Source organism: Drosophila busckii, chromosome X (genome assembly GCF_011750605.1).
Source record: "Drosophila busckii strain San Diego stock center, stock number 13000-0081.31 chromosome X, ASM1175060v1, whole genome shotgun sequence".
Taxonomy (NCBI): domain Eukaryota; kingdom Metazoa; phylum Arthropoda; class Insecta; order Diptera; family Drosophilidae; genus Drosophila; species Drosophila busckii.
This window is the reverse complement of record NC_046608.1, coordinates 17103115-17230267: the sequence shown is the minus strand read 5'-3', so window position 1 is coordinate 17230267 and position 127153 is coordinate 17103115. Positions and strand designations below refer to the sequence as shown.

At 40.6% G+C, this 127153-nt stretch overlaps 3 protein-coding genes and 1 long non-coding RNA gene across 5 annotated transcripts; 1 reads left to right on the top strand and 3 right to left on the bottom strand.

Moving 5' to 3' along the window:
- Window positions 1–1684: 1684 nt before the first annotated feature.
- On the bottom strand, window positions 1685–4735 carry LOC108605539 (uncharacterized protein CG3556). The gene is made up of 5 exons (XM_017995290.1): window positions 3364–4735; window positions 3093–3288; window positions 2952–3029; window positions 2403–2485; window positions 1685–2336 (listed from the first exon to the last, which is right to left on the bottom strand). Exons 1-5 carry the CDS (start codon window positions 4718–4720, stop codon window positions 2275–2277), a joined length of 1776 nt encoding a protein of 591 aa, XP_017850779.1. The 5' UTR covers window positions 4721–4735; the 3' UTR covers window positions 1685–2274.
- Window positions 4736–4751: 16 nt separating this feature from the next.
- LOC108605538 lies at window positions 4752–6196 on the bottom strand. Its single transcript, XR_001915383.1, has 3 exons — window positions 5806–6196; window positions 5555–5718; window positions 4752–4787 (listed from the first exon to the last, which is right to left on the bottom strand). It is a non-coding gene; the product is annotated as an uncharacterized LOC108605538 (long non-coding RNA).
- A 22816-nt stretch (window positions 6197–29012) lies between these two features.
- Window positions 29013–30583, top strand: LOC108605993. Its single transcript, XM_017995816.2, has 3 exons — window positions 29013–29102; window positions 29158–29839; window positions 29893–30583. The coding sequence occupies exons 1-3, from the start codon at window positions 29089–29091 to the stop codon at window positions 30394–30396; spliced, it is 1200 nt and encodes a 399-aa protein (XP_017851305.1). The 5' UTR covers window positions 29013–29088; the 3' UTR covers window positions 30397–30583.
- Window positions 30584–61477: 30894 nt separating this feature from the next.
- On the bottom strand, window positions 61478–117615 carry LOC108606789 (optomotor-blind protein). Of its 2 annotated transcripts, XM_017997231.1 has the most exons (7): window positions 116551–117615; window positions 94391–94504; window positions 94135–94297; window positions 68438–68584; window positions 68299–68375; window positions 63481–63740; window positions 61478–63062 (listed from the first exon to the last, which is right to left on the bottom strand). In XM_017997231.1, the coding sequence occupies exons 1-7, from the start codon at window positions 117546–117548 to the stop codon at window positions 62029–62031; spliced, it is 2793 nt and encodes a 930-aa protein (XP_017852720.1). In that variant the 5' UTR covers window positions 117549–117615; the 3' UTR covers window positions 61478–62028. The 2 variants fall into 2 exon arrangements, with proteins under 2 accessions (XP_017852720.1, XP_033150176.1); XM_033294285.1 differs by lacking the exons at window positions 61478–63062; window positions 63481–63740 and having other exon boundaries at window positions 68295–68375; window positions 94144–94297.
- Between the last annotated feature and the right edge of the window lie 9538 nt (window positions 117616–127153).

Below are 127153 nucleotides of genomic sequence, written 5' to 3'. Positions count from 1 at the left end.
CAATGTCATGCTTAAAGTATACAATTATTAAACTGCAGTTCGCTAGGTTAGGTTAAGTTAGGTTAGGTTTTTGCTGATTGTGTGTGTGTGTGTGTGTGTGTGTTCGAAAGATTGTTAGGTTAGGCTCATAATTTATAGAGATTATGTTCATAATCGAAAAGCGACAAGAGCTAGCGTGAATTGAAATATATTATGTTTATTTATGTATATAGAATGAATTTGGCTTTTATGAGCATGGCATAGAATATACAGTGAGTCAAAAAATGTATTGCCACAGTATTAATCATTATATTTGCAGCTGCTTTTCATTAGCGAAAACTTAATGAAAATTACGCTCTATGTTGCCAACTTATAGAGTTATATAAAGTGAGCCTACTAAGAAAAGTTTTGGGTTGAAAGTATTTTTTAAATTATTAGCTTATGCTTGAGAAAATTTTATTTAAATTTCGCTGCTATTATATTATTTAGAAAACAATTTCTTTAGCATTAGCTAATATTTTAAAAAATATTATTGATTTAACATTTTTCATTAAAATAAGTTCGCTTTATAGAACTATGTAAGAATTCAACAGAGATCGTAAGCCTAGTAAAATAGTTTGAACAATGTTAATAATAATATCGAAATACCGCAGCAAACGTAAAGATTAATGCTGTGCCAATAGTTTTTTAAGCAACTGTATAGTAGTTAGCTAGTTTTGGACTTGAATTTATATGAGTGAGTTTCACTTTTCTATATGTGATGAGTGTTTTTGAATTTCATATAAAACTATTTTATATACTTTTATGTATTTATGTATATGCAGGTATATGTATGTATATATGTATGTATATAGATTAGATTTATGTATATATTTATGTATGTCTAAGGATGATTTTCAATCACTTATTGTTACGTACGGTGTTTGGTATAACATTCATTGCTTGGACTGACTTTTCCCATTTCTCGTTCTCATTTAAATATATATATGTATATATATATATTCATTTTATTATTATTACTTTAAAGCCTTTTACTTATTTATTATATTTTGCAACTGCGTTTCAAAGCTTTTTGTGTATGTGTGTGTGTGTCTGAGTGTGTGTGAGCTCGTTTGGTTTCTTCGTAACGCTTCCAATTTCAAAACCGGACGGAGTTGGTAAATGAACTCACTTCAATTGTTAAGCAGGCTTAGTGCCAACTTTATTTGATTTGCTGCTATTTTTGCTTCTTCTTCTAAATTTTCTTCTTCTTCTTATTCATTGCTCTCAGCCAAGGTTTTTTTCTGTTTAGTCGCATAGTGCATAAAGTAATTAAATTTCTCTTTCCAAATATTCTTTTTCTTTAATATTTAACCTAAACTCAATTGTAAGCTAGCTTTAAGTTTATTTTAAATATTCATTATTACGCGCTTTGTTTATTTGCATTTGTTTTATTTTATGAGGCATGCGTTTAAGATTTTAAATTAATTTTTTGCTATTTAAAAAAAAAAAAGAAGTATTAGACTTGGCTGCATTTCATTTTCATCTATTTCAAATAAGACAATTAATCATTTCATTTTCAACCAGCGAGTACTTTTGGCAGTATTTTCCTTTTATGTATTTTCATTTATCGAAATTATTTCTGAATGAAAAATAAACTCAAAATGCATTAAAGTATTTTAAACTAAAGTAAAAATTTTAAAATTCTTAATAGGAAACTGCTGGAAAATATGTCGCTACTAGAAATGGATTTAGATTAAAAACAAATTGAAATTGAATTTAAATTAAATTGCAAATGGATATGGATACAAAAATCTGTTGCCTGGGTTTTTCTCATTCTGATATTTCACGTTTGTTCTCGTGCTCGATATTTTTGAACTCATAACTCCCATTTGCAATTCCTAGGCTTAAGTTCAAAACGATTTTGATTTTGATTGATTGAATTTTAAAAAGCTCGCTCTCGAATTAGAAATGAAAATGAAATGTTCATTCACAGCTCTGGTCTGAGTTTTGCGCTGTTTAGTTAATGCAATTGCGTTAGTTATAGTTTAGTTAATGTCGAGTTTTGATTATGCTGTTATTATTAATAAGTTACGTAGACTATATATGCGTATATGTGCCTATTGTGTGTGTGTGTGTGTTTGTGTGTGAGTTTGTAGTTGTTGCTGTTTGCAATTTGCAGTTTTTTTGTCGTTTTACGTTTTACTCGTAGTTTTAGTTTTAGTTTTAGCTGCTTTGGCCTTGTCTAGTGGCTCTGCTTAGTGGGTTAACTTTAGTTTAGTGACTAAGGCCGGCAATATGCAAAGTTGCAAGTGCTTAAAGTTTCTTATACCAGTAGAGATAGTGTTCGCCATCCTCCACCATTAGCTCATCGACACCTGGAGCATATAGAAATGGAATATGAATTCAAATATTAAATAAATATATATTAACTTTTAACTGACCAACAGGCGCAATAAGCTGATTCCCAGGTGTGTTGTTGGGATCGGGTAGCTCGGGCAATCGATAGAGCAGCCAGTAGTGGTAGCTGAAATAAAAAAGTTTTAAAATGTCATAGGCTATTCAAACAGAATTTGAAATTGAGAAATTTAAAACCAATTATGGCCTTTAACATAATCTTGGTTCGTATATTTAAAATATTCTTTGGGTTTTGGATTATACTTATAGCTTGCTCTAAGTTTGATCAACTTATCAAATGTAAAATTGTAATTGAATATTTTTGAATTTGTTCAATTTTTCGATGCGCTCTAACTTAATTTTGATGAACTATTCTAAATTTAAAGTGTTAAAGTAAATGTATTCAAAAATTATTTAATTTGCGACTGTTTTGTTGTCAAATTTCTAAGATTATGCAAAGATTTTGTTTTGTGTGTTGATATTTCGAAATCTTAAGTTAAAAATGTGTTTGGTGAGTTTCGTTTCTCTTGTGCTGTGGTGTACAATTCTCATTTTGGAGTGCTCACTGTACTCTTTAGTTTTCGGTATAGACTTACCCTCTGGGCTCCTCCTTTTTGCCATAGAGCGTGTTCACATAGTGTCCATTGGGCCATTCACGTGCCTCAAAAATAAATCTAGACAAGAGAAAAGATTCGGGTTCAGCTTATGGCATTAGCATATAGTTGGGGTATATAGACCTTGGATCCATTTCGGCAGCTTGTGTCATGGCCTTGAAGAAGCTGGTGTTCTTGGGCGAGATGAGGGAGAGGGAGAAGGCTTCGGTGACGTTGGAGCCCACCCACAGGGTGTATGTGTAGGAGATGTTCCTGGCATCTTGCTCTTCGGCCGAGGAGCTCAAGCCGAAGGGCACCGCCAGCTTGGGTTCGCCATTCTCTGCACCCCATGCAAATGGAATATCAAATGTTTCAATTGTGGATTTGGATATGGCAAATGGATTTGTGGACTTACCTGCCGGATCGCTGCTTTCGCGTATCACATGATCGCATTGGAGGGCACGCACAGCGCCCAATCCCTTCCAGCCGAGCGCTAGGATAATGTCTGCAGTGAGGCCCACACCAATGTCGGGTTCCTGGCCATCCTGCAGCGGCTCCTCGCTCCAGCCGCCATCACCGCGCTGTCGACTGAGAATATAACGCGAGGCGGCCGTGCGATTCCAGTGGCCGGCCGGATCATATTCCAGATCCTGTAGCGCCTGCATGGCCAGCGCTGTGCTGCGCAGCGAGCCGAAGCTGCCGCGCTGATCCTGCAGGCTGGCCAGGCCGCGAGCCGGACGCCGCACGAAGTGCTGCAAATGACGATGGCGATGATCGGTGACAATGCAGCGGAGCGCCAGAATGACCATCGCAATGGCGTCCACACTCTGGTCTGTCACACCGCTGGCAATGTCCAGCAGTCGGCGTATCTGACGCTTGCGCACATGCGCCGCCGAGCTGCAGGCGGAGAGCGTGGTCAGGGCAAACTCAATGTCCTGGGCGGGCTCATGGTGCTGCAGTGTGGCCACCAGATCGTGCCCGTGAAAGTGCTTCGGATCCTTGCAGAGCGAGCCAAGCGCTAGGACATAGCGCGCCAACTTGTCCAGATTGAGCGGCTTGGGCAGCGTGTGATGGCGATCCAGCATGGCCAGAATTTCAATCTCCATCTCCTTAACGGACAGCGTATCCTCCAGCTCCTGTATGACCTGCATGTGCGCATCGGCGCTGTCGTTCGGATCACGCCCACCGGACAGCTCCTTGGCCAAGATGACGACATGGGTATCGTTGCCCCAGCCAAAGTCAGCGGCACGCTTCTCCTTCAGCCAATCCAAGGCGCGCAAGATGGCCTCCTGCTCGCCCTTGGTGGGGCTCGCCGAGCCGAAGTTCTCATGGGGCGTGCTAAGCGTTGACGACGACGATGACGACGTTGTTGTTGTTGTTGTTCCATTGCTGACGCTGCTGGCAGGCGGCGCTGCGGCAGAGGTGGTCTCCTGCTGCTGTTGCTGCTGCTCCAATGTGGCTGTGGCCGTTGCCGTGCTCGTTGTTGTTGCTGTGCTGGCTGTTGCAGTTGCAGCTGTGGCGACGTTAACGAGCTGCTCATAGCTAGAATCATTGCTGGCATTCAAATTATCCAAGTCATTGGGCAGCGACGGCGGCGCTGGCGGTGGCTGCTGCGGTGGCGCTGCTGTGCTGCTGCTTAAAACAAAGCCAGGAACAAAATTGGCATCGGCTGCGCCGAGCGTCGCTGTCGCTGCCAGCGTTGCATTCTCTGTTAAACCGCGCGCCGGCAGCAGCAGCAGCGAACTGACGCTAAGCAGCCAAAGCAGCAGCATTGTGCGATTGCTGCTGCTTCTTTGTCTTGTTGCTGCTGTTGTTGTTGTGGTGGCGCTGCTCAGTCAACTGTAATGCAAAGAGTAAGCGAAAAAGAGTGTGAGTGTGGGTGTGAAGAGCGCAAAAGTAAGGAAGGCAAAGAGTTAGCGAGTAAAAGTCAGTGGCGCTGACGTTGGAAGGCGTTGCCTTGAACTGAATTTTCACACACACAGCAAAACACACATACACACACACAAGCGAAGAGTTACATATTCATTTGAATGTGCAAGTGATTTAATTTACAGACACTAAGTCTTTATTAATTTAACTACAAGATCGATACGTGTGTGTGTGTCTGTATATTAATTAGTTGCCAGGACAGCGAACGGACACTACAAAAGCGTCCTCCGTTCTTGCGTGTGCTGGTGAGGTGTGTGACATTTATTGACGCATATTGTGGCACACTATTTTTCTTTACTCTATTTCCTGCTAAACAATATAAGTTAATTAAGACGCAGACAAAGACGCTTACATAATTCAAAAAGACACACACACACACACAACAGAACAGAACAGACGGCAGGCAGAATTTTAATTGAATTTAATAAAGAGCAATAACAGTAGCAGCAGCCTCAGCCTCAGCTCTCTCGCTGCTCCCGTTAAGTTAACAGCAAAGGCTACTGCTGCTGCTGCGACTGCGACTGCACTGCTTGTTGTTGTGGCTCTTAATTAACTGCACTTCTTTTTCCAACTTGCTCTCTCCCACTCTTCAACGCATACGCTCTGCTCTTTTGCTGTTACTGCTAATGATGTTTAAGTTGTTGTTGCTGCTGCTGCTTCTACTTTGATTTACATACCCGCTTTGGTCTGTGTCTTCCTTTTGATAATGTGCTGCCTGGCTCCTGCTTTTATCGCTTGTTATCTTGTTGTTCTGCTGCTGCTCTGGCTATTGATTTTTTTTCCTGTGCTTGCGACGCTTGTCACCAAAACAGGACTGACCGAATAGACGACGCTTATTTAACTGCGTTCAAATAGTATTAGTTTAGTTAATAGCTGACACACACATGCACATGCACACACACACACACACACACACACCCAAACTTACGTTGTGGGCCACACAATCAATAAATTATGAATGACTAATTTCCAGTTGTTGTCCTTTGTTGTTTTATGTAATCGCGCGCTCACACAACTGTCTGCGTCTGTCTGGCTGCCGTCGTCGTCGTAATTGTTATTGTCAGCGTCTTGTCTTGTGGTTAGTTAGTTAGTCTAACATGTTTATGTTTAGGCACTGCACTCAATCGTCTTCGTCGTCGTTGATGATGCTGTGTTGCTGCTTTAATTGCAATTAACGCTTTCTCAGTAATAGAATCACACTCCCACTCAACACACTCACATTAACATTGGCGTACGTACGGACACACACACACACAGCTGTTTGGCTGTTCTAAGTAACGGTACAAAACACAAGCTGCTCTGCCGCTGCGCTGTTTGTAGTTAAGCTCTCATCGAAATTGAAGTTTAAATATCTTTTTTGGAGGTCAGACCGCAAGACCAGTCACATTACCAGGACTATCATCGATACCACGCGCGACTATCGATAAGCAAACCACAATGCAACCGTTTTGTATCACCCAGCTGAGTGTCGTGGTGTGAAACTCTGCCTGCAAGTCCTTGCCAAGGTGAACGAAATCTATTTTCAATCATTGCATTTAATTTGCACAGCCTCAATTATTGTTGAATTTTATTTAATATGCGCTTGATTTAATTTATTTTGCAAAAGTATGCGCTTGATTTTATTTATGTTAGATTTTTTATTCAATTATTATGTGCGTTTAATTTAATATTTCAAACGTTAGCAAATGCACAAACCTGTGTTCGTTAAGTTCCAGCGCTTGCATTTAGTGTGGTCACCAGAGCCTGCCTTGATGGTTCTGCGTCCTTAATAAAACGTTTTGGTTGTTGTCTGTGCTGCAAGTAAATAACGTAAATTAAATACGATTGAATTCATAAAAGTTTTTTGCAAATTAATTGAAAATAATTACAATTAAAAATTCAAATAATGTGCCTGTTTTTTGGAGTAATTGTACTCAAATAGTTAAAGCATTTACTATGCCCACCAAAGCCAGACTTCCTGGTTTTGTGTCTTTGATAAAGTGCATTGGTTGTTGCATATACTGAAAGTAAATTTTGTAATACGCATTCAAATCATTTCAGTTAAAGTTAAGTTTGTATTGTTTGGCCTGGCCATGCAGAGATGCGTTTAAAAGTAGAGCACTTGCTAAATTTATGAAAATTAATAGAAATAACAATTCAAATAATTCGCACATTTTGTGAAAATTTCAGTTTAAAACTATCAAGCAGTGCGCTTTGTTCGTGCTGCGTACCAGCTAAATCTTGTTGGTTGCTGTCTCTGCTGCAAATAATTAGCGTTTGTTTTAAAAAATGCAAAATAATGCTTATTTTATTTTAAATTACTTTAAATAAAAATGCAAATAATTTGCCTGCTAATGTTCAGTCAAATTTCAAACTCAAGTTGTTTGGGCAAGCAAGCAGTGCTGTTGTGTTCTTTGTTGTTTGGCCAGGCGCTGCAGGCTAATCTGCTGTCCCGACGTCTAGAGACTTGGTAACTTGATATAGTTAAGCGTTGTCCGCAAAAGCCGACAATCGACGAAACGCCGCCGCCAAACCGCCAGGAGAAGAGAGAGAGAGAGAGAGAGAGTGAGAGAGAGGACGTCAAATGGACGGCGGCGTCGCTGGCTACCCGCGCCAAACGTTTTTATATTTATTTCATTTTTATTTTTTGGAAATGAATTTCAGATTCAGTTGCTGCTGTAGCTGATTGCCTATCGTTTTCTCGTTGAGCAATTAAAAGGACAAGCAGGCGTATCGCTTACCATGTAGGGGACGCTTACCATGCCCAAAACTGAAATCTATATAGGCGAAAGAGACTGCGCGAGAGAGAGGAACAAAGGCAAACAAGAAGAAAAGGGAAGTTCGGAAGCTTCGGGTACTCATGGCCCATTGTGCAGTTATGACAGGCGTCCCCCTCTCAGCGAGACACAAATATGCGCATGGCGGAGAAGTTCAAAGCGCGTGCAAAAAGCTTTTGTGAGTTGGCAGCTGCTGAGCGCGCTCAGAGGATCACAGAGGATCAATCGATTGATGGCCGAGCACCTTGCCGTGGACAATTAGTTGGAGGCGGGTGCGACAATTAGCCGGCGTAATCCTAGACAACTCTTTTGGCTTCTCAACTTGATGCCGCCGCTATCTAAAGCGCAGGCAGGATCTGTGAACAGGACTCAGGACGCTCAGGAGAACAACAGACAACGGCAATTGTTGATTGTTTGTTTCCGCTCTAAAGAATGCGCATCCTGCACCTTTCAGCGCCACCGGCTTGGGTGCCTGTCGCTCTCTATCTCAATCGCAATCTCAATCTCTCACGACTGTCTACTTAGCGCTGTATCGAGATCCTTTAGGGGTTAGAGAGGCATCTGTATCTGTTGCGTGATATTGGCAAACCCAATTATGCTGTTTTTCTGTAGCCGCGCTGAAATCCTTGTATTTATTTCAACGGTGGTCGAGCCAACAATTGTGCGCTGTGTTTATTTCGGTGTGACAATAAGCGCATACCAGCCTTGACTATTATCGCTGCCAATAGAGAGGAGGAGAGAGAGAGAGAGATAAGAGTAATAGAGAGAGTTAAGTTTGCTGGTGGTCCTTGGTGTGCGGCGGCGCCGGCGCCGCGGCTCCGCCTCGTTCTTTTCGCTTAAGCGAGGGCATCACGTGTGTTTTGCATGCTGTGGTTGGTGTCCTCTTTTCTGTTGTTCCCTGTTGTTATGTTTTCTCTTTTTGCGTAATCGAAACAATTGTGCGTGTGTTCGTGTGTGTGAGATGAGCCTGACTGATAAAAAACACAGACAGACAGACAGACGAGCCACAAACAAAACAAAGCGAAACAATCGAAAAAAATGCAGCGAACTGCACTCGCGATGGGAACAAACTGCAAATGATAATGATAATGATAATGATAATGAGCATTTGAACAATTAGCCATATACACATATATTCTATGTATGTTTTGCTTAGCTTGTTTTTGTTTTGAACAACTGCACAGCGGAAAAACATAACCTCAATTTCAATTGCATTTTAGTTAACATTTAACAGCAAAGCGCCCTGGGTCGAATTTGTCGCTTAATTTCGTTTAATATTTCAACTAACAATGGCCAATTCATTAGAACAATTCATTAGAACAGCATTTATTATTTAAATAGCATTTAATTAACACGCTGTACATTAAATTAAATAATAATCAAAGTGTGTAACTGCGATTCGAACTGTTCGATATAATAGAATTTATCTGGATAATCTAGTAATTCGTATTGCCAATTGGATTACAAACAATTGAAAATAATACAAAGATTTTTGTTTGATAATTTTCAATTATTGCAACTCTTGGTTTGCTATAATAAATAATATTATATTTGTTTTGTAAAAAAATGTGCTTAACTAAACAAAATAAAATCCTTAGTAATTAATAATTGAAAATATACTTATAATTAAAGCGTTTATTTCTCAACAATACTTAGATGCATCGTAATCGTAATTTAAATTTAGCAGCTAGGATCTAGCTTATGTTTAAGAACTTGATATAGTTTTTATTTACCTTATTATTTAAAGAAAATGTTTAAAAATATATTTGAAATTAAATTTAAAAGTATTTAAAAATTAAGTTTTTCTTTTTAAATTTGATAAGCTTATAGATTGGGAGTATTAAACAGATCTAACATTCGTTGCAATTTATAAATGCTTGCATATTTTTGAATAACTAAATAATACCTGCAATGCTGAATTTGCTTGCTTAAGTCTAATATTCAGTTAATAAGTTGGCTGCTGCTGTATTAATAACAATTGGATTATTCTTCTAGCAGGATCAAGCCAACAATTGTTGAAAAATGGAGTAAAAGCCAAAAATTGTCAAATCGGCAACACTTTCAAAATTATTTTCATTGGCCGATTGTGTTCTTTATTGTGAGAAGAGAGAGAATTATTGAATATTGAATCCAAACTTGAATATATAAAAGATATATCAAAATATTTTGCTGACAGCTCTATTGCCTATGCGCTTTATATGAATTTGACATATTAACTGGAAACTCAATTAAATTTCATTTGAATTGGAATTGCAAGTTAAACAAAATCAAGTTGCTTTTAAACAAATGTAAAAGGCTTAAATACATTGCTGCTTATTTTGATAAGCAATATATTATTGCTGCTCTTATTGTTGTTAGTTAGCCTGGCAATCAGTTGAGAATATCAAAACAAACTAAAGATGACAAATGAAAGCGAACAGCAGCGCATCAGGATAGCAGGATATGTGTGTGTGTGTGTGTGTGTGTATAGCTGAAAGCCTTGGCTGAGTCCAAAGGACGCGCCAGTGAGTGGTGCCAAATGCTCGGTCTTTGGTCTATGCAGCGCCGCCAAAGTGAATCTGAACTGAAGCCAAATGAAGCCAGCCCCAAAAACAAAAAAAACAAAAAACAAGAAACACACACAGGCCCACCCACACACACACAGCCGAAAGAACTTCAAAAGCAACGCAGCCTCACGCTCTACCCTCCAAGCAGACATGTTTAATATATATACACCGAGGATAGGAGGAGGAGGGTTGCTCGCCGGGTTGGCTGGCCCATAAGGGAGGGTTGACTGCCTGCCTGGCTCTGTTGGGTTGGGCTGGGCTGGCTGAGCTGGGCTGGGCTGGCGTTGAAAGGCAAGTAAAGCGCTATAAGAGCAAATATGGCTGCCAACACCCGAAACCGACACGTAAAGTGACGCGTTAGCTGCCGTAGCCGTAGCCGTTGCTATGACAACCCCGTGCTTTGGCTTTTCGGTCACAGTTTCGCAGCTACGGCTTCAGCTTCAGTCTTTTTCATCATCATCTGCTTCTCATCCTCTCAGGCTCAGGCAAAATCAAAAGAAAATAGAAAATAAAAAATTCGAGCAGCAGCAGAACTTTTGGCGCCGTATTACTTTTTGTCCTTTGCTTTATTTTTTTTGTTGGCCTTACCTTTTTTCATTTTCATTTTGCGCTCTCTATTTTATTTTTCTTTTTTTTTTTTTTTGGCTATCGGGACTTTTTTGTCGTCCGGCCGTAAATAAAGTTGAAGCTTTATCTATCGGTCATCATCATTGGCATTGGCTCGCATTTAATGAATTTTCCTTTTTAGATTTTCAAAGCTTTTCACTAAAGCTGCCAGAGATGAGAACTGTTACTACATAATATAGAAACTCTGTAACTTAAATAAATAGAAAATTGAGCAACAATTCTGTAACTTCCTGGAAAATCAATTGATTTCATTAAAAAAAAAAAAACTATAAATTAATTGTTAGCGCCTCCAGAATAGCTCGTAATATAAAAACAGATTATATTAATAGAAATGCTGGTCGATATATAAAATTTATATCCAGTTAAAATACCAAATATACAGATATATATACGACGGGCAAGAAGCTATTGACAAATATTTAAAACTAATTAACCATAAGAATTTAAAAAGGAAAATTTAAGGCAGCTGGAAATGCAAAATTGATTCCGAATACGAATTTAATTATGCTTTGTATATTAAACGAATGCGCAATGATTTATTAAATTTTCACTGCATATATTTTAGCAATCATTCTATTTAAACCGGGGACCGTAATCATTATAAGTTATTTTTAAAAAAAAAATGGGCATTTTCCATTGTATGTGATATTTTGATTAAAAAAATAGAATAATTATTGTTTACGGTACCTGATTTAAACGTTTATTATTGTTTTAGTTGGTAAGCAATAAAATTAGTGGGCGAATTTTATTCAATTGTAATCAGAGCTTCAATATTTTTATTCAAATAGTCGTTACTTGGTTGACAAAAATGTATATGGAAAATAACACTCGAAATATTTACATTTTTATAAGCAAAAGTCTATTCAAATTAAAATGCAGCAATGCAACAAATTGGTAAATTATCAAAAGATACAATTTTTTATTTTCATCTGCGTATTATTTGCAATTAGCATTTTTAATTCTAAACCAGTAAAGCTTGGTAAGCACTCTATTATGATATTTGTTATTATTTTGTTTATTTTGAAACTCAATTAATGCCAAATTATGCATTTAAATTTGAATATTATTAAGTTGCATAATTCTTATAAATAAACGCACAATTTGTTGCAATTAGCGAGCGCATAGCTGTTAAATAGCGATTAGAATTGCTAATCAATTAAATTATTTTTGGAAAATAATCGTGCTGACTAATTAGTTCGCTTGTGAAAAATGTATGATTATTTAACAATTACAAAAAAATTAGAAATAATCTAAAATTATCACAAATTTTTCAAAATAATCAGAAATAATCAAAAATAATCTTTAAGATTATTTTAGATTAACTTTTAGCTGGATTCGCAGCTTTGCTTGTTGGCATGGTACACCCATAAACTAAAATTAAAAATAATCTATTTTTGATTATTATTGATAATTATTTTTGGATTATTTCTGTTTTTTTGTAATCAAAATCATTAGTAGTAGTAGTTTAATCATCGGTTCAGCTTTTAAACAAAACTAAACGACTAATGACTACGATTAATAATCATTACTTAACTGATCTATGCTATGTAGCTTAGTTAGCCTGTAGCTAACTAATTTGCAATGTGCATTGTGCTGGGCAGTCGATGAACCCGTCGAACAAATGCAGCTTACAAGCGTGCCACATGTACTTGCAACATGTAGCAGCAACATATGCATATATGTATGGCATATAGAATGTGCAATGTGCATTGCTGCATTGCATTGTGTTGTGCTTGTAATTATTTGGCTAATTAGCCTCAGTTGCCGCTCCACACCGCCCACCGCCCACCGCCCGCTCGCTTGTTCGCTCGTTTGTTCGTTTGGGTGTTTTTCAGTTTGCAATTTGGCATTTTGCCTGGCAGAGAGTTTCAGTTGGAGCTTAGGCAGCCATCAAGCGCCAATTTTAACAGCTTGTCAACCGCAACAACAGCAACCCCTCAAAGGCAGCAACAGCAGCAGCAGCAGCAGCAGCAGTCCTTGACTGAGTCCTTTAGCCCCCCATGCTGCTGTGACTGTAAAAACGCAAACTCAACTGAACTGGCAAAGGAATGAGGCAGGCAGCTCCCAGCTCTGATGGCTTAGCCACATTCCCAAGGCTAATCAGCATTGCATTTGACTTTTCTGCTTCGTTGATTTGGTTTTAATAAAGTGCAAAATGCATTGGGCATACCCCACGCCCCCTCACTGAAGGGCGGGGGGCAGAAATCTTTTGTTTTGCGGCACTCGAGGAAATGAGCACGACAAGGACATGGACTAGAGCAAACTCGAATGGGTATGAGAATAAGTAAGAGCAGCTTGTCACAAAAATTCAACATCAATGGGAGAAACACACACACACACACACACACACACAGCAGCAGCCAGTGGCGTAGTGAGTGAGTGAGTGAGTGAGGGGGGGACTGACTGTGACTGTGACAGTTGGCAACCGCAGCTCGCCATATTGGCATATGTCCCTTTGTGTCACACACATCCCCCCGACCACCGCCCGCCCACTTTGCTGACTGTTGTTGCCATTGCAGTTGTTGTAATTATGCGGCTTGGCAAGAGACACAAGCACAAATATAAAAGCAACAGCAACAACAACAACAACAAAAATTGCTAAAAGAAACGGCGCTTGACAGTGCCTAAAAGCAATTCGCATGTGCAAAAGCCACGCCCCCTACCCCCCCATACACACAAACACACACACACACAAACACTCATATTGCTGACAGTTATTAAGCTAACGATGTTGAAAAGCTTTTTGTCATAAGCAGCGTGACAACAACAAGCTTGCTATCTCGCTCACTCACTCTATCGCTCTCGCTCTCGCTCTTTTTCTAACTGTAACTGCAACAGACAATAGCTCTGCCTTGTGGTCTGCTGTCCGTCCCCTCGTTTTATCTCTGGCCCACACGATGTTGCCTTTGCTATAACTATCTTTGACTTTGGCTTTGTGGCTATCTAATTAGCACAAAAGACAGCGAAAGAGCGAGAGAGAGAGAGAGAGAGAGAGCGAGAGAGAGTGAGTGAGCGATCAATTGCAGTTCTCGTTTGTTCGACTTTTAATTACAAAACTGTTTGTTTGTGTGTTGCCAACTTTGTTTACTTCCAAACCAAATGCAGCATATTTCATATTTGCAGTCATAAGCGTAGTCAGCATTTTATTTAAGTCGCCAGCGATTGGCATGTGCTTTGCTTTAAATATAATAAGAATAGCTAAAATATATAAAATTACTTTTATGCGCTTACTTTAAAAAAAAAGTATTTATTTAGACTAAATAAGCATAAAACTCTTGAGTCGCATATAGTTCAAGATAGCGAACTTTGATTTTTAGTCATAATTTAGTCAAAAAGTATTCGATACTTTAGTTTGTTTGCTGCTGTTTACATTTACATTTCGAATTATACAACTTTTAGTTTTTGTTAGGCGATTTTTGTTAATCGAAGATGTTGATTCAATGCTTCAAATTTTCACATTTAAATGCAGTTTAGATTCAGATGCAGCTGAGTTGTCTACGAAGTTATAAAACATAATTTCATTTAATAGCTTTTGATATTTTGAAACAAATTGTCGTGTTTTTTGTTCATAACTTGGCTTAATATCAAATTATTCAAAACACAAGTCTGCAACTGCTTTAACTGATTTTATCTCATAGCAGGCATAGCAAATGCTTAACCAGAATTTTCTAAGCTAAAGTAGCTAGATTTAATTTTTAAAAAGTGCTAGAAATAGTTAAACACAAAATGAAATAAATTAACAAAATAAATATTAGTAAATAAAACAAATTTTAAAAAATTATTGTATTGTTTACATTATTGAACTTAAAATACATTCTATCGCTAGGGGAGCTACAAAAATAACCAAATCACTTTTTAAATTGTCTGATTTCTAGCTAAAAGCATTCTATAAAATGTACTAGTTCTAGTTATTATAATAATAATAACATTAAAATACCTAAAATAGGAACACTTATCAGAGTTATAGTGTCTAAAATTCGGCAGTATAGACGGCAGTTCATCTGCTGCATATTTTGAAATGTATCAAAAAGTTGTAAACTACGTTTAGTTAGGTTTTTATTTGAACAAACACAAAGCTAAAAATATGCTGACAAAACTAACTAAACAATGCAACTAATTTGCTTAAAGTTTACGGCAGTCAATTAGTTTTAATAGAATTAAATAATATGTTGTTATTTAATTGCAAATATTTGCTGTACTTTTTGACTTTTGAGTTTTATGTGTAAAACTAATTATCAAATAAAAAAATGCTTCAATATATATTGATATATTTTGCAGAATTTAGCAAAGTCTAAAATTTATTTGTCGTGCAGTCTCGTAATGTCGACTGTGCCCAACTTTGCGCATACATTTTGTAAGCTAAGGCAGAGGCTACGGATATTTTGTTGCTGCAACTCGAAACTAGTTGAGTTAGTTAGTTAGTTGAACTAACTAGCAAATAGTTTGACAATTGAATTAATAAGCTTTTGATTTGAGCTGCAGTTTAAACCAAAAACTAACTTTAGTTAGCACTTGGCCTGGAATACTTGTGCAGTAGTTATCTTAACCCATGTCACTTGGCTTAACCCTAACCAGTTGCAAGTGCTTTGGTATTTTTTTTTTTTTTAATAAAGCAAATGCCGCGCTGTTGGGCGTGTTGGGTTGGATGTTGGTGGCGCCTCTCTATGCGCTTCTCAGCGCTCACTCGAGTCGGAAATATGCGCAAATTAAGCCGTTTGTTATTTACGGAAATTATAAAACGCGTCAAGTGCCGCCGCCAATTCAACCCCAGCCAAGTTGCCAATACCATAAGCCAAAACCCAAAGCCCAAAGCCAAGCTAAAGCGCATCCGGATGCCGACGAGTGAATCAACCCTTGGCTTTAGCTTTGGCTAAAAGGGCAAACGAGGCTGAGCAGCCTCAATGAGCAGCGTTGACGACGACGACGACGACGAGGACGAGGACAAACAAATAAATAAAAGCAGCCGCCTACACAGCTAACCCCAAAATGAATACACCAACCAACCAACCCACCCATCCAGCCCCCTTGAGCACTGCTCCACTGCACAATTGCTGCCAATCCGCTAATCCCTCTCACTCACTTGCAAAATGCAAGAAGAAAATGTCATGAATGCGATTTGCTTAGCAGCGCAGCGCACAGTGGCGGCTGCTTGGGAATCTGTTGGGGGGGAGTGGGGGCGGACTACACTTGAATGTTATGTGAATGACTGTGACGTTTTTGTAGTGACTAGCAGGCCAAGATGGCGGCTGCCAGGCCAGGCCAAAGCACTCGGCGCTTGGGCTTGGGCTTGGGCTGACTACTTGAGCGATAATGCAGCGCCAGGCAATTTTTACAAGCTTCAATACCTAGCCAGAGAGACGACCCCCGTACCCCCCTTTTGGCTTGGCTTGGCTTGTGTTTGACTTGCATTTAGCGCAGGCAACGAGCCTCGACTTGTGGCTCTGCCATTGTTGTTGCTTATTGTGAGCCATGGAACATTTCCATCATATTTGCAGATTGGCTGGGCATACAACACAACAAACCCCCGCCCAACCCACCCACTCTCCACAGAGCCATACCCATGGGCGTAGGTTGTATCTTTGCCGCCGCTGCCGTCGCATGCAAATGCCATGTTGATTTGATTTTGCCAATAAAGCAAGCTGTCATAGTCAGCACTTTTATGTGGCCAACAACCACACACACACACACAAGCCCATTGTTGCTTCTCTCTCTCTCTCGTCTGCTGATTATGCCCGCAATTTATCAAGTGCTAGTTACAGGCAAATCCTTCATTGCCCACAGCCAATTGCAATTGAATTGAGATTTTTGAAAGTCCTCTGCGCTTGCCAAGTTGCCACAGCTGCTCTGGCTCTGGCTCTGGCTCTGCTATTTGTGGCACTAATTGGCCGTTCCAAGCGCAAAACTTGCCAAAACACTTTTGTTGACTTTCAGCAGCCCCCCACCCCCTCTCTCTCTCTCAATAGGCTCATTAGGCGCACTAACTTAGTGCCACCCGCTCAGCCAGTCAGGAATTTTGACAGCAATTAGCTTCACAGCACTTGCAGTCTAAGTCAGCAAGCCAGCCAGCCAGCCATATGGCCAAGTTAACTCATATATGCATGAATTCAAGTCCAAGCTCCATATTGTTCACGTGTTAGTTCTTTTGTATTCAAAAATGCAAAAATTTAGAAAATTACACTAGAGAAGACAAAAATTCTTAAAATAAATTTAAGTAAACTCTTTAAGCTTTTTATATTCCAACTGCATAAAATTAATTAACAGAATGTTTATATGTACATATTTTTAAAATAAATAAAATATTTATATATTTATTGGAAAATAAATTAATGTTCGTCTTCATTTTGTCTTTAGTGCTTTAGTGATTATTCGATAATCAAAGTTTATTTATTCTTTTGTATTGAAATAAATTGCAGCTAAAAAATTTAATGAAAATATTCTCAATTAATATATGCAAGAAATTGCTAATATATAAAAATTCTTTAACTCATTGTTTTTAATTGTAAATTTGACAAAATCATTCGATAAAATAAAAGTAGTTTATTTTCTTTTTTACTTTTTACATTGCAAATGTGTAAAAACATAAATAAAAATGTAAACGATTCAATTTTTATTTTAAAAATTTTAATCAAGCTATGTTTAGAACAAATGCAGCTTATGCGAATTTGATTATAACTACTTTATCTGAATAAGACATATATATATAGAAAAAATTAGCTTGGCTTACTGCACTAAATGCGCTTGGAATAAAATTAATGTTTAATCAAACTTATGGCCATTGAGTAAATAAATGCGTAAAATTAAAAGAAAAATACAAAATGCGCATATGCAAAAATTGTTAATTTGCATTGTTGCTAATTTTGAAGTAACCTTAGTGTTTGTAAATATTTAAATTTAATATAAATATGCTTAGGCATGAAAATTAGAGTAGGCAAACTATTTAATTTGAACAAGAGTTCAACTGTCAAGGCGTAAATTGCAGCTAAAGCCAATCGAATGGGCTAAGCTGTGAGTTGCTTGGCCAATTAACCGATGCATGGCCAGCAGCAGAATTTGGAGGCGCCAAGTGAACAACAACAACAACAACGAGAGCAAAATGCAGTTAAATTATCAAACCAGAGCTTACGCTTGAATTAATCCACACGCGCACACAGACAGACAGACAGACAGACAGACGGACGGACGGACAGAGAGACAAACACACATGCGTTTGCATATATTAAATGGCGTTGAGTGGGTGTGTGGGTGGGTGGGTGTTTGGTTTGGGTGGCTGGCAAAGTGCGGCAGGAAGTGCGCTCGAATATTTATGAGGCTCTTTTAAAATTTGTCTTAAGCACCGGAAATACAAATACGCCAACTTATGTGTCTATATATATATAAATTGGACTCGGACTACAGAGCTATAGAATATGCATGAAGTCAGTCGCTCTCTCTCTCACTCTCTGGCGCTCTCGCTGCGATTGACTGTAACTAAGTACAGTCGGCGCTGGCTTTATTAGTCGCTGACGTGCTGTGGGTCCAGCTTGGCTTAGACCGGGACAAGGAGCAAGGAGCCTTCAATATGCTTTCAAGTGTCACTTGCATGCGTGTGGTGCTCGCAGTTTGAGTTTGAGAGTTGAATCCCGGCGGACTTAACGTTTTGCCTTGTGTAAATGTAAATTAAACGTCTCATTTCCGTTATGGCGTAACGCCCAGTCCATCACCCACCACCAGGAGCAGCAGCAGCAGCATCACCACCCATGGAATTGGAAGCGTTGTCACGGCCGCAAACAACCACCAAAAATTTTGCTTTTGCCAGAATGTGCTTGGCAAATTGCCCGCCCGTGTCAACCATTCGTCAAGCGAGCGACCCTCACCAATTTTCATATCCTGTCCCTGTCCTCCGCCTCCTCCTCCTCCTCTGCCTAGTCGTTGTCGTCGTCTTATTGTAGCCATCGCCACCACCCAAAAAATAAACGAAACGCTGTTGCAGCCGTCATCGTCAGAATTGCCATTGCCTGGGCTTCGTTATTAAATTGAAGAATTTTCGCCCCTTTATGCGCGCTCACTCGCTACTTCCCCCACTCCCACTCGCTCCCTTCTACTCGCTGCTTTTGCTTTTGCTTCTGCTGTCTGTGTGGTGCTTTGCTCTGAGTGCTCCTGCGTCAATTTCAGCTCTCTAATTAGAACGCCTTTCACACACACACATACGTATATATAAATGTCTACTATAAAAGCATCGAGTACTTAATATTACTTGGAAATTGTTTCATCAAATGTTGTTCAGTTGCCTCAAAGTTTTTTTTTTTTTGGCTCAGCTGCCATAAGCGTTTACATTGTCAAAGCTTTGAATGAAGTTCACTCGTTGTTGTTAGTAACGAGAGCAGCGCAACGAGTCACGAGTGCTTGTCATTGTATAAGCAGCAACAACATCAAATAGTTATCCACTCTGCACATTTAATTTGTTCAGCAATTTGTTTTATTATTAAAAACAACACTTTTAATTTTGATTACTGCATTAACATAATTTTTATAAACTGCTTTACTGAACAATATTTAAATTAAATATTATGCTATTACAACCATCAAGAGTTTCGCGCATTTTTATTGATTGTGTGACTTAGAGTATTTTTGTTTTATTAACAATAATTATTACTCGCTGTTTACAAGTTGCTAATATCCTGTTGTCAACATACTTTTGCCTTCTAGTGTAGCGTATATATTTTTCTTTATAATTTATTGAAATGCTTAGGTCAACATAAAAAATATTCCCAGAAATAGAAGTAATCACAACTTGTGCACAATTTAATGAACGGCAAAGTTAGCAGAGCATACAATTTATACAACAATAAATGTATGTATATTAATTATATATTCAAGAACAGGCATGAAACGGAAACAAATCAAATATTTGTAGTCAATGATTAAATCAATTGATCAATCAAAAAAAAAAACATTAAATGCAAAACAATTTCAGCAAATATAAAATTAGCTATTAGTTGTTATAGAAAATTTAACTACTATGCCTTATAATTTGGTCTAATGCTAAACAACAGGCACTACTTAAGCTAATTGCGCGATTAGTGAGAGTGAGATAGAGGGAGAGAGAGAGAGAGAGCACTGCGCTTTTGGCTTAATCGTTGTTAAATTGAAAGCTCATTAACGCATTTGGAGTGCAGCCAAGCTCATTGAAATTTTCAAAAACAATGAAAAAAAAAAGAAATTCATGAGTGAAATTGTAAACAGACGAAAGCGAAGCAAAAATAAAACAAAACGGCAAAACGTTGACTAATTAACAGCGTAAATTATGCTCAAGTGTACAGCAGTCAACACCAATGTGTGCGAGTGTGTGTGTGTGTGTGTGTGTGTATCAATAGGTGCATTTGGAAATATTTATGCATGGATGAATTCCGAATTAAGAGAGTCGACACTTGAAACGGCAGAACAACAACAACAACAACGGTAAATGCTAAGTGCCTGACAAAAAGTGAGAGCGAGAGCGCGACAGAGAGTGAGCGAGCGAAAGTGCGTGTGTGTGTGTGTGTGTGTGTGTGTGTGTGTGTGTGTGGGTGAGCACTCGTTGGAATATCCATTTCATAAAAAGTCAAAAGGCAGCCGCAGCAGCTGCCATGCGGGCAGCACAATCAAAAGAGAGAGAGAGAGAGAGAGAGCGCAAGAGCATGCAAACGAAAGAGAGTGAGAAATGGTAGTTGGAGTAGGTTACACGTGTCATGCTGACGCTTTTTTGCTGCTTTGCTTGCTGCTGCTGCTGCTGCGACCTACTCGACTCAGTGAGGCGGCAGTATCATCAACAACAACAACAACAACAACAGCAGCAGCAGCAGCGCTGCCAGCATTTGGCATAATGGCGGCTTGGCTGGCACTTCACTTTAGCGCTGCTGCTGTTGCTTTTGTTTTGCTGCTGCTGCTGCTGTTCATTATTATAGCAGCGTATGTCTGTCCGTATTATAACAACCCCGGCGTACATATATGTATAAAGCTTACAGCAACCCCATGTACAGTTGCCGCCGACTGTTGGGTGCTGCTGCTGTTGCTCAACAGCAATCAGCATGAGCCTCTGCTGATGGCGACAGTACTGAGCGTGTTATTTACCAAACACTCGACAACGGCACATAACACATAGAGGAGTCGAGTCAGCCAGCCAGCCAGCCAGACAGACAGACAGACCATTCTACCCTCAACAGCAACAGCAACAACAGCACCAACAACAACAGCAACTTTGCTTACCCAGCAGCCACTCCACATTTGCTGCTGTGTACCCTTGTGCTTGGGCAATTCAACAGCGAGACAAACGAAGTTCGTCCTGTCAGTTTATCTCACATGGGTTCGCTGCTAACCAATTGCCAATTGTTGTTGTTGTTGTTGCTGCTGCTTACAGTGGGCCAATTTGTATGGAATTTCAAGTTGTTGATATAATTAAAGCTCAGCTATTATCAAGCTCGCAACACTTTTATGAGCAGCACTTGCCTGACTTCACTTTTTTTTGTTATCAAAATGTAAAAATATTAATAAAATCAAAAGTTGATTATTCACACTCAAAACTGAAGCCATAGCAATAATTTTGCTTTCATTTTTTATGCGTATTTTGTATTGTTTCAAGCTGAAAGTTAAGTATAATAAATTCAGCCAAATAATTTTTTGTAGTATACTGAATTACTTTAGAGTGCGCAAAATATTGAAAAGTAATTTTATTTATTTATAACCACAGCTGTTTATGATTATGATTATTAATTGTAGCCATTAGGCATAAGTTTATTCTTGTTTACAAGGTTAACTAATGATTAAACTACGATTATTTTCGGTGATTATGATTACAAAACATCAGAAATAATCTAAGATAATTTAAAAAATAATCAGAAATAATATCTTTTGGCAGTTAGATTATTTTTATTTAGATTATTTCTGCCTACACCCTTGGCAACAACCAAAGCTGCGAATGCAGTTAAAAATCTAAAATAATCTATAAAAAAAAAAAAAATAATCAAAAAAAAATAAAAGAATTTTTTTTTGTTATTTTAAAAAATTTCTGGTAATTTTAGATTATTTCTAATTTTTCTAATCGTAATAATTTAATAATCATACATTTTTCACGAGGGAGCTATGTATATACATTCTGTACATATATATTTTTTATATTTATTTTATGCTTGGAAGTAACTATAAAAAATGTGCTTAATCTGAATTACTGAAGCTAACGCAAAATAATTTAAAAAAATCTTCATTTAATATTCATATATTTATTTTATATTATTTTATTTTATATAATTTGCACTTTAAGTTTCTCATTTGCAGACAAAAGTCGCGGCTCGTACTCTCTGGCTACTGTTGTTGTTGAAATTGTTGTTGGTGTTGTTGTTGTTGAGATTGTTGTTGATAAAACTGCCGCTGCTTGGAATTTGTCGCCATCACACGATTGCGAAATGAAATGAAATTTTGCATGCGCTAGAGACTCTCACCCCACCCCAACCTCCACCCCTCTCTCTCTCTCTCACACTCTCTCTTCTCTCGGTGTGTGTTTGCAGCTCTTGAAAAAAATCATGTAGAATTTCTGTTGGATCTTTTTCTTTCTTTCTTTCTTTTTTTGTGTAAATAGATTACAAACGACAAAACATTTTACGTGCCTTTGCTGCCAGTTGCGAGCCCAAGCGCCAACCCATTGTAGATGCAAACAAAACCAAAGAAACGAGTCCAGCTCAACAGCAACAGCAACAACAACGGGAGCAACATCCAGCGACCCCAGACAGTTAGACACACATATCATAGATAGCAATATAGATATATATATATTTTTAGGCTGACATTTTAGTTGCTGCTGTCGAAACGCCTACGGCTACAACAATGTGGGCATGTCCCCCAGCCAATCTTTAAAGTCGCAAAGAAAATTTAACAAGTAAAAACTTTTGGAAATGTAAAACAAATGCCTCAATAATTATTTTGCGTAAATTATATAATTGAAACATTTGCAGTCAGACATATTTTGTTGCTAATTAAGGGCAAGAGAAAAATGAATAGCAATAATTATAAAAAAATGTAAAACATTTCCAAAGCAAATATGATGTACGGCTGAAATTGATAGACACATGAAAATTGCAATTGCAACAGTGAGGCTGATAAATTAATGTAATGAGAAATGCATTTAATTAAAATTAAATCTTAGACAATTTCTTAAAATTGCATTTATTTATTTTGTAAGCAATGATTTAATACAAATAAAGCTGCTTGCCATTGAATTTATCAATTCCATTGATGCATAAATATTTTCGTCTTTAACAAAAATATTTCAAATAGTTTTTTAACATGTACATATGTTAAATAAACTTTTATGTATAAATAAACATTATGCAACCAACTGAACAAGAAATTTGATTCAATTTGTTAATTCATTTTTAGTAATTGTATTTAAAACTCAAACAATGTTAAAGTAAAATATTTGGGCTTAACATTGCTGACAAATAAACAAAAAGAATCATAATCGCGCTTAAGATTATGCAAAATTATTTAAATAATTGAAAACAATTTACTACTGCAAATATTTTGAATACTCCGATAATTGAAAATGCTTGGAAGATTTTATTTTAAATATTGCAGCTCAACAAACTAAATTAATTTAAACAATTTCTTTCTTGCAGCAAGCGGGCAAGAAAATAATCTATATAAGCTTTGGACAAGTTAAAATTTGCTAAGTATTTTATTTATAATTAAAAGTTAGCTAGGATAAGGCAAAAATAATTAAAAGTAAGCTAAACGATTTTTTCAAATTATTTTGAAACAAGCCAAAATAATTGCGAAATATTTGTTTAAAAATTTTTTAAAAATAATCAAATTGATTAGCAATCGAAATTGAAACATTGAGAGATAAACAAACTGAAGTCAGTTATATTTAGTTAAGTATAAAATTATTAAGCAAATTTAAATGCAAACTGCTTTGCTTATGAATGAAAATCTGAAAATAAATGTGAGCAACAGCAGCAGCGATTGGTGTGGCAAGCTGCAAGTTGCAAGTGAATAAAGTCGCTTGCACCTGCAATTTTATTGTTGTTTAAGATATTTGCTGGTAGCTCAATATATATGCAAGCTTACTTCTTTGTCTGTCTGTCTGTCTGTCTGCTTCTTCTTGCTATTCATTTTGATTCTACTTACTTTTGGGTCTCTGAGCCTTTTGTGGCACCCAATGGAAGCGGCAGCGGCATTGATACTTGGGTGGGGTGTGCAGACAAAAAAGTGTTTACTTCCTTGAGGCTCATTGAGGATTTCCGTTATTAATGTTCTTGTTGTTATTGTTATGCCAAGGATGCTGAGCATGAGGACGAGGACGATGCCGAGGCCTACTCAGGGTTGCTCGCCCAAAAAAAAAAATGAAATAAAATAAAAGAGGAAAGCAAGCGAAAGGGGGTTGGGGGTTGGGCGGCTGAGCTTAGCGCATTTTATTGTGCGCTTTATTGATAGAGGGCGGACAAACAGAACTGAAGAACTGACTCACTGGCATATCGATTTCCAAGTGGGCGCCCATTTGGGATTTGGTGCGCTCGAGACTCTGCCTCATCATTATACTTTGAATGTGTTTTCATTATTTTTCCACTTGGCTCTTTGAATGCCTTGTCTGTTTGAATGCCGTCAATGGCCGACGACATGCAACCCTTAGGGTGGTGCTAGTGGTGGTGATGGTGCTGGTGGTGGTCGTGGTGGTGGCTGCTGCTGTCGTCATCACCATTTTGATCTTGCTCTGGGAATTGACGCACAACTTGCGTTTTATTTGATGAAATGTGCTCATAATCTCGCCATATCCATGACACATAATCCCCTCAGCTCAGCTCAGCTCAGCCCAGCCCAGTCCACCCCACCCCAAGCATGTGCCAGCATTTGATTAAAAGCGCTGCAGAATTAATTTCACCCACCCCCACCCACTCAGTTCTCGCTGTTTTGTTTATTGCGTGCGAGCATTTTGGCCATGTGTCGAGACTTTGTGAGGCGTTCAAATTGTCGCAGCGACTTGAGCGTTAAACGGGGCGGACTTGGCGGCCCTTTGTTGTCCCATGTTGAGGGTGAATTAATTGGCAGGCTCAGGGTTGACAACAGATGTGCGCCATTTTGTTTTGTTTGCAGCGTAATTAAAAATGCTCTCGGCTTTGGCTTCAGCTTCAGCTTTTCACATCTTCAGCTTCAATCGAAGTGTAGCACGCTGTGTAGCACTTTGGCAATTTGTGCATTTTAATTAATGACCAACACAGCCATGAATAGAACCCCAAGCAGCTCCTACTCGTTGCCACTTGACTCTTGGCATGGCTTGGCGGCCACTAATTTGGCATTTGGAGTGGCCTCCTCCATGGCCACGAGCAGCAGCAGGTCCATTCAAAAAATTGTCGCCGCCGCCACTCAACGTTTGATTTTTGCACACACACATACACACATAGAGAGAGAGAGAGAGCTTTTAGCCTTGGCATGCTCATTAGCCTGGCCTGTTGGCTTGGCTTGGGTTTGGCTGGAGGCAGCGCCTCCATAATTTGTATTCGAGTGCCCACTTGGCCTGGCGAGCTAAGAGAGATGCCCGCTACATTTATTTACAACATGGCTGCCACTCAATGCCCCACGCTCCCCACTCCCCGCTCTTCACCCTTTGCCTTGTCGCCTGTGCTTTCGCTTTTGCCTCACTTCGGGCTTCATTTATGCCAATTTTTCAAACTAATTGGTGCTGTTGACATCTTTTTTCCTCCTCCTCACACACACACACACACACACACCACACTACTATATATATATATTTTTTTTTTATTATGCTCACCCGTCGTCCCAGCGGCCACACGAGCGCGTCTCGTGGGCGTTCGGCTGTAGCATTGGCGCCCAACGTGGCCCAACTAAAAGCACTCAGCAATGAAATTAGTGCACACTGCACTGCACTCAAACATTTTTTTCTTCTTCTTCTTGTACTGTGTGTCTCCATTTTTTCCTCCTCACTATTTGCTGCATCGCCTGCACAGCACAGAGGCGTGGCCTAAGAGGGGTTTCAGCTACAAAATAAAGACAGTTGGCTAATTTTATAATACCAATTGCTTATCGCGAGTTATAGCCAATTTTTCATTAGTTTGTTATACATTTAATAAATCTTTTGATCATTTTCCTAAGCACGAGCAGCTTCAGCTAAATGCTAACAAAAGTTTTTCAATAACAATTCAATTTATTTCTAACATTTCTAACTTTAAATTGTTTTATTTCTATCTTTAAATAGTTTTATCCAAGCAAATATTTATTTATTTAGATTAGTTACAGTTTTGCAGAATTGCTTAAAATTAATTACATTTGGAAAAATAAAATTATATAATTTATACATAAATAAAAATTATATATGTACTATATTTTCAGCATTTATTTCTTTATACAAAGCTGTAACTATTTATTTTTATATAACTTACAATTAGATTGAATCTTAATTTTATTTCTAGAACTTTAATTCTTTATTTACTACTCTTTGATTAAACATATATTAAAGTAATTATTTGAATAGTCAAAGTCTAGCCAGTGCTTTTATTATGTTTTAATAGTTTTTATGTTTATTTAGTTTTTAAGCTCACATATTAATATTTAATAAATAATAATAAATAACTATTTGACTTAAATATTTGCTTGCATTTTGGTTTTTTATGATTTTCTTTTTTCACCAACAAATATTTTTGGTTTATTTCTTTTTCTTCAAATTTAAAGCTCTACTATTTATCTGTTGAGTTTGTTTAGCTAGTTTACATGTTCACTTAAAAGTTATATTAAACTTAAAACATTTTGCTTGCTCAGTTTTTTTTAATTTCTTTTGTTTTCACATTTCTCACTAATTTTTTAATTGTTTGCAGTTTAAGTTGTGAACTTTGTTTCAATTAAAAATAAATTATTTTCAAGAACGTGTCTTTAGGCATCCCCTTGGGCGACGCCTCTGTAACTTTGACAGCAGCCGCGCTCCCCCCTCGCCACGCCGTTGTCTTGCTAACAAAATTTAATGTAATAAACCTAAAGCTAAGGCTTGCCTTTTAAACTGTCAGCTGACAGTCTCAGTGGCCTGCCACGCCCACAAGCGCCCACAAACCAACACACACACACACACACATACTCACACTAACAAATAAACAGTAGCGCTGATGCAGCCGCGGGGCAAGTCGGTGGCAAATGTATTGAAAAATATTGGACAATGGGCAGAGTCAATAAACGAGTAGTGGGCATAAAAATAAATGTTAACATTCAACATGCAACATGCATGTTGGTTGTGCCCCAGCTTGTGGCAAGTGGGCATAGCACGGGGCACGCCGCTTGCCCAATCAATTTTTGATGGACGTGCGAAATTTATGGTGAAAAATATTTGACTATGCACAATGAACTCTCGCAAAAGCGAGTTTTGGGTAAAAGGGCGTCCCACACACCCACCCACTTGCCACGCCCCCTTGCTGCTGCACGCTTAGCCCCCCGTGGAAACTGTTGATGCCACAGCTTGGGTTGTTATGTTTCAAAAAAAATGCAACAGCAAATGCGAAACCGAATACAATGCCTTCAAACACACACACACACACATGCGCATATATAAACAAACGATTGTTGTTTGGCTTTATGTTTTTGTTTAATTTTGCACACATTTCTTTGTTTTGTTGCCATATTTTTTATTGATTTCGCTTCGGTTTGTTGCATATTTTGTTGCCCCCAAAAACAGTCAAAAGTAGTCGCTGCTTTAATTACCTGTTTTAATATGTTTTAAATATTAAAATAAATATTTTAAAATTCAAATTCAAATCTTAATTTTGGCAACTTTAAAAAATATATTTGTGCAGCAAGTAAATATAAAAAATATATGCTAACGCTTAATATATAAAAGTTTTAATTTTTACATTTGCTTTGAGTCTTTTGTGCTTTTCTTTTGAAATATATGCAAATAAATTTTTAAAAAATATTTGAATGCTTAAAATTGCTTGATTGGCTTTAAATAGGCAATTTTAAAAAATATATTTTGCAGAAAATAAATAATAAAAAAAATATTCGCTTGCGTTTTAATTTTAAAATTTTTGTTTGGCCAAATGCGCTTTTCTTTTTCATTCATTTCGTCTTTCATTTTATCATATATCTATTTCAAATATATATTTATAAACATTTTGCAGTCCTGCATGCTCTGCCCGCAGTTTTCAAAACTTTTTCTTCTTGGCCTGGGCTGTCATTGTTTGGCGGTCTATGAAGCGTTTTCGAGTGCTTCCAGGCAATTTGCCGATAAACAATCACTGAAATATACAATATAAAATATTTAAAAACTGTTCACCCTCCACCAGTGTGTGCTGGGGTGGGGGGTAGGTGCATGGATTGGTCCGTTGGCGTTTTGCTTTGGTGTTGCTGCCGCTTCGTTACCTTTTGTGGCACGACGCGGTTCGATTCGATTTGATTTATTTGGCATTTGCATTTTTGGCGCCATTACGCCCAAACACACACACACACACACACACACACATAGAAAATTGAAAAGCGCACTGCTTTTGCATTTGAAAACACTTTTGTGCTTTTCAACCCGCGGGCTTGGACATTTTTGTTTAAAATTATTTTTAATTAGCTGCCAAAAACTAAACCAGAGGCAAGCACAAGCTAAAAACTAAACTAAAAACCGATATGTTTCATAACTTGACTGACAGCAAATTAATGTTTTTACTTAAGATCATTTCTTATTTAAATTTAAATTTAAATACACAAGCAAACAGTTTTCACTGCTTGGAAATCAAGCGATTTATATTTAGTTTAATATTCTCAGTTCGTTTTTGTTTTCAAAGTTTTTCTTATCAGAAATTAAAGCTGCTTAATCTTAATCAATCAAATAAATCTATCAAATGAAAACTTATGCTTAATCTTATAATAAATAATCATTGGCTTAATATCAAACATAGCTCGAATCTCTGATTTCCTATAAATAATAAATTACTTACATATATTGGTTGTATTTTTAAATAAAGCATTTTAACATTAGTTAACTCTTGCGTGTAACTAGAATGCTTACATTTCGTGAGCATTTTACTTTAAATAAATAAATTAGTTTACATAGCTTTTTATTTCAATGTTATATTATAAACATTATGCATTTGGATCAGACGACATAACAATTTTTTATTTAAATTATTTTGCTTGACATTTTTGTTAATAATAAAATTGTTATATTATTATTTCGTTGAGTTGACTTTGAGCAACTTGCCAAGCTTGTTATAGTGATAAAAATTTAAGAAATTTAAATTTCAGTAAAGTTCGACACTTGAATATCTTCGAACTTTGAATAGCACTACTATGGCTTATCGATGGTAAGTTTATAATATGTATAATGAATAATGCTAATATTATATAATTTTTTTGTAGGTCGGACCCGAGCATGTTGGAGATATTGGAACAATTCACGCCGGTTTCAATGGCGAGCAAGTTGTGCAAGGAGAAATGCGAGGAATGCGTCCAAGAGGCGACTGATGATGCAAATGAGGATAAGGATGATGATTTTGTAGAAGTGGAAAACTCCATGGAGCTGGTGGAGAACTTCATGCAGTTGGGACTAGCCGAGAGCAGCATGGAGATTCTCGTAATTGCGGGTGAGCGGCATTTCGCTTGCTCCGGCCTGTTGCTCTATGCCTACTCGGACTTTTTTAAGGAGCGGCGCGGCATGTGCCAGGTGGATTTACGTAAGACGCCCATAACGGCGCAGCTGTTCCAGGAGATTTACGAGTGGATGCTGGAGCCGGACAAGCGTCCAGCGCTGGAGAATATAACGGAAATCTACTTGGCTGCCTGCTATTTGCAAATCAAGGACTTGACCGAGCATTGCTTTTTGATTCTATGCAGTGATAATTTTTGCGAGCTGGATGCATTTGATGTGCTCATCCTATGCAGAAATATTGCTGAGCTGGGTGACGTTAGCTTGGCGCTGATTAGGCGCATCTCCAAGTGCGCCTTGGTCATCATGAGCTCGCCGCATTTTCTGCGTCTCTCGGAGCTGCAGGTCAGCGCCCTGGCCGAGTCCAATGAGCTGGCTGTCAACTCCGAGTGTGAGGTAGAACTTGAAACTTTGACAGATTCAAATTTATAAATTCTGCGACTTCTTAGGTGGCCTTCGCTGTTCTGCGCTGGCTGCAGCAGAACTGGCCAGAGCGTCGAGAGAGCATGGTCAAGGTGCTCAGCAATGTGCGCTACGAATACTTTCCGCCTTTGATGCTGACCAAGTTGATTGACGCCAACTGCAGCGACTTTGGCCCACTTGCCGACATAATGATGTCCTTTATAAGCGCGCCCAGCATGAAGAATCTCATTGAGAACGGCATGTTCTATGCCACGCTGGTGCTTACAACTGCCGGCAACATCCAGCAGATCGAACGCACCTTGAAGAACTTTCGCTCCAAGGATGCCAAGTCGACGCTTGTGCCGCGTCGCTGGATGCGCCACGAGCGCTGCATGTACCACAGACCCATTAGCGCTACTTGCCCCAATATGCGTCCCGTTACCTTCGATCAATACAATGAATATATTGAGCTGCTGCAGAAGCCCGATTTTGATTTTGAAAATGAATTTGAGTTGGCAGCTGTAGACGGAGCAGAAGCAAAGCAAAACTGATACGATATATATAGCATATAATTAAATTGTTAATTAAAATGTTATAACTATGTATGGCAAATAGCTTCAAATACTAGACAATTTTGATATGAGGCAGCGACTCCTGCCCCATAGGAACCACCTAGCGGCTTCATTACCAAACCCAATGGCTAGACGAAGGCTAAAGAGACTTCATCCAGGAGAGGGAGGCAAAGAACGCGAGCTCTAGTCCAGTAATTCATTTAATTATTTATTGTTGTTACATCTCGATTATTATTTATCGTTCCTGTTATATTTGTTACTACTGTCGGTTCCTACGTTTTATAACCATTAAATTGGTTGCTTAACGTAAAATAAACAAATACATTAAATCAAAAAAAGAACTGGGCTTTCTATATTTAGTCAATTAGTATCTAGTTCTCGTTTAATTAACTACAGCAGACTTTGCCTATTTCTTTTAAACGCTTTTATTTATTCAAAAGTCAAAGTGTAGCTATTGCTCTATTGATTGTTGTTTAGCATAAAGTTGCATCATTTGGTATTTTTATTAAAACAGTTTTCATTTTTTTTTTATTCATTTCTTAACCAAAGTGATAAATATAAATAGAATTTGTATCAGTATAAAATGTAAATAGCTTTTTGTTATTAGCACTTTGTACCTTTTTTTTATGCTGCACAGTATTTAACTATCATGTGAAAAGTATGTTTCATATCTGTCTATGCTTATAAATATATTTTTATATACAGCAGTGAACTGGCCTTAAGTTAAAATTTCAAAGAACACAAAATTTCTTGCTAGACTGCGATATATTTCAAATGTTTTAAGCATTGACTTTAGTAAAATGTTTTGTATTTTATGCATAAATAAATAGCTAACTAAAGCTATTGCCTCACTGCATTTGATGCTTATGAATTTATTTTAGGCGCTGCACTGCCTAAAGTTGCAACAAAATGTGTTGCCATATTTTTTATTTTGCCACAGCAATGTTATTTACGTTTATGTTAAGCAACAAATATTATTTAAAGTTAAACAAGTGCAAAGCTTACGGCTTGGGCAGAGAGAGAAAATCTATAAAATATAAACAAGCCTAACATAAAATATGTGGCAGGCTTAACGGTGGCGCCACACTGCTGTGCTTTTGAATTTATCAATGCTGTCAGTGAGTGGGTGGTGTGTGGGTGGTGCTGATAGATTTATGTATGAATTTGAGGATGTTGTACTATTGGCTTGGCTAATGCTTTGCAGCCATTCTGCTGGGCGGCGGGGCGGCGCTTTGAAAATTGTATGCTGTTGGATTTGGTTATTAGAATTCCATAGAATTGGATTTCAAATTGAAATATTTAACACATTTGGCTAAATTGAAGCAGCAGCAAATATAAGCTAGAAAGAGATAGCAATAGTTGGATATATGTATATAGTGAAGAGCGTTTCGGCATTTGGCCCATGCAATTTTAATGGGCCGCAAAAGTAATTGCTGTTGATTCAATGCTGCTGACCCACTGATACTATCTATACAGTTATATATACACATGTGTGTGTTAGTGTGTGTGTGCAGTGACTAAAATTTTTGCACATTTGGCGAGTAGCAGCAGCAGCAGCAGCGTCGCTTTCACTTTCTTGTTATAACGTTGAGCGCTTAGGTTCGCTTACAGCTGACTGGGCAGGAAAAATTGCGCAATCAGGCGCAAATAACAAAAACAGAAAATTAAATGAAAAGCAACAGCAACAGCAGCCAGAGCAGCAGCCCTTAGATCACATCAATGCCCTACGGTGCTGGCCAAAAAGATGTTGTTGATGAGCAGCAAACTGAAAACTGATAAAAGTATTTCAATTAGTGTCAGGAAATATGCACACGTGTGTGTGTGTGTGTCTGTCTGTGTGTGTGTGTGTGTGGCAGGGGCTACAGACAATATAAATAATGAATCTTGAATAATTTTGCAAGGCATGCAATGCCCTTAAAAGCAGCTCACACACACACACACACACACACACACCAAGACACATGTACGTATGTGTGTGTGCGCATCTATAAATCTGTGTCTGTCCCTCTGTCCTGTCTGTCGCTTGTGTGAATGCTCGAATGATTTTTTCACCCTCAGGCGACAACGCCAACGCCAAAACCCCCCCTCACCACCTACCAAAATAAAAAAAAAATTATCTCAGCAACAGCAGCAGCAACAACAACAACAACAGCAATAATAATAATAAGTACAAGCATACAACAATGGCTGCCGCTCTGAGGTTCTGAAGTCTGAGGACTAAGGACCAAGGACTGAGCACTGAGGCTGACGACGGTTGACACGAGACGAGCCAAAATTAAAAAAGCATTACATATACACACACACACATACTTATGAATGTGTCTTTGTTTGTCTGTATAACAGCAACAGCTTTTAGTGTAGGCGGTGGGCGTGACAGCTGCTTGAGCTTGGGCCTGTGGGTTGCTTTTGGGCTTGGGCACGTGCTGCCATTTTATTAGAAAACGCCAGCAAATTCACCATTTTGTCACGCACACAAACACACACACACACACAATGACGACGCCTTAATATCCAGTCAACGTAGCTGACAAACAAACAAACTAATAACAACAACAATGCAATGTGCGTCGCTTGTTTTGGTGGTGACAAAAATCTTAAGCGACGCCAGCAGCGCTGTACGCGTCGCTGCTTAGGCAGCGTGAGCGCACACAAAACGTAAAACTCACCACAGCAGCAGCGCGCTCTCACGCTTGCCTGCTCTCGCTCATTCGTTCGCTCGTTTCGTTTGCACGCTCTCTCGCAAATCCACCCTCGCTCTTAATTTGTCTGTTGCGCTGCCGGCAGCGCTGCTGCTGGCTTAGCAGCTGACCAATACTAACACTTGCGTTCGGCTATGCGCTTCGCATTTGCAAAACGCCAGCGTCGCAGCTACGATCATGCCAAGCGTAACTTGCTTATGATCGCATTTACTTAATTTTAAAAGTGAACCACCCTAACAATTTGTTATTGCAATTTGTTAACCACCCTCGCTGCCAAAGGCAAGTAACAGAACTTGTTTATTTTCTTAGCCCACCACACACACACACACACACTTAAAGAAACTGCATGTTGCGCGCGCTAAGCGCTAGATGGCGCTAGCAGTTGTCAGCAGCGTCGCATAGATGGCGCTACTTCAATGTTTGCTTAGCAGCAGCAGCAACGGCTTGAAGTAGTCTAGGCCTAGTTTAGTTGCCCAAAAAACTAAATAAAAAAATAAGCGTAGAAAGAAGCAGCAGCTGGAGCTTGACCGTAGTCCAGTGCATAAATTGCTGTGTGCACAGCAAACAGCTGGCGGTCATATTTTCCAGTCAACAAGGCAAAGGCAACTACAAACACAACAAGGCACAAGCACAATGCGGGCGCCCAATCCAACACCCACCCACACACACACATACAGTCTCCACCAACAGTATACGCACATTGTAACTGCTGGGGCTTTAAGCACAAAATCATACAAAAGCCAACACTGGCAGCTGGCTTACACACACACACACACACAAAAGGATGCCCCATGTGGATGCCTCGAGTGTGGGCTGGGCGAAAGGGTCAAGCTACAATTGACGGTTTATTAGGCTAACTGCGAACTATTGTAAGTGACAGGGTTGCCAATTATTTTGATTGTGTAACTCTAGATTTCAAACTAATTGTCAATTAAATTGCTTAACATGAAATACAGTAAATATTCTATATAAGCAACTTTCGATTGCAGCAGAATTTAGAGTTCATAACCAATTAACAAACTTGAAATATTACAAAATTTCAAAATAATTATTGCAAATTTCAGAACAAAATCCATTTAATGTTGCTTGAAAACAAGTTGCAGTCAAGTTGCAAATTTACTTTTCTTGTTTAATTATAAGCAGAACATAAACCATTTTTTAATGCTGAAATCCAACAATGCAAAGTTTATTATTAACTTATAGTAATAATAATAGAATATTTTAAATATTTTATTTACTGTACGCAAAGTCGAAAAATGTGCCAAAGTGAGATTTAAGTTAAATAAATATTTTGATCAATCAGCGAAAATGCAATTCAATAATGTATTAATTAATAAAAATATAACATTTTATTAATATATAAACGATATTATTAATATATAAACAAATTCAAATTACAAAATTCATTTAACTTACAATTGGAATTCTATGTATTTATTATAAATTTTGTTGATTCTTTGCTTTATAGCATAACAGTAAATTTACTTCTAAGTACTTTAGTGCTTAGTTGCTTATACAGAATATTTACTGTACTGTCACTTGACTAAAAGATAAGTAAGCTACGCTTTTAGCCATGATCGTTGGCTGGGGCTCAAGAAGTTTTTTGTCGCTGATTCGGGGAGTAAACAAAATGGACCGCCCGCCCCCGCCCCTGCCCACAAATGCACTCAATCGGTTATGAAACAAGCGTTGCCCTTTGGCTGCGCCATGGACTCAATTTTCGTGTGTGTGTCCAGTTCATAGCCAAAAGTTATGGATTCAACTTTTGGCCAATTTAATTTTCTCGCCTGAAACGGCTACAGAGCAGAAACAACGCCCACACACACACACACACGCATTGCCACGCCCACTGCGTTGTGTACATGAAAATGGAAATGGAAATGGACTGAGCTGGGAGCTGAGGCTGGAGCTGGCAGCTCCCTTTAGCTATGCGTAATGTGTGTGCATTGTGAGGACAAGAGGCAGCCGAGTCTACTACGGACTACGGACTACGGCTAAGAGCAGCAGGAGCTGGAGCTGGAGCTGCTGCCCGCATTTACAGATGATTTAGCTGATGTTAAAGGCCACTGCCAGTTGCCAGTTGCCCAGTTGGCAGTTTGCCGTAGCGAGCCCAGAGGCCGAAAGCTGTACGTGAGCGTAGGCCTCACTCAATGTGTATGTGTGTGTGTGTGTGTGTGTCGATGTGTCCATGTGTGTGTGGACACATTGTGCCCCATTAGCTTCTATGCCAACAACAACAACAAGCTGAAGCTGTAGCTGAAGCTTCAGCGCTTGCTAAAATTTGCATGAAATTTTGGGCATGGCAGCCTTGCCGTACATTTTGTATATTACACCCCACCCCCCTCCCCTTTGTTGTAATAGGAACTGTTTTATACACGCACTTTCAGTTGGCCGCTCTCATGTAACTGCGCTGGGGGTGGCAGCTTTGGGTGGGGGGGTGGTGATATGGGGGCTACCGCGTTGACCAGTTTTCCAGGCCATTTAATTTTGCAGCCCAGTCAGTGCCCGCACTTTATTTTTTCCTTGATTTCCTCCCCTCCTGCCTTTTTCTCTGTCTCAGCTCTCTGTCGTATTTTATTTTTCATTTTGATTTTTATTTATTTTCTGCTCGGCTCAGCTCTTTGCCACTTTGATATTTTTAGAGGGGGGGGACACAATTCAGTTGAGAACCTAATCAAATTATAGATGTCCCCACTACTCAGCCAGCCAGCCAGCCAGCCAGCCAGCCAACCACCCACCCCCGCTCTCCCAAACAACTTGCCCCATAGCAATCATTTTGATTTCTGCTCGCTTCGCTATTCACGTCTCATTGATTCAATAGACTGAACTGCAACTGAATAAGTTGAGATATATTTTTAACAACAGTGTCATTATTTCGAATGCTCAACTCGACTAGCAACATTTTTTGTTAGCTGGGGTACTTAGAATGGAAATTCTATTTATTCTTTTACTTTCTCTACTATTACTATTATTAGTATTAATATTTTGCAAGAAAGCTAAGAAATAATAAATTATTTTTATAAATGCAAATCTCTTTAAGCTGCTCTCAGAGTTAATGAAATTACAATTTAGACTTTCAATGGCAGCTTAAAACGCTGCTAGTTTAGTATAAGCTAGCTAATTGTGCTATTAGTATTAGTACCAGCAGCATAAATTAGCAGCCAATTTACACATATATAGACAAATATAGATTTGCTGGCTAAAGTTACGCAACACACTCTCAGTCTCAAATTTAAGTTGCGTATCTCAAAGATAAGACGTCGCGTGGAGTGGGAGTGGAAGTAAATTCAGTTGCAGTTGCAACTTGTGGGGCGTGAGGAGTGAGCCTCCCCCCACCTAATGATGGACAGCTCTATATAATTGCGTAACTTAGTATAGTCGTTGTTATTAAATTACAATTTATATTAATATGCTTTTATTCTCTAGCTTATTATTCTCTTGCTTTGTATGCGGATTTTGAGTATTATTAAAATTAATGGCCATGGCATATGGAAACTGAACGTTAATATTTTGATTGATATACTTTGGCAGGCCTTTGTTATTAAATTACAATATTATATACATTATTATTATGGCATTAAGTTATTTTATTCAAAGCATCATCAGTTCAATTTGAGTTGCAACAATTTTCGAGATTTAATTTTTACACAAAACCCATTTAGGCCTTTAATAAAAACTTATTGCTTATGTAGTATTAATTTTATTATATTTTAAAAAGTTGCAAACGTTTGCAATAGTCAAATGTGTTTAAAGCAATTACTAAGTTTTTTGGTTAGGCAAAATTATATTTAAGTATGCTCAATAAATTAACGCACTTTTTTATTATTATTTATTTATTTCTTAACATTAGCCTAGTATTTTTTTTGCAATATTAATTCAATTGTTTATTCGCGCGTTATTCAAATTTAGCAGCTATGATTTAAATAAATTCATTTAGTGGGCTGAGTAAAGTCCTGTGTGTGTGTGAAATGCAAAAATAGAATATGCCTGTACAGCTGCTAACTAACTGTAAAATTGCAAATGCATAATTTTTCCAGCTGCAGTTATGTGAGCTCCGAGTTCGAAGTGCATAAATATTTGAATTTACGAATTAAAATGAAAGAAATTGCAGATGCAAATCGGATCGGAGCTGCTGCAAAATTTTGTTTACTGCAAATTGAAGCGGAAACAAACATTGCAGCTGAGATGAGATGAGATGAGAGCCTGCGGTATTTTGAAAAACAGATGTTTCGGCTTTCAATTGAAAAGTGTGTGAATCTTATTGCCAAAATTGAAAGCAAGAGCAAAAACTTTGCTGCTGTTGCTTATGCATTTATATCGTTTGACAGCTTGTTGCAGCAGCAGCAGCAAAAGTGTTGCAAGCAAACACACACAGAGGCTTAGGGGTAAATTGCCTTAACCCTTAACCCGGGCCCAAAAGGAATGTGCGGGCGTATCCAAGCAAAAGTTTATTTCTGAGCGTAAAAATTGTAAAAAGCACAGCTGGCATAGCTTCAAATTTGTGTGTGTGTGTGTGTGTGTGTGTGAGACAAGTGTGCGTGCTCTCAAGTGGGGCAAGCTCGAGTCTTAGCTGCAACTTGAAACAAACTTGCACACAGAGGCAGCAGCAAATGCTTTTAAAGAATGCCGACAACACTGTCCCACACTTGATTACGTATACGTATGTGTGTGTCTATGTTTATGTGTGTGTGTGTGTGTGTGTGTGTGTGTTTGCGCTTGTTTGTTTGGTTTTGTTTAGCTTAATTTGTTCGCTTGCTTTGATGTGTCGACTGACAGACTCCCTTGCCCCACACACACATAGACGCGCTTACACGTGTGTGTGTGCGTATGTGTGTGTTGCCCTTAACAACGCCTTGCTGGTGCCACTTGCGCCTTTTTTGCAATCATCTTGGTCAAGAGCCACTTTTGCCACTGTATGGCAGTTCATCATCTTCTGCTTCTTCTTCTTCAGCTTGTGCTGCTGCTGCTTCTTCTACTTGCAACGCGCTCTCAGGTGTGAAACATTATGCCATTTATCGTATTTGCAAGTGCCACTCAGCTTTAAATGCTCTCCCTTTCGCTCACTCTCACTCTCTCTCTCTCTCTCTCTCTATTTGCAACTTTTGCTTCAGCTTTAGCTTTAACTCGAAAATCAATTGTTGTTTTAATTGCATCAATCGCAACTTTTTGTTTGTTGTTTGCAACTTAAGTTCTGGCTTAATTTGTTTACTACCAACTGTTGTTGTCTCTAAAGGAATTTCATTTGCAACTGAACCTGAATCTGAACCTTCAGAATTCATTCTCAGCTCAGCACGTCTCATGGCGCATCAATCAAAGCCTTTTTAATTCGATTATTCAATATTTATTTATAGTCTAACGTAGCTTAGTATGTGCACATAAATAGAAATAGAATAAGTGCGCTTTCTTTTTTGCATTAAGCACTCAGCACTTAATGCTTATTAAAAGCCTTTTGAGCTATACAATTATTAATATTATTTCACATTTTGTGCTCAGCTCAGTAGAAAAATTAGCTGCGCCTAATGCTAGGCAACATTATTTTGCCAGCTGCAGCAATTTTATTTATTTTCTTGCAATAAAATGCGTTTAACTCTGTTTTTTTTTAAGATAAGCAAGCAAATGTATGTTTTATTTTTATATAAAATTAATATTGAACCCTCACAGTTTTTCATAAGTTACGTTAGCAAACAAATCTTATATTTGCTTAGCAAAATATTTGTTTACGGCAACAAATAATAATAAAGTATTCAAAAATCTTTGTAAGTAAGCTAATAATTGCTGAGATACTTTATTATTTTATGATATTTACAGAGTTTGCTTAGATGAAATGCATTCTATCAAATGCTAAGCAGCAAATTTATTTTTATATATTAAAGTCTAAGTCACGATTAGGTTAGTTGCAGTTTAAACATTTTATATACAAATTTAATGCACTTTGAATTATATGTGAGCATTAAAGTTCATCGAGCAACTTTGGCAACTATTGACTTAATTCACCAACTAAATTTGTAATAAGCCATATTCAAGTTTTGTTTTTGCTTACGCAATTTATTGTCCCATTGAAAAAACAGACGCATTGCATCTTTTGTTAGCCACTTTGACACGTTTCAGTTTACAGATAATTCGAACATATGACAGTTACATTTGCTGCTTGTTGCAAGCACAACAAATTGGGGGCAGCAACACGTGAACACGTTTTGAAAATTCTGAGAATTGCTGCTTGGGGCGTGGGGCACGCGCAACTGCCGCACATCATTGTTAGAGTTTCGTTTTTTTTTTTAAGAATGAGACACGTTGCCACATTGCGTGGCAAGTCGATTGCACTTGTCACGATCCAAGGGATTAGCTTACGTGTTAATGGTGTGAATAGCGATAAAGATCGCAGTTGAAGTTCAAGCGAAAGATTGTAAGCAACTCATTCATCAAAAGTTGAGCGCGAGTTGCTGCTGCTGCTGCTGTTGGCTTTGGTTGCTGCTGTGATTGCAACTGACAGTTGGCTAAAGCAATTTCCCAGTGTCGTCAGCAAATTCTTTGTAATTTTCTTTTGATCGCCAGCAATTTGCAACGGTTGCTGCTGTTGCCAGTTGCTGCGTTTGCTGTGTAAAGTGTCACATGAAATTTTGTAATTTTCCTATCCAAATTTTGTGTCACTTGGGCGAATTGACGTGGCCCATTAAATTGTCACGTGTGTTGTTGTTGCCCCACCCGCTGCCAATTGCTGCAGCGATTGTCAAATTGCAAAATTGGTAAATTTGTCAAGTGGCAGTTGCTGGCGATTCTACAATTTAGCTTATTATGAAAATTACAACAGCAGCAGCAGCAGCAGCGGCAGCAGCAGTTGCAACAATTTATGCTGCCACACACTTGGAGGGCAGCTTGTGGCGCATAAATTTTGGAGTCCAGTGGCCAGCCGGGCAAGCGCCAACATAATTAATTTCAATTGACTTAGCTAAAGCAGCAGCAGCAACCAAAGCCACAGCAGCAACCACAGACAAAAGTTTGCTACAGTTTCGTTGTTTAGACAATATGTTTAATAAAACTTTCACACACACACACACACACAAGTTTAAGCAGCTGCCTAAACTTTATGTTGCTGCTGCTGCTGCTGCTGCTCGAAGGACGTTGCAACTTTAGCTGACCCGCCAACATTGTGTAAAACAAAGATTTATGAGCGCTTGCCCCCAAAAACTCTCTCGCTGTAGCTGTGTGTGTGTGTGTGTGTGTGTGTGTATGTCTGACTGTACTTCCGCTGCGTTAACTGTACCTTCTGTGCATGTGTGTGTGGCTGCTGCAATTTGCATAGAAAGTGTCGCCACAAATTTTCGGTTGCCACACACACACACACAGACAGACAAAACACACACACACACGAACATATGGGCCGCAAGCCTCGCTGGGGCGTCTGTGCTGTGGGGCGTGGCATGGGCCAACCTTTTCTTAATTTGCTGTGAAACTATTGCCAACTAAGCGTGGCAACGTCGACGGCGACGCCGACGACGAGCAACTTGCAACAATTGCCAACTGTAAACTGCGCAACGTTGCCACGAACTGTGGCAAGCAGTGGGAGGGTGTGGGCGGCATTAGCCTGCCGGCTATCAACTCTCGGGCTGGCCAAGTTAAATAGCCTGAAATTGTCAAACTTCCGGCAAAAGCGGCAAACGCCAGTTGCTGCCGCTGGCCGTTTGTTAGCCAAGGTTTTGCATTAATTAAACAGCAACAACAACAACAACAACAACAACAACAACTAGTTAAGCATAAAAATATACAAGCCAGCTTTACATATATTTAGCTTATATATATTTATCAATTTTCAATTGAATTGCAACTGAATCATTTAACTTGCTGCCGCTCTAGTTAAAATGCCATAAATACTTTCTTTATTTATTTATTTATTTTCCATTATTGTTTAAGCTTAGCATCGCTTGCTAAATTTTGATTTGTCTGCTAACTAGTGGAAACCAAATAGTTTTCATAATTGCAACTAATTGCAGCAATAAATTTGATTTATTTATGAAATAAGATACTTAACAACAAACTAAAGTAATTTAAATTGTAGCTTAATTGCAATCAAACTAAACAGAGCTGTTTGCTAATATTTAGTGAAAAGCTAAATAGTTCACTGCACTAACTATTAACTATATTTATTAAATGTTATGTTTTATAATTATATAATTTTTATATATAATTTTTACTATATTTATGCATAATATATATTTCATATAATAGTCTTCGCCAATCGAATATATTAATATTAATATTTATTTTGTTGTTGCAAATTTAAGTTTTATAATATTTCGCTGTGTCGATCCACTCTCTCCTGGTATTTCGGGCAATACCTTTTAAACTCTTCGGTTAGGCTGGGAATTCCAAAGGTCCTTGTGGATCACCTTGTAGGGTGCTTTGACTAGTTTTTGATGTTGAGGCTGTACCCCCACAACTATATACGTCCATATGGGCTTGAGTAGCGCTTTGTATATATCAGGGCTTTGTTTCTAAGGCTCAGCGGGGATCTGTAGCCCAGCAGCCAACTTATCTGCTGAAATTTTAGACTAAGCTGATTTCTTTTTGACTTTATGTCGAGTGTTAAGCCGAGATATAGTATAGTGTGTTATATATAAATATATAATTGTGGATTTTTGTTTGGCAGTCGCTTGTGGCTTTGACAAACTGCAAAGTGAGGCACTTAATCTTGGCATTTAATGTTAATTTGTTTGTTTTTATCGGCATATTTCGCTAACATTCTTTTTATTATCTGTTTCGTTTTGGGCAAGTGGGCGGTGGATGGTGGGCGGTGGTAAATGCGCCGCCGCTTGTTACGACAACGAAACTCATTTCACATTATGACAAATTGCTGCCAATCAACATAATTTTGCGGCGGCCTCAGCAGCAGCAGCGACAAGGAGGTGGGTGGTGGGGGGTCTGGTGGGTGGCAGTAGCGAAAACTTTTGCAGTGTCACGCCCCGCAGCCGCTAAAACGTAAGCGCGCGCGCCTTTGCCTGATTAAAAGTTGCCAGCAATGCAAGGAGACATGGAAGGAAGGCAGCGAGGAAGAAGAAGCAGCAGCGGCAACAGCAGCAGCGACTGGCTGCGCGGACATGTTTTTACGGCTATGCCGTTTGGCTTTTTGACAAATGTCATGCCTCGCTGGCGCTGCTCACTTTAACGCTCATTGCTATTGCCACGCCCACTCATCAGTGTCAGCAAACAAGCAACAGCAACAGCAGCAACAACAACAACAACAACAACAACAACAGACGCCATAACAAATTGTTAGGCTATGACCTCGAAAACAGTTGACAGTTGTCTTCGATACGTGCAACAGACCACCCAACCAGCCAACCACCCAGCCAGCCACCCACCCACGGCTTAAGCCCAGCGCCTTCAACTTCAAACTTCTCTGCGGTGTGCGGTGTGGGGCGGGCAAGTTTTTCGGGCTTTTCATGTGATAATTGCGGTGCATGAATTACAATTAATTCGTGACGATTCGTGCTAGAACTAAACTTGCCACAGAGAGCGAGAGCGAATGAGAGAGCGAGAGCGAGACAGTCTGCAGCTTGAAGCGCGTGTCGTTAGCAGCGCCTGTTTATTATTCCGTTAATTCCTCCACCAATCCTCCCAAGCCACACACAGCTGGCAACTCTTTCGCGACATGCAAAGCGGCGGTGACATCGCCAAACAACAAAGTCCACAGCACCGACGCCAGAGCTCAAGCAACTCATAAGCCGTAACCCCAAACCCAAGCCCAAGCCCAAGCACAAGCACAACACGCACACCAGATCCTCCTCCAGCTCCAGCTCCTGCTTAGGCGTAAGGATAAATGAATAATGTTGCCGTGGCGCATCGGCGAACTCAGTGCTTCAGCATAAATATATAACTCATGAGCGTTGACAGGCAAAAGTAACTCTTTGCCTCGAGTCGTCGTCGTCGGCCATAAAAGGCTTAATTGTTAAACAAAAGTTAAGCTAAATGTTTCCAAAGAATTTCGCTTTGCTTTCTGCTGTCGGCCACAAGAGTCATACAGTCCATACATATATATATATATATTATATATCTATGCTTAATAGGTAGCTACAGCTATTAACTAAATGAAATATTCAGAAATATTGTTAGCTAAATGTCAATGCTAATTACTTCTAAATTCAACAAAATGTATTATATTTATAAATATAGTTGTATATACATTAAATTTAGAATATATAAAACATAATTAAATGCCAAGTGCGACTTTTCAATAACAATTACATCTAAATTCAACTAAACAATGTGCTGTATACTGTAATTTATTTCCAAATTAAGCTTTTACTTATAATTGTGTATAAATAATAGTTATTATTAATTACTTATAATTATATGTGTATAAATTAAAATATGTAGAACATAATTAAATGCCACGGGCTAACTAAAAATTAAACTAAACAACTTACTTTATACATTTTAATGCTCAGCAAAATATAATTTATATCAAAATTCAGCCTATGCATATATAAATTAAAATATGTATAAAGCATAAATTTGTAAATTACAAAACAGCAGTTAGTAGCTTTGGTTTTTATTGTCTATAACTTTGTTAAAAATAATTGTATTTGTCTGCACTTTAGACAGTTGTTAGTGCTTGATCTATAGCATCATTTGCCATGGTACGAATCATGTTGCTGCAAAGGTCCTCAGAGTTAGATCAGATGCAAGTAGATGGCTTGCCACACTCACAGGACGATGCGCTATCGATACAAATGCAACTTTGTTGCCAACAGTTAACAGTTGCACAATCGGCTGACTATTGGGCAAGTTATGGATTGAGTTTTCTTGATTTAAAGCTTTGGGCAGCCTTAACTCAGCGAAAGGATGTTCGATTGAAATGTTTATGCCATTTTATGTTAACGCTGAAACACACAATTCAAATGAGTATAAAAATATATGAATGATAAATTGTTTAAGCAATGTTATGAACAAACTCAAATATTTGTTAGCTTTGAGCTTTAGTTTAGCTGAGAGTTTTATGCCTTGCTATGCTCGTGGGCAACTTGCTAATCTAAGAGATTCGATCAACACGTTATATGGCCAAAAATCGAAAGTTATAGAAGCCAACTTTCAACTTTCAACTTTGGCAAACTGCAGCTCATAACTCTTGTGTTTTATACTTATTTATGCATATACAAATGTCTGTCTGTCTGTCTGCCTGTCGTCAGTTAGTTTGGCAGGCAATTAGCTTTCGGCTAGAGTCACCACATTGATGTCCCGTTGATTTATTTGACTCCTTTTGCCTTTATGCTCGGGTGTGGCAGGCAAGTTTTTATTGCTGTTGTCATCGCTTTTGCCTCACGCTGCAAGTTGTTTCACTCTCGATCGGCCAACCCGCTGTGATTTTATGAGCCGCAATTGCTCAAAACATTTCCAATGCGTCAGCGTAAAAAAACAGATGAGAATGAACAAGAAGAAGAAGAAGAAGAAGGCGCAAGTCAATGGGGTGTGCTATGGATATAGCCAACAACCCCCTTGAGGCTTCAAGGCTTATGATTACAGTGATTATGCGTCGTAGTCGTGGCTGAGACTCCGAGTATCGCTTACGCTTAACAATAATAACAGCAAGAGCAGCAGCAGCAACAACAAATGATTTTCGCATGTATTATTACATTTCCCGTGGTGACTGCCGCAGCACCCAAATTATCACAGCTAAGCCCCCCCACACACACACACAAACACACACACAGACACAGACAAGCAGTTGGTGTTGCGTTTCCCCCTTTCGAGTTGCTCTTGCAATTGCTACTGCTGCTGCTGCTGCTGCTGCTGCGGTTGAGCTGAGGCAAGAAACCACAGGCTTTGCTATTTGGGCAGAGACTTCTTGCCAGGATAATGAAGTTAAAGCTGCAAGCCATTTCCAACACAAAGGCAAACTTGATTGTGGCAGCAACTTCTAAGCCAAGTGACGGCTCATTTACAACAATTACGAACGCATTTTGTCACCCACACACACACACAAACACACACACACACGAAAAAGTGTGAGAACTGAAGCTGAAGTCCACCTGCTGTGCTCAGTGTTATGTAAGCAAATTGAGAACAGTTAGATAAAGCAGTTATGAATACAGTTGATAAAATATTACACTTTTGTATTAACAATAAGCTCACTACTTTAAAGTGCACATAAATAATTTACAGAGTTTGGCTTGAAATTAATTTATTGCCTATTCAAATGAATTGCATTGCATTTGATATTTAACAATTTGTAAATGATTTTACAGCACTTGAAATAAAATATATATTAATTCATCAAAAAATACTGTAGCTTGACTGAGATTGTTTCTTGGCATTATCGCCAGCATTGAACTCATGGAATTATGTAAAACATTAAAGTAAATTTAAACTTGATTTGCATTTTGTATTGTTTGTAAACTTAGCTTATGCTTAAAATGTTCTATGCTTTGTTTTATATATAAAACATAATTAACAACATATTAGCAAAAAGTTAATAACAATGTGCGGCTGCTTATGTATTTAGAATTTCAAAATAAATACAGCACAGCATACACTTTGACTAGATCACTCACTAACACATACACACAAACAGTAGACGCGTCACAGCTCGTTGTCCCTGTAGCGTCAGCAGCGACGCCGCCAACTGCGTCGACAGCGACGTTTGTATGGCGCTGTCTATATTGAAAATTGAAATGTAAATAATTCATAAGTAATGCATCTGATCGTTCTGATATTTTAGACATCGCTCAAAAACATGACAAAGCGTATTTGTGATTTATTGCAGATTTTTTATATATTTTTAATTGCTTAATATTGTGGCTGTAATGCGTTTTTATTCAATTTGCGGTGTAGAGCGCAGGAAATAAAACAAATTAAAATAAAAGCGTTTGAGTTTGCGTATAGAAGCAGCTACATACAAAATTTGGTTGCTCTAGCTCTAATAATTGCTGAGAAACAGTTGCTCAAACAGCCAGACAGACGCACTTGGCTACATCGACTCAGTTTGTCGTGCTGATCAAGACTATATATACTTTATGCGATCTGGCACGCCTCCTTCTCCTTCTCCTTCTCCTTCGCCTGCCTTAATACATTTGTTTACAGCTTAACTGTCTAGCATTGAATTCAACGAGAAAAATACTTAGTCCGATTTTGCTTATTTGCTAATTATTTATGCTCTAGTTGATTTTTGTATTTCAGCTTTTTGGCCAAGTTAGTAGCATGTATGGCAAGTTGGCCATGCCGTGCTTTGCTGCAATGTTAGTTAAAGGGCACGTAGTCCATTTGTTGTTTGCCATCAGCTTCGACTCTGTGACTCTTCAGCTCTCTCCAACTTGCTGCTGCTGCCTGACTTGGCTCCTTGGGCTATTGCCGGGCATTACGAGCTTATTGCGACGTCGACTATCTCTCTTAAATATTTAACAGTATTTTGGCTGCTAACGTTAACGTTTAGCGTTCAAGTCTAATGCATAATTTATACAAAAATTTGTCATTGCCATTAAGAAAATCGCGTAGCTCGTTTTTCACTAATTGGGCAGGTGTTGGTCGCTGCTTGGCTAAAAATGTACGTTAATTAGCTGCCATGTTGCTGTTAGGTAAGTATAATATAAATATTTGTATATTTGTTCCTCTTGGTGCGTGGCGTCTTGTATTGTAGGAGTGGTCCTGGCCGAACACATTTCCGCTGCAGTTGCTGCTGGGCCTGGGACTTCGAACTTGCAATGCGAATCGCTCGCTTCGCATATTAATGCGGCCAACTTTTTGGGTCCAAATAACTGACCAACTGCCTTGGCCGGAACAACAGCTTGGCCTCCTCCTCCTCTTGCTCCTGCTCCTGCTGCTGCTGCTGTGTGCGTGTGCCCGTTTGGCTTAGAGTCTCTAACTTTGGCCTTTGGCCACATGTTGTTGCTGCCATTGTCGCCATTTAGTTCATTAGACCAAAAATGTTGCAACATTGACTTTTTAGCTCTCCTCCTCTCTCCCCCACTCTCCATCACTTTGGTTAGCAGCAACAGCAGCAACTACTCCATAATACATTTACGTGATTAATCAGCTGGCCACGTGTGCATTGCTATGAGTTCCATGCTCTTGTGTTTCTTAGTCATGCAAAGGCGCTTCAGCTGCTCCAAATATTGCTCTAGATAGTTCCAAATCGATGAGCCAATCATTTACTTAAATGAAATATCTACAAAATGAAAAATTGTTAGCATATAAATTCATAAATTGTTCAAGTTAATTGTGAAATTAATATGAGGCCATTTAGTTATTTAAATATTTAATATGTGCTAGCATTTATAAATAAATTCTTAACTGAACTAAAGACTGATTGATCATGACACTAATAATTAACTAAAAAAAACTGTCAGTGCCAAATTCTTATATTTTATAATATTATAATTCAAAATTGAATTGCACACCAACAATTTACAATATTTACTTTGTTTTTTTTTTAACTTTTGATTGTGTCTTAGACATGCATTAAATATTTTATTTATTTGCCTTTTTTTGACTTACCGTCCTGGCTTGATTGATTTATCAAGCGTCCAGTCAACTGAACTTGGCTCAAGCCGCAGTTTGAACTTCAATTTTTATTCCGAATATGCTGTACAGTTTGAACTTAAGTGTTAACGCCAGTTAACGCTGCTGTTGTCTCCACTTGGAGCTTGGAGCTGAGAGTTGGCGGCGCATTGTTCTAAATGACCGCCAGTTATTCTGTTGGTTGCTGGTTGCTGGTTGCGGGTTGCTGGCAACGAAACCAACTTATCAAAGTGACACCAAACAACTGCAAGAAATTCCAGGCAATTTCAATGGCCATCGTTGCCGCCGCCGCCGCCGCCGCCGCCGCCACAGTTTGCGGTCGTTTTGTGGGGGGTACGTGTGCCCCGCTGCCTGTTGGCCAACTGGGCTTGTTATTTGCTGATTAAAACGCCCAAAATTCAAAGAGTTTGACAGTTGAATTGAATGCGAGAAGTTGCTGCTGCTGCCGCCGCCGCCGCCGCCGTTTGCATTGTGCGAAGTAGTTGCAGCTAAAGCAGCAGCAACAGCAGCAGCAGCAGCAGCAGAAGAAGAAGAGCTTAACGGGCAACAAAGAGACACCTTTCGTGCTAAAAATTATAGCCTGGCCAACTGGCATAACCGCAGCATTGGCAGTAGCTCGACAGTAGCACATTGCAACATTTTGTGGCAAGCGTGTGAAACTGCCGTCAGGTGCGGCTCAAGCTTAAGATGCAGAGCCCAGAACCGAGAGCCTCGAGCCCAAGGCTGAACTTTGACACTACGCAGTCGAGCATTTAACCAAACTAATTTTCCCATTAGGGCCAACACTTTTGCATTGCCTTGGACTCGATCAAGCGCAACTCTCGCGCCTCGTTCCATCCCGTCCCATGCCAAGGGCCAACTAATTGATCGGTTCCAAATGGTCGATCGCACGTAACGGACACATCGTTGCATATGCGCGCCAAACTTATAGCCTATATAGCCAACTATATAGTTGGCTATGCGATCCTATCACGCGATAAGCCAGCGACGACGACTGCGCTTGCCCCTTGAATAGCCAGAGCGCATTAAAGTTGAGGCCTACCTGTGTGTCTGCCTCTCTCTCTCTCTACTTTCCTATCCTATCCTATCCTATCCTTTCCCTGCTCTGCCCTTCTTCGCTCACTGCGCGTCGTGCTTGAGTAGCTCAACTCAATGATCGATCGTCTGCAATAAGCAAATATAAATACAAAAAATATATAGAAATATCTTGCAGCAATAACTCAACGATTTGCTTAGAATTAAAATATAAATTAAACTATTGCTGCAAGTATTTATGCTCCAATTAATGAACTCTTAAAATTGATAAATAGCTGAGATAAAAATCCAAGTGCTTAGAAATGAATCAGCAGTTAACTTTTATTTGCAGCTCAATTTCTATAACAAATATTTAAAGTCAGTGCGACTTTTTAGTTTTAATGAATAATTCAAAAATATTTCAGTTATGTATACATATGTGCTATAAATAAAATAAAGATAATGCTATCTACTCTGTTTATATTAGATATCTGCTATGTATTTTTATGTTTATAAATCTTATTTTTATTTTTATCAAATGTCAACGTTTTATGTTTTGCAAACATTTCACATGAATCTGATAATGAAAACGCATTAGCTTGATGACTTTATATACAAAATGCAGACGCAGACGCAGACTCAATTGTGTTAACAGCCACCACCACCACCACCCTGGCACCTCCCTCCAGCCCTGAGCTATACAATTAAGCTACTAGCATTTGCCTTTTTGGTAAATCGTTGTAATTTACGAAATTGACACTCAAAAGATTCCACAGATCGTGTTTTTGGCCAAGGCGCAACCCCAGCAATTACCACTGTCCATATGTAGCGCATACACTGTGCAAAAAAGTTGTGCAACAAGTTGAAATATATAAGAGAGTTCAGACTAAAATGAAATATATATTTTGCAAGATTTATTTATTTTATTTAGTACACTACTTTCTCGCTCAGTGCATGCAGCGCGTGTGTGGGCAGCACAATTTGTCACACGATAACGATAAAAAGTGCCAATTGCAGTTGGCCGCTGGTCAAGTCCAAGTCCAAGTCCAACTACACGGATGAGGGTCAGTTGGGGTTCAGCTGGGCTGCGTGCAAATTAAATATACTCTAATGTCTTTAATTTGTTTGAGTTGCCTCCCCACCCAGCGCCCCTCACACCACCCGCACATGCTCTCGAGCTCAATCAAGTGTCGCCTGATGCGTCTGTCAAGCCAAAAGAGCCAACAACAATGCCAATTGCGTTGCCGTTGCCGTTGCCGCGACGTTGCTAACGCTTCAGCCATAAATTTCGTATTAAATTGAGTGTTAAATGCTGCGTCCAGCAACAGCAGCAACCACTACCCCCCGCACCGCCCCGCACCCCATGGCAATGTGCAACCGTGCGCATAGCTGCTTGAGTCATCGCTTGACGCTTGACGCTGCTGCTCGTCGTCGTCGTCGTCGTCGTCGTCGTCGTCGTCGTCGTCGTCGTCGTCAGTTGTTGCCAATTTATTATGCTCGCTATCCACTGCCAATGTTGCTGCTGCTGCTGTTGCCTTTTTGCTTTATTGCCTTTGAATGTCTTCAACGCAAAATCAATAGCACAAGAGATCGATGGCCTTGAGCTAACGATTGCTGTTAGCGGCTCAAATAGGCTCTAAGCCTTAACAGCTAACTAAAATTAGTAATAATGCTAACTAATTTTTAAATTTAAAAAACTCTAATGCATAGTTTTTTAAATTTCAAAATGAGTAGTAAAATACATAAACTTGACTATTAAAAATAATTGGGCAAACAATTTTCTTGTAGCTTATTACTTAATTTAGCAACAATTTATTTTATATTCTAAAGTGTCAGTAACAAAAAATATATTCAAAATAATATCTGTGCCAAATTTTGTCTAAAGCTTGTCATAAATATTTATGGCATATTCAAGAGTTTCTAATATTGGCAGGCAGCATTGACAAATAAATAATAACAGTTTATTGAACTATTGTTGATTATAATATTTATTTATATATTTTGAAATCAACTCATAAACAAAAGGAATATGCCAAAATTATATTTAAGGTCTGAAGAATATTTATATGTTTAATACTCAATTTAAAATAATTACTTTATTAATTTTCTGTAGCTGCAAAATTATTCAATAGCATATTTTAAATGTAAAACTACTTTCGATACTTTCAGTTAGAATCGAGTTAGAACAAAATCAGCTAGCAATAAATATATATAAATTTCAAATATATACAAAAGACTAACTCTGGCTTTAAACAAATGTAATACAAATATAAAATAATAAAACTATCTTCAGTCTAGTGCATAATCTTTTGATATCATTTAAGCCTTACAATAAGTAATTGACTTGAATTTCCGAAAGCAACTTTTGTTACAAAATCAAAGCACAATATTTATTCTAACTTAGCTTAGGCAACAATCACTTTGAGGCTCTCTGAGCTGCTGAAGTGCAGTGGAGCCTGCTCGAGTGCAATTCCAGTTGCAGCAGCAGCAACAGCAGCAGCAGCAGCAACACCAATACCAATTGCAATTGCAATTTCAATTCCAATTTAAGCTGCCATCTCAATTTGGCGCGTCTTGGGCCAGTGCGACAATTCAGCGGCAATTGGCGATTGCTGACGACACCCAATAAACACCAGCCAATTACATGTTGCACACAACAGCAGCAGCGGCAGCAGCAGCAATCCACTGAACAATCAGCTGAGGTTAAAGCTGACGAAATACCACAGACAAAAGACCTGGCCTGCCACATAATTTCCCACCAAAGTATTTGAATGTCGTGTAAAGTGTTAAATTGTTTTAAATTTTTGCTCGTATCGTTGCCAGTTGCTGTTGCTGCTACTGAATTTAGCATCAGCAGCAGCAGCGACTTCGGCTTGGCAACGACGCGGTAATTTGAATAAAATATGCATAGATACAGCTGCTGATACAGAAAGAGAGAGAGTGAGAGTGAGAGTGAGAGAGAGAGAGCGAGAGGCAGTACAGATTGAGAGGTTGCAGCTTCAAAAGCTCAAAGCCGCTGCCTTTGGGTGTCGATTGGAATTTTAAACGGTGCAGAGCAGATAAAGTTCCGCAGCTGCGTTGCATTTAAGTTCAGCTGAGGCTGTGGCAAGTGGCAAGTGGCAAGCATATTTTATCTCCCATTGTCAAGTTAAAGTTAAGCCCTTTCTTTAAATGTAAATAAAATATTTGCATATGTATTTAAATTTATTTCAAGTAGCTTAATAAATTTTTAACTTCTAGCTGACACAATTAAATATTTTATTTTAATATTTATTGCTATGGCTCTAGATCTTAAGCTTAGAATTCAAATATTATGCTTTATTAAAATATGAAATATATCAAACTTTATTAATTAGGCAATTAAAACAGCAAAAAGTTAAACAATGCTAAAGCTACAATCGCTGCTTAGGCCTTAAGCTTTGCAATTTTAATCCTCAAACTCAGCGATAAGGTCCATGGGGATGCAATGTTAGATAGGTATTATCCTTGATACGCGGGGATATAACAATTAAAGCAATGACTGCTTTTCATTGAAGATTAGCTGCTTGCTAATTTGTAAATCGACTAAATAGCTAGGAAGTCTCTTTAGATAGTTAAAAGGTTTTGATTTACAGCAAGAATAATTCAAGAATGCCGGTAATTTATAGAAAATAAAAATTCAGGAATACTTTTTTATACTTATATTGCGTTTTTTTTACGATTAAAGCATACTTATATATTTTGATTCTAAGTGAATCATTAACGAAGTTTTAAATATAAATCAGCAAATAAGTTGTTCTATTAAAATTGTTATTTTCTTATTTTGTATTATAAAAGTTGCAAATATTTCTAACAATAAGTGTAGATAATTAGCTAATAAATATTTATTACGTTTTCGGTTCTGATTTTGAACTCTGCCTGGCATTAGAATAACTTTCACTGTTGTTTCAGCTTTGAATTTCAATCAACGCATCAAACATGCAAAAGGTACAGCCTGCAATAAATTTCACTGCTAGCACGCTCTTCCCCCCTCTCTCTCTACCCATCACTCTCTCTCTCTCTCTCTCTGTCTTTGTCGCTTGCTCAGCATGAAGCTTTGGCTCGTTTGGCGCTTTGGCGATTTAAATGTCACTTGGCGCATGAAAGACGCAGATCAATCAAAGTGACGCAAACGTCGTAGACCAAATTGGCCGACAGTTGCTTAGTTGCTTAGCAGTGGGGGGGAGTGGCATGGGCAGGGGCAGGGGCAGGGGCAGGGGCAGGGGTCTGGGTTGATGAGAGCTTAATTTTGTGGCAGTTAACGGGCATTGTGTTTAGCCACAAAATGTCAACGGGCTTTGCATATGGAAATTGGCTAATGGCAATGACAAAACGTTAGCAACAAAAATCCATGAGACGGCTGAGGGGTGAGGTGGGGAAGGCACGTAACGCTTTTAATGCAGTTTACTGTGTGGACAGTGGCAGTTGCCAGAGTTGCGCGAGTTGTACTTACTGTTGCATGCAACAATGCCACACCAAAACACCGCATTATATTTTTGGGGCGACGACGCTTTTGTGGCTCTGTGGCCAACAAAATTGACCGCTAACTGATTTTCGAATTTGCGCTTCAAGTGCTGCAGGGCCAGAAAGAGTGAGAGAGGGAGAGGGGGGAGCTGGACCGCACCTACGCGTTACAGCTGAGTGAGCGGGGGTGAGGGCGATTGCAATTGGCATTCAGTCTGTGCTTTTTGGTAGCTCAACTTCCGGCGCAACTGCAACAGCAGCGGCAGCAACAGCAACAACAACAACAACAACAACAACAGTTGCTCTCTCAAACAAAAGCAATTTAATCGAGCATGACTTTTGGCTAAACTTGTAGAGCAACGCCTACGTCGCAGCAGCAGCAGCAGCAGCAGCAGCAACAATAACAAGAGTTTGCCATTGCCGGATGTAGGGAATTTTAATTTGTCGCGTCGTTTAAACGCGAGCTGGGCGACAATCTCTCCATCCTCACCCCAGCACCCTCACACTGCTTGGTGGGTGTTTGCTGTTAACCTTAACGCAATGCATTGAAGCGTTGCATATATGACCACGCATGCCACGCCCACTTGGGCTCACTCACTCGGTAGCGCTTGGTTTTATATTTCGGCAGCATTTGGCTTTTAAATCGTTGGGTGGTTTTTATTAGTACGCGCCACATTATTTATGGTCGCGCATTTGCATTTTGATGGTCTTAACCCTTTGTTGCACCCCTCCCAGCACTGCTGCACAGGTGTGTGTGTTGTGTGTGTGTGTGTGTCTTGCTCTTTTTTTTATGAGCATTGTAACCGAAAAATTGAAAACAAATTTCCACGTATTGATGCTTTCAATGTTGCTGCTGCTGAGCAGGGTGGGGGGTAACTCATTGAGGCTGCCCTTTTTTTCGGTTGCGCATGAGAAGATAATCGTAAAAAAGGGAAATTGCGCTTATAAAATGATCAAAAGCGCACACGGCACCGACAGCTCAACACACAGGATACGGCATTAAATTTGTTGCTGCTGCTGTTTCTGTTGTTGTTGGGCTGATTAGGCCGCTAGGTGCTGACAGTTGCAGCTTTTGCCTTGTTGATTTTTTGTTAACCCTTTCTTATTCTTTTTCGTTACTTTTTTTTGGTTATTTTGTGGGGATTTTATGGCGCCACATGAGCTTTGTTAATGCCAAAAGCACCTGTGCCCCGAACTGGACGCAGGGACCTATTAAAAACCCTTTCAGTCGAACATATTTTTTAGTTGCGGCTTAAATCAGCTGTCACTTTTGAGTTTATAACATTTCATTTGCAGTTGCCAAAGCCAAAGCCAAAGCTATTGAGCAACTCTTCGGGCTGAGGCACTTGCAATAAAGTTCACACAAAGTTAAAATACTGAGTATTCAACTATGGCCTATGTCCAATTAGATTGCAGAAAGGTTGACAGTCACACATTTCCAGCTAACAAAATTCTATGACAGCATCCTGACCCTGGCATTGAACGATTTATGAATAGAATAATTCCAACAACTAATGAATGCGAGTTTGTATGTAAATCTAAAAGCAAAATTGGCCTTGATACTGCAAGAAGAATTAAGTAGAAACTATTTTTTAAGTGGTGGAGTAACATACAAAAGCAAATGCTGTAAAAATTATTTAAAATGCTAAGAATAATAATAATATTGCAAGTCCAGCAATGCGTGGCATTAATTAGTTGGAATTAGGAGAGAATTGGAGAATTAATAAAGTCAAGCTAATAATAGAGTCAAAAGCATATTAGGCAATAATAAAAACTAATACTAATAATATTTTAATTATGTTATTGCTCAAAATTATCAAAAGTTGCTTAAAACATGAATACAAATAAATGCTTGTGAGCATTGCAATTAATAAATAATTTATATAAAAATAAGCAAACATTTTAAATAGCTCTGAATGAATATAAATATATATTTCAAGCATTTTTTCGTATTTACTGTTGACTTTTATATTAAAAAATCAGTGAAATAACTCTGCAAAAAATAAACTATAAAGAATATATTCATTGCCATGTTACGCTTTATAAAAAAAAAACAACTTGTAATGATTGCAGTTCGTGCTTGTATCTGCTGATTGCAGACATATTTAAAATATTTGCGGATATTTATGAGCGCAATCATAATTGTTATGAATGCTTTGAAATTGAATTGTGCGCGAATCAAAGCCAAAGCCAAAGCCAAAGGCAAAGGCAAGCCCAAAGCCAACTTGCTGACAAGTTGAGCATTTTAATTGCTGTCATGCGGCCGCTTAAGTGCCAATAACAACATCAGCCACAGCAACAGCAGCAACAACAGCAACAACAATTAGTTGCACTGGCAACAAACAATTGTCAGTGAAGTGAAATTTTCGCTGTGGCCTGAGCGCGCAACCCTTTCATTGTTGAAGGGTTGAGGTTGGAACGATGGCTGGGGGGTTGGTGGTGGTTGGGGTTTTGGGGGGTGGGGGTTGGTAGTGCACGCAAGCCAAAGTCAACTTCCTGTGCGTATCCACAGAATGCGCTAATAAAATATGCATAACAAACTTAAGCCAAGAGTCCTTCGCTCCTCTTCGCCCGAACTTTCACGGGCTGACGAGCTGACGGGCACGCAATGCGTAGCGCACTCACTTCTCACTGTCAAAGGGTTGTGGTTGTCAACTGGGTAAAAGCGAAAGTATGAAAACAATTTTGTTGATTTAAACCAATGACAACAACATGACTGGGCACTGTTGTCACCGCCGCCGTTGTGACTTCTCTAACCCGTTCGACTATTATTTTCTAGCTCGAGCTCTGACTTTGAGTTTCCATTTAGCACGCACTTTGTGCCAACGCGACCTCATAAATGTTTTGGCAATAAAACGTCAGGTTATGATAATGCATATTGACAGCCCACTACCTACTGCTGCCGTCGTACTAGTTCCATTGTGTACAATGACATGCACGAAATTCCCCAAATGATGACTACGAGCTGCGACAATAATGGGGCGCGCTTTGTTTTGTGTTGACTCGAGTTACGCACATCAAAGTTATGCCTGTCAAGGATCTCCCTCACCCTCTCTCTCTCTGTCTCTCTCTCTTCGTCCAGGTGCGTGCTGGGATTGGAGGCTAAAGTGTTGACTCGCTGATTGGCGCACAATCGTAAATGAGTCCAAATGAAAGGGTTAGCTCGTCACTTGACTCTTCGCGCAATCGTTGATTAGATTTCGAATCGAACTACTAAACGTTTAAGATATACTCGCTAATAAGCAACTCTCGTTGACATAAAGTTACTCGTTAAACAGTTACGCGTAAATTGCAATTACTCGTTATCTCACAACTTTTAGGCTACAGATTCCCTCGTTGATTAGATTTCAAATCGAACTACTAAACATTTAAGATATATTCGTTGCTGGTATAAAGCTACTCATAAATTGAAGAGCAAACAGAAGAGATAGCATGTTATTTGAAAACTTCTCTTTACTCTAACCTATCAAATAACTAGTTATTGTTGATTAGCTCTACTAACCTTTCAAATGAGCTACTCGGTAATAAGTAACTCGTAAATGAGGACAAGTGTTGATTAGCATTCGAACTTCGACTTCGACTTCGATTTACTTAGTTGCACTCAGCTTACTACTAAACATATTTGTCAAAAAGTAACTTGTTCCAATGTTAGACTCGTAACTAAGTTACTCGTAACATAAATAAACAGAAAGTGTGAAACTAAAGTTACTCGTCTGAGATGCAGCTGCAAGGCTGAGTTCCTTGCAAATTCTACTAATCGCTTATAAGCAACTCGTTAATCAGTTAGTCGCAAATGATAGCAAGGACCAACTTGGGACTGGACAAGTCTTTAGACCAAGTTTACTTCTACACGTAAATGAATTACTTGTCAAATAGTATCGCGTCAAGTGAAGGCTTCTGGCTCGGAAAGTTATTCCTTAGTGAATAGTTATTCGTAAATAAATTGCTCGTCAAATATTTACTCACAGATGAGTGCGACTAAAAGGATTCACATAAGGCTTACTCATCAATAAGTTACTCGCTTTTTGAGCGCACCCTTTAATAAACAACTTGTTGGCAGCTTACTCGTTAATAAGCTAATAATAAGTGCAACTAGAAGGGTTTAGTCTTCACACTCACATTACGCTTACTCATCAATAAGTTACTCGCTATTGCAGCGCACTCCTTAATAAACTACTCGTTTGTTGCTTACTCGCTAATAAGCTAGCGAAAATTGTAATGTCTGATGCTAACAAATTTTAATTTAATTAAAATCTTGCTCACTCTCTCGCTCGCTCGCTCAGTGTGTGGTTTACTCATTACCTCACTTGGCTACTCGTTACGACACTATTTTGAGGCACTCTAACTTAGCGAGCATTGTTATTTTAATTTGACAGCGTCAACTAAATTTAATTAATAAACTTCTCTTCCTCTCGCTCTGTGCGTGGGTTACTCGTTACCTCAGTTGGCTTTGCTGGCTTTTGCGTCAAAGCTCACTCGCTGGCATAGTCTAGTTTTTATTGCCAACTTCCTGTTGCCTTATAGACATTAATGAAAACCCATTGCGGGGGCGCCCCCAAGTGTTGTCAACAACGCAATAACCCTTCAACAAGCAGCGAATAGTTGCTCGTTTTCTATTTTTGTGTTGTGTTGTTTTGCTGTGGTGACAGTTGTGAGACTGTGTGGTGTGGTGGGTGACGGTGACGGTGACGGCAACAACGGCGGTAAGCAATTAATAATACGTAATTTATGCGGCGCATTCAACTTGTTTGACTTTTGTGCCGGAGCCGGAGCCGGAGCCGGAGCACTCAAACTTATTGACAGTTTTGCCCATTGGCAGCAATGCGTGGTGCGTGGGCCCGAAGCGTGTAAAGGGTTAAATGCTTGATGGCTAATGGTTAATGGTTAGCGATCGGTTTTTGGGTTTAGGGCGCTTTTACTGCTACACTTCCACTTCAGCTCAGCTCTTTGCGCCTTTTTGCTAGTGAAGCGTTACAATTTACAACTCAACTCACTCAACTGTAACCAAACCAAACAATTTGAACAGCTTTGCAACAGACAAACGTGCAACGTGAATGAAAAAAAATGCGGGTACAGCTCTTGCAACTCTGATGTTGATAATCTCTGAGCTAAGCTAATCCCCAACAACAACAACAACAACAACAACAACAGCAGAAAGTTCGTTTTAGCCTGCGTGCCAAATTCTATTAGCCCAAAGCTCGAACGAGGGTTTAACGCTGTCGCTGATAATCGGCAAACAACTCTTAATCCAAATTAACTGCTTGCCGCTTTTTTTTTGCTTTTTGGGCCAACTTTATATTGAATTAAATGCCTACACTTAGCCACAAGCGTGCAGCGGCTCAAAGGATTATCAGCGCAAAGTGTTGCGCCCTCTCAATTAAGCATTTCGACAAATACTTCCCACACTTGCAACTTGCCCACAATTGTGCACAATTATCTTTGCATATTCGCCAACCAGTTGAGCTAAGCAGCTTATGCAGCATATCAAAGTGCATCGATGAATCGCCAGTGTGCGTTTCCAGGGACAACCAGCAGGACATTAATAGACATTAGAAGAGCCAAGGCTCATGTACCATATGCAGCAATTAGTGAGCGTAGGTGTGCAGCTAAGTCTCGCCCAAGCGAATTTCCAAGTAACAAATTTCTTTGACTGCGTTCGCATTGAATCACTAATTAGTAGAATAAACCGGTGGACAACTGGTAATGAATAAATGTAGCTAAAAAATATAAAGTGGACAAATGAATGAATGCATATGTAAAGCAAATTGGCCTTGGCAAATTTGCAAAGGTCGTAAGTTTAATCTTGATACTGCTACAAATTAATAATAATAAACATATCAAACAAAATTTTGTAAACTCAGTTGCAAACACTGCTTGGCATAAATTTAGTAAAGCTGAGCAAACTTCTGTTTAGGCAGGCTGCACTTCAAGAGCATAAAGTTTAATATCTGAAATAATAAATGCATATAACACTAAGCATAATATTATAATTTAATAGCAGTAGTTTTACTCACACTATTGTCAATGCATAGCTCTAGCGATCAATAGATAACCAGGCTGCCCAATTGCTAACGCCCACCCACTCAGCTTGGAAGCTGACGTGGAACAGATTTACTTATGTAGACAGCATTTAATTCTTATCTTCAGCTCAGAGAGAGAGAGAGAGAAAGAGAGAGAGAGAGCGCGAGCATCAACAGATTTTATCCAGCTTATCTATTGTGCAAATGTGTGTATTGCTCTTATTAAGCAGTTCTTATAAACTGCAGCTCTCCCCGAACATCTCTCACCACTCTCAATCTCTCATTGCTCTGGTTCGTACTTTCGAGTCTGGGAGCGTAGCCTGGAGAGTTTGAAATTCTCTCAATTCTAAGCAGATGAGCGTGCAGTTCTATTTCTCATTCGCAGTCAGCAGCAAGCAGCGCTCTCAATTGAAAGGAGCACAGCATATTGCTCTGGCTCTGGCTTCGATCTCTGAGCGCAAATTATTTTCGCTGCTGCTTATTTATGTGCGCCTGTTAATTTACTTCGCTACTTCTAGCAAAGTCCAACAGCAATATTTACTTTACTTTCCGTGCTGACAGAATCGACGGCATTAATTAATTCACTTTTAGATTTAGATTTAGATAAACATTCAATTCGCCGTTGCGCGCCTTTGGACGAGACTTAATTATGACACTGAATGAATGCAAAAGAATTTTATTGACTCTTTTTTATTGACACAAGCGCATATTGACAGACGCGCAAGCAATTTGCTCATTTGTGTAAAAATAATTAAATTCGCAGCATTTATTAGTTTAGGCCATAATTAGATTATGCAATAATTACAGGGTATACAGTTGGCCATATTTCGTTTAAAACTCAGCTAGAGCGTTAAATAAATAAATAAAACGCTTTTCGTTTTTTTTTTTGCATTTATTTTGTGTGTTGTGTGTGTTTTTTTTATGATTTTTTTTGTTTTAGTAATAATTTTTATTTAATTTGCTTTGTTTTCTTGTTTAATTAATTTTAATATAATTGCAGTGACATGAGGTGTTGTTGCTTTTCATCGTTTAATTTTATATATTTTATACATATATAATTTGTGTGTGTGTGTGTGTGTGTGTTCGTGTATATAATATACATATACTATATATATATACATATATATATAGATGTATGCATGTTTTTCATTTGTTGTTGTGTTTTTGTTTGCATTTCTTTAAAATTTAATTAACTATAATTAATATTGCTTTTGCGTATAATTCATTCAAAAACAGCTAAACTAACACAAAAAAAATACGTTATAGTTTATGTATGCACTCTATATGGTATATATATACTTTACCAAAAAAAAAAAAAAAAACACAAGTTTAAGTGGGTGGGGGGTTGGGCTCTATCTGGTTAGCTATGAAGTACTTAAGACAGTTTTTTGTCTTCGCTCTAAACTTATGCGAGGAACATGCGTTGAATGCCTTACATTTCACTTAGACAAAAAAAAAAAACCCTTTTTTACACTAAAAAAAAATTCGTTTATAATGTATAATTAGAAAAAAAAATTGCTTTGCGGTTGATATACAATTAAAACACAGAGCTCAATCATAGTATTTGTTTTACTTAAAGCTAAGTAGCATACACACAAGAAAAACTGTGAAAATTATAAATATTATAAAAAAAAAAAAGTAGAATGTTCTTTGGTTTTAGAACTTAAATATTAACAAAAAAAAATGTTGTGTTAAAAATAATAGTTGTATGCAATTAGATTAGAGCGTTTAATTGTTTGAAGTGCAGGGCTGGAGAGAAAACAGTGTTGCAAAACGTATACGAAAATTACTGTGGGGCAGAGTGGAGTTGGTTACGACTTAAGCTCTACATAAATTAGTTTAATTATAGTTTATTTAAGTGTATTTGTTTTACGTTATTCTCATTCTTTGTCTGCGTGTGTGTGTGTGTGTTCGTGTGTGTGTGTATTATGTTACTTAAAAGTACAGTTACGTTTACGAAAAAAAATTGTTTTCAGCCTAAGACTAAGAAAAAAAAATTACGCATTTGCTTATACAGTTTTGTAATATAATTAGTATATATATATATATATATATATATAATTTTTTTTGTATTTTATATTTTTTGTTTTAAGTTTACATTTATATATTTATATGTGTGTGTGTGTGTGTGTATGCAATTCGATTTACATAAGCTTTTTTTTTATATAGGCGCCATCTTGGATGTTGCTAATTTTTTTTTGTTGTTGCCAGATAATATATATTTATATAGTATGCGCGTGTGTGTGTGTGTGAGCTTAAATGCTAAAACATTTGTTTGCTTTTTTTTTTTTGTTAATTTTTTATATAAGTTTAAATGAATTGGTTTATGTTATTTTTTTGTTTATTTATTGTTGTTGTGAGTTAAACTAAAATGCAAAGAGCACTGGGCATTTGTTAAGGAAACTCTCTCGCGCTCTCGCTCTCGCGCTCTCGCTCTGTCGCTGACACTGAGCTGCTTGCTATGGATAAACTAAGTTTCAAAAGCTGGCGGGTCGATCCTGCGCATCACAAGAACTAAGCATTGCTTAAATATTCTACACTCGAAAAAAAAATGTTGAATTCTTTTTCTTGCGCAAAACGAGACCCGCATTATCTTATGCTCTAAATTGGGGGGGTGGGGGCTACAAGGTAGGCGTGGCTAAATACTATATGCTACATATATATATATATATGTGTGTGTGTTTGTGTTTGTGTGTGTGGGATCGCTATTTACAGTCGAGCATCGGGGCTAGGGGGGGCTGCTGCACTCGCTAGAGCTGCCCAAGCTGCAACGTCTGCGGTCAGACATCGACGTCCAGATCGATGACGGAGCTGCGATCGTGCTCATCGTCCTCATCGTCCTCCAGGCCGCCATCCTCGCAGTCCGAGGAGCGACCGTCCAGTAATTGTCACTGATCCGTTGCCGCCGCAGCCGCCGCCGCCGCTGCATGTCCGGCATGCGAGTGGGCGTGGCTATGCGGATGATGCGCTTGGGTGTGATGCAGTTGAGCTGCCGCCTCCTCGGAGAGCAGCGCTGCTGCTGCCGCTGCCGCCGCTGCTGCCGCTGCGCTGCCATTGTGCTGCACCTCGAGCCCGTTGACCATCTTCTCCATGCTCTTCAGCTCCGAGGGCGAGTGTTGCGACTGACGCTTCAGCAGCGACGGCGGCGTCGTTGGCGACATTGATATGGGACGCGTGGGCGGCGAGTGGGAGCTGGCGCGCGGTCGCGGACTCGAGCTGAGACTACGCGGTCCATTGTCCATGCCTCCGGCAGCGTTGGGAAGCAAATTGGGCGGCGCTGCTGATTCGCCGCCGCCGCCGCCGCCGCTGCGATTCGCATTCGAGCCTGGAGTGACTGCATCGAAGGCCGAGCCCAGACTGCCGGGCAGACTGTACGGCGAGAAGCGATGACTCTTCAATCCCTGGAGCGGAGACACCGGCGTATGTCCAGCAGCGGCGTAGGCGTGCCCAAACAACGCCGGATGCTGCGCTGCCAGCGCCAGCTGCGCATTGAACAGCAGCCCGGGATTGAGGCCGGCGGGATTCATGGCCGCCGCCGCTGCCGGATTGTGCAGCAGTCCCAGATGCGGCGGCGGATAAAGTCCGTGCGGATAGAGATAAGGCAACAGATGCGGCGACGGGTGAATCGGCGGTCCCACTGAAATATTGGGCGACGGATAGCTGCCGGCGGCATTGAGCGCAGCCGCTGCAGCGGCCGCACCGCCACCACCACCGCCGCCGCCGACTCCTTCCTTAGGGCTGCCCGTCGAGGTGGGGCGAAAGGCACCGCCAGTGCTGCCGCCGACGCTCTCCGAGCAGCTCGAGTCGCTGCCATCGCGCTCCACATCGTCCGCCTGTAGTCGCCGACGCAGTGCGTCCTCCGCATTCGCCGCCGCCGCGTGCTCCCCAGCGCCGGCCAAATGATTGAACCAAGCAGCAAGCGCTGCAAAAAAAAAAAAAGAAAATTCAATTTAGCAGCTTAAATTAAAGCCAAAAAAACTTAAACTTAAACTTGATTTTTGAAACACAAATTGTAAATTTTAAACAAAACTAATTAATTATGCTGAGTCTAAGGACTAAACTGACTTTTAAAATTTAGAAAGAGTTGCTGAAGTTTTAATTTGTTGCAGCAGAATTTCTTATTAATTAATTAAATTGCAAATTGTTATTATTTATTTGTTTTTGACTTTTCTAAAAATAAACTTAATTAGCACTTAGCATTAATTGCGATGCTTTAAATTAAATTTACGCTTCATTTCATTTAAAAATTAAAAAAAATTCACTGCACATTTAAATTGTGTCAACATTAATTATAGCGTATTTTATAAATATTTAACAACTATTTGCTCTGCTTAACTTACCCGAATGCTGATGCGCATGCATCTGCTGGAGCGAGTGGCTCAATGGGAGCAGCGGACTCTGCGGCGGTCCCACCACATCCAGCAGCTTATCATCGTCGTCCTGCTGATTGTCCAGCAATGCGGCCGCATGGGCCGGATGCAGATGCGGCGGCCGCCCCGCATGGCCCAAGTGCAGCGGCGCTCGGGAGCTGCTCACGTGCGTCGGATTCAGTTTGTCCGAGTCGGACCCTCGATTCGACATCAGCGCCTGCCTGTAACAACAGTGGGGGAGAAAGCGGAGCGGAAAGCAGGCCGCGAACAAGTTAGAACATCCAATTGTCTAATGGGTAAAATAGTTAAAGCTAAAGCTAAAGCAGCAACTATTTGCTTTTGATTTTAAACAATATGATTAACTTTCTTAAAGTATAAATAAATAAATGTCTGACTGTTTTATATTTTAATAAAACTAAAATTAAAATAAAGCATAAATGATAAACTATTAAAATTAATCAATTAAACATTCAGTATTAACGAATTTAATAAATGAATGAAAAGTATCAGCAGAGAAAGTTCTATAATTTAATTAATTAATTAATCACAAGCTTAAATCCGCCAGCAGGTCATTAAATGTTAAACAAAACTTGCTTTGCAAATTCAAACACAAAATAGATTTATTAATACAAGCGGCGTGCGACATTGCTCACAAATTGTAGCACAAATAAACCCCCAAATCTTAGTTTGTTTTCATTGTGTTTTAATTAATTAGTAACTATTAGCCTATTGCTAATTATAGTTAAGAATTAATTGTATAGACTTCAGGCTGATGTTTTATTTAATATTTGAGTACTTGACTGCTCCGACGAAGCGATCGACTAAGCGATTGCCAAATGCTGAAGCTTCTGCGCATTAGTTCGGTCTATGGCAATTCAAGAGCGACTAAGCGATCGCTCAGTGCTGGCAACTTCTGCTCATTTCTTCGCTCTCTCAACTATCGCTCGCTACTCACTTTGGCTCGCTTGAAGTGCCTCTAAGCGATCGCCAAATGCTGCAGCTTCTGCTCATTTGTTCACTCTCTCAACTGTCGCTCGCTACTCACTTTGATTCGCTTTGAAGTGCCTCTAAGCGATCGCTCAGTGCTGGCAACTTCTGCTCATTTGTTCGCTCTCTCAACTGTCGCTCGCTACTCAATTTGGTTCGCTTGAAGTGTCTCTAAGCGAAATCGCTTCACTGCAAATATTTTGCTGCACTTTGTATGGGTTGAAAACCGAGTGAAGTTTATTTGAATTACGCTTTTTGGATCTAACGCTGGCGTTCGCATAATATTTTCACTAACTGCAATATCTGCTAAATGATAAAGCAACGCTGCCGGCACTAACACACACACGCTCGCACACATATGTACGCTTGCTATTCAATTGTCTGTCTGTCTGTCTGTCTGTCTGTCTGTCTGTCTGTCTATTTGGCGAAAGCGTTGGCAAGCGGAAAACTTAATTGAAATGTAACAATGGTAGCAGAGGCGGAAACAGTCGTCAGTTATGCATGTGTGTGTGTTTGTGTGTGTGTCTGGGCGCCACACCGACAATGAAATTGAAAAATAATTCAAAACACGTTAGTGTAATTTAGTGTCTGGTACTGTCTGTAATGCCAAAAGGATCAAAACCTGCTAACCCACCCAACCACCACCCACCACCCACTCAGCCTATGCCCACCCACGTGTTCTGCTCCTCTCTGCATGGCGCGTATGTAATTTTAATGTTGCTTTTGCTTTTGCCAGCTCATGTTGCCGTTTGCTGTTGTTCACACATCAAAGCAACTGCCACAAATTGGGCAATTTATAGAGTAGAACTAAAGCGTCGTTATTTATAAGCGTGTGTGTGTGTGTATCATTATCACAGCAACCACACCCGCTAAAACGCAACCAGACATTGTGGGCACCACCCATTTGGGCATGGGCATGGGCATGGGCATGGGCATGGGCATTTGGCCACAGGCGTCTTCTTTTACACTTAACTGTTTTTTTCTTTTCTTTATTGTTGTGTGTGTGTGTGTCTAGCTAATTTAATAGCAAATCAATTTGCGCTAATCCTGCCAACGTATCTCTAACCCACCAACTTAACAACGCTGCCCAAAGTAAACGACGCCGTAGCCCTGGCCGTGACTTTGGCTGCTCGACAAACTTTCGAACAGAGCACAAAAAATTCGCAAGCAACTCTCAAAGTTTCGAGTTTTAAATCATTTTTGTACAATTTGTAGCAAATTGTTTATAGCTAATTCCAAAATTACATTAAAATTAACATTTTCAAAATTATTTTGAGTGTCTTGCTTTAGTTTTCAAAGTTATTGAATTTCGAGTGCAGTTTCTTTTCGAATTTTTATATTAATTTCAGTTATTTGCTGTAATTCAAAATTCAAAATTTAAGCGCCCAAAACTCTAAACGAAACACTCCTGGCTTTGGGCTTTGGCTATAAAAACTTGCAGCACTCGACACAAAAGGCGAACTAAGACGTTTATCTTTGCTTTTGTCTAGTTGTGTGTGTGTGTGTGTGTTAAGCAATTTTCTATAGCATACAAAGCGGGGCTGGCAGTTGATAAATTGCGCGTTGTCTGCCTTGGCCGTTGCCCTGTAATTTTTGAATTACGTCTAAATAAGCTTCACACATACACAAGCACACACTCACACACATAAACATATGCGCAGTCAAAAGTGTTGGCAAATTAGCAGCACAGAGCAGAGCGCAAAAAGAAAAAAAATAAAAGGTAAAGCGTAAAAAATTTGCGCCTATTGTCAACTAACGCCCGCGGCGGCTTTTGCGGCCAACTGAGCGGCAGCGGCAGCGGGCAGAGGCTGCGGCAAATGGGGGTTGAGTGTGTGTGTGTGTGTGTGCAGTTAATAGAAAGGAAAACGTATTTCAATTGCTTTTTAGCTGCGTCCCGAGTCGTTGCTTGGGCTGCTGTTAAAACGTTTTCACTTTAGATTTCCGTTTGAGCCCGCGGGCGACTGAGCGAGCGAAGGAACGAGCGCACGAGCGACCGAACGGACTGAATATCATTCCGGCGGAAGTGGCGCACTGAGTTGCGCTAGTGGTGCCGCTCATAGTTGCCACCAATTAGCGGCGCTTGCTGTGAAGAGCTTAAGCGACACCCAAACAAAAGCGACAAAAGCGACAAACTGCTCAGCGCGACTGACGCTCAAATGTCGCCATGGCATTGTTGTTATTTTATTATTATTGTTGCCGCTGCTGCTGCTGCTAATGAAGCAAAGGGTTGGCCATTGAGCGAATTTAAAAAAGGAGGAAAAAAAAATAATAAAAGAGTTGACTAAGTCGCTTTAATTGCCAAGGATTTTGGTTAGGCAGGCGGCTTAGCGGTTTGGCTACTTAACAAACTTTTAATTAATAAGCGAAGCCAAAACAGCAAAAAGTTTCGACCAAGTCATGTTGATGAAGTTGTCCTGCTCCTTGCTCAGTGTCTTGTCATTGTCAGTTACACACACACATTGAAAATTGATTTGTAACGTTTGGCAAACGGTTCGCTCAACTATTAAATGTCATTCATCATTATGCTAAGTCAGTGGCAGAGCCCAAAGCCCAAAGCTCGTACCTAAATCACAGCAGGGGGGCGGGGCTGCGCAAACGGAAGCCACTTGGAGCGCCCAACCCTCGGCTACGTGTTTGTTGACTCTGCGGTTATCCTTCAAAAACAATTGCCAACTGGGCTTGGGCTAAAAAGTCCAAAGGCATTTGGGTGAGGGGGGGGCAGCATCATTGTCTGTCGAACTGACTCTCGACTCTCTCTCTCTCTCTGTGTGTGTTGGTCAACAGGAAATTGAAATCAATCCATCAATATGGATTACAAGCTAACAGCTGGGGGCCATGCAAGGTGCCAGTCATCAGCCAAACAAGCATTCGAATTCGCATCCGCATCAACAGCAGCAGCAGCAGCAGCAGCAGCAGCAGCAGCATCATCATCAGCAACAACAACAACAACCAACAATCGAGTCTATAACTGTTTTGGCTTTTGTTGTTGTTGCTGTTGTTGTCGCTTGTTCATTCGCTTGCAATTTGACAAGCAGCGGGCTAATTAGTTCCGCACAGATTTGGCAAATATTAATGTCTGGCTCTCTAATCAAGCCTCAGCCAGAGCCAATATCGCTTACAAATCTGTACAAATGGCCAGCTCATGACCATCGGACATGCTGAGTGGCCAATCGAGCTGCTGCCGCCCAGTCCCAGTCCCAGTCCCAACTCAATTGGATTGACAAATTAAAAGCGACTGCAGCTCTCAGCTGAGCGAACACACACACAGTTCGATTCGATTCGAAGCTCTCGATAAGCGAGCAAATTATTTCAATTAATTTGAAGCTCTAATGTAATGAATTCAATTTTAACAACAAAAATTTATTCAATTCAATTTAGTTTACTCAATGTTTTCAATGCTTTTCGCTCTTTTGCTATTTCTTGCGCTCATTTTAAATAAATTTCATAACAAATGTAGCTAAAAAATTTAAATATAAATTACTAGAATTGCTTTTTATTGCTTAAACTTTTGCTTGCTATTTTTAAGTTTTTTTTTAATGATTAATTTTGCTTGTTAGACTGGCAAGCATAATAGAAATAAAAGATAATGAACTGAGCATAATGAAATCGAAAAATTGCTTATATAGAATGTTTACTGTACTGTCCATACACAATTTTAATTATTATTTGGTATTTGCTTTAATAAAAATGAAATTACTCAAGTCTAAACTGTCGCTCTTGCTATTTAAGCGCTTAACGCCATAAACTATAAACTATAACTAACTATAGCTTAATCTGCAATTAGACTTTAGTGGTACTCACTTCTTTTCGCGTTTGCCAGCGCCCGTATCACGAAATCCCTTTGCAAAGGGATTGTTATCGATCTTCAGTTGAGTTATCTGCAAAGTTAGTAATTAGTTTAGTTGATGTGCGCTAAGCGATTTAGATGCGCGGCACTTACCTTTTCATTTTGATATGCAGTCACGGCTATGAACTCGGTCTCCTTGAAGACATAGGTGCGAAACGTGGAGTAGGGTAGCTTCAAAATATCGTTGGCTCGCACCAGGTGAAAGCGCGGCTGATACTTGTGCATTGAGTTGAGTATGGTCTGCCAAAGGGAATAAAAAGCAAATGCAAAATGGTAAGCAGAGCGATTGAGAACAAGACACACACACACACAAACACACACACACACACACACACACACACATATATAGATGAAGGAGTGGGCAAAGTATTTTTCGTTTGGCGGCAGTAACTTGACAAAACTTGACAACGAACGAGCGAGCGAACGAGCGAGCGGCGCAGCGTTGTAGTGTGCATGTATTTATGGCAGCAACTGTGGCCAACAACAACAGCAGCAGCAGCAGACTAGACTGCATTCCAGTTACGACTACGACTACGACAACGACGACCACCCACCAAAATGCACGCGCGCCAAGTTTGCTGTTGTCATAAAATATGAATTTGTCTGCGGACCTCCCAGGCAAAGCTAAACTAAAAAAAAGGAATGAAAACGAAAAGTCGCTTTGGCGAGCGTTGCACAAGGAACACCTTTTTAATTACCATAACTCGTCGCATTGACTTCGATTAAACGACAAGAGCGAGAGGCCCAGAGAGAGAGAGAGAGAGAGAGGGAGAGCGCCATAGACTACGGTGCAGACTTGAGGCTGAGCCTGTGTCTGTTGCTGTTGCTGCTGCTGCGTGTAGACCGCACAAGTTGCTGCTCTGCTGTCGCCATTTTGTGCTGCAGCTGACCACCCAAGTCTGGCAGGTGTGACTAATAATAATCTATAACTATAGCTAACTTAAACTTTTTATTTGGCTTTTGCTTTGATTAATTGCCTCAGCGCCATTTTGTTGCTTAGCCAACTCAGCGCCTTTTAAGGCAATGAGCAAACACATTAATCATTTGCTTAAGCCGAGCTCTGAGCTTGCCCCATAAATCGCCAGCCACTTGGCGTCTACTTAAAACGTCATTTGCTAATTTGCTGCAAAATTTATTGACACATAAATTTATTAAACTTTTGCATTTATTGATGAAACAATTTGCATTACACTCTCTCGCTTTAAAATGTTGCTCAGTTTGTCTTATAATTCAAATGTACATAACCGTGAAGTTAGCCATATATATATATATATATATACAAAAAATTACGCATGCCTTGTAACGTGTTTTGGTTGCTGCTGCTGCTGCTCAGTTTTTCAAATGGGCATAAACAAGTCTAATTAGACATGAAGTGCGATTACACGGACGCCAAGCAGGCGACGTCGCTCAACAAGCTACAAATCAGCAACTGTTGCTGTTGCTGTTGCTGTTGCTGCTCTTGTTGTTGTTGCTGCTGATTGAATTGATTGGCAAGCGACTAATGCAATTATGCATCAAATATTGTCTAGATTTTTCGTATATGATTGCTGTCGCGCAAACTAATGCAAAATCAGCAACAATTGCTGCTGCGCATTGTTGCACGTTGCTAGACTGTTGCCTGCAAAGTGGCCTGGCGGCACCTCCTGCTCTTCTCCAGCTTGGGCCCACCTAATCACTCTATATATCGCCCGGGTGACAAACTGATTGAGCCGCCGGCAACACACGAACCATAAAAGGTGCAGCAATTTTGGTGTTGCTACTGCTGCTCATGTTGCTGCGGGACTTTGCGCTACGTGCTGCTGCTGTGTGCATTGCCTTTGGCTGCATCTTTCACGCTAGTCAGGCAGCAACAGCAGCAAGTTGCAGTGTTTGCTTTTTGGGCTTTTGCGTGTTGATTGCTGCTGTTCATGTTGCTGCTGTTGCTGTTGCACACTCATTGTTGGCATATTATCACATAATTTAACTGATGATGGCAACGCGCTTTAGCAGTTGCTTGTTGACTCTGCTTGTTGTTGCTGTCGCTGTGATTGCTGCTGTTGTTGTTGTTGCTGTTGCTGTTGCTGGCGTGCTGCTTAATTGAATGATCACTCACACTTTGATTTGGCATGTTGCTGTTGTCTGATTGCTAACGGTTATCGACAGTTGCAACTCTTTACTTTTGCACACGAGCAATATCAACAATTGCTGATCGTGATTGCATGCGGCCAGCGACAACACAAATTACAGCTACAGCTACAGCAGCAACAACAACAACAAGTGCGCAATTTATCAAAGCAAATGCTCATGCAAAAATTGTTGCTGTTAAATGAATTAGCAACTTGAGCGAATTTGTTGATTCTAAAGGCGCCGCTGACGTTGACAAAGTTGCGCTTAATCTAAAGCTTGAAACTCTCGCTTAGCTCAATTAGGCAGCAGCAGCAGCAACCAAAACCATTTTTGGCTACCTGTTGACCAATTATGGACATAATTGAAGGCGCCGACAACGACAACAACAGCAGCAATGATGACGACGATGACGATGACGACGACAATGTGTTGCTCACTCTCTGTTGCTGCTCTCTGTTGTCGCTTTTGAAAGTCAACAGCGTTATGCATATTGAGCTGCTGCCTTTGCTATAGTCGCCCATAAATATCAACACGAAACTTGGAACTACAAAAACATGTCTTAATTAAGCCAGCGGGTCAGCCAGCCAGCCAGCCAGCCAGCCAGTCATCGGACCCACCATGCAGCAGCAGCAGCAGCAGCAGCAGCCACAGCAGCAGCGTCTTTTTTATTAATCTCTGAATTATGCATAATTTTATGCAGAGACCAAGAGAGAGACTCAAAATCGAAACACACACACAAGTATATTATCAGTCCCAATCCCGAACCCGTTTACAGCAGCAGCCACCCAAGTTTGAACTTCTCTCCTAGTCTCAGCCAACTTCATTGATTTTTCTGTCGCTGTCAAAACTCTCACGCTGCTGCTGCTGCTGCTGCTGCTGCTGAGTCGAAAGCAACAGCAACAACAACTTAATGTATATTTCATTTAAATAACGTCAAAATTTATTTACAATTTATAACAATTCTTTTGAGAGCCCTGCTGCTATCTTTTGGTGGTCGCCCCGTTGTCGTTCGTCGTCTGAACGGAAAATGTTAATTAAATGGATTTACATTTTAATGACAACACGAAACAGAAACGAAACGAAACGAATGCGAAGGCTGCGCTGGCCACCAGATTGAGATACACACAGCCTGTGAGCCAAGTGAGTTGCTGCTGCTGTTGTTGTTGCCACAGCAGCAGCAACTAGTGCACTCACAATCGATCTCTTGCCTCAAGTTATCTCCTCGCTTCGCTTCTATAAGCGCCTTGTCGTGTCCTCGGCCTGTCTCCAATGGTGGCGTCGTTGCGGCGGCCAATTGCAAATTTGCTAAACAAAATGGGCGGCGTTTGGGTCAAGCTAAGACCAAAGCCATGGGAGCTGGAGCAGGCGGTGGCGGCGGCGGCGGCGTTGGTTGGCTAAGTTAACAAAGTCGCAGCTAATGATGCCCGGGGCTTGGGGCTTGGAGCTTGGCGACTGCCTGCAAACTTTTGCTGTATGCAAATTGACACTGTTCTACCCCCCGCCCCCTCAATCATCAAACTAGAGCTCACAGACGATTGGACAATAAAACAGCAGCCAGGCAGCGAACAAAAAGAAAAGAGAAGGAAATGCTGAGCATTGATTGAATATTGGAGTTTTTGTTTGGCCAGGCAATGGCTCGATAACAGCTATCGATAACACGCTTTGCATGCAATTTAGATAGCTGTAAATGTGTTTGCTTTGCTTTTAGAATAATTCATATGAAAAGCATTCAATTTAGTGACAATCGATAACTTATCGCTTGCAGCAAATGCATTGAAACGATTACATAAACGCTTAAATATTGCTAAATTAAGCGATCGCTTATTTATCGCTTAGACACTTACTAACTTATCGATAAACTGTGATTTGATTTCATATTTTAGCTGCTTCTAAATCGTTTATCGCTTTTTAATTTATTGCCACTTTTACATTGATGAGTCAACAAATGTATGCTCGATAATTTATCGAAATTTTAATGCAGCCAGCAAAACTATAATTTACTACGCATTTATCGCTGCAGCAATAAATAATGCCGAAGCCCCCGAAGTTCACATTTTTTTATAAATGAGCCAAGTTAGTTATGGCCCGTCCTGTCATAGATAAAAACGCTAGCGCTAATGGTCAAACAGCTACTGGCCAACTACTACCACCCCGAGCAGCAACATGCGCCGACGTCGACGCCAGCAGCAGCAGCAGCAGCAGCAGCGGCAGCAGCTGCAGCTATCAGCGAATGACAAATATTTCAAATGATTTCAACACTTTGCCGACGCTTAAAACGCGTCGCCGCCTTTTTAAAGCCAAAAGGGCTGCAGCTGTGGGTAGGGAAGGAGAGGAGGGGAGCGGAGCGCGGTATGATTTGCGTTTTATTGCAGCTAATAAATTGAATGGCGACCCACCGCCGTGCTAGCGTCAACTATTTCGCAATGACTATTTGTTGCGATAAGCAGTCGCTCAGTCGCTCGCTCGCTGCGGTTGCATGCCACATGCAGTTGCAACTTGGCGGCGGCGCGCATGCGTGTGTGCATTTCAATGCAACACTGATAAAGGTGTTCAACGCTCGATGACATTAGCACCAGCCAAATGCTGCGCAATCAACTTGCCCGCAGTTGTTGCTGCTGCTCAGTTGTTGTTGTTGCTGCTGCTGTTGCTTTTGTCGTTTTGCCATATTTGTCGGCGCCTTTTGTTCTTCTTTATTAAAAAGGCGAATAATCATAATAAAGAACCAACAACTTTAATACTTGCTGTTGTCCATTTAGCCACTGACTTTTGGCTGAGCAGCCAAGCGAGTTTTCTGTTGCTGTTGTTGTTGTTGTTGCTGCTGCTGCTGGGCTCGTTTTTGTTGGCTTTGGGTTTTTGGGTTCAGCAGCTCGTTCGGTAGCTGCTAGACTTGGACATTAATCGATAACACTTGAGTATATTTTCATGTTTTGCAGGCGAGCCATTAAGCGATTGTCCACTGACTGTTGCTGCTGCTGCTGCTGGTTGCTGCTGCGCTGCGAGCAATATGTTAACCTTAGGCGACATGCACAGCAGCAACATATTTAATATGCCTCTAAATTGATTTCAATTTTGAAATGGTTCATTTGGAGACAAGTGTAGCGCATCAAGCAAGTCGAGCTGATCGAGCAGCTTTTTGCTTAGACTCTGTAGTTCAAATGTGCAAATGGTCTAATAGGTTAAGCAATTAAATTGTATAGCAGACTAACAAACTGAGTTGCTTTAGTTATGTTTGTATTTTTCACTGTCTGTATGCGACAAATCTAAAAGCTTTAGACAACAAAATGTCTGTATGAGCGCCAAGATCTTAGCAAAGCTAAAAGCTATAGACAGCAAACATTATAACATAGCTGCTTGTGTATTCTACGCTTAACGAGCTCATTTGCAAATTTTGATACAGCCAGCACTTTCGCCGGAAATTAAGAGAAACTGATGACATAACAATTTGAGTTCATCATAATTTAGAATTACTCAATTTATAAGCTATTTAACTTGTTGCATTTATGTGCTACTGAGTGTTGCTAAGTCGGCTGCGCCCAGCTTTTTGCTTATTTTGTTGTTTTATTGTCGCTTGGACTACCTGCGACTGCGACTTGGGGCTGCCTTAATGTTATTCAACTGCAAGCTGTTAATGATGTTGCCACAAAGGTCTGCGCAGCTCTCTCGCCTGTTTATAGTCAACACTCGGCAATTACTAAAAGACAAATTTATTTGCACGCATGCATATGATGCGGGCTTAGCTTAGCTGCAGCTTGTGCGGCGGCGGCGGCGGCTACTGTGCCCCGGACGACGACGACGACGACGACGACATGGACAAGTGTTGAGCATAATGCAAACACACTTAGCAGCGCAGCGCAGCCGGCGGCGGCGGCAGCAGCGGGAAGGGAAGTGTAGGGAGTGTAGCTTAATTGAAGTGCGGCTGCAGCGCCTCATTGGCGTTAAGTGTCGATAAATTAAGCATACGCAATGTATGACAGACACTGGCGTTTGTAGCTGCTGCGACTGCTGCTGCTGCTCTTGAGAAATGTGAAAGGCGCGGCGGCCTTGCCTACATAAATTGCTGACAATTTACAGCAAATAAAAATCAACACACAACAGACAAAAACATTTTATGTTAATAAAAATCAAAAGTGGATTGCAAACTGCGAAGAAGATTGGTGAAAGCCAACAAAGTATTTAATAAAATATAAAAACAAAACAAAAAACAGTAGCTAAATTTTTGTTTTTTAGCCGAGAGCCGAGAGCGACTAATGAGCGCAATTTATTGACTACAAATGATGCGTTTAAGTTGAAAGATCAAATAGAATGATGATCTGGCTACTGATTCAATTGCAGCTTTGCAGCTTTTGATGCTCGCCGCGCGCTTATCTTAAGCTTAAGTAGTCCAAGCTTTTATAACTCAATCGACTCGAGTCGGGACTTGAGACGACAAATAAACCAAACCAAACCAAACAAAACAAAACGACACGACACTTGTTTAATATTTAAATTTTTGTTTTTGGGCAGTTTTTAATGAATGAATCGAATGAGTGTGTGTGTGTGTGTGTGGGCAAAGACGTGACCACCACACGCTGAGCTGCTTTTTTATGGCTGCGACTAGGCGGGCAAACAACAACAACAACAACAAGCAGACTAACTATCTATTTAAGTTCTTTGCTTAATTAACGAAAGGAAAAGCCAAAGCATAGCCAAAGAATGGGACATAAAAATTAATTAGCAGCCAGCAACGCAATCAAATGCATAAAATCTCAGCTCAGCTCCAGCTCGGCTCAGCCTCAGCTCGGCAAGGCTTATAAATGGGGCGTGGCAGCAGCAGCCAAAACGGGGCGCTGGGGCAATTAAGCTGTAAGCCAAGTGCGCGCTGCTCTGCCCAACAAATAATTAAGTGTTAAATTATGCAAATGCCTTTTGTACTATTTTGTACGCTTGGCTTTCAAAAATTCGTTGATTGCTTTCGTTTTTGAGATTCGTTGATTGAGGAAATTGTCGCTGTTGTGTTCTTCTTCTTCTTCTTTTGGCAGCTAATCAGACTAAAATGCAACGGAAATCCCAAATGTGTGGCCCACAGATTTCCTATGCTAATGACCCGAACCGAACTGAACCGAACCGCACCGATCTTCTATTGAGAAAGTCGACGCAGCGTCCGGCACCGCACAGTGTGGCGCACTAAATATTATTTTTCGCTCACTGTGCAGCACACTGTGGCGACATAAAAAATTGTGCGTTAATAGCAATGCCGCCAAAGTGAGCTTGGCAATAAAATGGCAGATTCATGTGACGACGACGACGACGACGGCGCTGCTACCGACGCGTCCCTGGGCATTAAAATTTACGTGCCATAAATTTGCGCACAAGGCTTCGGAGCTCGGAGCTCGGAGCTCGCAGCTCGGACTGCGGCTTTTGTAGATTCACATTTATGCGCTGAATGATAAAGAGGCAAGAGGAAGAGACGATGGCGACGGTGGCGGCGTCTGCGTAGCTGGTGGCAAGTGATGAGCTTAAGTGCCATCAAGTTTGTGCGCATTGGTGGTCCGCGCACTATCGATAACTGTGCGTATATATCGATAAACAAAGTGTCGACCTTGCTGGCGCTGGCTAATTAACAAGCCCAACACACACACTGACACACACACACACACACAAAGACAATTGGCCATGCAAAGCAGCTTGTTGCATTGCCATGTTGAGTCGGCGTCGGCATCGGCGCCTGGACTCAAGATGAATGTGTGTCGGTCCAGGCGGCGACCAAGCAGATTGTCAGCCGCTTGTATTTTGTATGTAATTGGCTTCAACAGTGGCGCGCGCGCAGGGGGGGGGGCAGCTCTAAATAGATGCGGCCTGGCGTCACCTGTCGCCTGCTTCGGCTCCACGTAGTTGAAACAAGCAGCAAGCAAACGCGACTTGCGAACCCGCGGCCAAAGCCAAAGACATTTGCAAATCTTTTGTTTCTCATGTCCGATCATTTCTCATATAGCCGAGCCGAGGCGACGACATGACCAAGACGACAAAGGCATACCGCAGGCGCCAGGCCCCAAAAACAAAAACCAAAAGAGAAAACAAGCCAAACAACAACAAGAAGTAGCCCAGACCAGACAACAGACAGCAGTGACCATGGGGCCGCCGCCGCCGCCGCAGCCTTCACAGAAGAATGGCAAAGCACATCAGAGTCAAAGCGACGCACGCACGAGCGCCAGGACCAAAACGTTCTTAATATATAGCTATATATATATTTATATATACATATATATATATATATATATATATTGTGTTGCATTGTCTTCTTTTGTGCGAGCGACATTCAAATCTTAACTTGAAATCAACGTCTGAACGCCAGCGCCAAACAAATTCGAGCTGCCAAAATAAGCAGACCCCCCCCCCCTCGCTCACGCTCTTTCGCTCAAGAGCCAGCGACCCTCCAGTGGGCAGAGAGACAAATGCGTTGTCGTTGTGAAGGTCGCGCAGCTAACGCCAGTTGCAAGTTGCCAGTTGCCACTTGCCCAGTGCTCCATGTTGCTGCTGCTGCTGCTGCTGCTGCCATAAAAGTTTTGAACGAGCGAGCGAAGTAAGAAAAAAAGTCGCGAAGACGCGACGCGACGCGCCGCGCCGCTGCAGATAAGAAATTTTTGCTGAAAACTCGTGCGCGCGCAAAAAGGAAGCGACAAGCAACAGAAATTGGCGACGACAACCAGCGACCGGTTTCTTCAATTGATGATGATGATTTTGGAGACGGACCAAACCTCCGCCGAGCTGCTGCTGCTGCTGCTGCCTGCATAAAATTTGTTTGCCCAGAGCGAACGAGCCCAAAGCCAAAGGCATTCAAAATCCACGAAAAAATAAAACTAAAAATAAATTAAATAAAAAGCAAAAGCAAAAGCTGTAGCTGTAGCAAATAAAGCGAAGCGCTTTGGCTGTGGCTTGGGCCTGGGCCTTGGGCATACAAATTGGCTTAGGTTCGACTGACGGCGGCTGGCGTCGGTAGCAAGCGCAGTTTAGATGGCTATCAGTAAATAGAACACAAATGAAATTCATCGATAGAAATCGAAATCGCAGCATTTGTTCATTTTTATTCGGGGGCGGTTTAGCAATTCCAATTCACAAAGGGTTAGAGCCACAAACAGAATCGAGCAGACACAATATTGTCGCTGCTTGCGGTTGCTGTTGTCGCTGTGGCTGTTGCTGTTGCTGTTGCTGCTGTCGTGGCAACCATGTGATGGAGTACACATGTTGCCGTGCACTTCTTGGCTGGCACGACAACAACATGGCCAACAACACTAAGCTGCCCCAGCAAGACGCCGAGACTGCCCTTTGAAGCCACTGGGGGCGGCCCCGAACAGACTCAGGCCTGACCTTTCGCTCAGGCTACGCGACAGCCGCAACAGCAGCAGCAGCAGCAGCAGCAGCAGCAAAATGGCTCAAAAATTACAAGCAATGCAACACTTTGTTGCTGTTGTTGTTGCTGTAAGTCTCCTCCTATGCACCTATCAGCGTTTGCGCTTGGACTGCGACTAGAGCGAGGCCCAGGCGAGCGACTGAGCGAGCGACCACAATGGCCGACAATTTCTTTTGGGGTGCCAGCGGTTGCAACTTGGCAATTTGAGCTGTCGCTGTTTGCTTTGCTATTTATAAAGTTGTCAGGCTTTATTTATGGAGCATCTAGGATGAAGCTTGAAAGCTTTAAGCAGCTTTAAGCAGCTTTTGAAGCTTTCGTAGCTTATGGCTTCGCCTTGATTAGATTACTCGTGTTATTGGAAATTTAGAAATGCGCTTTAATGAATTTTTGTAGATTTTCTACTTTGATTTAGCAACAATTTGTAACGATTTGTAGTCCATGGAAAGTGCTTAATGAGCTTTCAATATATGCTGAGCTTAAAGCTTGAAATTAATTCTTTATGAACTGTCATAAACTTGCTCAGTTGTTGTTGTATTCTAATGAGCTATCAATACGTAAAGTTTATGTTCAAGTTTATATTCTAAGGCTATGTTAATCCATAATTTAATGAGCTTTAATGAGCTATTTAGCTACGAAATATATTAAGCTTAGGCTTTAATGTAGCAAATAATTTAATTTGCATCGATTCCAATTACTAAATGAGCTTCGAAGCTTGCAATATTGAATATAAATCACATTATTATGCAAATTCAAGATTTGCAACAGCTGAACAAATGAAATTTTGTACAAGTAAGAAACAAACATAAATTTATAATTTGATCAGCTCTTACACTTATTGTGCCTTGATCTTTCAGCTACTTGAAACTTTGCTTGTCCGAGCTCTGAGCTTGATTAATCAAAGTTGAGCGAGCGCAGAGCAAGCAACGCTGATTAGCAGTTAGTTAGTTGGGCTTTGATTAGCGACTCAAGTGCGTGTGGGCCTCGCAGTAGCTCACACAACCAACATTTAGTCAATTAATCAATAACAATAGAAATCTCAAAGCCTTCGGGGCGACACGACAAGCGAACGAAGCAAAGAACAGAAATAAAAAAATCAAATGAACATAATAATATTAAATCGAAATCCGTAGCCTAATCCCACTAATGACGACGCTGCCTCAACAGAGTTGATGATGATGACAAAATGCCAACAAAACAACAACAGCAATGAGTAGCAGCTGCCTGGAGGTCTGCCAGGTCGACAGGTATATAATGGGTATATAGCTGAACAACAACAACAGCCCAACAAAAAGGTCAAGTGGCAAAGTGGAGGCTGTGGCTTGCTCTGAGCCTGTCCGCAGCTTGTTCTCACATCATTAATTACAAAATTATTGGGATTGGGATTGGGTATTGGGATTTGCTGCTGCTTCTTCTTATACACACACACACACACATACAGGTGTTGAGCATACGAATGTCCACGCATGGCCGCAGGAACTGTAACGCCAAAAAAAAAAAAAATACATAAAACAAAGAAACGAAATTTGAAAAGCAAAATGTTAATTTTGAAAATCTTCGTGGGAACTGAAATTAGTAGCGAGCTGAGCTAGTGAAGACGCCACTTGGCCTGCGGGCGGCCTAAGCTACAGATTAGCAGAGCGAGAGAGCGACAGAGAGCGAGAGCGACAGCGAGCGTCGTCTACATATCGCTAGCGATAATTGGTCTCTAACTGAGTCACTTCAGCAGCTTTGATTGACTGCGTAGCTTGAGCCTCAGCCTCAGCCTCAGCCTCAGCCTCAGTTGAGCGCTGAATGGGGCAATCAAAAGCGATCCACGATTTTAAGCTTGCGTGGATGCTATGATTAATATGTTTTTGAGTAGCTGCATGCTGCGGGCCGAGACCCAGACCCAGACCCAAACCCCGACCCCGACCCAGGTCAGAGACTAACAAGCCAACTCGCCAACTCTCGAACTTGGCTCAGTTCAGTTGACAAATCGTTTGTAAATCGCTGCCATACAACAAAACTGGAACACACGCAATGCTCCAATACGCCCGCTGGCGCTCAGATGGACGGACGGACGGACGGACAGCATAAGAAGCAGACAGGAGCAGCGTAGGCAAACTAAGCGATTAGAGTGGGAGATCACAGTTGAAATTTATGTTTAATGATCTCAACAACGAAAGCTACAGCAGCATACAAAAAAGAAGAAGAATAAGAAGAAGAAGAAATATTAAATACTCGATGGCGTGCTGATTTGTTTTGGCCCAAGCTACCGATGAGCTGATCATTAGGGCCAGGCCATATTAATAACAACAGTCAAACAGTCAAAGACTTTGATCCAAAATAAATTCTAGTAGCTCTGGGGCTCGAAATCTTAAACCCAAAATACACAAACAAAAGAAAAAACGTTCAAGCTTATAAACTGGCAGCTTTAAAATAAAAATAAAATGCAACAAATACAAAAAAAAATATTTCATTTAAATTCTGGCGCATAAGTTTGTTAACTCAGTTAAAAAACAAGTAGAGCAATGAAAATGGCTTGAAAATTTAATTTTGAAATTTCATAATATTTGTTTAATGCTAAATAAAAATAATTTGTATACGTTTTGATTAAATTTGTACAAATTTAATGTATTTACATTTTATTTAAACTATAATTGATTGTAAAATGTCTAAACTCGAACTTCCCGTAGTTGTGACTTTGAATTAACTTTAATGCGCTTAGTTGTGACTTAATCATTTATTTGATCGGTAAACAAATTGCAATTATCTAGCATTTGCCTATGTAGTTCGACTAAGCGCTGATTAGCCGATGTCAAGTGAGCAATAAATTTTATAAAAAAAAAATTGAACTGTAGCCACTTGACAAGGCGCTGCCTAAAACAACGACGCATTGCATTTGGGGGAAGGGGTGGGGGGGGCAACTGCTATTAGAGGCTTTAAGAAATCCAATTAAAAGTGAATGCAAAAAAGTGAGCAGAGCAGAGGAGTGAGCAGCTCCATCTATGGAGAGTCGTGTTGACAATAAGCATAATGGCTGCGCTGATGGCTCCCTGGGCTGCATAATAATACGTTAATAATGACTGAATGACTGCCTGAGTGACTGTTCAGAGTTCAGAGCTACGAGTGATTGAAGTTGTGCCTCAGCTGCTGCTGCTGCTGCTGCTGCTGTCGTCACTGAAGAGTGCGAAAAGCACTCCAAAGACATTAGCGCACTTGAGCTTGGGTTTGGGCTACGGCGTAGTCGTTAGCACGGGCAGGATAAGCGGAAATGCGACTGGCACTCAATGAACGGAAGTGTTTTATTTTACCAAATGCGCGCCCGGCTAATGAGCAAGCGTGAAAAAGAGTGAAACAGAGAGCGAGAGGGAGAGAGAGAGAGAGGTGGCCTATTGATTGACTGCCAATTGTTAGGGCCCATAGAGCTTACGGGTGTTTGTCAAGTGACTGTGCGCAAGCGAGACAGCAATAGCTGTAAGCAGAAATTAAAGCGAAAGCGAAATTCTTTAAATAAAATTAAAATTTTATATGCAGCAGCAGCGAAGGCAAGACAAACATAAATAAAGATGACAAAGGCAGACGAACAGAGCGAGAGAGAGAGAGGGGCAGACAACTTAGCGAAAAGGTGCAACAGAGATGGCGCCAGTGTGAGCGAGAGCGAGAGCGAGTGCAGCAGTCATGGCTGGGCCGCCACAATGGCGGAAATGTGTGAATGAGTGCAAAAAATAAAATGCAAAATGAACAAAAAAAAATTGAAGAGGCGTCGCTGCTGCTGCTGCTGCTTCTCTTCTGCTGCCTTTTGGCCTGGCCCTGCGCTTTTGCGTAAAACGCTTGCAAATCGCCAGCGCAACGCTTCGCATCCGCCTCTGTAATTAGCCCATGCAGGTATTAAATATAAATTGTTCTTGTCTTAAATGCATTTTAATCGCTGCTATTATTTAATGCAATAATAATAGCAACACACACACACACACACACACACACGCATACAACTGCAATCATAATACTAAATATGCAAACAACGAAAGCGGCCGACGCGCCAAAGCTCAAGCCAAGGGTTAATTGTTGGCGGCTTAATTGCAAAAAAGCTTAGCCCAGCAACCCCCACCACCCCCTTGAGCACCCACACAGTGCACACAGAACAACAGTTGAGTTCTAATTGCTTTATAATAGTTATCAGTCAGTCCCCGCCCATGTTCATGTCCCCACTCGAATGTCGGTCGAACTATTTATTTTCCACTCTGCACTCAAGGAATTTCGCTGTGTATTGTTTTGATTATGAAAGCAACGCAGCAATAAATAAATAAAAATAAATACTTAGCTTATGACTTGAGTGGGAACTCAAATTGCTGCAACAGCTGATCTCATCAAATTTTAAAGAGCTGCTACTACGCCCTCTGGCGGCCAAATTGCATGCAACGAAATTTAGAGCGCAGAGCTTTGCAAAAAAAAAAAAAAAAAGAGTTTGCAACTCACTGGCGTAGGGCAAAGCAGCGTAAGCGGGGGTGGTAAGTAAAAACTCCAAGATTACAATTTGACATAAAAACACAAATCGAACATAAAAAAGTAATAAGTAAAAATTCGGAGTCAGTATTTATATTTTATAAGAGTTCTAAACTTTTTCCTTTGCTTTAAGTTTTTTCACATGCTCAGGGCTACGCCCCTGGACACTGCACTGGGGGCTTATTAATATTTTACAATATCTCTGACACTTGTAAGGGGAACCTGCTTTAAATTGCTGTCCCCCCCCCCCTCCCAAGAACGAGTTAATCTCTGCTGAAGCGCTCGGGGGGTGGGGGGTGGGGCGACTCCACCCAGCAGCGCTCAACTTCTCCAACTGGTAAACTCGGTTGGGTTTTCAGTTTCATTGGAACTGCCCAGCTACGTGTCACAAATTATTCATAATTTTCAAATAAAATGCATAATTTCGGGTTTTTAATGAGACGCGTGTTGATATGTTTGACTTCCCAGCCAGCCCAGCAGACAGATCCTGGCCCTATCAAAAATTAATTTGTTTGTATGTGTGTGTGCGTAGTTTCCAATTCATAAATCATCAACAAAAAATGAAGTTGCCGACGCAGACGCATACTAATTTTTCATATTTAATTTTTATAACTGATTTGTTGTTGTTGCTTCTGGTGGTTGCGGCCACGTTGCGCCCATTTTGTGGCCCTCGAGGCGCTAGACACGGACCGGGGGCAACTGGCGCCAGGCGTGTGCAACTGTAGCGCCAGTTGCACGTTGCATGCGTCGCGCGCTTGGCAGTTAAAAACAAAATACAGGCAACGAAAAAAAAAAAAATACAATTTTCTCTTTTTTTTTGTTTTTGGTTGTTGGTTTTTCAACGTGACGCCTGTCAGCTGCCAGGCCAGCTTAAGAGTCAGTTACTACTGCTGCTGCTGCTGCTGCTGCTGCTGCTGTTGGCCATGGCCGAGACAATTAAATGCCTAATTTTGTATGCCCCGTGCCCCCGACTCTGCTCTTGGTCGCTCGCACGCGTTCGCTCTCTCTCTCGCTCTGCCTGTCTCTGGGGCGAGGGTTTGTTTTTCCAAATAATTCATTAATATTTCTTTATAACTTGTACTTAATATTTTGTTTGCATTTTGGGCGCTGCGCTGCGTTGCGCTTAATTATGACGCTGCCCCCGCCTGCTGCATGTGGCATGAGGCAAGCAGTGTGTGGCAAACGAAAATTGTTTGCCAGCACTTAGCAGAATTTTATTTTGATGGCTGTAACTCTAATAAGTTTCAGAGTAAATGCAAAAGAGCAATAAATATGCAAAGACGATTTAGAGAGAGAGAGAGAGAGAGAGAGAGAGAGAGCGAGATATGAAGAGAGAAGCAAATAAATATTGCACTTATTTGTTACAAGTTAATGTTGCTGTTATTGTTGTTGTTGTTGATGTTACAGTTGTTGTTGTTGGTGTTTTTAATGTTGTTGTAATAGTATCTATTGCTGTTGTTCATGATAATGTTGTTGTATTAGAAGCTATTAGTGTTGTTGGTGTAGTAGCTATCGGTGTTGTTGTTGTATTAGTAGCTATTGGTGCTGTTGTTGGTGTAATGGCTATTGATGATCTAGTTGTTGGTGTAGTAGCTATTGGTGTTGTTGTTGTTGGTGTAGTAGCTATTGGTGTTGTTGTTGTTCTTGGTCTTGTACCTATTGGTGATGGTGTTGTTGTTGTTGTTGGTCTAGTACTTGTTGGTGTTCTTGTTGTTGTATGAGTAGCTATTAGTGTTGTTGTTGTTGTATTGCTAGTTATTGATGTTGTTGTTTTATGAGTAGCTATTGGTGTTGTTGTTGTATAAATAGCTATTGTTGTTGTAGTTATTGTTCTCATTGTTGTTGTTGTTGATAATAATATTATAGTTGTTGGTGTTAATGTTTTCAATATTGTTGCCTTTATTGCTGCTGTTGTTGTAGTTATTGGTATTATTATTGTTGTTATTGTTATTGCTGCTGCTCTTGCCGTTTTTCCACTGCGCTGCACAACAAACAAGAGAGAGAGAGAGAGAGTGAGAGAGCGAGAGAGAGAGAGAGAGCGTTTCATAGCTGCCTCTCCCCTCAGCGCGCCCTTCAGCTGTAGCGATCCTAAAATCGAACCCTAAGTGCCTCAACATTTGTTGCAGGCGCGAGTTCTCTGTTTTTTTTTTTTTCAACAATAATTGCTCTCGCTTTGTTATATGGCCTGGCATCTATAATAAATTATATATAGTGTGTGTATATTTCGTTGAACGCCGCTGACAGCGCAAATTAATTTAATTAATAAGCGCCGCTCTCTCTCTCTCTCTTTCTCTCTCTCACTGGAAATCTAATTGTAGCTTATTATTGTTGCTGCTGCTGCTGCTGTTGTTTATGCATAAACACATTTATTAGCAACTTTATAGGCGAGCAACAACAATTGATAACCGAAGCTCGAAATGATTGACGCATTGTTTGATATATTTACATTGTTGCCCACAATTTGCCATGTGACACGCAAAAATCATGTCAAAGCAACAACAACAACAACAGCAGCAACAACAACAATTATCAGCTATGGCAACGCGCAAGTTTTTCTTAATGAGGCAACACAACAATTGCGTGACGTTGCAACAAACTAACAAGAACAACATCCCACCTGGCAGGCTGGGCTGACAATAATCAAATGATAAACAGAACGCATTTGAAAATTGTTAGTCAATAAAAGTGTCAATTCGCATTAGTTGTCTGCCACACAGAGAATTGTTGCAAGAGCTTTAAGTTCACAGTTCAATTTGCATTGGAATGTGTGGCAAGTTTTTGGTTACAGTTTGCTGCTTGACAAAGCGCCGGCTTATCTAACAGATAATAACAGCAAACTTATATACATACATATGTATATGTGTGTGTGTATGTGTGTGTGTGTCTGTGTCAAACAAACGACGAATGCACAAATATCTGAAATGCAAATAGAAACAAAAGCAAACAAAGCCGAAGACAATGCAAACTCAAACTCAAGATTGGGGCAATATTCAAGCTATGGCGCTATAAGCTGTGTACCCTTAAGTAAATGTAAATGCAATCAACATTAAATACACACACACACACACACACATACACACACACGAAAATGTGGTAGCATATTTGAGGTGTTTAACTGTCACCTAAGACTTAAGTAGTCAAAGATAATGCCCAGACGGACAATGAGCGACAACAATGAGAAACAAAAATCAACGACAAGTGGCGCTTGGCATATTTGTTAATACAACAACAACAATAAACAAAACGAGCCACAAAAAAAAACATTAAAAATGCCTACAGATAATGCTAGTGAAATTTCTTTAGCTGCATTTTTAATGCTCTAACAGCTTAAAATGCTATAATTATGATTAAAAAAAATTGTTTAAAAAAACATTTAAGCGTTTTGTGTGTTTAAATTTACATTTCGGATTTTTAATATGGCACTTAAAATTGTAAAGCTGTTTAAATTAAGTGTTTTATTATTTTTTGCATAAATTTATGTCTTAATGTCAATTTTATCAAATTTTTATAGCACTTATTATATTTAGATACTTGCAAGAAGTTAACATTAGTTTTCTATTTAGATTAAATTTTACTACGACTGTTTTTTATTATAGAATTTAAGATTTTATTGTAATTTATTTTTTTATAAACATTAATAGATATTTTTGTTTTTTTTTTTTTCATAGTAGATTTCAAATGTTTGTGTAGCAAAAAGTCAACTGAGCCTTTTAGCTAATATGCCCACAATTTCATGATCCCTCTCTCTCACTCAGTCGCTCTCTCTCTCTCTCTGTCGCTCGCATGCGTTTGTACACACGCGTTTAGAAATCTATTTGCATGGGGCACACTGTCAGCAAATATTGCACTTCCGTTTCAGTGCATTGGCCTCAATGGTTGCTGCTGTTGTTGCCGAAATCCAAGTCAAGCTTGTCTATTTGCATTGGCCTAATGGAAGCGTTGATGGCTCAGCTGCTGCTTCTTTTTCACTTTTTGGCAACAACAAAAAGGCAGCGAATGTGCCGAGTGTGGGATTGGGGGGAGGGGGGTGAGGCAACAATACAAAGACTTGGGATTGAGTGTGTGCCACAGTTACAGGCGCTTAGTGTTGCCAGCTGCTGCTCACTTGCTTGCCACACAAAAAGGAGAGTGAGAGAGAGAGAGAGAGGGGGGAGCGGCAACAACTTAATCGTTAGATTTGCGCTGCTGCTTTGTTACTTTAGTTTCTTTTTGGGTTGCACGCACACTTGTGCCACAAAAGCAGCAACAGCAGCAGCGGGGGGCAGCAACAAAAGCTGAGCCATTGTCCTGTGCTCAGGGACGGAAACGGCGCTACAATAAATTTGTCTTCAGCTGTCGTCGGCCTTAATTTCTAAGCATTTGTTTAGACATGCAACACACACAGCTAAGAAGCGGACAAAGAAGAAGAAGCAGAGGCAAGCGAGATTGTGGCTGCTGCGCCGCAGGATACAATGCGCCCGCCCACTGGCGGCGTCTCGATTAAAATTGAGCAACTGTCTGTCAAATGCGGCGTATGCGCAATAAACTGCAGCAAGCGCAAGCGAGACAGCAGCAGCTGATATCAGTTTCGATAATTATGCGATCCCCCCTGCCCTAACCCAAGCCAAGCAAGGATGCGTCTTTTCGAGTGCATGCGCCGCATGTCCTTTGTGCTCAAGTCAAGCGCATTGAGCGCTGAGCGCATTAGAGCAATACGCAGGCTAAAAATATTAGAGCTCAAGATCAGACACACACACAGAGAGTAAGAGAGATAGAGAGAGAGGGAGAGAGAGAGGGAGAGAGAGAGGGAGAGAGAGAGAGAGGGAGAGAGAGCAGCAATAGGGGCGTTTAATCTTGTTTGTGCGGCCACTAATCGTCACTTTGATCTGCCCAAAATGAGTTGCCAGCCTACTGTCTGTCTATATAAATAACTATATATATACCCTATCTATATGTATGTGTGTGTATGTGTGTGTGTGCGTCTGATCCGCATGCGGGATTAACCAGCATTTGTCTTATCATTAGCTGCGCTGAATAATTTGAAATTATTTTAAAATAAGCCACACAGCTTAAGCAATTTAAATATTGTTAGAAATCTTGCAAAAAAAATTAATTTGAAAATAAATTTAGCCAAGCGCATGTTTTAATTTTATTTTTAATAAAAGGCCTAAGCTCTAAATGATTTACTTACTTAAAATTAAATTAAATAAATTAGCAATTTACAAGTAAAGTCAAATTCAAATAAAAATATTTATTCAAAATGTACTATAAATTTAAATAAATTTATTTATTTGACTATTTTTATAATTTTGTCTAATAATAAAATAAATTTATATAGAAATTTAATTGAACACAAATACGAATTGAATTGAAATAAAAGCATTAATTTAAATAAATAATAGAGTAACGCTAATTAAGCTAAGCAACGATTTACTTTACTCTATATTAAGTAATCCTACAAAAGTCTTAAACTTTGCCAGCTGAACTGAAAGTTGCCCAGACTGCTACTTGAACTAAATTGAAAGCATCTATCTCTTCCCCTCCCCTTTAAGCCACCCAGTCACTTGAAGCTTGCCGCTTTAAGCAGCCGCTTGGCCTGGCTCTGGGCCCTGTCTTACATGCATATTACTTTCATATACTTATATATTCATATACATAAATGTCTGTGTATATATATAGCAGACTGCACATTCCGCTCACATCTCTGGCATCCATTGCAATGTGCCAAATACCAAGGTAATATTTTTTTTTTCGTTCGCTTTTCATTTTTTTTTTTTTTTTTCATGAAACTTGTTCGCCATGCAAATTGTTTTACTTTGCTTTGGCGTTCAAGTTCTTGCTGCTGCCGCCCCATGTTCATTTGAATATTAAAAAATTCCAAAACATAAAAGGTATTTTTATTTGCGATATTTTGTCGCACCTCAACGACAACGTACTTGCCACCTCGTTGCAGCAGCAGCAGCAGCGTACAACGTACAACATTCAAAGTGGATGACGACAAACGAAATTAAGTCAAAAATGTGGCTAGCACCACCACCCTTCGAATGTCCCCGCTTTAATTTAACATAAAAGCGCGTTCACCATTAGGTGGTTAACCTAGCAGCCAACCCCCACCCACCCTCAACCCCTAAATGCGAATGCGAGGCAGTGCGCATTGAAATTTATGAGGCATGCTCAGGTTTTTATTAGATTTTAACTAGCCTAATATATAAACAACGTTTCATATATAAATAGTTAGTGCGAGTGCGAGCGAGTGAGAGAGAGAGAGAGAGAGAGAGAGCGAGAGCACGCGCTGGCGCCAGCACTTTGGGTTTGGCAACAAACGCAACGTGCTAAAAACATTAAATATGTTAATTAGTTTCAACGCCCCTCCCAACACGCCCCCAAAAAAACAAGCAGCCGAAAAAAATATCAACGAAAATTTAAGCGCAAAAACTAAATGTTCAACTTTTAGCACCAACAAAATTTTGTATGTGCAACAAAACAAAACAGCGGCTGCCCCAAGACCCACCAAGCGCCAACGCTCACCTCAGCTCAGCTCAGGCCAGTTAATGCCGCTGGTCACGTGAGCCGACGACTCTCGAGCCAAATATGCTAATGCCCAAATGTCCTTGTTCTGGTAATGACAGATGTCCAGCCAGGGCGCAGTCACTTTGGCTTGGAATTCGCTTTGGCGCTTCGCTTTATCTGCGTGTTCCCAATTGAGGTTAACACTTGCCGAACGCAAAAAACACGCCCAACAAGGAGAATAAAAATGGCTTAAACGCTGCCAGATAAGCCACAAATCGTTGACAATGCGACGATAACAAATGCGATATGCAAAGTGTATTTCAAGTTGGGTGAATGCAGTATAAGATGAGTATAAGATTAGAAATAGTTGCTATTGCATATATGAGTGGATTGAGAGTAGTTCAAGTATTTGTATGTATTTGTAGTATACGATACGTATAAGAAGAATATAATGAAAGTATAAGAGCAGAAAACTCGGAGTGAATATGAATGGAGTAACATTGGCATAATATTGAGTATAAGTCGCAATAAACGACAAGTATAAGACAAAAAAGAGCGCAGAGAGAGTGTATGAGTAGTATAAGATGCGTATAAGACAAGTATAAGACATGAAAACTCATTAGAGTGAAGGCAAAACTGAAGATGAGCTCAGTTATTTTTTATTGGCTATATATGAATTAAATAAAAGCTATAAGTTTTAGTATAAGACAAGTATAAGACAGGAAAACTGAGCAGAAAAGATGAGCTCAGTTCTTTTTATTGGCTTTAGATGGATTAAAAGTTGTATAAGTCTTAGTATAAGACAAGAGAAGATCAGCTCAGTTCTGTATATTATTGGCTGTATATGAATTAAAAGCTGTATAAGTCTTCGTATAAGACTGCGCCATAACCGGCGAAAGTTAAGCATGGAAATGATGATGATTATTATTATTAATAATAATAATAATATTAGTTGCAGTTGTATGCCAGCAATTAAGGCAGTGGCAGAGGCAGCAGCTACAACACGCCGTGTGCAACACATGCCACATGCAACAGCTGTTGTTGAAAGCTACAACAACAACAACAAGAACATGCTTGCCACAGTGGCAGCAAGGACAACACAACAGACAATCCTAATCTAAGAGCATATAACAGTTGATCGCAACTGATATAGCCATGGCAATAAGCCATCAAGCAATAACCAATGCCAATGTCTTGCTTACTCTCTCGCTCTTGCTCTCCATCTCACTCTCACTTTGGTTGGTTGGCTTTTAGTTATTTATAGCGGCAGATACCCTTTGCACTCTTTGGAGTGTCTCGCAGCGACTTCATCTGCGGCTGATGACATGATGTATGTCTATCTACCCCTGCCCCTGCCCACGAATGTGGCACTCAACTCAACGCTGGGTGCGTGCGCCACACTGCAAAAGGAAACCGTGCGCCGTTCAACGTCATGATATAGGCTGAGATAGTGAGCCGCAGTGCCGCAATTGATGGCATTAGGCATTAGATAAGAAATCAGACATTTATAGGCACACACACACACACACACACACATACATAATGGGATAGACGTACAGACGGACGGACGGACGGACTAGTTAGACAACTTAAACATTTGCGACCGCATTGCCCAGGGAGCGCCGTCGTCTCATCATTAATAGCTTAAGCCCAGGGGTTGAGCACAAGGGTTGCAAAAAATATATATATATATATTTATAAAGAAAGAAAAAAAGGGTCTCAACAGCAGCCATATGCAATTCGTCCTTTTGCCGCTAGAGCTATGCGAATAATTCTCACACTGCAATCGGCGCTAGTTAATGGATAGTTAAGTGAGTGCGGCGTCGACCCTAAAGCCGCAGACAGAAACGTATGCTACATGTACATATATATTTAAGAGCTACTGTATATTTTAATGCAAGAGTTATACACTGCGCAAAAATTCCAAGACCAAAGCTGAGACTTCAAGCCAAACAAACTGTGTTAGCAACTTTTCTAAAAAGTGCAACTAAAATTATCGCTTTCTTCTTTTTGGAATAGTTTCTATTTATTTTGAAATTCGAAAATATTTCAAGTTTTCGAAAATTCGTTGCTATCCTGTCTTATACAAATAGAGTTCGAATTTGCGTCTTCGCCTTCTCGACAACTCGCAGCTCTCTCCCCCCACCCCAAACTTAAAATATCTCTACAACTTTATTTTAGACTAAAATAAAATTCGAAATGCGCAATAACTTCAAAGCGTGTTTGGGACACAACACCTAGTCCTAACTACCTGCCCAAATTGGCCAGCTAACCCATAGAGAGATATAGATAGAGAGCGAGCGTGAGAGCGAGAGCGAGAGGGAGGAAAAGAGCGAGCGGTCTGGTCTTTTGGGTTATCGGCGGTTAGCCTTTGATTTTCTAAGCGAATTGTTTTCAAGTCGCAAACGAAGGACAAAATTCGATGGCTGAGCTGAGTGACTGGCGAAAAGGCTTGCTCAGGACATGTGTGAGCTTCAATTAATTTGATTTTGCGTTTAAAGCGGTGCGAACGTCGTCGTCCGGATATGGAACTTCAACTTTACTTTATTTGTCAACTTGGCTGTGATAAATTTTTTGCGCTTCGTCTGCTGCACAAGAGCGAACCGAACCCCGAGGAGGGGGCTGGGGGTTGGGTTGGGTTGGTTGGAAGTATGCGCTAGAGAGCACTTCGAGCACGACTGAATGGTCACAGGACGAGCCACTGCAGATGTCAGATTCAAGATGGCCAACTATGCTTTGAACTATGACCAAACTAATGGCAGCAGCAGAGACAGAGAGACAAACACACAAGACACACAGTTAGACGATGCCCTGGGCCAGGAGCTTTTTGAAGCAGTTACATTTTAGACGCAATAGTGTTGATCCATGCGTTGGGTTCGTTGGCTCGTTAAGTGTGCACGGCCACTTGACGACAGCTTAGTGAAGTTGCCCGAAATGTGAAGAGTGGAGAATGGAGTGGGCTAGTATGGGTGGGGAGTGGGGGGGAGGGGGGTTACGAAATATTTGATAGTCGCAGAGCTAATTGGCAAAAGCTGCAGCAATTAAGTGCATTAGGCAACACCTCAGACAAAACTCGGAATGGACGGCAGCCAATGCGATGCGCTGTCTCGCTCGCACACGCTCTGCTGGGGTGGTGTTTCAAATTTTAGGGTTGCGCTAACAGCCGCAAATATGGCCGACCAAAGCACACACACAGACAGACAGACAGACACACACACACACACTAGAGCATGTGTTAGGGGCGTTTTAAAACGCGCGCGTTTCTTATTCATTTATGTTCATTTTTTTTAGTCTATACTAAGTGCATTTCAATGTTGGTATTTAAGGTGCTATTGAACGGTTTGAGTGGGGCGGGGTGGGGTCAACAAATAAGCAGTCAGGCATATGCAATTATATATAGGCGAGCAAGTGTGTTGTTGTTTTTTTTTGGCTGCGCAACTTTTACTGTTGTTTTGACACGCAGCCAACGGCTCTGACCATGCTTATGGCCTATTGTCAACCCGACCCGAGCGACGCGACCCGACGCGACCGCAAAGCGTGTTAAATTATAGATTTTCGACTGTCTCTAAGCCATGATTATGGCAATCAGCTGAGAGCGACAACAGCTGCCGACGCTGCTGCTGTTGCTGCTGCTGCTGCTGCTGCTGCTGCTGCTGCTGGTGGTGGTGCTGCAACTTTTGCTGTTGCTTTGGAACACACGCAGCGCTTTGAGGCGGCGCGCAGCGTTTGAACTGAGCGAAATTAATGGCCAACACAGGCTACTTAGCGGCCCCAGGTTTGGGCTTGGGCCCACGCACGAGAGAGGCCCGTGGGCTCGCGTTCCCTTCAATGCTTGTTCGCGATTTATGACTTGGCATGCAAAAGAGGCCCCCACCGATCGCACGGGAGGGGTGGGGTGAGGGAGGGAGTAGTGTGGCCATGTACATGACAAAAAAAAAAAAAAAACTGCATGGCGCCCGCCAGCGTCGTCGATGTCAGCGGGACGTAGCGGGGGCAGTCGCAACGGGTGGGCAGAAATTGCGCGCGCCGGCGCTGATCAATAAAATCAACAGCACAACAACAAGCAACGAAGAAAGAGAGAAAGAGAGTGAGTGAGCGAGCGAGCGAACGAGTTGATGAAATTTACGCGATCGTCGTAAGCGGCGTAGATCAAAAGCAGCCGGCACAGCCTCCTGCCCACCAAATGAAAAAGCCAAACGCCGCCAATTTGTTTGGCGCCCACCACCAGCCCCTGACCGTCCGTCCGTCCGTCCGTCCATCCATCCATCCGTCCATGCGTCCGTTCGTCGGTCGCTCTGGTCAATGAAAGTTTTGTCGCTATGCAAACTGGAAGCTCCCTCTCTGTTGAGGAGTAGGAGACCGTGATGCGACGGCTTATCCCATGCTCGCCACCGTATGGGCTGCGTGTGAGAAGTTTTAGATAAGCTGTGAGGCTGCATGCCGCATGCGGCATGTGGCAAAGCCGGCACTGCCTCGCTGCCATACTTCAAAGTGCCCCCAAACGCAAATTTGCATTGATAAGCCAAGTGGCTCAGCTGAGGCTGCTAGTCATGGGCAAAGGCAACGTGGCTGGTTGTCGCCCGCGTCGTCGTCGTCGTCTTCCCAGGTCCAGTCACAGTGTTAGGTGCCGCAGCTTCCTCTTTGATATACGCACGCCAGATACAGATATAGATAGAAGTTCTCTTTGATGTTTGCCAGCACGTGAGTCAAGTCGTTCGGTCTGGATGTCTGTCTGGCTGTCTGTCAGTCTTCTAAGCAGCAACTGCAACATGTGGATGTAGCAAAATTCTTGGCTGCAGTTCATAGAAGAAAGCTGCAGCAGCTAATCCAATTCGAGTTAATCGATAGTATCTATTGTACATCGGAAACAGTCCTAAGCAAATATCGAAAATCTGTTGCCTTATTCGTCAAGTTTCAATAGAAAGTTCTTCCAAACAGAATTCAGAGCAATCTATTATACCGATAGACTTCAACTAGCCAGTTATCGATAAGCTGCTGCCTTTATTTTATTTTCTATTTTAAATTTTCAGCTGCTTCATAGAAAAAATACTGAATGTTCTTAAGAAATTCCACACATTATTAACTCTTATCGATTGTATCGATAGTTCCAAGCATAACTTATCGCTTACCCGATGCAATGTGCTGCAAATCCAATTGATTCATTCAATAGCAACTTACGCTTTACTGCCGACAAACGTTTTGTGATATTTGTGGGGGATGGGCGAGGGGTGGGGGCTTTAAGTTAAATGGGGGGCTTTGTTTGATATATGTAAGTGTATTAAATAAAAGCACTTAACTAATGCGGTAAACAAAGAAGACGTACAGTACTTACAAATCCATGTTTATCACTAATATTGTTGGTCAATTTTAATTTGTGAAATGAAACAACTTTTTGCATCCATTGCTCACCCGTTGTGGGCGAATCTGGATGAATGTACATGCGTTTTGGCATTTCTGGATCCGCTTTACCAGCAACCATCCAGCGGCTGTCAAGCAAGAGAGAAGGAGAGAAGTCAAGTTAAGGTTGCATTAATATTAATTTTTTTTCTTCTTTTATTGGGGAGATCCAATTCACTTACCTATTATGAAATTTATAACGATAATCATCCGCCGCAACAATATCCAGTAGCAGTATGTATTTAGCCTTGGCATCCAGACCCGAAACACGAAATTTCATTTGCGGAAACATTTGTCTGCAAAGAGGAGGGAGAGAGAGAGAGAGAGAGAGAGAGCATAAGTCATTTTGCTTGGTAATCAAATAAAACATTAATCAGCGCGGCATAAAGCCTAAACGCTAAAACGGTTCTCAGGGGCCACCAACAAGGCAACAAGGAGGCATGGACGACCAGGCAGACAAGAAGATGCTACGGCCACATAATCATCATCATCATCATTATCAGTGCCAGTGCCAGAGCGAGTGCCAGGGAAAAGCAAACAAAACTGAATGCAAACAGTCGAACTGCAGTTTGTTGTTGGGAGATACGAGATGGGGGAGATTGGGAGCGGAACCAGAGGCAGGGTTATCAAGTGGCGCCAAGCCGCAAATTGTTTCAACTCGACTCGACGCTCGACTCGAATTCAAATTGGCCCCAAACGACGAGACGACTGCGTTCTTGGTCTTGCTCTTGGTCTTGTTGATTAGCCTTAGTCCATGTTTGCTGGCCATGTTGGTGGCAATGTGCAAACTCGAAAATTACATGAACAGAATGCAAACACACACACACACATACACCCAAAAAGGGCTGCACCCTCACACACACACACACACACAGAGAGAAACGAGAAACAAATATGAAAATTATAACTTTAAGTAGCAATCACTCAATCGCTGCGACTGCGCCTCAACTTTAACAAACAAACTGAGTGAGATCGAGAGCGTGTGCGAGCGAGAGAGAGAGCAATATACGAACGACCGGCCACGTCTTTTGGGAGCTCTGAGGCTGTAGCGCCAGCGCCTGCGCCTCATGAATCAAATTTAACGAACGTCTTGTTCATGTTCACAGATCATCATCAGCTGCGCCTGCATTTTGATAAAAAAAACAAAAACAAAAGCAAAAACAAAGAGCAGGCAAAGAAACGAGGCAAGCAGCAGCAAAAGGCGCCCGAGAGTTTTGCCAGGCTAACAAGCTGACTGATGTCTGACTGCCTAAATGACTAACTGTCTGACGTACTGACGCGCTGACGAACTGGCGTTGGGATGTTTCTATTTAGCAGACAGACGCAGCGCCCAAGTCCAAGTCCAAGTCCAGCGCTGTGGCCAGTTGCCCGCCAGCAATGCTAAGGCTAAGGACGTTGCTGCTGCTGTTGCTGGCTCAATGTTGTTGCTGTTGCTGTTTTTGACTGCAAATTATTTTTTATTTGCGAGACTGAAGAAACTGCGGCCGTGGCACGTCTGCCTGCCTTTGCTTGTGTGTGTGTTGGTTTTTTTTTTTTTTTTGGTTGCTGTTGTTGTTGGTGTTGTTGTCTTAACTGAATAGCTCGTTAACATTATTGAGCACTTGGCGCCAGTTGTTGGCAGCTTGTTATGGGGCCAGAGCCAAAGCTCGAGAGTCGCGCCATAGCCCCAAGCCAACTGGAGCCGGAGCCAGTTGCTCTCGACGCTGACGCTGACGCTTTGCCTGGGTCCCTCGCCCAGCCAGCACAACAAATCGGCCCACCACACGCGCAAGCCAAGAGCCAGGCCAGGCCAGCAAGCCAGGCCAACAAGCCAGGCCTTGTGCTTCTCGACAACAAAACGATTTGCTCTCCATTTGTGTGTGCGCAGCTTCGCTTGTGGTTGCTGCTGCTGCTGGCGGCGTCGCTGCCAACGCCGCTGCGTCGTGCAAATCGTTACGTGTAAAACTTGCACCTTTTGACCAAAAGTTTGTTTGTTTTACTTGTTGTTGCTTTTTCTTTCTTTTGCTGGCCAAAAAAAACACAGCGGGCCACACATTATTTTCAACGCTAATACCATATGCTGCTCTCTCTTTCGCACACACGCTTGCGCTCTCTTTCTTGAGCGTTTTTTATTGCAGCAACAGCAACGAGCTGTTAATGTGGCTTGAAAGTGTTTGCCAGACTACTTGGGCCAAGCAAAACCCCTCAGCCCATAATTAAGCCAACTATATATAAATATATATATAAACTAAACGTGTCTGTATGCATGTGTGTGTGTCTCTGTGTGTGTGTCGCTGCACCTATTGAGGTTAATGGCTAATCAATTAGCCCCTGGGCCACTGTCCTGGACTCTGCTCTCTGGCTCTGGCTCTGGCTCTCTTGATATACGATTGAGTTGTAATTGACATTTTGGGCATTGACGTATCTACTCACTCCCCTTCGCTAGTGCCAGGCACTAACCCTCATATATTTAACGTGTAGATAACAAGCAGACATTACGTAATGCGCCCTCGACAAAAAACGAAACATGTGGACAACATTTAAAGCAAATTTTTAACAAATTCATATTCTATAAAAAGCAACTGAGCTGCAGCGCTTCAAAAATATAAAATAGTGTCTAATTTTTAGTCTAATATGCTTGTGTAATTAATCTTTAACTAAATAGTTATATTAATTATGATTTATTCTCTATTTATTGCTTAGCAGAAGAATTTCCCCAGCCTTACTTGGCCCTCAGCCAATATATAATATATATAATATTACTTGTATATAAAATTGATCATATTTTAGCATTTTTGTTTCATAATTTAGCCTCGAAATATTTTATAAAGTGAATATGAGCAACTTGGTTAAAGCCCCAACTCAACTCAATTCAATTTTTAGCTCTGGTGAAATTTTGAAATCTATTTTTATTAATTTAATTACTTTTATTATTAACAAAATGTGTTTTCAATTCAAATCAAAAGAATTATTTGCTTATAACCAACATTTAGTTTAATTGAAATTTATTTGAATTGTTATTTTTAACTAACAAATGAGTAATAAATTAAAATAAACAATGAGCTACTGACCATAAGGAATTTCTTTATTATCTGGTACTGGCCAAGACGAAGGTCTGCACTTTACGTATTATCAGCATGACTAAACGTTAGACTATTAATGCACCTGTGCATGCTGCATGGGGCATGTGGCAAACAGAGTTTGAAGCGACTATCTGCTGGTCAGACTGAGCGCCTTAGACGCGTCAATTGTCACTGGCGCATTATCAGTGGAGCAATCGCAGTGGCAGTGGCAGTGGCAGTGGCAAGAATGGGCAACAAAACGAAGATGCGACGATGCAGCCGTCAACACACAGCTGATGATTGTGGAGGATTTGTGTATTGTGGTGTGTGTGTGTGTGTGTGTGTGTGTGTGTGGCAAACAAAGAGGCATAGAGAGATGCACTGCGCCGTTGGTTTTGTCAACAAGCAGCGCGGGGATTAAAGTAGCACCTGCAACTGCCAAAGGCACCGGCAATGATGTCAACAGCAACAGCAACAACAACAACAGCAGCAGCAGCAACAGCAGCAACACTGACGGCTGTTGACAGTTCTCCTTTGTGAAACAAAATTGATTTGTTTCGAAGGTTTTATTTTTTATTGGTTTTAATTATTTATTTTATTAAGGGTTATTTTGTGCACAGTTTGTCAACACATTGCATTTCGATAACTATCGATAGGCAGCGCTGGGGTGCATATATTGATGGGAATTTACATGCAACACAGAAATATTCAAACAGCTGTGCATGGGGCCGTTTAATTTGAATTTTATTATTGAATTGCAAAATTGCAGCATTGAATTCAATTGGAATTGCAAGTGCATGCAAATTGCATCAAAATTTAAATTTGTCCTGGCCGCGCATCCTGTTTAGGCCATGTCTGGCCAAATTTATTTGACAAATTTCTGATGCAGGGGCACAGACAACAGACAAAAGCAGCTGCAGCATAAAACGCTAATTACCCTTAGACTGGGTAAAAGCAACAGCAGCAACAACAACAACAACAACAAGGGTTCAGGCCAAATTAGTTAAACCAATAAACTGACAGCGGCCGCTTAGGCCGTTTCATATATAAAGTATATATGCCATATTTCAAGTCTATATAATAATAAAACAATTTATGAACGCATAACAACTGCTCGGGACTCGAGACGCGGGACGGACTCTTGGTCCACGCCAACGCCAACGCCTGCGCCGCTGCCCTCAGCTCTTGGCTGGGCTGTCAGTTAGCGGCAACGCCCACTTGAGAACTGGGCTCAAAATGAATGACCATGTCATTAAGCCAGGCCCGAGCTACGGGGCGGAGACTGTGCGAACGACCAAGGACTATCAAGCGCTTAGCATCATTATAATTTCTAATACACACACATGTGTGTGTGTGTGTGTGTGTGTGTGTGTATAAATCAACTGTAATGTAATTACAATTTAATAAAAGTGCGTGAAACAAGCAACTTATAGTACAACAAGCATTATATATGGACCGAGTCGGCTGCATTATCATCGCCTGATAAGCTGGCGCAGCTTCAGCTAAGCGCCGCCCGCTGTCTTGTGTGGCAGGTTCAAGTGGCAAGTGGCATATATAACTCAGCAGCTGATAAAGCGACCCAGCCCCAGCCCCAGCCCTGCGTATGTTTTGCTTTGCTTGTTCATTTTAATTATTATGAATTGAAATATTCAAGTCGCTACAGTTTGTTGCTTGTGATAGCTGCTGAGAGTTCATAGGTCAGCGCTCTAGCTTTGTCTAGTGTTGATTTATGTGTGGCATTGTTGCAGATAAGCGTTAAACAAAATATTTCCAAAAATAAAAAATAAAGCGCATGAAATTTATGAATTGTTTTCAAATTTATTGTCTAGTGTCTAATAAGGCAGTGAGTATAAATATTATAAACAGCTTAGGGTAGCTCGTTGAAAAATATTGCATAGCCAAATTTCAAGATAATATATTTAAAAAAGTATATATTTATAAGTATAATAGAAGTATATATATTTTAAAAATATTTTAAAAAATGATTACTTGCATTTTCAGCAATTTGTTTTATTAAAAACTGCGCTTTACTACTAAAAATAAATATATCTACATACTGCTATTAATTTAGTCCTTAACAGCTTTAATTCTATGCCTTAAATTCTAGCCATATAACTTACTTATTATATTTGATTAGATAGATTGCAAGTAAAATAAAAAAAATGTCTTAAATTCGCTTAAAATTTGTCTGCCATAATTTTTGCAAATATTAAACGAACCACCCTAATATTTATATATATAAATCCAAGTGCCCCCCGCATGTTAAGCAGCTCAAATGGCTGACGCTTTTGTTTGATTGTTTAATTTTTTATTTTTTGCTTTGCTTACTTTTTATATTTGGGCTTATTTATTTACATATTTATTTTGTGTGTGTGTGTGTGCTGCGCTGCGCTTTGTTGTTGGTGTTCATAATTGCTCATAATTGCGTATGTGTGCGTGTGTGTGTGTGAAGTGCATATGTGTGCGCCATTTTTGCCTGAACTTTTTGGCCGACGTCGCCATCATTTTCGGTCAATTGACACAGACAAACAAGCAGCGGGCACACCCCCGCCGCCCCCCTGCCCAGACCACTGCTCATGCTCTAAGCTACACACACACGTACACGCGAAAAACAAAAAAAGTTCTGCACATGCTTTTGCTCTCTCACTCTCAGCGCTGTGCTGACAAAGAGAGCGCAGCTGAGCTAGCAGCTTGCGTTAGAGCGAGACAGCGCACACCCCCGCATATGACTTTTTATTTGTCAAGTGTGCGCTTGTGTGTGTGTGTGTGTCGCTGTCTGTGTATGAGTGTTGGCATTTTGCTTTTGGAGCTTTGCTTAATTTGTACGTTTTGCTGGTCAGCTAATGTCCTGGGCTCGCTCTCTCTCTTTTTCTATCTCTGTCGCTCACTGAGTGGGTCTGTTCACTTGTCATGCAAGTCAGCGCCCATTTTCATTTTGATTTGCCAGTTTAGCTGACTTATTGTTTTATTTCATTCTTTTTGTTGCCCCCCATTATTATTATTATTAAAATATTTCGTAGCGTGCGCATTTTGCCGCCGTTTAATGCTACTTGTCGCATTTTATTAATAAATACACACACACACATACATATAAATAAATATATTCGCGCATGTGTGTGTGTGTGTATTTATTTATTTGCTGTTTAATATGCAAGCCGCCGGCTACTTGGCTTGTGTGATTTTTCGCACAATAATCAAAAGCCCCAGCCAGCCAGCCAGCAACAACAACAACAAAAATAAAAACAACAAAAATAAAAACAACAAAAACTATATAAATTGTTTAAAAAATAATTTTAAACCATTAAGATTTGTTTGCCAGCAACTATTAGGTGCACGCTAAGCGGATTTAATTTCAATTTTCAAGTCGCTCAATTTGTTTAAGTAAATAACTTTACAGTTAGTTCCTTGAACTTAAATGCAGCGAGTGCTAAAGTAACGAGTGAAAATATTGTCGCTTGCAGTTGTTATTGTTAGTCATTTAATTTTATGAGCAGACAAACAGTGCAAGAAGTAACGAGTAGCGAGTGCAATTTATATAGCTGTCGCCCATTAATTTTGAAGTCTGAATCTGTTAAAGTAAATAAATTGACAGCTGCTTAGGCTTAAATATATTTTGAGCGAGAGAGAGATTGTAAGCAGCGAGTGCTTAATTAACGAGTATATTAATGCTGGTGTTTGTTCATTGCTCACTAATTAATAATTTAATTTTAGAAACAAGCATAAAGTGACATAAAGTAACGAGTAGCGAGTCTCAATAAATAAATTTACAGCTGCTTAGGCTTGAATATATTTTGAGCGAGAGAGAGAGACAGATTTAAAGCAGCGAGTGCCTTATTAATTATATTAATGCATGCGTTTGTTTATTAATAATTTAATTTTAGAAACAGTGTCACAAAAAGTAGCGAGTCCCAATTTGCTTAAGTAAATAAATTTACAGCTGCTTAGGCTTGAAATAGAGCAAGCGAGAGAGCTTGTATCTTATTTTTAATTAAATTGTGCGTCAAATGTTTGCAGCTCGTTGATTTGCAAGGCTAAAGCAGGGGGTGGCTGGTGGGTGGTCGTTTGTGGGCGTGGCATTTAGGCGTGTTGTCGCTGTCAATGTTTGCCTGGCAAAGTGTAAGTAATTTATGCGCATTTAGCGCTTAAGTGAGCTTAGCCTTAGCCCTTCCCCCCCCCCCCCCCCCCCCCCCACGCCACGCTTTGGCACGACTCCACACGATCGAACAATTGAGAAAAAAACTGCACGCATTGGGCGTGGCGCTAGGCATTTTTCGGGGGTTTGTGTTGATGGATTACAAAAATCTACACTAAAAATAAAATAAATTATTTTTATATGCATATCAATTACAGTCCACTGACCACGCCCACTCCACAGCCCAAGCTGGAAGACGAAGACGAAGCTCTCTGGCGCCCACCACACATTTAATGTCTAAATTATGGTGTATGCGCCATTAACGCTTTACTGTTTGCTTAGGAGCAGAACCTAAGTCGCTCTCGCTCGCTCTCGATTGAAGCTGGAGAGCTGAAGCTGTAGCTGAAGCTGGAGCCAGGCTGATGATGAGTCTGAGTTGCATTGATATTGAACATGAAGCTGGAGCTCATACATCCGCACATCCGTTTAAAGCGATCAAGCCATGTGGCTGCGGACTCGGCTAATAACAGTCATCACACACGTCAGACACTCATAAATCCTCAAAGTCAACAAGGCAACAGCCAGAGTCAGAGCCAGAGCCACAGCCAGAGTCAGAGTCAGAGCAGCAGGCACGTAACGAGGCTAGGCCCGCTCCCCACTCCCCACTCCGCTCTCTCCACACTCTTTAGGCTGCGTAGAAGACAGCAAACAATCAGATTCTAAACAAGCTGCGTTTAAATGTTGTTAACATGCTCAGCCAGCCAGCCAGCCAGCCAGCTTGCATGCTGTGGGTAGAGGCAACGATCTCTCTGCCTCTCTCGCTCTCTATCTCTCTCTCTCTCTCTCTCTCTCTTCTTGCTTCTAATGTACCACACACAGTGTAGCCCGATGCTTGCAACACAAGCTTCGCAGCTTGTTGCTCTTCCCACAACCACAGCCAAGAGCAAGAGCCAAGCGTCCAAGACCAAGACCAAGACCCACCTCAGGTAGGATCTCATTCATGGGTGGTGCTGTTGCTGTTGTTGTTGCAGTTGCTCAGCCTCTGCATGTTTATGGGCATAATTCTTATTTATGATCGCTCAGCGATAAGTTTTGCGTATTGCTTATGCTTTGTTATTTTATTTGTTGTTTTTGCTGCTGCTGCTGCTGTTGTTGCTTAAATAAATCAAATCAACACGATTCGCAGAAACTGTGCAAAGTTCGCAGCTTTTGGCGCTGATAAGAGTTTGCAGCAACTCGCACATGTTGCCCCACCATGCCCCACAACAGGGCGTTAGCCGCACCTGTTGCAATTTGAATAACTTTAATATATTTTGTTTTCGTTTCATATCAAAATATTCAATATTTAAGTTTGCTTTTATTAATTTAAAAAAATTGTTTTTAGTTTCTTATTCGAAAAAATATTACTGAAATAATTTTATATGCATGCCATCACTTTTTTTTAATTTTTAAATATTAATGCTGAATTTTCAACTTTAAATATTTTCAATGTACCAAAATATTTTTGTAAAATATTTTGCATTTCAATGCTAAAAACTTTAATCAAACTCTAGAGTTAGCTTACATTTTTTTGTTGTTTATTTTTCTAAAAATGTTTTTATAAAAATATTTGTTATGCTTTTTAGTTAGAATTCTTTTAACACCGACCCAGCCCAGCCCCAAATGCAGTTTAATTCCATTAAAGGAACAATTTGAAAATGTTTAATCGTTTCTGTGGCAGCTCTTCGCTTGATTAGCATTATTTTTGAATCGTTTTTGATGCCCTGGTCTTGTGGCTCTTGTGGCGCCTTGAACTCGCTCACATGCCACAGGCCGTTGCGTGTTTAGACGTTGACGTCAGTTGTGCTCAAGGACTTTTGTATTGCTTGTCTGACTGTCATAAGGGTTTTGTATTTTATTATTTTTTTTTTTTTTTTTTAATTTTTGCTGTTCGTTTTTTGTCAAAAGCAGGACGAAATGCAGGCGCACGCATCTTGCGGTTGTCGACAAGAATAATGCACATATTGAACTGCAACAACAAGTTGCAACTGCTGCTGATGTTGCTGTCGTGCCTTTGGTGGGACCTTCTTGCCCAAAGCTAAAGTCTACAAAAGGTGTTGACCAAACAACAACAATGGGCCAGGGGCAAGGGGCAAGGCAACAACAGCTACACGCGTCTTAACAAGAACAACAACAACAACAGCAGCAGCAGCAAAAAGCTGTTGAAGAAGCAGCAGCAGCAGCAGCAACAACTTAAAGTCGACACTCGCTTTGGGATGAAGTGTCTGCTGCTCGTCCCCGATATACTGAATACTGGATTGTTGGTCCCCGGGTGCCTGATGCCTGTTGCCTGTTGCTGTTGCCTGGGCCTGGTGTTGGCCTGGTTAGCGCATAAAAAACGTTATAAATAACACGCTCGAGCATTTAACGCGCCAAACATGTGTTTCACTGTCCAATTTGTGGTATGTTTACTTTTCATCAGCCACATTGGGGCCCACATATACAGAAGTCAAGGGAACAACAGAGCAACAGCAACAGCAACAGCAACTCAACGTGTTAATCGCTAACTGATCGATCGACAGTTCGTTGTTGTTTGTGGCATGCCACATGACAACTGGCGAAAGCTTTCGCCCAGCTGATGCTGCTGCTGTTGCTGATAGCACAAGAGCAACTGCAGCAAGTGCTAGCAGCACTTGATAAAAATTATCAGCCAAGGCGTAGAATGAATGAACAAATGCCTGAGCAGAAAGGCAAACAAGTTGCTGCGGATGAGGCAGCAGCAGCAGCAGATGAAAAGGTAGCAGACAAGACGAAGAGCGAACAAGCGGCCAAGTATATTCGAATATGTGTGGCTTACCTGGCGCTACAGGCCCATTATTGAACGATCAGGCAACAAAACAAAAACAAAAACAAACACAAACAAAACCAACAACATCAGGGTTGCATGTTTTTAGCATGAGGGTTGCTGCTGCTGCTTCAGCACGCCAAGCGATTGCCCCGACAGTAGGACAGCTGAGCGACCAGAAAATAAAATAAAATGAAAAAAACCTAAAAACTACCAAAAAAAAATTAAAACAAAAACCAACAAAGCGCTGCGGACAGCAAACAAAGCGTTTCTCTCTTCTCTGCACAGGACATGCCGCAAAACAAACGAATGAACGAACGCATACAAAATGCAAATGAACGAGAGAGGCGAGGCGAGCGGCGAGAGGTTTGCTTGCCAGAGCAGCGTGTAGCGTGCTTGTTTTGTTAGATTTGGATTTGCTAATCCAGACGAGGCAGATTGTAACGAGTGTGGCTTAATTGTTAATGTTTCATTAACAGCGAGTGCGAAAGTAACGAGTAGCTTATATAATTGTTTGCTGTCCAATTATTTAATTTTCATATAGCCAAGCAAATGCCAAACTAAGAAGTAACGAGTGCAAAAGTAACGAGTAGCGAGTGCAAATATTATTGTGCCGCATATAATTGTTTTGCATTTGTTCGCTGTGCAGCAATTAATTTTATAAGCGCAAACAGAGAGTGCAAAAGTAACGAGTAGCGAGTGCAAATCGTATTACATTGCACTCAATCGTTGTCTAAAAAATTACAGCTATTAGTTGTTGGAATATGCTGCTGCTGACAGCTGGCATGCAAATCGGCTCACTTATGCCAACCTATCATTCTCGTTAGGCCCCCACCCCTCACCACTCACTCTTGTCAGTCAGTCAGTCAGTCACTACTCTGATTTAACTCGTTGTGTTGATTGCGCACTTGCACTTCCGTTGTTATTGTGCGCGTTTGCTTGAGTGCCACAGAGCAGCGCCCAGGCGCAGTTGCCAGTTGGCAGTGCAACAAAATAGCAATTGACAAATTATGGCCAACTAAAAGTAATTACACGCGACGAGCTGCACACACACACACACACACACACAGATACAGATGCAGACATGCTGTGCATATGCGTACGCAGTGGAGAGCGACAGCAATAACGAGTTCTCAACGCGTTAATAGTACAAATAATCAACGAGTGCAGGCAACAGCAGCAGCCAGAGCAACAGCAACAGCAACAACATCAACACTGTCAACACTAAACATACACTTTATATTAATTGTTTTTTATTAACACGCTCGGCAGGCAAGAGCGGCTGCGGCTGCTGCTGTAAATGTTGCTGTTGTTGTTTTTTATTATATTTGCGCCTAGGCTGTTGGCTGAGATTCATTAATAATTCAAAAATTGCACATGGCCGGCGGCAGAGCAGTTGCAGCCATGTAATCGAGTTGTTAACTCAAAGTGACAACGAACGAGGCGTCTACAGCAGCAACACAGCAGCAGCAGCAGCAGCAGCAGCAACAGCAACAGCAACGAATGCAACGACAACAATTAAATGCAGTCAAACACACGATCACACCAAATGCTTCAAAGCGAGTGAGCGAGGCAAAGACTTAAGCGACTTGTCGCTTTGATTGCCGTTGTCGTCGCCAGGCCAGTGAAGTTTTGCTGCTGCTGCTGCTGCTGTTGCAATTGCATTAATGAAATTAACACTTGCTGCTGCCAACAGTTGCACGCAAGCCAACTGTGTTTGTTATTATTATTAAATTTCATTGTTGTTGTTGTCGTTGCTGTTGTCGTTGCTGAGCTTTTGGCCGGCTTAATTGAAAGCCAGATTGGCAGAGGCAGCAGCTAAAACATATTTCGCGCCTTTGTTGCTTAACAATTAAAATCAACAGCAGCAGCAGCAGCAGCAACAGCAACAAAAGCTCAACTTCACACTCAATTAACACGCTGCAGACAAATAACAAAAGCAACAACAGCAACAACACCCACACTCATATGCAAAGCAACAACAACAACAACTGCAAAGTTTTTGATGCTGACTGCATTTTGGCCTTTTTTTGTTTTTTGTTCAGCGCACCACCCAAAACACAAACACACACGCGCACACACACATACATAAATGCTTATATTTAAAGCTTTTGTTTGCTGTTAATTGACTGCACACACACACACATACACAGCGAGTTATGCAAAGAGCATAAGCTTGCATTACAGCAAGCAAAGAGAGCGAGAGCGCAGCCGGCAAAGTGAAAAAAACCAACTGTAAAATAAATACAGCACTTGAGCTTGAGCTTGAGCTTCATATTTATTGCAGTTTTAATTTCGTTTGCAAAAATTGTAATTACCTCAACACTTGCTAACATAATTATACGTTTGCATGTGTGTGCTTGCATGTGTGTGTGTGTGTGTAAACAATAATTTGCTATGGAGTGTAGCCAAAGGTAAAAGGCTTTTGAACATGAATGAAAACTGATAGCGCACGTCATTGACACCTCTAACAGCGACAGCGCTGCAGCAGCGCTGCATTAACGAAACGAATGCACGAGGCGGCGGCAAGCGAGCGCCACACGAAGAGCCCCAAACTGTTGGTGAGCGACGCAGCAGAGCAGCTGAGCAGCATAAGTATGCGTAAGTATGTTTCAATGCACTTGTAGGCTTAGACAGCAACGCAGCAAGCAGCGCAGCTGACTCCAACTGCTGACTGCTGCTGCTGCTTCTGCTGCTGCTGTTCGGCTTAGTCGCTCTCATTCTGCTTTTGCTCTGCTGCTTTGTTGTTTTTGTTTTTATTCTTCGTTAGAGTTTCTTGTGCGTGCGTAATTACTTTTATTGGCGTGTTTGCTGTGCTGTGTTGTTTCTTTATTATTATTTTAGTGCTGCTTTTGTTGGCTGCTTCGTGTTAATTTCAATGCGACATTTCTGTTTGTGTGTAGGTGCTATATAAATTTGATTTTTATTTCCCAGAAAAAATGAATTTTTATTAATAAATTTCAATGTGATTACAGAAATTTATGTTACCAAAAACGTAAAGCGCATCAGGCAAACAAAACACGCAGCCAACATTATAACAAACAAAACATAATATTTGTGACTGCAGTTGAAGAAATATTAAACACACACACATACGCATGAGCAATAAAAACAAAATAAAACCAAAGCAACTCGTCAATTTTTGCCACTTGAAATTCATAAAACGTTTTACAGAGACAACAACGTACCCAGCCAAACATTTGATGAGATAGAGACAGAGCGAGAGAGAGAGACAGCAAGCTGCTGTTGGTCTTGAGAATTTGTTGAATCGAAAAATTAATAATCGACACCCAAATTAACAAGCATTGAAATTGCATATTTAATTAAATAAAATATACCAATAAAAATACTAAAAATATTAATACTAGCTAATCGACTTCACTGCCTAATCAACAAAATCTAAGCTCAAGCGCTTGACACACATTTGAGCGAACAAGTTTTCAGCGTTTCCGCGAAAATTTCCCATCTCAATGATTTAACAACAAGAAGAAGAAGAAGAAGAAGAAGAACCAGAGAGCAACCCTCACCTCAGTTGGTGGCGGCGTTTTATTTGTTTGTGCCTTGTCGTCCTTGCTTTTGAACCAATTAGCGTTCTAATCAAGTGTAAACTAATGCTAAAAGCCAAGCCGGGTTTGCGCTCAACGCGTGAATATGCCACGAGACAACAAAAGGCGCAAACAAAAAGCTACTCAAAACCCAAAAAACTACAAAAAAAAAAAAAAAAAAAAAAACCCAAGCCAAAAAGATCGAGGAAGATCGAGGAGGATCAACGACAGCTTTCGTTTGTGTGACTATGCTAATTTGACTAATTTGCCGGCTGGCTGGCTGGCTGAAGAGGCTGAAGCTGGGCAAGCGAGATAGCTAAAGAGCGAGAGCAGAGAGAGAGCGAACGAGAGATTTCGCTGTCTGCAAGATTGTCGTCGTCGGCGTCGTCGTTGTCTCTTGCCTTGTCGCTGTCGCGTTCTTTGATCTGCCAGCGCACATCTAGGAAATGTTTGTCAAATTCATTGGACCGTTCTCATTGTTTTTGACATTTCTTTTAGCCGAATGCTGCTGCTGCTGCCTGCCTGGCCTGGCGCTCTTCTTAGCTTTGTCTTGATCACTTTCTTTCGCTTTTTCGCTGAGCCGTACACCCACTAAGGTTCGCAGCTCTACACATGCCCCCCGACCCGAGCCGACCCGAATCGAACTCTACACACTCTACTCTCTCTCTCTCTCTTTCTCTCCGCACACATTCGTCAGGCATTGTCGTTATTTTTCTGGCGCCAAAAAGACGCCGTCTTGGACATCGCAGCTTTTTGTTCCTTCGCTCCGCTCCGTTCCGTTCCATTCTTCCTTTTGGATTTTCGCTGTCTGTTTTTTTTTTCTTTATGTTTTATATGCAGTCTTTATATAGAGTTTTTGTTGTCTTTGCTTTTGCTTGAAATATTTTTTTTTTCTTTTTGTTGGTTTTTGGCGCTCGGTTCTGGTTCTGGTTGTGGTTCTGGCGAATCCGCACTCATGTTCTTCATTATATAAAGAGCAGAGCGCGTTCCTTGCGCCAACATCATTATGAGCACATACTAACGTATTATCATCTTCATTGCTGCTGCTGCTGCTGCTGTTGTTGTCGTCGGCCAGCGTCATATTTATAAATTTTTTTCGCTCTTTTTTTTTTGGCAATATTTTTTGCGTTCTTTGCTTTATGCATTTCATGCATACTTAAAAATATTTATACAATATGCGTTTAATATTCAATTCTTGTTCCTGTTCCTTTGCCGTCTCGTTCGTGGCCTGGACTTTGGGGCTTGGACTCTGGGGCTTTTATTAAAAGCGAAAGTTTTGCTTTGTGACTAGATCTCTCTCGGAAACCCAAACCCAAACCCACACACGCCAGTACAGTTGCGTCTGCAGTTTGGGTTTTGGTGAGCGCCACCTGGCGTGCATTCGGCGCTTATCGCTCAGTCCAGTTCAACTGATAAGCGTGCGCTCATCGCCCAGCCCATTGGCTTAATTTTATTAATTTATGTTTCGTATCGTTTGTTTGCTCAAGTGTAGGAGTGCGAGGGTTAAGACGGCGGCGGCAGCAGCAGCAGTGGCGTAGAGAAGGAGGGGGGCTACGCTCATTAGACAAACGGAGCGTGTAAACAGCCGCGTAGTTGGCCACTTAGCGGCGTTTTGTTACCAATTTCAGAACGACAGACACAAACGTACAGCTAATTTTTCATTTTCATCAGTTTTCGTTTTTTGGTTGGTTTCGCTTAACGCTTTTCGGGCTGCCCAAGCCAAATTTGGTGGGCCCATTAAGCCAAGCTTTGACTTCCGCTCCCGCTTTACCGTAGAGCGCGTAGGTGCGGCGGAAGCGGCCGCTTAATTAGCCAAGCGCTCTCTGCTGTCAAGTTTTTCATCAAATTAATTTTCATTTAATTTTAAGTGGGCGTAAATGCAATTTAAATTAACAGCAGTCCCCCCTGCCCCTCTACTGCTTAAGCGTTGCGCTTTGTCGTTTGCCCGTTAACCTTTTATGCATATTTACCTAATTCATTTTATTTCTTTAATGACAACCAAAAACTATTTTTCGGTTTCTTTTCTTTTTCGTCTTTAACGACATTTCCAATGTAATTGGCAACTCTTTTGGCTCTTTCGGCTTTGGCTCATACCCATATTCGAGTGGTGCGTATTATAGTTTGTTGTGGCACCCATCAAAATGGCCAAAGCGACCACCGCGGCGCAGCGGACGCGCCACCACGCATATCAACAAGCCCCCAATGACGGCCCCTTTGAGTTTAGACGGCTTTTTGCTTTAGCATGCAGCTTATGGCCAACATAAACATCAAAGCCAGAGCCAGAGTCAGCGTCAGCTTTGCATGTGAATTACAAGGATATGGGCGAAAACTAAAGCTAAAGAGGCTCATATATAGATTTACTTCGGAATCGTAACAGAGCTTTTATTTATAGACTGCAGCATTTATTTTTTAAAATAAGAATTTGCACACATAGCAAACCGCTTGATCAAAAAAGTCCATAATAAAAATAAATACATTTTGAATATGCCACAGAAATCTCTAGAGATTTAAGGCTGAACTATAACAAACTAAATAGTGGAAGAGAGATTTAATTGTCAGAACAGAGAGTTAAAATGAAGATCGCATCTTAAAGAATGGAACTAGCGTCTTCTATAACCAACTCAAAGCTGATGTCGACTTAATTTGAGGTTAGTTTAAAATTCTGTAGCGATACCAAAGAAGAATTTGAGAATAAAATATGTGAAAACAAATTGTAGGAGCAGATCTTATTAGTCAGAATATTTAGTTCGCCTCTGAAGAGGAATTAGATTCTTCCTTAACGATCTCGAAGCTAATTTGATGTGATATCACAGTCCAGATAATAAACTACATAATATAATATTATAAGATTTTATATTTCTTCATGAACTAATTTTTCTGTGAAAATGTAAGCTAAATATCTCTAGAGTTATTTGCGCGGAAAGACATTAGTGCAAATGAGTAAAGGACAAGAGCTCATTAGAGCTAGGGAAAATACAAATGTAGAAAATTAGCGTTGAAGCAATTTGCAGCAAAATTAGATTTTGTGTAAAATGCAGCAGCTGGCTGCATTTTATTTCAAACTTATAGTTCAATCGATATGGCTTTGATTATTTATGGATATGACTACGCAGCGAAACTAAAATTAGAAATAAAATTATGGGCAGCAGCTTTAAAATGTAAAGACGCATTAGCCGCAGCAGCAGCGCCACCGGCTGCGGCAGAGGAGACAATTAAATTAATAAATACGAATTGCGAAAACTCGTTTCTTATGCTTTGTTATTTTTCAGAGCAATTTGTATTCAATTTAGCGGCAGGCAACATAGCGATGTGTATACAAATTAGCTATGGGGGAGGGGAGGGGATGGGGGATAAACGTTGTTTAAATCGATCGATTGGCAAGATAGCGGGACAGGTAACGGCAACAGCAATGGGCAGCGGACAACGGACAACGGTAGCCGGAGAATATTTAATGCATTTGCACAATTAGCAATATTTATAGAGGCTCGATTACATTTGGAATCAATTTGACAACAAATTACGCACAAATTGCCCGAGACACATGCATTTTTCAGCTAGCGACAATTGACGTGGCTAAGGACGAGGACGATGCATCCTGCAACGTTGCAACCGTCCAGTCCAGTCCAGAGAGCTTTGCAATTACGTGTATTATGCATTTTTTATGCGACCAAAATTGTCGAGCTCTTAGGCTATGTCCAACAAAATGCTAAAATTAGTTGGCCAATTTGCTGGCTATGATTAGAGCACAGCTGGCTGTGTGTGTGCGTGTGTGTGTGTCTGTGTGTATGAAAGGATTCCACAGGATGTGCGCACCCACGCATTCGTCAACTTAGCACATTGGTAATTGTCTTTTAGCTTGAATTTTTCGAATGCAATTATGAAAAATGCCCAGCCAACCACCCAAGCCACCCCCCAATCACGCTAATGACCCCGGAACTAGCAAGAAAAAAATAAAAAAAAGTTTATAATAAACTTTGTGCTTTCTTTCATTTCTTTTTTTTTACAGTTAGCTAGAGTGACGCCCATTTAATTGAGGTGGGGTTGGATTTTGGGTTTGGGGTTTGGGTTTTGCCGTCAGCTGAATATTTACCCAAAACGCGGGCGGGGGGGAGGGGCAACAATTTGTAGTTTTGTATTTTTATTTATGAAAATTAAAGAAGTGAACTTTGACAGGCGGTGTTGACCCCGCCCACCAGCGGCTTTGTGCCTGGGAGGGGGGGCGGCATGTCGGGCCATGTCATTAAACATTTGTCGAGCACATTAACGCACGAATTAAATGCACACTATACCATAAAAGTATACACACACTCTAGCTGCTAACTATATAGGCTCGCTGCCAAATCAAAGCCACATTTATATAAATTTTATAGCCCCAACGCTCAGCGCGCTGCGTGTTTATTTATACATATAAATAATTTTCCCATTTTTCCTTTTTTTTTTTTTTTTGCTTTTTTTGGCACTTTCACGCGCTCTCAAGTGTCGTCAAGCGGCGTTGAGAGCAAAAAGCGCAGCAGTCGTCGCCGCGTTTATTTATTTGCGCTTAGGCAGCAATTCCAATTAATTGATAAGTCAAAGGCAACAACAACAAAAAGTAACAACAACAATAAATAAAAGCCATAACATTTCACGCAATTCGCTTTGGCGCTTTAATTGTCAGCGACATGTTGTCGCTTGAATCGTAAAAAGTCCGAGGAGGAAAAATCAAATTAAATACAAAATACGAATCACAAGATTCAAATGCGTTTGCGCTAATTGAATCAACAGTCAGTCGCATCACACTGTGCCACACACACAAACACAGAGAGACACACACACACAGTTACAGCTGCTGTGCCAAGCTCTGATTGGTTTTGACTTTGTCAGGCCTGAAGCGTTAAATTGCCAGACTGAAGTCTCCTCGCCTCTTTCTCTTTGCTCTTACGCCAAATCAAATAAATTCGAATGAGAGATTCACTTATTTTTGTTTGATTCGTGGGGCAAGTGAATTTGCAGCTGCTGCTTACATTTTTTTTTAAGTGTATTCGAAATTCGATACAAATATAACTATTTATGAATTAAGAAAACCTAACTGAAAATTTAATTAAATAACTTGTGTGACTTCAGTTTGAATATTTTTTGTAACTCTACATTCAAAATAGTTGTTAAAAACAGTTCACATTAATGAATGAATGCTGGTCCAACTAGAACTATTGAATTAATGAATGAATGCTGCTCCAACTAGAGCAATTGAATGAAGAGCCGAAGTAAATTCTTTTTGAATATGCAAATTACTGAATTATTTTGCACTCACCATGAGTCATGAGTCAAAAAGAAATTGACTGAACTAAAAATTCCCAGCATTCAAGTTCAAGCTTCTACATTTTAGTCTTTTCTATATATAATCTTATTAGAATTACACTAAGCGGCCCTAACAATCAGTTAAGCTATAGAGAAGTTAGAATAAGCTAAAGTGTAATCAAAATTATATGGTAATTGCAGCAGAAAATTGATTATATAGCATTAGGCTATGAATAATAACATTTTGAATAAATATTATTATATTTAAAAAGCAGCAGCAATTGTATTGCAGAATTCAAATTCTTTAAAAATATAAATAAATAAAACTAAAAATATTTTCAAATTGGCAGCAGTGTTGTCGCTTTAGCCTTTTTCCAATTGGATTAACGACAGCACTCACTTATTTTTTGCTTTGTCGGAAATTCGGCATATAGTAGAGTTATGAATTAGTCAGCAATGAATTGTGGGCATGGCAATTTATTTAAATCGCCGCAAGAGCGAGAGCTTACAAAATACTTATGAATTGCGGCGAGTTGGTTGTTGCAACTTGCAACCGATTGCTGCTGGGCAATAATAAAAAACAATAATTTTGACATTGATGATGATGAGGGTGCAACAAGCGGTAGCAACTAAGACTGTTATTGCAATTGTTGTTGTTCTTGTTGTTGTTGTTGTTGTTGTTATTTTCGCACTTGTGCTTGGAGAGCATGTCGCTGAGCTTAGAACAATGGCGAGAGAGTGGGCGGCAAAGTGGGCGCGTCGCTTGCAACAATGTTGTTGCACGGCCTCGCTGCTGCTGCCGCCGCAACGTCTCAATGCCTTTAGCATGCAATGCCTGCCTGCCTGCCTGCCTGCCACACCGAGGCAGCAGAACGTGGCGTGCAACAAAAAGTTGCAAGTTGCAAGCACACACATGTGAAAGCTGTGTGGCTCGTAGAACAAACGAACGAGTACTTAAAACTTTTACAAGCCACTCAAATGACTGCAATACACGATGCCAAATATATTCAGAGTTAAGAGCGTGAGAGGGGGTGGGGAAGGGTTAGGGGGGGTGCAACAATTGCATGTTGGGCGCAACACTTTTGCAGCATTCAGCTTCTGTTTGCTTGCGGCTGAGTGGGGGGCTGGGGCTGGGGGCCTAAACTCATTTGCACGCGCGCGCTTATAATCCGCCAAATTGTGGGCGTGGCACGTATGTGTATGCGAATGAACTTGCAAAGTGCTAGCATGGAATTTTGTTAGCCGGAAATGTGGCAAGTCGCTCGCTCTCACTCGCACTCACGTGCTCTGCTGCTGCTGCTGCTGCTGCTTGCAAATTCAAGTTGTTTATGCTTATGGATGGGCACTTGGTTTAGTTTCACACTTGAGCACCGCATTGCTAATGAGCTTAAGGATTAGGCGCCCAGCAGCAGCAGCAGCAACAACAACAACAACGAGCAATGTGCAAAATGAAAAACAAAAATTTCGAGCAAAACTTTTTAGCAACACACAGAACTGTAAATGCGAAAATGCCAGTTGCATATTTATAAACTGAGAGAGCTGCTGCTCTCCTCGTTGTTGTTGTTGTTGTTGTTTGGGCGCGTCAATGGTGTGTGTGCGTTTTGGGGCGTGTGGGCGTGGCCCAGACGCGTTGCAGACGCAGCCAACACTCAAACTTTTTGACGCTTTGGCAAAACTATTTGCAAATATTTGTTTAGCAGTTTTTGTTGCAACACCCGCCAGACTCCCACCACTCCCACTTCTCCCCACTGCCCCGCTGGCTGGGGATTTAAGCGCTTTGTAGGCAACTAATTCAATTTGCATTGAATGAATCATTCAGCGCATAAGTGTGAAAATAGATGCAGCAACAAAAACCACAAAACAAAAAGTTCGCTAAACTTTTTTCACTCACTCACAAAAAAAAAAAAATAATTGAGTTGCAATTTCTTTCAACTCTCAAACAATAATTTAATTTAAACACAGCACTTTACAAGTAACTGAATCATTTGAATCAATTGTAAAGTTTTGCATCATAAATTTAAACATTTCGTTTCAAATTTCATTTGAATATGTATTTCTTTGTTTATCAATCCATTTAGAGAAAACGTAACTATAAAATTTTTATTCATTTTCATTTTTTATGCAGACTTTAATTATTATAAGTCTGTTTTAAAACAGGAATTCTTACTAATTTTTATTGGCATCTAGTTAATTTGATGGCTTTTGCGTATTTTTTAATAAATTAGCTATTTTTTTTTAAATGAATCATTTTGAAGATTGACCAAAAATACTGTTAATCTCAGCTAGACATCATTATATATGTATATATATATTCTCTAAATAGAAAACATAACTATTGAATATTGATTGTTGCAAAATTTTGAGTGTAGACATGAATTAGATTAGAAGTATTTATTTAATTTTTTAAATGAAAGAAGAATTCTATTCGTTAGAGGAAGTTTATTCTTTTTTAATAAATTCGATATTTTTAAAACGAACAGGAATATCGATAGCCTAAGTCTAAATATATTTAATTTAATAATCTCTATATAGAAATGCCTTAGAGGAAGTTTTATTCTCTATTCTCTATTCTATTTTAAAATAAATTCGATAACTGAAATATCGCTAGCCCAAGTCTAAATATATATAATGTAAGAAATATCGTATATAAATTTTTCAATGTATTCTCTACATAGAATTCCGTTAGAGGAAGTTTATTCTTGGCTATTTTTTAATAAATGCAATATTTTTAAAACGAACTTGAATATCTCTAGCCTAAATCTAAATATATTTAATTTAATAAATATCGGAAATACATTTTTCAATGTATGCTCTATATATTATTAGCTTATTTTTGAATTTTGCTGCATTTAAATTATTTCTGCAGACTCAAATAGGAACTATTTTAGCCAAATATTAAAATAAATATTTAGCTAGCTCTGAGTTTGTATAGAGTACATAACTATTGAATTTTTATTAAAGAAACTTTTATTTCATTGCTCTCTAATAACTTTAGCGTATTTTTCGTTGCACTTGGGGACAGCATTTTGAATAATTTCTATTCATTCATAATTTGTGTGTGATTCACTTGAAAGTTTTGCTGACGCCGCTGGGCTGTGTGAATTCTTGAATGACTTGGAAGCACACTTGTAAGCAGAGTAGGTGTGAAGCTTGAAACGCATTTTCACGCCCGAACGCAACTTGAATGTCAACCAGACGAAGAGGATGATGGGCACTCTCTCGCGCTCTCTCTCCCTCTCCCTCTCGCTCTCTCTCTCCTTACACTCGAGTCTAGTCAGAATGATTGTAAAGTGCGTTCTTTCACCTACTTTTCCCGCAGCGTGTGGCCCAGTGTGGGCGTGATGTGAAGACTTGAGACGGCACACGTGCTCAAGTAGCAGAGGCAGAGCGCTCTTGGCTCTTGGCAAGGAGCAGCTGCTGCTCAGCTGAGCTGAGGGCACTGCATTGACCTTCAGTCGAGTAACGAAAGGTGGGGGCATTAAATGGAAATGAAATGGAGACGGGGCGTTTGGGATGCGCTTACCTGCCGCTTTTGGTGATGACCATCTCGGTGCCGAGCTTGTGGAACTTCTCCCACAGGTCCTTGCCCTCGAGCGTGACCTTGGGATCATCGACGACGCCATCGTCCTCGGGCTGAAGAGCACGCAGTGGCCGCATGGCCGGATGCAGCTGATGCGCTACGGCGGAGGCAAGCACCACGTCCTCGGCGGTGGTGTAGGCGGTGCCCAGCGGATGATGAGCGTGCGGATGCGCTGGATGCGGCGGAAAGCGCAACCCACCAGCACTATATAAGCCCGGATGATGCGGCCCCGCCGGACTGCCGGCCAGTGCGGCTAGCGCAGCGGCCGGAAAATATGGCGGCGGCGGTGGTTGCTGCTGTTGCTGCTGCTGGGCCAAGTGCTGCTGCTGCTGCTGCTGCGGTGGTGGCGGATGCAATGACGCTCCAGACGGTGGTGGTGGAGCCGCTGGCAGCGCTACGCTGGGCGAATGATGCGCGGGTAATGAAGTGGGCGTGGCAACGCCAACCGTTGGCGGTGGAGTCGCTGTCGGCGTTGTCGCTTGGCTGCCGCTCAGCGGTTCGGTGGTCAAGTGCTGTTTGCTGCTGCTGTTGCTATTGTTGTTATTATTATTTGTTGTAATATTATTATTATTATTATTGTTGTTGTTATTATTATTATTGTTGTTGTTGTTGTGATTGCTGTGATTGCTCTGGGGCGAAAGCTGCGACGGCGAGCCACGAAAATTGCCAGCGCTCGAGGAGACTGGCGAGCTCAAAGCTTGACCAGCTGCCGTCGCTGCTGCTGCGGCTGCTGCACTGTTAGAATTACTGTTGTTGTTGTTGTTGCTTGTGTTGCTGCTGTTGTTGTTGTTGCTACCCGCCGTCAACAGCGAGGAGACGCTGAAGTCAGTGGGTCTTTGCGTTAGCTGCAGAAATGGATGATATGCCATCCCATTTGCGAACCTGGCGAATGGATCCTCAGCAGACTGATGAATTAGCAGCTCCTGGACGTCGTATCTCATTACATTACAATTTCATCAACATGTGCGTCCAGCATTAAATATGTTTTATATAAATTATGATTTGTTTTTTATAATTTAAACTTTGCTTCGATTTGTTTTTAATGCGCTTTTGCTTTGCTTCTTTTATATTTTTTTTTTGTTGTTGTTGTTGTTGTTGTTGCTTTTGCACTTGTTGCAGTTGCAGTTGCAGTTACAGTTATGTTCGGCAGGTACAATTTTTAGACTAACAAATTTTTTACACACACACTACACACTCTTCTGCACTGCTTGCTCTTCTCTCCTCTATTCTTCCACGCTCTCTTCGCTTGCAAATATGCTGTTGTTTCTTATTGCTTGCACTTTTGCTTTTGCGTTGTTATTTGTGTGCGGAAAAAAAATTCGCTTTTGCTTGCTAGCTAAAAAAAAAATTAAAAACAAATGCCGTTTAGCTTTGTACACACATTTCTTGCTTGTTGTTGTTGCTTTTTTTTGGTTTTGTTTGCTGTTTTGGCGGCGGCAAAACGACGATGACGACGGCGACGTTAGCGGCGTTTGACGCGACGCGACGCGTTATTTGCTGTAAAGTGAAAAACTTTTGCTTGCTTACAGTTAGTTCTTAGTTCTTTGCGCCGACTATTGTTTAGACTATTTGTTGTTGTTGTTGTTTTTGTTGTTCATAATTGTTTTTAGCTAAGCGCCCACACACATTGTATACTGGCTGTGTGTGCGGTTTTGGCTGTATTAACTAAATAAAGCTAGTACTACTAGTTAGTAGTATATTGTTGTTTAGCGGCTGCGGCGGCGGCGGTGGCTGCTGCTGCTGGCAGCGACAACGGCACGACGACAACAAACTTCACACACAGCGTGCCGCACACAAGAAAGCGTACACACAGAACAGAGATAACAGAAAATACAGCAACGGGGCACGACAACGACGATGGGCCGATACGAACTGCACGCCGGTCGTTTCCAAACTGGAAGAAGAACAACAACGACAATGCTGCCCAAGCGCTGCTTCGCTGCTTTTGCTGCTAAAACGTATTCGTGTGTACGAGCCAGAGCGAGAGCGCGCTCACGAGAGCAAGAGAGCGCGCACGAACGAGCACTCGCGCTGCTGCTGTGGGCTTGGCTGGGCGTGCGAGTGAGTCGAACTGGGCTGCGTCGCGCTGTCGCTGCTTCGACTGCTTCAACTGCTGGTGTGAGAGAGCAGGGCAGACTATGGTACTCTGTGTGTGCGTGTGTGTGTGTGAGTCGAAAAGAGCGTAAGCAAACTGAGCTCTGGTTCCAATAAGAAAACCAAAAACCAAAGTGTTGAGTTGACGCTTTTTGCTTGTTGCATGTGTGTGTGTGTGTGTTTGTAATATACACATATGTGTACAACAACAACAATAACTGAGCGTAACCAACCAGCGAAGGCAGCGACGTCAACGCCAGCGTCTAAGGCGTGTGACAAGCAGCGTGGAAGCGTGTTAGAAGTAACAAGGCAGCTGACACCAAAAGTGCAGCGCGCCAGAAAAATGGCTCAAAATGTGAGCGACAGCAGCAGCAGCGAAATAAAAAAGGCGAAAGATGTAGGAAAAAGCAAATCCCAAGCCAAGGCAAGGCGACCGACCGACCGACTGTAGTAAATCATAGAAGTAAAGCTGTTGGCGCGGGTGGCTCTCCCGCTCTCACTCTCTTTCTCTCTCTCTCTCTCTCTCTCTCTGCACTCTTTGGGTTGACAAATGACGCGCAAGCGAAAAATACGCTTCAATGCTTAAATATTGCCTGAGCCTGAGCGTCTGATAAATGTGCAGCCGCTAAGAATCTAAAAAGCAAGAGTAAGTTGCATTAAGAGCAAAGCTCAAGAGAGCGCATGTGACTTTAGTTGACCTTAGTCAGTGCGATCAGCTGCACGCTGTGTGATCTTTAGCGCTAATTGGCATTTGGCCAGACATTTATATAAGCTGCAGCTTAAGCTGCGCTTTGCAAGTGCCAAAAAAAAAGAAAAACAAAAACAAAAAGAACTCGAAATAGTGGCAAACACGATTTGCTGCTGGCAGCGTAGCGAAAAGTGTGTGACAAACTTGACGCTAAGTTTTGCGCAAACATACAAGCAGTACCCAATGTGCGGGTGTGAGCGAGACAGCAGCTGATGGGGCGTGCAAATGAAAGGCAAAAGCTCAAGCAGAAGTCATACACAAATACAAACACACACACACACATACGTACGTATGGATGGAGAGAGAGTCGCAGACAAAGAAGCTCGGGCAAACGGCGCCAAAAAGCAAAAACGGCAACGCAAATGTATTTTGTCACACGTTTTACACACAAGCAATACGACGGCGACTGCGACGGCGACGGTGACGACGACTGCAAATGGCGACAGCGAGAGTGCGAGCGAGCTGCTCGTGCCAGCAATGCGCAAGAAGAAGACGACAAGCGCAACGACAACGACGACAGCGACGGCGACGTTCAACTTGCTACCCGCCTCTGCCCAGGCGCTGTTGTTGTTGTTGGCTCAGCTTGTGTGACAAGTTTTACCACAAATACACACACACACACACACAGGCACACGTATGGGCAGAGTGAGCGACGCGCCAGCTAGTTAACACCACACCTCACAATGGCGGCAGCGGCGTCAATGTTAACTCTCTCTTGCTCTCTCGCTCTTGGCTGTCTAAGCAGCAAATGCTGCTGGGCCTGCGTGTAAGCGAGATGGCAGACATTGGAGACTCGCGCTCGTTTGTGATGTCGTCGTGGTTGTAAGAGGTGACAACATTTCTTTGCCTCTGCACACACGTACGTATGTACGTACGTACGTACGTATGTGTGTGTGTGTGTCTCTCTGTGGTGTGAAAAATTACAGCAGCGGCGTCGTGGTGAAGAAAAGACAATGAGGATGCTGCTTTGCTGTTACGACAGCCGAAAGCGCTGAGAGTGTTTGCGCTGCTGCTTCTTCTTCTTCTTCTTATGCTACTTGCTGCTTGTGAGGCGTGTGTTAAGTAAAAGACGATTAGTTAGCACTAATAAGTAAATCCTAAGTCAGCAATCTAATTATTGTTAACAAATTTATTGGACATTCCAAAGTCTTAAGCTAATTGCTATCAAACTATATAAATTTGCATATTAATTAGCTAAGCGCTGATCGCCTAACAGCCTAATAATATCAATATAATATATATCAAACGCTTATAAATATTCATTTCGCAGCCCAGTTGAATTTGTCTTGTTGTTGTTGCTCGAATATTTGTGTTTGTTTTTTCTATAAGCTTCATAGGTGTTAAAAGACAACCAACCAAAATGCAGCCTAGCCAAGCGTCTGCCCCAAGCGTCTCACTCTCCCAGCAACTTGTGTTTACATATAAACTGTTTCTCTCTATCAATGTGTGTGTGTGTGTGTGTTGATTATGTTTGCGTGTATTGTATGCTGCTGTGGTGTGTTGAGCAGCTTACACCACACTGACAGTGCCCGCAAAATCAACGCAAAATCGTTCTCGCTCTCTCGCTCGCGCGCTCTCGCTCACTCACTGTGGAGGCGGCTGCTGCATAGAAAAATCGTCAGAAATTTTTTTGTTGGCGCTTCGTAGCTAATTAAAAGTTTATGTGCACAAACATGCACCAACACTATCACACCTCACACACACACACACACATACACACACGCGTACAGACTGCAAATAGACAGACAGTGGGAACAGACACTGGGCGGCGGCAGCAGCTGGCTGCTGCCTCATAATTATCTGAAAAACTTTATTTGACGGCGTTTATTTGACTGGCTGCTTCCCCGTGGGGGACTCTCTCACTCTTGCTCTCTCTCTTTTACTCTCTCGACGCTCGATCTCGCTCGCTCTTAAGCTCAGCTTGCTCTCCTATGCTTGGCATGTTTATTTGCTTAACATGGTTTAGTTGCCGGCATAAGTACGCATATATATCTAACTGTTTATGTCTGTGTGTGTGTGTGTGTTTCTGTATGTGTGTGTGCTTGTAAATTTACAAGCGAAGCGCGTTAAATTATCCAAATATGTTGGGGGGCAAAAAGGTGACGACGAATGGGTTAACACTTTGACTGGCGCGTGTGTTTATGTGTCTGTCTCTAAGTCTGTCTCTGTGTTAGTGTGCGTGTGTGTGTGTGTGTGTGAATAATGAGCATTATTTTTTGGTAAGCTCTAGCTCAGCAGCAAGCTTATAACTCATTTATTGCTGTTTTTCTATAATCAACACGATCTAGCTTAAGTTGAAATATTAAATCAAAAAAATTGTTATTAGGACTTTTAAAAATTAAATTAAAAAATTATTAAAGTTTTGAAAGTTTTTTAAGCATATTTTTGAATAATTTTGAAGTTCTAAATAAAAAGATTCTTATATTGATATTAAAAGTACAAAAAAATTGAAAGTAAAAAACATTTTGGAAAATTTGAGCACAAATTTGACAAAAGATTTAAAATATGTAAGCAATTTTTTTTAAAAAATAATAACTGTATTATTGTAGATTAATGTAACCGCTTTAAATATTTAAAAATCAAACTCGAAAAATAAAAATGTTAATAACGTTGTTAGCACATAAACAAAATATGTACGAAAATGTTAACTAAATATTTATTTGAAAGCTAAAACTTGCTTAGATATAAGACATCAAATAATTGTTAACTATATTTGAAAAATACAATTAAATGAAAAATAAATTCAAAAGTGAATTGGGCACGTGTGCTGACTGTTGTAATTACATAAATCGAAACAGTTGGAGCCAGAAAAGAAAAAAGAAAACATAATGTTGGCAACAAGGAAAGGGCAATCAATAAAATTAGCATAAACTGGAATTTCACGCTGTCGAAAACAATCTACATAGAAAATACGCATACATACATGATGCTAACAAAGTCTTGGTGAGTTAACAGACACGCACACGAACACACGAGCACACATACATACATAGAGAGATGGAGGACTATATAGCAAGTTGCTTACATATGTGGCAAAGGAGTCGGCAACAAAGGCGCCATAATAAATGTCTAGCCTTATGTAGACACAGACTGAATAGAGCTGCTGCACACACACACACACACACATGCATGCTAGTGTGTGTGTGTGTGTGTTTGACTTGACACCCCACATGAGACACACACACACACACAGGCAGGCAGACAAAGAAAGAGCGAGAAAGACTTACAGACACAGGCGATTGGATAAGAAATACTTGTGAGTATATTTACATATAAAGAATTATATATATATATGCATGTGTGTGTCTGTGTGTGTGTAAAGCAAAAAGCACGCCTGCTTTTATAGTCTATATGGAAATCGAAGTCGACTGACCGTTGGCTACATAACTAAAGTTCAGGCTATACAAGCTGACAAATGTTGCTAACACACACACGCACACACACACACTCGTGTATTTTTTTGTTTATTTCTTTATTTTTGTCGTTAGTTTGTATGCAGCGCACAGTCAAATCCAATTAGAGTTGCGCTCAAATTGTTGTTGTTGCTTTTAGTCGACGCCATTTTGTTAGCTTGGCTTGAATTTATTTTCAAAGATTTTTGTGCGTTTTTATTTATTTAGTAATTAAATGCGTCAAAGCGACTTAAGCGCTAAGTAAGCGTAACGTTTTGCATAGTCACACACACACACACTGCCAGACGCACACACAGTTAACAGCGGCTAAAAAGCGTTGCCTACTTTTGCGCGTGCAGTAAATGTTGCTGCTGCTGCTTTTGCTGTTGCTGTTGCTGTTGCTATTGCTCAATTACAGTAAGCACACATATGCAACAACAAAGTTGCATTCACTCTATGTGTGTGTGTTTTACAATTTGCCAACGTCTGTGTGTGTGTGTGTGTGTGTGTGTGTGCTTTTGTTGGTGTTGTGTTGAATTTCACGCCAAGCTGCCAAGTGTAGTCCGTAGTTTTTCGCCATTTTTAACGCCCCGTCTCGCTTGCAGTCGCTCGCTCTCTCTCACTCACACTGCAGCAGCCTGTCTATGTGTGTGTGTATTTATTGTTTAATTAACTTTACGCCTGTCTATAACACACACACACACATACACATACAGACGCAGACGCTTATTGCAAAGCAGCGTTCGCTCGTTCGTTCGTTCGTTGTTCATTGTTTGCTATGCACTGTCTGCTACATGTGGCATGTCTGTAGCTGTATGTGTGTGTGTGTTTGCATAACTCTGCAGCTTTACTGCCTCCGACTACCAAACATTGTTTTTGTTGCACTTTGTTATTGTTGTTGCTGCTCACACTCACACACGCGCACACACACGCACACAAAAGTTAATCAGTTAGGGCAATGTGTGAAAAACAAAGTGCATTTCAAGCTGATAGCTGCCAGTTTAATGCGCTCAGACAGACAGAGACAGAGTCAGAGTCGCTGCCCAGCGCCCATCAGAGCTGCCAGTTAAGCTTTTTTCTTTTGAAACACGCTAGATTTGGATTTTATTTTGAAGCCAAAGCGTGCTGCAAATTTCGAAATTTTGCAGTCTTAGCCACAATATTAAAAAAATAATAAAAGCTTTCAAGCCAAGCGCGTTCAGCAGTTCGAAAATCCAAAGTTTGTATTTAATATATTTAGCCTCTTTTTTTTTTAAATTTTAAGCACTTAGCACAATATAAATAAATATATATTAATATTTAATAAAATATATATAATAATATAAGAATCATTTTATATAATTAATTTTAAAGTGTTATAATTTGACTTTTCTTTGTTTGACTTTTCTACATATTTAAGTTTTTAATATATAATAAACTTATATAGCGATCGCTGCTCTTTGCTTCTGCTTATTGCCAGCACTTTGTCTATTAATATACAAAAATATTGCTTGGGTATTTATATAAAAAAAAAGGCTGCCATTTAAATCGAACTGTGTTTCATACATAACTAAATGCGCAGCACTGACTGCTGACCATAGCCATGTTGGCCACAGTTCGATTGGGATACCAAGGAGTGTTTAAGCTGTGCTACGCATTAAAATTGCTCATAAAATTGATTAATTATCGTTAATAAATAAAAATGTCATGTCGCCCATGTGGCGTATACTTGCTGCTCAAATTGCAAGCAGCCAGCCAGCTCACACACACACATGTATGCTGCTGGCATGTCCTGGCATGCTGCAAGGTATGCTATAGTTTTAATTTATTTCAATTGCTGCTAACTTTGAAATGGAGTTATGCAAGTTGTGAGTGATAAAGTGACAAATGGTCGAGACGAGTTTAGTTGGCTAACTGAAACTGAAGCTCTGCAGACGTGGAGCGGCGTTTGCTTTAACTAAATTTTTTATTTTGTTTGTTGCATTTGTTTTTCTTTATTTTTTTGCAGCTGCAGCTGCTTCTTGATTTACGCTTTACGCTCGTTTTTGTTTTTCATGTTTTTTTGCATTTTCCATTGAAAAGTGCTCTTCACAAGCAATTAAACACACAAAAGCGTTTTGCGCGCCGCGCCGCAAGCAAAACGAGCAACAACAACAACAACAGCAACAGCAGCAGCAGCAGCAGCGAGAAGAGCGCAGAGTTTGCTGGCGGGGGCAACAACAATGTGGCAAGATAAATGGATGCCAAGGCACAAGCTGCAATATGAATAATCGCTCCGCAATGGCGCAAGGCAAGCAACAGTGGGTGGTGGTGCTGCTGCTGCTGCTGCTGCTGCTGGTGCAGAGGCGTAGCGCGAGGGGGGGGGCGGGCAGCTCGGCGACTGGGCAGCCAACACTTTTTGTGTGAAAAACTTTTGCTTGCTGTGCTGAGCGCTTGTGTGTGTGTCTGTGTGTGTGTGTTTGTGTAGGGAGCGAGTGTTTGCAGAAGCGATTGGCCAAGACAGCAAGGCGACTAGGAGCAGGGGGCGGCGTGGGGGCGTGGCGGCGTGGGCAAAGAGCTGGCGTCAGCTCAAAAGGAGTGGCCAAAGTACACAAAATTCACACCGACAACGACACCAACACTTGACAATTTTCCACCTACACACACACACACATACACACGCATACACATAGACAGACAGACAGTTAGCTATACATATGTATGAGTCTGTTTGAGCTACGCTCTTGAGTCTAAAGACGAAGTTTACTGCCCTCAACGCAATGCTGCTGCAACTGTATGTGTGTGTGTGCGTGTGTGTGTGTGTGTGTGTGTGTCTTGTCTTCTCGTCTGCACTTGAAGTTTGCCAACGCCTTCATCTTTGCCTCACACGCCCACAGCAGGCGACGAGACTTGCAACTCTTACTTTGTCGACTCGCCAGTGGACGCCAGTGGATTTGCCCAAGTCGCCTACACAACAAAGTTGCCAATGAGCAGCAGACTCCAGGCTGCTGCTTCTTCTTCTTCTTCTACTCAATCTCATGTGCGTCTTAAGTGTTGCACTAACAAGCTGCAAGTTGGCTCAAAGCATTGCCATATGCATAGCTTAACTATTTGATGAGCGCATTACTCGCCCCAGCTAACTAAACTTAGTTAGTAGCTTAACTTTTCTGGCAGTTGCAGTTGCAGTTACACTAACTTGTCAGCAAATTGGCGCATTAATTATTGTTATTATTAGCATTACTAAATGTTAGTTAAGTTGCTTAAGTTGCATAAATTTGTGCGCTGCAATTTACGCCTCGTTCGCCCACAAAATGTTGCAACTAACTTTACTTTTATTTATAAATTAATTTAATGCGCTTAATTTTGTCAAAAACGCTGCATAGCTTAAGCAGCTATAGCCTTTTAATTTTAGTTAATCAACTTAACTGTCTTAAGTTTTATTTGCGTCTTGCTTTATTTTGCTTGCTTGCTTTTAAGCGCTGCTTACTTCTAGTTGATTCAAGTCAAGCTGCTTATAAACAAATGCTTGCTAGTTAATTAAGCTCTGCTACGTTTTTTAAAACTAATTTCAAGCAAATCGCTCAATTGGTTTAGAAGTTACAGCGCTCTAAGCAGAGCGGCAGCTAATTCGAGTGTTAAAAGTTAAAATTAGCAGCTCACTTATTAGCACTCAAACTATTTATAGCATAACTTTATATTTTGTCAAATATAATTTTTAATAAAATATAGTATTTAATTCTCAAGCTAAGTTTCGTTATAAAAAATTAACTTAGTTGACTTAATCAAGCTTTTTAAACTGATTGCCCAATAGCAAAAAAAAATAATCTTAACAATAATAATAATCTTAACAAAAATAATAAATCTTATATACTAACATTTATATTAGCATTTTGTTAACTATTTCTTTTTATATGCAACGTTTATACTGAATTTTCTATGCAAAATAGCAAAAATTAAAGCGCCAAGTCATAGCACAATTGAATTTCAAATATTTGCTAAGCTTTTTAAGCGCACGCACCAAAATCTTTGCAGCAACGCTTAAAAAATGCATTAAAGTAATGAAATTCATTAAGTGCGCGACGCTAGCTTTAATAGTTTATAGATTCTTGTTGCTCATACAGACAGAAATGTGCATATTTCGGAGTTAGAAGCTGCAAGTGTATTTAAAATCTAAATGCTGTTGCTGCTTTGAAAGTGTAAATGAAAACATAGCACCTGGGCTTAACTTTTATGATGTGCTGTTAATTATGCAACACACACACACACACACACACACACACACACACAGACAGAGTTATGAATGAATGCATGTTAAGCTGTGTGCGTGAGTGTTAAGCCTGCAGTTGCTATAAAA

Excerpts from the sequence above, each read along its gene's own strand:
- LOC108606789 (XM_017997231.1), bottom strand. The coding sequence starts at position 117,548 with ATGAGATACGACGTCCAGGAGCTGCTAATTCATCAGTCTGCTGAGGAT. Across the intron at positions 68,376-68,437 it reads CTGCATATCAAAATGAAAAG|ATAACTCAACTGAAGATCGA; the intron begins GTAAGTGCCGCG and ends CTAACTTTGCAG. Across the intron at positions 63,741-68,298 it reads GCTGGCAAACGCGAAAAGAA|TTGTTACAGGCAGGCGCTGA; the intron begins GTGAGTACCACT and ends TCTCCCCCACTG.
- LOC108605539 (XM_017995290.1), bottom strand. The coding sequence starts at position 4,720 with ATGCTGCTGCTTTGGCTGCTTAGCGTCAGTTCGCTGCTGCTGCTGCCG. Across the intron at positions 3,030-3,092 it reads GCTGCCGAAATGGATCCAAG|ATTTATTTTTGAGGCACGTG; the intron begins GTCTATATACCC and ends TCTCTTGTCTAG. Across the intron at positions 2,337-2,402 it reads TCAGCTTATTGCGCCTGTTG|GTGTCGATGAGCTAATGGTG; the intron begins GTCAGTTAAAAG and ends TATATGCTCCAG.
- LOC108605993 (XM_017995816.2), top strand. Across the intron at positions 29,840-29,892 it reads CTGTCAACTCCGAGTGTGAG|GTGGCCTTCGCTGTTCTGCG; the intron begins GTAGAACTTGAA and ends GCGACTTCTTAG.